At 42.1% G+C, this 140,984-nt stretch overlaps 6 protein-coding genes and 1 long non-coding RNA gene across 14 annotated transcripts; 4 read left to right on the forward strand and 3 right to left on the reverse strand.

Annotated features, from left to right (window-relative positions):
* Positions 1-5,180: 5,180 nt before the first annotated feature.
* Positions 5,181-9,938, forward strand: TM4SF1 (transmembrane 4 L six family member 1). Its single transcript, XM_063166380.1, has 5 exons — positions 5,181-5,357; positions 7,119-7,208; positions 7,297-7,445; positions 8,819-8,999; positions 9,924-9,938. The coding sequence occupies exons 1-5, from the start codon at positions 5,181-5,183 to the stop codon at positions 9,936-9,938; spliced, it is 612 nt and encodes a 203-aa protein (XP_063022450.1).
* Positions 9,939-12,909: 2,971 nt separating this feature from the next.
* Positions 12,910-21,459, forward strand: TM4SF18 (transmembrane 4 L six family member 18). 2 transcript variants are annotated; one of them, XR_010029255.1, is made up of 7 exons: positions 13,998-14,406; positions 15,233-15,322; positions 15,976-16,118; positions 16,215-16,395; positions 16,799-16,890; positions 19,985-20,048; positions 21,393-21,459. XR_010029255.1 is itself a non-coding variant. In XM_063167519.1 (6 exons), the coding sequence occupies exons 2-6, from the start codon at positions 14,230-14,232 to the stop codon at positions 16,811-16,813; spliced, it is 606 nt and encodes a 201-aa protein (XP_063023589.1). In that variant the 5' UTR covers positions 12,910-13,031; positions 14,196-14,229; the 3' UTR covers positions 16,814-18,626. The 2 variants fall into 2 exon arrangements, 1 of the variants encoding a protein (XP_063023589.1); XM_063167519.1 differs by lacking the exons at positions 19,985-20,048; positions 21,393-21,459 and adding an exon at positions 12,910-13,031 and having other exon boundaries at positions 14,196-14,406; positions 16,799-18,626.
* On the forward strand, positions 21,225-38,811 carry CP (ceruloplasmin). The gene is made up of 19 exons (XM_063167516.1): positions 21,225-21,499; positions 23,119-23,363; positions 24,285-24,497; positions 25,009-25,182; positions 25,753-26,007; positions 27,185-27,350; positions 28,303-28,442; positions 28,997-29,128; positions 29,220-29,431; positions 29,937-30,087; positions 31,691-31,903; positions 32,247-32,454; positions 33,598-33,737; positions 34,207-34,335; positions 34,903-35,009; positions 35,716-35,932; positions 36,592-36,731; positions 37,134-37,296; positions 38,358-38,811. The coding sequence occupies exons 1-19, from the start codon at positions 21,345-21,347 to the stop codon at positions 38,426-38,428; spliced, it is 3,231 nt and encodes a 1,076-aa protein (XP_063023586.1). The 5' UTR covers positions 21,225-21,344; the 3' UTR covers positions 38,429-38,811.
* On the reverse strand, positions 38,759-57,978 carry HPS3 (HPS3 biogenesis of lysosomal organelles complex 2 subunit 1). Of its 2 annotated transcripts, none has more exons than XM_063167517.1 (17): positions 57,703-57,978; positions 56,181-56,675; positions 54,733-54,919; positions 53,675-53,760; positions 51,826-52,018; positions 51,476-51,557; positions 49,547-49,701; positions 47,919-48,027; positions 47,528-47,709; positions 46,992-47,169; positions 46,111-46,341; positions 44,295-44,480; positions 42,925-43,113; positions 42,254-42,361; positions 41,694-41,900; positions 40,300-40,390; positions 38,759-39,164 (listed from the first exon to the last, which is right to left on the reverse strand). In XM_063167517.1, exons 1-17 carry the CDS (start codon positions 57,923-57,925, stop codon positions 39,037-39,039), a joined length of 3,030 nt encoding a protein of 1,009 aa, XP_063023587.1. In that variant the 5' UTR covers positions 57,926-57,978; the 3' UTR covers positions 38,759-39,036. The 2 variants fall into 2 exon arrangements, with proteins under 2 accessions (XP_063023587.1, XP_063023588.1); XM_063167518.1 differs by lacking the exon at positions 57,703-57,978 and adding an exon at positions 57,317-57,606.
* Positions 44,411-46,374, forward strand: LOC134423954 (uncharacterized). The gene is made up of 2 exons (XR_010029256.1): positions 44,411-44,507; positions 45,749-46,374. It is a non-coding gene; the product is annotated as an uncharacterized LOC134423954 (long non-coding RNA).
* Positions 57,979-58,813: 835 nt separating the features above from the next.
* LOC134423955 (tubulin alpha-3 chain-like) lies at positions 58,814-63,077 on the reverse strand. 3 transcript variants are annotated; one of them, XM_063167521.1, is made up of 5 exons: positions 62,956-63,077; positions 61,116-61,338; positions 60,415-60,563; positions 59,408-60,088; positions 58,814-59,207 (listed from the first exon to the last, which is right to left on the reverse strand). In XM_063167521.1, the coding sequence occupies exons 1-5, from the start codon at positions 62,956-62,958 to the stop codon at positions 58,911-58,913; spliced, it is 1,353 nt and encodes a 450-aa protein (XP_063023591.1). In that variant the 5' UTR covers positions 62,959-63,077; the 3' UTR covers positions 58,814-58,910. The 3 variants fall into 3 exon arrangements, with proteins under 3 accessions (XP_063023591.1, XP_063023592.1, XP_063023590.1); XM_063167522.1 differs by lacking the exon at positions 62,956-63,077 and adding an exon at positions 61,931-62,131; XM_063167520.1 differs by lacking the exon at positions 62,956-63,077 and having other exon boundaries at positions 61,116-61,879.
* Positions 63,078-77,349: 14,272 nt separating this feature from the next.
* On the reverse strand, positions 77,350-91,911 carry GYG1 (glycogenin 1). Of its 4 annotated transcripts, none has more exons than XM_063167526.1 (8): positions 91,819-91,911; positions 88,389-88,524; positions 86,339-86,513; positions 85,867-86,029; positions 82,341-82,467; positions 79,018-79,237; positions 78,352-78,402; positions 77,350-78,137 (listed from the first exon to the last, which is right to left on the reverse strand). In XM_063167526.1, the coding sequence occupies exons 1-8, from the start codon at positions 91,823-91,825 to the stop codon at positions 77,976-77,978; spliced, it is 1,041 nt and encodes a 346-aa protein (XP_063023596.1). In that variant the 5' UTR covers positions 91,826-91,911; the 3' UTR covers positions 77,350-77,975. The 4 variants fall into 4 exon arrangements, with proteins under 4 accessions (XP_063023596.1, XP_063023594.1, XP_063023597.1 ...); XM_063167524.1 differs by lacking the exon at positions 91,819-91,911 and adding an exon at positions 91,390-91,587; XM_063167527.1 differs by lacking the exon at positions 91,819-91,911 and adding an exon at positions 91,364-91,500.
* Between the last annotated feature and the right edge of the window lie 49,073 nt (positions 91,912-140,984).

The following is a 140,984-nucleotide window of genomic DNA, read 5'->3' on the forward strand; positions in this document are numbered from 1 at the left end:
CTGGAGGCCAAGGCCCTGGAATGGACCCAGCAGGACCCGTCCGGTGACAGCCTGATGATCACCAGAGGGAGCTGCTGGAGCTCCTGGGGCAGTCTGTCTGCTGAGCACTGGCAAAAAGCCCATGGGCAGCATCTGACTCCTGGCAGGAGATGCCTGCAGGACACAATGCTGCTCTGCAATGAACACATCTCTCTTTCTGCAGCACGAAATTCCATGGTTTTGTACACAAATGACACAGCTACTTTTAGCTGTAATTACAGCACAAAGGAATAGAAAAGTCCTAATTCAGGAAATTAGTATTTCCCCATCCTCCAAGCCACTTGCAGTTCGTTAGAAAGGCACCATAATCTGTGCATTTGAAAACCCTTGTGAATGGAGCAGCTGCAGTAGAGTGCTGTGTCTAGTACCCCGTGGTAGACCTGTCTTGTAGATTTACAGAGCATACAGTCTCAGCTGTGTTGTTCCAGTATGTTACCTTAAAAAATACTAAGAATTAATTAAATCATAATCAGCATTAAATGTTATTTTCTTCTGCTTTTGTCCCTCAAATGTTACTTAGATGAAAAATAATCCTCTGTGACTAATTAGTTTTTTAATAATGGTTTTTAATTGGTTCTTTTTAATTGTTTTTTAAAATATTTTTAAAATAATGTTTTGGGGGTTTTCCTAAAAATTCCATCCTACTAAAAATGCGTGCTACTTTTGAATACCATTTTTCAGACCCCTTGGAGGAACATGAGTTAAATAGTTGGTTTTATCATTGACTGCCATTTTAAGGAGCATCTTGTAGCAAAGATTCTGTGTGCTGAGTGTATTTTGTTAAATGGATTTCAGAATTCCAGTTTGAATGATGATAGCAAAGATTGATGGAAGGATGGGATTGCAGTTTAGGAAATAATTAATTTTTTAAGAGTCTTGTGATCATGTCTGATTTGCTTTTCTGATTGTGATGTCTGATTCAACTGCTACTGATGCTGAAAGATATGCAAGTAAAGACAACATGCTGGAATGTTAGTCATGCTAATGTGAAAGACATGTTAAATTTAAACATTCATTTCCCATCCTGCTGCTGTGGAATCAATATGTAGACTGTTCCCAGCCAAAGCAAGAGTTGTGGGATTGTTCAGCAAGTATAATTAAAACATTTAATTGACATGAACTTACGAATGGCTAATTCCAGATGCAAGACTGCATGATCAATGTATGAAGCATATGCTAAGGAAAAAAAAAAAAAAAACAGGCAAATAAGTTTGTACTTTTCCATTTTCTTTCATTTTTTTTGAGCTTACAGATCTAAAATACATGGTATGATAGAGGTAGTCTGGTTTTTTTCTTCTGGATTAGTAGTTCACTACCAACTTTATGAAAAACACAAAGGTAATTAATGACTGACTTTTGCACCACAAGACCCAAAGACATAACACTGGTAATTTTTGTTCCGTGTTTCCAATGTCTGTTTTTTGTGGTTGCTGCAGGAGAGGGGAGACATCAGTGACACACTGCGATCTGTAAGACCGTCTGTTCCTTGTACTGTGCTATGCAGACTTTGCATGCCAAACTGATGTCAGTTTTCTGACCCATACAGTCATTACAAACACACAATGTAGAAGAGAGGATGCTTATAGTACAGTGATGCTAATGCCTCATGCTTGTTTAACTTTTGCAAGAACATCACACTTTTAGGGACAGACTAGAAATCTAAAATGCAAACCTGTGGGTAAATAGTACAGTCCAGGTGAAACAAACTTTTGTGGCCATTTTGCAAGGCCAAGGTTTCACCCACAGGCTGTTGCAGAAATAGAAAAAGGATTTGTTTGTCCCATGTCCTACTTTTATCATAATAACATTGTTGGAAGAATTAATGAATGCAGGCTACAGCATGGTTTTTGTGTGTCACCAGAAAACAGTGTTTGAAGTGGTTTATTTGATTGTGGTATTGCAAGTCCAGGGTCAGTAATAGCTGTTCTTAAGTAATGTTTATGGGTTCTTCTTTAAAGAGAGGGATTTCTGTACACTCATTTAGTGGTAGCTCTGCCCTGATTGTAAGCTTTTCAGTCTCCAAACTGGTAGGCTAAATGGAAAAGCTACTTTTGTTGCATAGTTGCTGACTCCTTCTTAGGTCAGCATTATTACTAATAAACGAAATGTTTTCTGTATGTCTCAGTGTGTGGTGTTACATAGAGGTGTGAGCACTCACTCCACGCTGACTTCTCTGGTTCAGATCAGATTTCTGTCTCAAAGAGGAGACAGAGATAGCAAGCAAGCACGTGCATGTGTGTTACAGCTGTGTTAGCAGCAATTGCTCTCATAACAGTAGGTAGTTGCTTGTGCTCATAAGTAGTTCATTAGTTCATCTGAGGAGCTGTGATCTAATTAATAAAAGTAATCTGGAGACTTTCTTCTCTCTGTGGCCAGGAGACCATAGGTACCAAGGGCTTCATGAGGAGCAGTTTCCTCTTGTGACTATCTAGGTCGAGTTTGTCAACCAGTATAAGCTTAAGAGGTGGTGAGGACAATTACAGCTGCATCACAGTGTTTTTTGTGAATGCTTACTGGAAAACATGGGTAATGCACCATTTGAACATTGAGAAATGGACAGCAGCATTGATGGGTCACAGGGAGTTGGAGCTGTCCTAAGGTCACCAGGAGCTCTGTCTGCACAGCTGGCCAAGACCCTGCCCTTAGTTTGGCTAAGAGGTGACCACACATTCCCACTGTGTTCCCAACAATTGTCTGAGCCATCACTGGCCTCCGTGAGCAGCAACCTATAAAACGATAAAAGACCAAAGGAGAACAGCTTAAAAGAGAATACAAGTGGGAATTATTAACCTGTGTAAATACATATGTTATGTTGCCCAGTCTTTCCAAATGAGTCTGTGAAGCCCATGCCATTATTTCCTTTGCTGTGTTTCACCTGCAGATGCCATACAGTTACCACATCCTGTCAGTGCTTCCATGAGAGTCACTTTCCTCCATTAACCTTTTTCTGATGGTGGGTGAGACCACCAGAAATTCTGCAAAGAAAAGTTATATTCTGGTTAGACTTTCTGGTGGAAGCTGTATCATAGGGTGTCCAAATGGCAGTGGCACTAGTGAAGCCCCCTTGATTCACACCTGAGCAGATCTTTCAATGTAAAAAAATTGTATTTGCATCAAATACCATGCTTTCTTTCTTTCTTTCTTTCTTTCTTTCTTTCTTTCTTTCTTTCTTTCTTTCTTTCTTTCTTTCTTTCTTTCTTTCTTTCTTTCTTTCTTTCTTTCTTTCTTTCTTTCTTTCTTTCTTTCTTTCTTTCTTTCTTTCTTTCTTTCTTTCTTTCTTTCTTTCTTTCTTTCTTTCTTTCTTCTGTTTTCAAGGTCATTGGAAGATATTTTAAATATAGAATTGATTTTAAATACAGGATGTTCTTGATGACTTTTTTTTTTAATGAAATATTTATAAAACCATTATTTAAGTTGTAAATAGAACAAATTTATAAGTTTTCAAATATATGACTAGGGCTAGGGTTTTAAATCCATGTCCCACAGGTGATATGTTGGTGTGGTTGTTGAGGCGAGGGGAAGAGTATTGGGTGGTGAGTTTTGGGTAAGGAGTGGTTTGGGCTTTTAGCCCAACAAAATAAAGGAAGTTTTCAGTTGAGCATCTGTCTTCTTCTGCAGAGGAAACTTGCAGAATAATGTTTAGGGTTGTTTTAGTCATTAGCGGTGAAGCACAGAATAATGGCCAGCCTATGTTTGTACAATTGGAGGATATTTCTCATAATGAAGGAAGTCTCCAAGGTCAGCATCTACAATACCCGGAGAAGTTACATCACAAAGCCACAGCTGCACCAGCCTGCTCTCTTCCCCTGCTTCACCCCCCACCTTTTATTTTTGCACACATCTCTTGCAAGAATACCATGGTTTTGACTTGGGCTTGTGTATACCATGTTATTTAGCTATTAAACACACCCGACTCCACCTTCAAAAATGAAACCTGAATGTTTTTTTTAAAGTTTCATTATAGTCTTCTAATATCCTGTACATTCCCAAACTCCGTTTGTCTAGCTTCTGGTTTTGCAATGAGAAATACATTGTACTGTGATGATGGCAGCAGCAGCAGCACCACCTGGATCTAGTTTGGGCCTGTGCATTTTTGTTACCTCCTGTCATATGAGGGCAGTAGGCATGGCAGCTCACACCTTTGTGTTGAGCTGTGTCTGAAGAAAAAGGCTCTGGACTATTTTAGAAAAATTTGCAAGAGGGAAAAGAGAAAAGGAAAAGAGAAAAGATCTTAATTTTTATAGTGCACTTTGTGTCTCTATTTACTATGGAAATTAATGTTACTGGTACAAAAAACACCATTTGGAAACCTTGGATATAATCTGTTTCTTTCTTGGCATTTTTCTTTTTGTGTGTGTTCTATACATGGTATTTCAGTGCAAGGACTCTCTTTTATAATCCTTTTATTAAGCAGTATTTTTCATGAGTGTTTGCTTGGTTTAGCTGTTAACAAACCATTTACTAATTGATTGTTAATCTAAAATCAGCTTGTTTTATAATGGAAAGAATAAGAACAATCCTAAGAACCTTACCTGTTCCTTTTATTTGTTTTCAAACCTCCTGGTGGGGTTTTCTGTTGTTCCGTCAACAGGATAGTAAAGTTAGAGGTTGCTCTACATACTTCTCATTGCTGTAGACCTTTTTCTGTTTATACCCAAAACTCTGACTCAATGCTGTTGAAGTCAGCCAAGTCTCTCCCTGGCTTCAGGTTGTTCTGAATCAGCCTATAAACCTAAAATTCAAAGCTGCTTCTAACAAAGAAAACAAAACATCTTTCCTTCAGTTCCTAACAGAACTTGTGTTGTGGTTTAAGCCTGTTGTTCACATCTAATCATGTTCACCAGTGATTATTCCAAGCATCATATGTTTGTGTGAAATCACCTAGTATTCAGTATTTCCTTCATTGCATTTGGTTAATCTACAATTAATGCATTTTAAAAGGGCGGTGGTGTTCTGCCATCCCTGCCCTCTCACTCTGCAATTGAGAATGGTGGTTAGGAAGGGTTATAAACGTCATCTAGGTAGTTGGGTAACCCCTGGTATTTAAGGAGGTGAGAATAACACTGATCTTCTTTTAGGTGTGGACAGTTGTGAGATAGGTTGAATCGGACAAGTTAAGGAGGATTTTTAAAGTTGAAAATATGTGTTTTGGAAGGTGTGCTAGATGTGTTGGTTATAAGTTGCTCATCCTTGCCCTCCTCTGCATTGTGGCCAACACTTTACTTTATTTTCCCAATGGTGAAACAAGATTTGCTTCAGAGCATCACCTCAGCAAATATGTGGAGTGCCTTCACGGCATTCTAGGTGGAGGCTTTCTGGTAAGTAATAACCTAGTGTCTTCTTTCAAATTTATTTTGGAGATACTTGGTACTGCTCTTTCTCTACTGGTTGACTGAATTTATTCATCAAATATCTTTGTCAACAGGTGTCTCTGTATTTGTATATATAAAAAAGAGCTATATTGTCCCATAGTTATAATTAATTATTATTGATTTTGTTATCTACAATATTATGTCACTTTAAAGCTAAAAAATCATAGGGTCAGGGGCACAGAATCCAAATGCAAAAGTGAAACCAAGCCTCTCAGCAAGTCACAGTTAGCATAAAGGGTTAAATCTTAAATTTTTGTTATATTATTGAACTACTTTCCTTTTAAATGTCCCTAAATAATGAGCATTTAGATAAAATTCCTTAATTTCTATTATCTGACATGCTGACAGGTATTTCTCTGACTTAGCTGTTTATTCAGAGGAATTGAGTGGTAGTTGTCAAAGCTTTGCATTTGAGTAACAGGGTGCAAGGACTGAGTGTGTTTATTATAGGATGTCATTAAGCTGAAGTTCTTATTTTCTATCTTTTCAGTTTTGTGGATCACACTGCAGCATATTTAAGACATCTAACTCCAGGCTTCCTTTTTCATCTTCTTTTACAAATCCTCTTAGAAATAGGTTATAGGTCCCTTCCAATTCTTAAGACTCTATGATTTTATGGTCTCAAGGTGTCTGCAAATCACAGGTTGAAAACAATTGCATGCTAAGGTGTTTTGTGTTGTGAGAGGTGCTTACAGCTGTATTACAGTCCCATTGGGACCTAGAGTGGGATTTGCAAAGACTGGGCTTTACACACAGGATAATACAAATGAAACCAGTGGAACTTCTCCTGCAGTGCGCTTGTACAACCTCTCTGGACTTGAAGCATTGAGGCTCAGCATTGGGTTTGAGTAAGGCTTGACAAGTATGAGTCTGTTCAACAGGATAGTTATTATTCTAGTTTCATGTTAAGTAAGTCTGTGGCATTTTCAAATAACTCTCTACCATTTCTTTATTTTTTTACCAGAGTACTCTTGGGTGTAGAGTCTTAAGTGGACACTGTTAAGTGCTATTATTGCTGGTGGGAGGATCCTCTTTTTAATCAGCTCCTTCTTGTTCATTCAGCTCCTTCAGTTCATTCTTGATTTTATGCTAAAAACTCTGGATGGTTTATGCTTTTCATGGATAGCTTCTGCTTTGTTACTTCGCATTTCTGTCACTGGGAACTGGTTGTGAAATCTTGGAAAAAAGTAGATGTCTATAATAAGATGTTTGTCTGAATTGAGCAAAATTTTATTAGACTTTCTACTGTAGTCAGACTGGCTTTTCACACAGGTAATGATGATTGCTCTTAAGTAACAAGTATATTGGCAGCAGCTGTTTTTCAAATAACTTTATTTTGTAGTCCTCATTGGAATAAAGCTAATGCCTATTTTTTTTTTTTTTTTGCAAAGCATTTCATTTGCAAATACAGCGTTTAATGAAAAGAGAAATTGTTAAAGCTGAAATACTTTAAATGCAGCAACACCCCAACAGTTCCTTTCTGTGCTTAAGTGCAATATTGCCGCAGTGGCAATAGAAGTGTACGTGTCCTGGGGTTGGTGATGTCAGTAGTGAGATGCCTACTGTGTTAAATAGGAGTGAAGCGGAATGACCTGTACAGCTTACTGCCAAGAAGCAACATAAATGAATGCAGTTTGAGTGCTGTATTATATCTGCCCTCTCTGTGCAACCAAAAGGAACAGTGTGGGTTTTTTGCTCCATACCCAGGTACTCATTCCAGCTGCAGTGTTCATTGGGCTTCACGATGACGACTGCTGTGGGTGCTTTGGTCGTGAGGGCTGTGGAAAGAGCTGCGCGGTAAGTGAGCCTGTGCATCCCAGTCCAGGTAATCCCAAAGACAAGGCCATGGCTGTGCTGAAAGTTCGTGTTTATGTCTGCTCTGCAGATGCTGTCCTCAGTTCTGGCAGCCCTTGTTGGGATCCTTGGCTCTGGGTACTGTATAATCATTTCAGCGCTGGGCTTGTCTCAAGGACCGTATTGTCTTACCCACCCAGAAAGAAACTGGATCTATCCTTTCACTGACTCCTCTGGAGGGTGAGTCGTCTGTTCATGAGGATGTTATCTCCTGCCAATGTACACATGGGCTTTATTCCAGTACCTTTCAGCAATGTTCAGTAACCATACACCAAAATCTATTCATAACTCTATCCTTCCCAATTCAAACTTAACAAATGGCATCAGTTATCCTTGCTGCTAGAGTACAAAATCAAAGCCATAAAAAAAATAGGTGATTAAATCTATACATCATATACTGTTTATGTCCAGGAACATCTCTAACAAAATATAAAGCTTTAGGACTTTGAAGGATTTACAAACTAGGAATAGAGGTTGTTAAGATATTTGTCTTATCATTTGTAAGAGTCTGTTTTGTCAAATTTGCTTCTGAAGCTGCTTTGCACCAGCATAAAGTGGCACAATGCCCACATTAGTGACAATGGCATAGAATCTCATAAATGAAACTTGAGAAGATTTATAAGAATCTTTGTACACTGCAGGGCAGAGAGGGCAAGAAGCTCCTAACTAACCCTAATTAAGGTTCTCCTGCAAAAAAAGTCTCAGTGTGCTATTCTCCATTAATGCACATAAATTCTGATGTGGTTCATATCATGGTGGGCTGTATGGCTGGCAACCTCAAGGGTGTATCTAGCAACATTTTATGGCTGATGCCAGACTAGAGACAGTTGGAGTACTAAGAAGCCACATAAAGCTCTTTGCAGCAGAGTTTGAATTTTATATTTCACTTGTAACTCTTGTATATCTTGTATTTCACTTGTATCATTCCTCTTTCTTCATCTTTCTGACTGTGACTGAGTGTAGAAGAACTAGTTTAGGTCCTTGCTGAAGGCAAGTGTTGTCGTTCTCAAGGTGTGAGTGAGCAGTAACAGCTGAAATACTGCAGTACCTCACCAAATTTTTCTGTGTTTGGCTCATCCAAGTAAGCATATGATGGCCCAAAGACAGTGACACAGGAGAGAAAGTGACCCATTTGCCTGAGATCAATGATTGCTGTCTTTAGAAAAAAAGCCCAATCTTGCAAAGCTCGTGATTGTTTTGAGAAAAACCTTTGCTCTTTCAACTTACTTGAGTTTATGCCTCACTTTAACCAGCAATAGGAAACCCTAACCTGCCTTTATACCTTAGATTATTTTTTAAAAAAGAAATTAAGACTTAGCAAAAATGTGTGGTTGATATTTCAACATCTTCCTAAACCAAAGAAACCTTGCATGGATTAAACCATTGCTTTTTCTATTGCCTTAGGAATCTATTTCTAAGGGAACCTAGCCTATTAGGACTCCATAGAGTGAATAGCCTCAATGCAGTTACAGGCTAGACATAATTTGGTTATAGTATATGGTAAGTGTCCTACTCTCACACAATGTTAATATACTTTTAATTGCTGTGTACAGGTACTTGTTTGAGTACAACAAGTGGTCTGAATGTCAGGAACCTCAAAACATCGTGCAGTGGAATATCACCCTCTTTTCCATCCTGCTCGTTTTGGGAGGAATAGAATTCATTCTGTGCTTCATACAGATAATCAATGGCATTCTTGGAGGACTGTGTGGGTTGTGCTGCAGTCATGAGGAGGTAAGTAGTTTGCAGATATACCCATGCTTCTCAGATGAACATGTAACTTGTTACTTGTACTACTGTGGAGTTTTACTCAGCAGTTACTTTATAGGTATTCTTAAGCAATAATTCCCCGTATAGCAGTTCCTATAGCCCTGCTGTGATTGGAATTCTCATGTAGTGTTTGATCACATGCTTTCAGCTGATTCCTCAACTGTCACAGTAATGTTAATCTGCCTAAGAGCTGGGAGCTAGAGGGCTTTTGTCTGTCGATGACATATGCAATCACCACACTGCTTGGGTGATATAACTGAGATACAGATCTCCTGGTGTTTGTGGTCTTTGCCTAAACCATTGTGGTATTTTGTGGTGCTTGTTCTAGCTATATTGTATTAGCCTTGGCTTTTGTCCACAGCAGCTCATAAGCTACTGACAATATGCTGCATATAATGAAAACTGCAGCATCCTGGCCTTGCATAGTGGAAGTAAGATAAGAGAAAGAATTAAATTGCAAATAACTAATAAAATCTGCAGACAGATCTGAAAGGTTTTGGAAGGTGGATTTTTTGTTGTGAGTGAGGAAAGGAAATTTTCTCCAACTTTCTTTAAAGCCTTGTTAAATAGTTTGAACATATTCCAAAATTAGTATCAGAGTGCTAGTGTTGGAAAAACCATGGTTTAAAGCATGAACCAGATATAATTTATATCACACACTATAGGTAAGCATGTGTTTCACATTTTCAATTGACACAGTTGAGTGCTGGGGCTCTTTCAAAGCTATTGCTGCTTTCTTCCCCCTGTCTACCTTGCTCTAACTCCAGTATAGGAGAGCTATGCTATGGTTTACTAAATGTGCTCAGGTTAATTTTTGCATTTTTAGTTGGATACAATATTAGCACTGTTTCCATTAATATGTTTCTTTCTTTTTGTTCCTCTCCACAGACATATGTTTGCTAGAAACCTCACCATGTATTGACATCGGTGCATGTGTGTGCTGTAATGAATATACTGTGTATTTTTTTTTTTAAATATTCCAGGCAAACTGAAATACACATTGTTGTCAAACTGTGCTGTTGCCATGAATTTAACTGACTTGGGGCCTTTGCTGTTGGAGTCATATGCAGGTTTTCCACTAACCTGCCTGAACTGAAAGTAAATGTATCCTGAATATCTTTGGTTCATTTCATCTTGGTACCGGCAACTGCCTTAAAACATGTCACTAAAGTGACTTTATTTATTTTTCTCTTTCTACTGGCACAACAGCTCTGTACTTTGTCCTGTTTTCCCAATAAAGTTGCTCTTTCATTCTGATCTTGGAATGAACCCAAACCAAATCCAGCCTGGCCTGGATAAAAGGTTTTGGTTAGCTGGACCAAAACCAAAGCAGCAGTAAAATGTGGATGACTGAGGGCTTTTAAGGATTTTTCTGAACTTCCCCTGTATTTCACAAATAAAGATTTGTATTAAAAATACCCAGGAGGTGTCAATGATTCCTTCCCTGCCCATGTTGAAACACTGCTTGCCTGGTCTTGGAGTAAAGGACAGTGGTGGCCTGAGAACATGGATTTAATGCAGTCAGGTTATAACCTGTTTTTCCTCTCCAGCAGGCTCAGCCAGAGTAGGAACTGCTTCCTTGCTTGGTTTGGCTCATTGAACTGAAACAGGCGTTTGTTCCTCAATAAGCGTTCACCAACAGCTCTGGGTCAGACACAACAGCACGTGTGGAGACTCAGTCCTGGGTCAGGGCTGGCAGGGCTCAGCCACGGAGCTGAGGGGGTCCCGGCACACCTGGGCCCAGCTTAGCACCTCCTGATTGCTCCATTACAGGCCTGAGATAAGACCAGATGTGGGCAGGACTCTTGTTTTGTGCCTCAGCTACCCTCAGGCCTCACAGCGCTCAAGGAATGCAGTCCTAATTCAGGTCAGTAAAGACAGATTAATCTGAAATACCTGACTTTACGAGTTATCAGCCTGAAGGCATTACTGTAAGGTCCTGGGTAAGAACCTCTGAAGTATAGCTTGTTGCACATTAGAGTGAATGTTCCATCACAATAACATCTGAATAATGTGCTACCGACAGCATTGCTGGCAAAGCCACCATGGTAGCATTGCTGCTGGCAATGGCATTCTTCAAGTGAAAACCAAAATGTTATGTGCTCTTTATTTCAAAGGAATGGGGCTCAGGTTTGGAATTTAGCTGCTCATACTGTCTTTGAAAACAAGCAAGTTAGTTTCTATTCATGGGATAAAAAGAAGTTCCAGTGGGTGTCAGTGCATCCTTAGGCTATTTGTAACGAGGAGGGTGGTCCTTAAAGACAGCCAGAAACTTCAGGTGTATCTCAGGCTGTCTGCCCAGTTAAGTCTGCCCTGTGCAAATACATACCTGAAAAAAAGAAGTGAACTGTGAAAGCAAAATTGTCTACATACATCTACATCAGCAAAAGAATTCTCATATGAAAAGAGTTTGTATCTAGAATCTCAGGATACCTGAATTTTGCAAGAGTGTTTATTCATACCTAAATACATAATATTGGATTACTCTAAATACATAGAGGTAATTGAGGGACTTTGATGCCATTTAATGCCATTTCTTTGTAGTGTCTATCCCTGTCCTGTCCTGGTATGGGAGGGAGGAAGGAGAATATGTGCATGCACATATGTATACACACAAAATTCCTTGCAGCTGTGTGATACAGTGTCTGTGTGTGTGAAGATACAGTTCTGAAAAAAAATATCTGCAAGTTTAAATGGGGTGTGGAAGAAGAGAAAATGGAAAAGAAAGTCCTCAATGGAATAATGTATAATTACCATGCAACTTAAGGATTTTTGCCTTTATTCTTGCATAATGGTTATTTGTTCTTCTGGTAGACACAATAAGTTAAAGAACTGAAACAATTTTGCAATATATAGAATTCCAATATATAGAATGATTAGGCTAGTGTTCAGACCCAAAACTTCAGCACAAATGCATGCTGCACCAATAGATTTCTGTAGCCCTAATGCACAGCATTACTCTCTACATTGTCGTGTAAAAAATGGCCAGCTGGATTATTTTGTTGTCTGGTGCATAAGACAGTGTTTTGAGAGATTTATCAGTTACACTGTGAAGAAGTGATTGGTTTAGGTTGCATTCATATCAGCTGGCAGCAAAGTCACACAGAGTAAACATGAATTTTCAGTAACAGGCTTGGAATCAATTCATGAATAATGACAGCAATGTAAAAGCAGTGCTTGCAACACTTGGCAAGATGCTTGAGAAACTAGCTTACAGGTTTGCTTAATTCTTAGTATAAAGTAGTTGTTTCCTGTTTTAGTGGCATTGTGTGCCAGAAAAATAACCACGCTGAGCTTTGCAGGGTTCAGTTTAAAAGCAAAGTCATGAAGCAGACTGCTGTACTGCAGAACAAATGCTGCTTCAGTCATCCTTTCTCAAGTTAGCTTCTAATCAGAACAGGTTATAATGGAAATGACATGGAATTTGATTATAAAATAAGATGCTTGCTACTAATCTTGGCCTTTGCTTTTAAGAAAATATTTCAGCCAATTATATGATCTTTAAGTTCTGTACTAAAAACTCATGGGGACTGGATGTGCATGATTTTTATGCAGCTGTTTTCTGTGCTCTCTGTGACATAGGGTTGATGACATGAGTTCTGTCTCTGCCTATGAGTCTGGAAAGGCAGGTTTGCTACTAATTCTGATTAGAGGGAGACCTGAAAAAAGTATCCGTAGTGGTGAGAGAGTAAAACAGGAAATATGAGAAGATCAAGAGTGAGGACTTCAGAATGAAGCCTCCTAGGAAAAGAGTCACAGCAGAGAACAGGTAGAAGAATGGTGTAATTGTGTGAGTACCACCCTGCCCATTTCCTTGTATGATCTCATGTTAAGCGATAGTATGGAATTAGTTACAACATGCAATCCAAACAGCTTTTATGAGAGGATGAGAGGGGGCCCATGTGTGACAAGCCTGAAACAGCTCACAAGGAAACACAAGGAAAATACATTGGGGTGTCATTGCTTCTAAAAACAGCCTTCCTGCTTTTGATAGAGGTGCCTTTTTTATTTGTTTTGTGGTGGGGGTTTTTGGGGGGATTTTTTTTGGTTTTTTGAGTTGGGTTTTGTTTTTTGGGTTTTTTTTTTTTTTTTTTTTTTGTGGGTATTTTTGGTTTGTTTTGTTGTTGTTTTTTTGTTTTTTTGTTTTTTTTTTTGGTGTTTTTTTCTCTGGCTGCAACTTTGCTATTGAGTAAAGCGTAAGGTCATTCTTGAGTTACTTTTCTGGTGACTCACAGGGGCATAAGACTGAAGGCTTGGGCTGTGCTGCAAGTGTTCAAACTGCCCTGGCTCTGTGTTACTGGGATAGTGTTTAGGTGCTCAGGGGTTGGGGAATGATGACATTGATTATGGGAAAGCTGTCTGACTTTGGCTTTGCACTCTGCAAACAGCAGGCATTTCAAAACAACAGCCAGACCTTTTGTCCTGCACAAGAAGTCACATGTACATAGGTCAGGCTTGTAGCTGTGCAAGCTCAGCTGTAAGAACAGAATGAAACAATTGGAGAAATAGCAGGATTTAATTTGCAAAGTACTGGAGCCGCATAATGCTGTGGGAAAGAGTAATTGATTAAAAGTGTTAAAATAAGTCTGCCTTGCAGTTTCTAACCAGTGTTATTTGGGCTTCTGTAGTCTCTGCAAGATGGCCCAGACTCAGCCTGCTGCTGCAGGTCATTAACTCATTGGTTCACCCTTAGGGTCCTCCTAATAAATCTCTGTAGTATAAGGTGAAGCGTGGTCTTCTGTACAGAGAGTGGGCATATTTATCTTCTTACAGCCCCCTTCCCTATGCTGCAGTAAGGTTGAAAAACCCTGCTTCTGTCACAAACTCTGTTGAGTTTGTGTGTAGGGAGGAGGACATTTTTGAGCAGTCACTAGGAAATGACAGCTTTGAAGTTCCTTCCTGAGTCTGACTCCTAGACATATTTCGTTTGGAAGATCACAAAGGAGGATCTTTTAAAAGGGAAATGACTACATAAAGCCATCTTTAACACAGGATAGTGAGTTTAAGCAGTGATATTCATCTGTTGTTCTGCTAACTGTTAAGCACTTCTGCTCCTGGACTCACACCCCAGTCACTGGTTCCTGTGAATATGAATTACTGAATCAAGCTGGGGAGGTCAAAATATGTCTTATATTGAAGGTGTTGTAAAACTTTTATTAGCTTAGAAGAAGAAAACTTCAAGAGTTCTTGAGAGATGGCTTTGGAGACATGTGGAAACTGTTTCAGTTGCCTGCTGGTACCTCTTGCACTTTGGAGTATTGTTGTGAATGTCCTCCTATACTTTCCAAACGGGAAAGCTCTGCCTGCTGCCAGTTACCAGTTCCCCAACCATGAGTGGTATTTTGAAGGCATCTGTTTCTCAGGTGTGATGGTAAGTGCTCAGTGAATTTTTAATGAATTGCATTCTACTGCAAATAATATTGGATTACTCTTCAGTAATGTAATTGCTTTAAAAAAAGAGCATATGGATTTCTTCAACAAAAACCACTGCAGGCAGAAAACTCAATCAAACTGAAAAAAATAGTATACTGAATGACAAGTTATGTATATTATTAAGTGCAAATGATATCAAATTATATTGCAGGGTGTGTTGGGGTTTTTTTTCTGCTGTCCTTTTGTTTATATGTAATTTATGCTTGCATTATGGAGGCAAACACGATGTTAATTTAATCACCTGTGGAGGTTGAATTACAGCTCTTTTACCCAAATGAACTTGAAAGACAAATGAAAGTCCAGGTGAATGTAATCAAAAGTTTGCTTTACTGACTTTTTCTAGAGTGAATGTGTTGGTAAGGAAGGCAGTATTCTGATTTGTGCACCTGTGTCAGCAAGAAGGCGTTCAACTGATGTGTTTGTATCAATAAAATATCCTTCTTTTCACTGGTATTGATTCTTTTGTTTGTGACCTTGGTTTTATAGTTTCAGCTTCACTGGTGTGGCTGTGCCCAAGGTCATAGCACTTTACTGTGATGGTAGAGGCTGTACTCTTTGTCTTTCAAGTACAAGACACAAGTACACCAGCAGCCTACTAAAACCCCTCCAGTTCCGTGTATGCCTTGAGTAATTGTGCTGTCCCATGGATCAGCTTTAAAATATCAAGACAGCAGATGAGATGCAGTCCCTGCCTTTCAAAGGTGAAGGAGACTTTGGCTTAGTATCTGCAGTTATCTCACTGACCTTATGATGTTCTCTTACAGATCCTTCTTTTGGCAGTAATTCTAATAACACTGGAGTGTAGTGTATTCTATCGGTGCTGCCAGAGTGAGAGCTGTAACAAAACCTACAGGGTGAGCCTGTGTTTTATTTCTGTACATCACTTTAGCATTTGTTTCCAACGCCTTCCTGCTCCTGCTCCTGCACATCCTGCTGCCCTCTCCACTGCTCTGTTTTCACTTCCTTTCACAGAAGATTCTAAATTGGGTTGCAAGGTCACAGAAAGTGTATCTTCTTTCATCTGGAGCATAAACAGGATTAAAAAAATTAGACACATTAGACACATTTCCCCAAATCCTTGTAAAATAAAATAAGAACCTAGAACGAAGCACACCAGATAAATAGCTGCATCCCTTTGCCTGTATTATTTGGAAGTGTTGTATTTCAGAAATTACTCAATACACTCTGGGATGCAGACATATTTAATACACAGCTGCATTCCTCTTGTATTTTGGGAAACAACTTTACAAAAATGGAAGTTTAAAAACCCCACACAATTAATATATAACTTATAGTTGTAGAACTGTCTTAAACTCTGTCTTAATCTTTATTTTGTATGCGTATTCTTACTATTCTTTGCCTGCTATTTTTCTTCCTGAGTTTTGAAGACTGGGAAAATCAAATGTGAAATTCAGCCCCAAGGAAGTAGCTAGACAGACTGAATGATCATATTTGCTGTTGACACTATCCTCACAAGGTAATACTTCTCTCTCTCTCTTTACTTCAGAGTTTTATTTCTATTGTGCTAGCCCTGCTTGGAATTGCTTTCTCAGGATACAGTTGCATCATTTTTACCCTGCATTTGATTCAAGGCCCTTTCTGCAATTCATCAAGTGGATGGAATTATATTTTCAAAGACACTGCTGGGGGGTAAGAAACATTGGTGTAACTCTTCTGGAAGAAGTTGTTTACCAAATCAGTAGTCAGAAACATTCTTCTTACTTCAGTCTGGTGTTTCTCTAATAGGTACCTCACAGATTACCCTGCCTGGTCTAAGTGCACAGAACCTGCTAACATAGTGGAGTGGAATATAATTTTACTCTCGATTTTGATAGCACTCAGCGGACTGCAGTTGATCATCTGTATTCTCAAAGTAGCCGCTGAGTTGAAACGAACACTCTGTGGGACCTATTCTGTTTTTGTGCAGGTAACAGAACATCTGAGGTTTATTTATTCAGCATCTCCTTGTCACTGTAGCTTCAGCAATTTCTCTCAGTTGGAGACCTACCCTTTTGATTTATGCATTCTCTATGCTACAGCATATTTTTTCCAGAGAATATGTACTGATAATACATTTGTTTGTTTTGATTCATCCACTAATTTCTTGTGGTATACAGAGGCTGGTGGCTGCTCACTCTGACCTTTTAGACTAGGACTGAGAAGAAACAAAAGTGTTTAGGAAATTTACGTAGATGCCAAGTCCATTACTATTATGTCAGCAGAGGTTGCTGAACACCTTTGTTCTAACATTCAATTGACAGACATTCTTACTAATGTGTGGCTTTCACAGCAATGATGAGAAACATTAGCACTTTTTTTTTTACTTGCAGGCTGGAATTCTCTGAAAATGGCAAGGAAATTGTTGCTGCTTCTCCCCCATCCCCAGAAAAAGAGAAAAATGGCCTCTCCATAATCCATAGCAGTAGGTTTGAGTGCTACAAAGAAAAATGTTGCCCTCGTCTTAAATCTCTGTCCATCAAACTTCTGTGTTTTGGATGAAGTCTATTTGAACTGTCTGACATCTACATTCTTCTTCACCTGTCCTGTTGAGCCTGGCAGGGACACCTAATTTTTTTACCCTCCAATTTGTAGTGACAGTAGGGATATTTTACTATAATGGAACTGCTTTTGTATTGAAATTACCTTGTTGTTTTTTCTTAAGAGGATGCTGTAGAACTGCTTTTGTACTCCCTTGTCATTGCTTAGACCCTATGATTGTTTGTGGTTTCGAAAGGGCCTGGTTCAAAGCCACGATTCTGGATCTGACCATCAAGAGGGGCTAGTGCACTGAGTGAAGCCATGATTTCTAAATGAATGAATTTTAGTTACAGACAGACCATGATGGCAATCGTGGAAGGAGGTGGGCAGAGCCTACCCTCGTCCTTCCACCTTAGAAGTTTGTAACTGCAAAAAGCAATTACTGAAAAAAAGTCTATCAAGTCTTTTTGTGGTAAAAAGGGCACCTGGGCCTGATTGACTTATTGGACACACAGGTCTGAACTCAGCTCTACTAATTGGTACATTTCAATAGCTGCACTGGGTTTCTTTTCACTGTACATTTAGAGGGAATTTTTTTTTCTTTCAGTCAGGTATGCTTGGACTTGAGGGAACATGTGAGGGAACCTTGTGAGCACCCAGTGCTGGCTTATTAATATTCTTCCGAGTATCCTGACCTTGCTACAATGAAAGGCTAACATTCTTGACAATGATGATCCAATGAAAAAGAATAACCTGTTTTAAATTAGCAGCTAAAAGGTATTTTTACTGTCTCAGAGAATTATTTTTTCATTCTCAGTGAAAATTCAGGGATTCACAATGAAGTGGACAGCTGGCTCATTTGCAGTTGCATGGCCAGCATTTGACTGTATTTAGCATTCGTGGTTTTGGGGGTTTTTTAAAGTTTTTTCTTCTGAGCCCTAAGAGGAAAGAGAAATACGTACTTCAGACTTGCAATAATGCATGTATGCCTATTACATCAGAACTAGTGCAACTCAGGTACATTGTCATCAAATACTAAACACTGTTAGAAATGCAAACCATACAATAAGTGTCAGCTTTCGGTAAATTATTTAGAAAAAATTAGAATATATCAGTCATTTAGTTCTGTTTCAAGACAATGTTGAGTTTTTGCCTTCATATTCCTTTGTCAGATGGTTTTGAATAGCTGATTTCTTCCTGTAGGATTTCAAGAATGCATCTAAAATTTTAATTGCTTAGTTTCTTTTAAGTTGCAAGAAGTATAAAGTAATTAATAATATCTAAAAATGGGGCTAGTCTTTTGGGAGGTGGTTCAACCTGGCATGGATTGTCAGGGATGCATGATACAAAGGCATGATGATAAAATGAGGACTGTGTCATTGCACACTTGTTTTTCTTTAGACTTAAATATGTGACATATCATTTATCTTAAATTATAATCCTGCATTTTTATGGATTTGTGGATGTTGTTTGTGAACAGAAGGAAAAGAAAGAAAACTTAAAAAGCAACCTGTACTCCCACCAAACATCTCAGAGAATCTTGCTGATTTCTTGCCTACAAAATCTGGATCTGTCGTTATCATTTTTTGTGTGATTGTGCCTGGTGAATTTACATTTCCACTGTATCACAGATGTCTCTTAATTTTGGAGCTTAAATTAAATAAAGACACATGTAATATAGTTCTTGTTTGGCTTCCTGATCCCGCAACCCTTTTTACCCATAATCCAGAATCTGGCATCTCCATTACCATAACAAGCCTCAGCTGCAACTTGGTGGTTCTGCTTTTAAAGATGCAGTTTATTGATTTGAAATTGTTAAGAATACTAAAGGCTAACAGCGGGCTGTATTTCCAAATTTAACAGCCAGTTTCACACAGGCCTTTTGCGTGTAAGGCAAAGTTAACCTTGATCTAATCATTTAAGTCCTGATTCAAACCTAAGTATATTGTCTTTAAAAAGTGGTGCTATGAGCTGTCTCTGGTAGCAGAACCAAGATTTCCTGCAAAGGATTTTAATTAACTGGCTGGAAATCTAGACATAACCAATGGTCCTGATGGTGGTGCTTGAGGCAATGTGACTGTGCAGCTGCAGAACACAGACCTCACTCCCCAACAGGGAGAAGTGGCCCCCAGGGCCAGAACAAGGCTTGCACCAGGTTGGAATGTGGAGAAACCCCTCTTTGCGCAAGAGTCCCTGCACACAAAATGCTGAAATCCCCATGTAAAACACCCCAGGCACAGGAGGAGGAAAGCTGCGGATATGAGTTCATGAACTCCTGGCAGAGGGGAACCAGTGCTGAATCTGCAGTAGGAGTTCAAGCATTGTTTGTCCCCCACAGCCAGTGCGTTTTGCCAGAGTATCAGGATTCTGTGTCTGGGACAGTAATGGCATTCATTTAAAAGACTGCAGGTGGAAATCACAGCAGACATTCAGTTTTGTAGTAAAATACTGTGGAGCCCCACCCACACCTTTGCATTTTAGGGTATATTAATATCTGTGTAGGTAAAAGTGACTCTGGCAAAACTGCAGTTTCCTTATTGTTCCCATTATGAATAGAGGGGTTTTCCACATGGAGCAGCAGAGGATAAATGAAGCTGCACCAACTCTTTAAATGGTTTTAACTGCAGGGGTTTACAGGCAACCAGAGCAGCAGCATGGGCAGCAGGCAACAGACACACATCATTCAAATGCAAGGATTGTGAAATGGTGGGGGTTCGATTCAGCCTCTCTGTGTGATCTTATGAATGATATATATATATTTGATATGCATATCTTATGAATATGAATATATATGTGACATTTTGTCAGAATATTCCATTTGGGGGTTTATTTATTCTTTTCTTTCAAGGAAAATTTTGGAAGTAAAATATTTCCTTTATCTTTTCAATGCAATTTTGGGGATTTCAAAAACAGTCCGAGTATTTCAGCATCCTCAATATGAGAAATTAGGTACTATGGTTTAAAACAATTAAGGAGCATTAATGACACCAAACTGCATACCCATAATTTAACGAATTAAATAGGGTCTTTTTATTTAGGTCCTGAGAGAAGTTTCTGCTTTTCAGACACCTTCTGAAGATAATAGAGACTTCAGAAACTGAGGTACTTTTGAACTCCTTAAGAATAAGATGAGTGTGTTTAGGCATACAGATAATCTGAAAGTTTGGGGGAGGTGCGATTAAAAGCAGGAGTGGAAAATATTGTCAGAAGTTTTTGTTATATTTTTACATAAAAAAAACCATTCAGTTCTTTTGGAAATCAAGGAAGAGAAATTTAGAATATTTGGAGGTGTGAGGCAAAGTAAAGCATATACTTTTACCCTCAAATAAATGTGGAGATTTCAAGGGTATTGCTGGTGTTGTTTTGTCTCTTCCTCAATCAAATGGAAATCTGAACAAAAATATATCAAAAACCTACATACTCATGAACAACTGATTTATGAAGGAATGACTTTGAATTAAAGTATTTTAATAGGAGGTAAAAGCTTTCTCATTTTTACCTCACCTAATTTACAATTGGGGTATTTGCAACCCCAATAGGCTGATCTTTACACTGCTCTACTTATCTTGATCTGTGGCAAAGGAAAAAAATCCCTACAGAAATAATTTTGATCATGTGACATCAACCTGTGAAACTCCAGAATTTCATCATAGATTTGGGCAGATTTCAAAATCTCAGTTTTGGCTTTGTCATTTAGAGAGAAGTAGAATCTTTCATTTAATCCAGATGTGTAGAAATATGAAGAAATGAAATATTCTGACAGTGACTGATAGGAATAGTGATTAAAATTTGTGAATTATCTTATACCATAGTCCTGGTGAACAAGACTTAGATTTTTATGTCATTAAGGTAAAACTGCTATATTTTAGTTATATTCTGAATATTAGTCTTCTATCCAAAATAATCGTAATTTTTCTGCCCAGTATTAAAATAGCTGCAAAGGATATCCTGCTTATTACAGATAATTTTAAGTTGTCATACAATGGAAACTTGTAATTTTAGTTTAGAATGAGTATAATTGTGTCAGTGCTCAGAGCACAGATGACATTTTTAAAGAATTCCCAAGTCTGTAAATCCATTTAAATCTGCTTTCAATTCAGTGGCAAGATTTGCACTCTACAACAATCTGAATGCTATTTTGTGTGATTGTCGGTTGGCAGAAATAGAAAAAATTTCTTTGCTTTTCTGAACTGATGAAGTTACCAGAATCTTTTGTTTGCTCTTGACACACAGAGACATTGTGCAATTGTTTTTATTGTTTTCACAAAAGCAAACAGGAGCAGGGAGGGGGAGTTAAGGATATGGGGAGTAGCAGAGATAGGAGCATATAAAAGGAAATTGCATGTGTCCATCCTGTGTTTTTTATTTCACGTTTTCCTCAAGGTCCATGAATGCAAAATGAAGCTATTTCTCCTAATCTGCTTGCTGGTTTCTTGCTGTTGCCAGGCTGGGGCAGTGAACCGGGAGTACTACATTGGCATCAGAGAGACTGTCTGGAACTACGCACCGGGCAATGCCAATGCCATCTCTGGGCAGCTTTTTGCAGAAGAAGAGTAAGTAAAGCAGTGTTGAGTTCTATTTTACAACTTCATCTGGCTTAGTCACCAGGGCTGTACTGAAAACTTGGTGAAGGCAGTGAAATGAAGTCTTGGTGTCAGTGGATTTTCTGTTAAACATATATGGGAATTTTGATTTTTTTTTCCTGGCTTGCTTGAGAATTGCATTCCAATGCTGTGCTAATTCAAAGCCTTGGAATATGCAGTAGAGTGTGAACTTGTTGTAATGAAATATTTACTCAGTAGAGACTAGAATAAGACCCTGAATGTCTAATGGTGTTTAATTTTGAATGTCTAAGGTGCTAGTGCTGAAGAGATGGTTTTTGTTTTTAAATGCAGAACTGACAAATTTAAAAACAAATTATAAATTTGAAACTTTCCTACTGAGCACAGGTTTTCTTTTTAGTTATTCACTGTCGGCAGGGATGGTTTTCACTGGTGCAGAAGCACAGCTGGGTATTTCACCCGCAGTGGAGGAGCTGGGTTGCTCATTACGAGGCAAAGAGGGTCCTGTATAGAGTGAGAGCAGTGAGTAGGCTGAAGATTTGTAGGGTGAGGAGGGGGGAAGCATTCTGAGGTCTGAATAATCAATGAAGAAAATCCAGATATAAAAGGCATCAGAAAAATATTTCAGAGAGGAAAACTGTTCATTTCTTCTCTTTTTTCAGTGCCTTAAAAATTATATAGGACTATATCAAAGCAAAAACAATGATGAGAGAAATCAGAAATTAGGAAGTCAGAAATCTCAAAAATGCAGTTCTCATTTAATCTGTGGATGAGGGATTGCAAGATTTCCTGTGGTTTGTTTCCTTTAGTGAGAGCCTCAGCCATAACCTGCCGCTCAGTCAGGTGAGATGAAGCAGTTAGCTTTTCATTTTTCCCACTCACAAACTTTGCGAGCTGTAAGACACTGCCAGAGGTTCAGCAGGCTAGTAACTCTGCCTGGGGGTGGAAGCAGGCGTGCTGTCTGGGCATGGCAGAGCTGTGCTGCCATACAGCAAGCCACTGCTCCTCCCTGCACTTTCGCTGCTTTCCCCTGGTCTGTGCTGGCATGCTGCGTGCCACGTTAATTTCAGGTTCTCGGTGGTTGTATGCCTGCAATGGAGCCGTCCTTTGTATTGTACTTTTCAGTTTCAGCTGCTCTGATTCTCCTTCTCCACCTGGACGCTTTTTAAAGGTGTGCTTGTGTAGAGATTGGTGTTTATGGGGGCAGGGAAAAACAGTGCAGGAGGAATACTCTACAACTAAATGGCAGCTGTTTAAATGGTCCAAGAAGAGCCATACCATACATGTTCAATTTGGGTTGCAGCTCAAGAGCCTCATGTACTCAGAATTATAGTAACTGAGCCTTTTCTCTCCAAGTGGAGCTCCGGTCTGGCATTTTAATTGCACTTCTGACCTGCACTTGCCAAGGCACCTACAATTCCTTCCCCATGTGCTCAAACAATACTCCACCTTGTAGAAAGTAGAAAATGCTTTGCATTTTTGGGCAGTATTAACTTATTTCACCACAAGACTTGCATGTAGTTGTGCACAGTGCTGCAATTACCTCGTCTTTATTTGAGACTATTAATTAAAAACCACATGACAGATGCATTTATGTATTTTCTTTACAGGCAGGCTGAAGTCTTTCTGAAAAGAGGACCACACAGGATAGGAAACACTTACAAGAAGGCTATCTACATTCAGTATACTAATCATTTATATGATGTGATAGTTGAAAAACCTTCCTGGCTGGGTTTTTTAGGTCCTATAATTAAGGGAGAAGTTGGAGATTCCATTACTATTCACTTGAAAAACTTTGCTTCCAGAAACTACACACTGCATCCCCATGGTGTAAGATACACAAAAGAAAATGAAGGTAAGCTTGATTCCATTCTGGACCAGAATTTATCAAAAGTTAATCGTCCCTTTGAGTGTAAGTGGTATTCTTCTATCAGAGAGAAGACTGGTCACGTAAAAAGAGATTTAAATTAGGACACAATCAATTTAAAATAGGAGCCAAGTTTGAGAAATTTTCAAGAGTAAAATACAAAGCCAAAAGTGGAATTTGTGAAGGAGGCAATTTTAGATCAACATTTTACCTGAAATAAGAATATTTGTGTTTCAACCAAGATAAAGGTGTAAAGGTATATAAGAGATTGAGGTATGGAGGATATATAAAAATTTGATGCTGTGAGGAAGACATTGTTAACAATAATAATGTACTGCTCCAAATTCTTAACACTAAATTTATGTATATCGTATATAAGATACACAAGAATTTCTTAAAATGGGTAAACAGATACTGCTTAGTAATTTGTTTTCACTATAACTAGCATGTGACACACTCTGTCAGATCAAAACAGTGTATTATGTAGCAGTACATACACTTTTCAGAATTTTTTCTGTTGCTATCATTCCAGCAACACCTATATTCCTTCAGGGCATATCCAATGTTTTAGAACAGTTTCCAAGATTAATATTTAACAAATGTTTTACAAATATTTGAATTATTCTCTTTTTTACAGGAAGCACATATTCCTCTCCAAATAAATTAGGGACTAACTTTAATGGGCCATTAATTGAAGTACTCCTATGAACTTCAAAAGCCAATGAAAAGATTCCTAACGAGAAAGAAAACATCTACTCATCTGATTTAAAAGTTGTGGGGTTTTAACCTGTGTTCGGATGTTCAGTCCATTTTTACTGCAGCATGTAATCAACTTTCACATGGCAGGTGCCAACCTAACACCCCGTTGTGAGCGTGTTGTGCTAATGGTGACTGTGCGGAATTCTTCAGGTGCCTTTTATCCCGACACCACCAAAGATCTGCAAAAGCGAGATGATGCTGTCGAGCCGGGCGGGCAGTACACTTACACGTGGGATGTGACAGAGGATCAAGGTCCAGCTGAAGCAGATGCAGACTGCATAACCAGGGCTTACCACTCCCACATAGATGCTCCCAGAGATGTTGCCTCAGGGCTTGTTGGGCCTTTAATAATTTGCAGGAAAGGTAAACCATAAATAAATAAATGAGTAAATAAATACACATGCAAGGTGATTGGTAACTATTATTGATAAATATCAGTGAAATAATTTCCTGGAAGAGGAGAAGATTACAATTTATTTTGAAATAACTGATTTTGGTCTTCTCAATCAGCTGCCTTCAATAGTGTAGGAAGTAGTCTGATTTGGTGTATGAGAGTGAATATAATTTGCAGAATGCTTTGTTCACAAATCCATATGAGTGAGATGTGCTATGCTAGCAATGTGCAAGGAATTGTAAATACTAATCTAAGAAAGAGATTAACATGCAATATTTATTCTCAGTAATTTTATAGAATCTATCAAAAGGGATATTTTGTTTCTTAAGTGTGTCTATAAGTTTATGTATACAGTCATGCTCAAGGGAAGTGTCAAAACATGAAGTAAACAGGGTCCAGCCCTACTGAGACTAGAGTTAAAACTGACAAAAATATTAATGTTAGTTACCAAGATTTTGAATGTACCCTTTTGTTTTTCAGATACTATGAATAGGGACACTGATCAACACTTTGATGCTGAATTTATCCTTATGTTTTCTGTGGTGGATGAAAATCTCAGTTGGTACCTAGAGGACAATATCAGAACATACTGTTTTGAGCCTTCCAAAGTGGACAAAGATGATGAGGACTTCCAGGAAAGCAATAAAATGCACTGTGAGAGAACGTTATATCAATGTTGCTTGTCACTGATCTCGTGAAGTAATATTTTTCTGTCTTGTCTGTTTTAAAGATGAATTGTAGAATTTTTTTCTAAATCAGAAATATTTCTTAGAGGATTAAAACAGATTCTTTTAAATAAAAATTTTAAAATTTAAAAGTGATGGCAAGTATTGTACAATCAAATCTTTGGAGTTGTGATATAAAATTCTTAGGGCCATGAAGATCTTTGCCAGTGTAATTTTCCCAGGCAGTGTAAACAGAGTTGTGTTACTTTGTTCTGTTTCTTATTTCTGAGCTCTGTACTATAATTTCATAGTTTAGAAAAGCAGTTCTTACTGTTATTGTAAACAAATAAGATACCTCTGGCTCTGGCACATATTCCAGAATCATAGCTATGTAGAGGAAGCATGTGTCTGGTACTGGCAGTGATTTTCAAAAGTGTGGAGCTTGCTTTTGAAGCTCTTTCTATTTTGAAGAAGAGAGCAATGGTTGTATGATAACTGCATTTGAAGAAAACATCCTAAGGTCTGTGAAATTAACTGTAATAAATTATATTTATTTTAGCAATCAATGGATACATGTATGGATACCTCCCAAACCTCACAATGTGTGTGGAAGATAAGATAAAATGGCATCTTTTTGGCATGGGTAATGAAGCTGATATCCATTCAGCCTACTTTCATGGACAGACTTTAATAGAAAGGCATCATCGAGTTGACACCATCAGTCTCTTCCCAGCCACATTCGTTGATGCTGTCATGGTCCCGAGGAGCCCTGGGGAATGGCTGCTGAGCTGCCAAGTGAATGACCACATCGAAGGTACCGTACAAGTTTCAGTGATCAGAATTTTTTACCTTAAGAGTTTACTGAGTCACTTTTGCAGGGCTCTTGACCTGGTGATATGCCAGGCAATATTCTCCTCTAGGTAAAAAAAACTCTCAGAGTAATTGAAACGCCTACAAGTGCATTAGATGGGTTTGAGCCTGTATCCATGGGAATCAAGGGATTCTTTTCCCTAATGGACATCAGCAGCAGCTGGCAGCACTTAGCCCAACTGCATTTTTGCAGGCCTCGCTCTTGGACAAAAAACCAGCATGGTGTTTGTCCCCTGCTGGAGATAACTAACCACAATTTTCTGTTTGCCAACAGGAAAGTTGGGGCTCATTCCATCTTTGAAAAGGGGCACAGAACAGGCAGGCTAACTTGCCTGCTGACAAAGACATGTTCTGGAAAGTGCATTCATGAATAAGCAGAGATGTTCTTTTTGCTTCTCTGCATTGTCCTGTGTTTTCAGTTTTAATAGCCATATTAAATACTTAGAAGCTAATTCCAGGCTTTTGAATGATCTATATTCCTGTGAGCAAAGTGATTTATCACAGAAGCGGGAAAGAACACAGAACTGAAAATCATTCTCCAGGATTTGAAAAGTCCAAAATAAAAAGTGTGTAACCTACAGATTCAAAGACACAGAGGTTCCAAGCTTTATCAGATCAAGCAGTATCCTGATATGGCTGAGGCATTCTAGCCAAGACATAAGCCCTGAAAATTGGCCTGATTTGTAGCTGTAAAAGGGCTCTCTTCACTATATTATTTATGTCTCCAGCAATCAGATTTGCTAACTGCTTCCCTTAGGATGCAGACTTGGGAGTTCCACAAGTAAGTTGTTTATATTTAGATAGAGGACCTTGGCTGGATGGTTCATGGACAGCACCGTGTCCACTCTACCCCAATCCTCTTTGCCATGCCAGTGGCAGCTTTACAAGCAGAATGCCCTTTACCACGCCTGTCTGCCTGCTGTGGATGCCACGGCTGTGTTTCTATATCCTAGCTCAGCTGGCACACCTTCTTTTATAGCATTTATCTTCCATTTTGTGATTTACACATCCATCAGTGGTGGGGGAATTGTCCAGGGAACAGAAGAGCTGTTGGACGCAGGGAAAGAGAAAACAAAATGCAGTTCCTTCTGCCCAGGTTTCTCTACCTCTTTTTTTCCCAGGTGGTATGCAGGCCCTTTTTAAAGTAGAAGACTGTAAGAAATCCACACCAGGTCACAGTGAGAGTACAAAGATAAGACAGTACTTCCTTGCTGCTGAAGAGATCATCTGGAATTATGGCCCATCTGCAGTGAACCATTTTACAGGACAAGAATTAATTGTTGACAGGTAAATGCCTCTAATTAAAGAAGTTTCATTTTCCAAGAAGAATTTATTTAAGCATGCTAAATAAGGTAAGCATATGGCAGAACTGACTTTTAAGCATAATTGCTCATTGTCCTCATCTGTGCTTAAGTATTAGTGCTAGAATAAATATCAGACCAAATTAGGTCATTTGTTTTCCCTGTAATCTGACCTTAAATTTTGCTGCTATGTTAGTTGTTTCACTGTGATTAAGGTGAATTATTATGTCATATATAGGCTATGACTCCTTATTATTCAAGATGGTTGATTATCCTGAGTTAGGGAACAAAGCAGGAGATCATGACCATAGCCTTCGATGATGAAACTCATGCTAACAGCATCTCACGTAGAAAACAAATTGCAAGGGATAGCTTTGTCCTTTACACTGTGTTTACGTATTCATGACCTGGAGACATGGAATACATTGATTCCTCAAGTTTTTCATCTGCTTGCTCTTCCACAAGCAATGCGGCACAGTCCAATGTTTGAAAAGTTCTTGGAAAACACTGAAAGGTCCTTTCTGAAAGAGTAGAAGTGTTGAGTGAATCTTTTCACTTTTTATATAGATATTACATATTCTTGGTATTTTTATCTGCTCCTGTTTAATTTTTGTAACTTCTAATTAAAAGAAGAGTAAATTCAAGATTATGAAACGTTGACTAGAAATCATCGTTAATGAGTCTCTAAGCAGACTGGCTTTGTAAGGGCAGCTCAGCACAGTGGCTTTTTCTTAATGAGAAGTTAGTGAAGGATAATGGATTCCTGCACATCTTCTAAGTCACTGCATATAAGTGTGTGACCATACCACTGAAAAGAAACCCAAAAGACAAACTCAGCATGCCATAGCTCTGAAAACAGAATTGAGGTCTGACTGCTTTTTTGCAACTGAGCATTTTGAGTTGAAGTGCTTGCATCTTTTGCAATTTCTTTTACACAGTGAATCTCACATCTTTTTTGAACAAAGTGAGACAAGAATTGGTGGCTCCTACAAAAAAGCAATTTACAAAGAATATACAGATGGCTCTTTCACTGAACATAAAAAAAGGCTTGCAGAGGAAGCACACCTTGGACTCCTAGGTAAGAAAGTCTAAAATTTTTTTGTGTCAAAGATTTATGAGAGTGAACAGTCACTTCCACTGGTTAGTAAGCAGTGCTCCAGCCTCCAAGGAGAAGCCCTTAGCTCTCGCTGCCTCCGGCAGTCACTAGTGCCTGTGGTTTCCCCCAAGGTGTAAAGAAGCTCTTGACGCAACGCTGCCACGGTACCCAGCTTCCCTGCAGGAGCATGCCATGGTCTCCAAAGGTCAGGCTCTTAATTACAAGGCCAGGCTAGGCAGATCTAGTTCTATTGACAACCTTGCTGCTCCTGGCATGGGTTGGTGCTAATGTTTGTAAATCGCTTTCCAAAGGGATGGAACTGTCCTGAAAGTCACTGGGCCTCCAAGTGAACTGGAATTGGTTGCTGCTGGGCAGTTGTGTGATTCGGGCCACGTGCCAGGGACCTGGCCTGTGGCCACAGAGGCCCAGGGGCATTCCTCGTGCAAGGGTAAAAGGAGCCAGCCACTGCATGCCATAAATTCAGGGTGACCATTTGATAGAACTATCCCATAATCAGACCGTGTACACTTTTCCAGGACCTGTGATCAGGGCTGAAGTGGGCGAGCGCATCAGGGTGACCTTCCGGAACAAGGCCAGGCGCCCGTTCAGCATCCAGCCGCACGGCGTGCGCGTCCGCAGGAGCGGGGCCGGGGCGCGCTTCGGCAGCGGTGAGCGCTCGCTGGGCACCTGCCCCGGGCTGCAGGTGAGAAATGAAAGGATGTGCACTCACATCATTCCCAACCCTCATTTCTGCAATAGGTACTGAATCGCCAGCCTCTCATGTGAGTCCCGGCGCCACATTTACGTATGAATGGGATGTGCCAGAAGATGTGGGTCCCACAGACCAAGACCCAGACTGCTTAACCTGGCTTTATTACTCAGCTGTGGATGCAGTCAGAGACACCAGCTCTGGCCTTGTGGGGCCTCTCCTAGTGTGCAGGAAAGGAGCTCTGCTTTCTTCTGGGAAACAGGTCAGTCAAAGAAGAAAAATGGAAACATTTGCATTGCCACAGCTGAATCTGCTTTCTCTTCTCAGACTGCACCACCTCCTCTCCACATTACAGTTTCACCGATGTCCTAAGGGGAATAAACAACATGAAGAAAGTAGGATTGGTTTTCAATATGGCTCCAGATAGACAGTCACTGCTATGTGAAAACACCACTGTCATGAGCTGCTACTGGCATTCAAGTCTCAGATAGGATGAGAATCTCTAGGAAAATGTAGAGATTTTAAAGCTCAAATACAAACTCAGTTCCAGAGGTGGTCGTTGCTGATAGAATGAACATTAGCAGTAGATACTTAGTTACCAGATACAGCAATTACAGAGCTTTGAGATTATCAGAATGCAGTATCAATGTATGCATTTACTCTATTTTGTGACTTGTACTCATAAAATATTACAACATAGGAGGTTTCCCCCTGACATTTTCTGTTCATTCATTTCTACTTTCCCTTCTACTATTTCTTCCCAACAGAAACACGTGAACATGGAGTTTTTTCTACTTGCCGCAGTATTTGATGAGAATCTGAGCTGGTATTTGGATGATAATATTTTGATGTTTACACTAAGTCCTGATAAAATTGACAAAGATGATGAAGACTTCCAAGAGTCTAACAAAATGCACTGTAAGAAAACTATAAGTTAGTGAAATATTAATTTCTGCAATAAGGTTTTTACTTTAATGGTTTCATGTTTGAGGCAGGAAAGCTGTATAGCGCAGACACCTTTCATTCCTTTCCAGTGGGAAAAAAACCCAAACATTTCAGTGCAATTCAGTTTCAACCAAATGTGGTAGTTTAAAGTACAATGCCAGCTGTTCAAAGTGTTGCATGACAGTTGAGGATTTAGCATGGTTATGTACCACTTTGAGCAGATAGAAAGAAGAATTGGGTCTTCAGCCTGTATGCAACGCTATGAGTGCAACCAGTCAGCAAGACAAGACTGACTTCTGCTTTGCAGATGGTGTAGTTGAAAGGAGGTTTTTCACAGAGTTTCAGTGAAATTGAGGCTGGATGGGACCTCTGGAGATCACCTGGTCCAACATCCTGCTCAAGTAGGGCCACCCAGAGCCACTTGCCCAAGACCATGTCCTGATGACTTTTGGATACCTTCAAGGATGGAGACTCCACCATCTCTCTGGGCAGCCTCTGCCAGTGCTTGGTCAGCCTCACAGCGTTTCCTGATCTTTGGAGGGAATCTCCTGTGTGTCATTTGGTGTCTGTTAGTGTCAGCAGGGCTTCTGTCCCTATCGCTGGGTGCCACTGGGAAGAGCCTGGCCATCCTCTTGGCGCTCTCCCTGAAGGTGTTTGTACAGGTGGGTGAGATCCCCCAAGCTGCCCCTTCTTCAGGCTGAAGGGTCATCACAGCTCCCTCAGCCTTTCCCTGTAGGAAGAGATGGCTCCTTGTCTCTCCATCATCCTTGTGGCCCTTTGTTGACCTCTGTCCAGTGTGTTCATGTCTTCCGAACCGGGGAGCCCAGCACTCAGCACAGCCCTGCAGGTGTGGCCTCAGCAGTGCTGAGCAGAGGGCAGGGATCCCTTCCCTCCAAAGCCAGCTAGACTTTGCCTCAGGATGGCTCTTTGCTTCTTTAATAGGGCAGAACTGAGTTTCACACTGATCGTGTTTTAGTACTGCAGAAATGTTTTTCAAGCTCCATGGGAAAGAGACATTTTTACCCTCAGGCCCTAACTCTGCTAGTAAGACCTAATCTTTAAACATATTTGTTTTATGCATTTTGAAAAAAATTCCCCTCAGGCCATTCCTGTTTACAGACTCTTGGTGCTGAGCATTCAGTAGTACCTGAGAAGCCCAGGATTTGAAAGTTTTGCAAAGGGCTGTCTAGAAAGGGTTAGTAACTCAAATGAAAAAACCCCTCTGATTGCCTCCACTCTACACCTGCAGGGTGTTGCAGGGTATAAAACAGGATCTTTTATGCATCCTGTATACATGACAAGTAGAAAGCAGGGAAATTTCCAGTTGGCCAAGGTAGTGATATGTGCTGTGGACATTGAAAAGGGAAACTGTTGAAAATTAAACACTGGGGTTTAAAAGTTGTTTTGCTTGAATTGATTCTTTAGTTTTGTTGATGTGATAAAAGTCTTTTATCATTGATATTTCAGTCAGTCTAAGGCATGACATTACATCTGAAGTGTTTATTAGTTAATCTCTATTGCAGAATTAAGTAGTATATTAATCAAGGTGGCTTTTGCTTTCTCAAATCTTCTATAGCCATTAATGGTTATATGTATGGAAATCAGCCTGGTCTGGAGATGTGTAAAGGAAGTGTTGTTTCCTGGCATTTGATGGGCTTGGGTTCAGAAGTTGATGTCCATGGGATATACTTCTCAGAAAACACATTTGTAACTAAAGGAACAAGAAGGGATACAGCAAATCTGTTTCCACATACAGTTCTTACAGCTATTATGAAGCCTGATTCTGAAGGTAAATGTCTTATTTAAAAATCCTGTTACTAATGCAGAAACTGTTACTTATGAATGCTTTGTGCATAGAGACAAGCTTTAAGTAGGTGGTATATTGATCCTGGTGCTAAAACTATGCACAGTTGTGTTTGAAGGGCAGCAAACTGTAAGGACTTATGTTCTTAATGCTAAATCCTTGATTTTCCTAGCTCCTCTGTATGCTGAATTTTATTACTACAAGTAGCCATGCTGCACAAAGATTTTGGACATTACTTATATGAGATAATTATATTAAGATATTGCTTATATGAGCAATAATCTGTGTCTCGGTCTCCTCAAGTCTTTGTTTCATTTATGACCCCTAGGAGTTTTTGAGGTGTCCTGCCTGACAGCAGACCACTACACTGGGGGCATGAAACAGAAATACAAAGTGAAAAAATGCCACCGGTGGAATGTAGATTTATCTATGTATTTGCATGAAAAGATTTACTACATTGCTGCAGTGGAAGTTGAATGGGACTATTCTCCTAACAGGACATGGGAATTCGAGCGGCATCAATACCATGAGGAAAGGTACTTCAGAATATACACGGGGAAAAAAATGCAAAACAAAAGTGAAGGAGCAACTCACTTCTCCTCTGAAACTTTTCCTCTTCCAAACATTTCTAGACACACTTTCTTTTCACAAACATATTTTGGGTTCACTCGAATTTCTCCTTCCCCAGTGCTGCCATGTAACTGAGCCAGACAGCATAATGCTTGAGAAATCACACAGATCTTCTGTGGGACAGGTGTAGATTTTAATGGATCCTGGATAATGCATGTGCATTTGTTATTTACTGATGTTGGTAGTCCTTGACGTGGAAAGCTTAAAATGTTCATTGTCATTTTATCTATGATGACTATGTCCTGATAAACAAGGTCTTTGTCTCATGTTTATTTGTAGTCTGAGTAAGGTTCTTTGACCCCTCTCAATTTCATGAGCTTACACAAGATACATTCATGAATGAATTCACTGATCATGAAGCTTGTTGTCTTGGTGTTTTATTTCCAGTATTTGAATCTCAGTGAGAGAGAACTGATTGGATAAACTAATTCATGCCAATTAGCAGAAAAGGCTAAACAAGAATGATGAATTTCCGTGTTCTACCTGAATAACTTGAGTAGCAGATTATAACTGTATTTTGCTATTAACTTAATTGTATTTTCTTCTTTTTTCCTCAGTTTGATAGTACATATTTTGCCCTGTATACCAGTGGACTCTGACATAATTCTAAGCCCAAGTAATATGGACTATGCTGTTACCAGACTTTCCCCCCCCATATTGTGTCCACTCCCCATGCAGTTCAGGTTTACAAGTTTTAGGCTTCATTTCAGACGTACACTGAAGTTGCCAAAGGCTCTGTTTTTCAGTGTGCAAGTTGCTGTGTGTCTTCATGCAATTTGTGGCATTTGCCAGGCCAAGCACTCAGCATTTTTTCAAGTACCATAGACTTGATCTATTTATAGTGGGATTTTTAACCTTCTAAAGGGGAACCTCCCAGCTTAACAAGAATGTTTTCATGTTGAAGATACTTGAAGTTTATGAGATTACTCTTTCAGTTTATGAGATTACTATTTCTTTTGAGCCAGATTCTTGCTTGATAGTTAATTGACATACCTGCAAAAGATGGTCTAAAATACATGAAGGAATGCATTTCTTTCTTCTTTTGGCAGCCCTGGCAATCCATTTTTAAATAAAGATGACAAATTCATTGGCTCAAAGTACAAAAAGGTAGTATATCGTGAGTACACTGATCAGACATTCAGTACTCCCAAAAACAGAGCAAAGGAGCAGCAGCACCTGGAAATTCAAGGTAAAGTCATCATGTTCAGTTTTGAAAATGCAAAAAATGCAGTCACACAAATCAAAAGATACTATTTGAATAATATTGAGTGCAGTTCTACCCACAAAAAATTGCCTCAATCTAAATGGAAAACCTACTTGGAACTGCTACTTTTACTGCAGTGCTTTCCCTGCAAAATAGGATTGCTTGCTCTACAAGGAAAAAAAACCCTTTTGGTTTGCTGTTTGGTCAGAGATTCTAAGTCAGCATAAAACTGGGAAGCAACATCCAAACTGACTTCAGGTACACAGTAAGTGTTCAGAACTTGAGATGTAGAGGCCTAAATTTAACATCTCAAGTTGGCATGTCATAATGAACATTTTCTTTATACAGTTTTCATCTGACTTATAAGTCAATGTTGTGAATTGGAACACAACAAACTGGCTGTCTGTTCTGATGTTTTGTAAAACCAAGTTAATCTTTCTTTTCAATCCAACAGGGCCACTGCTTGTGTCAAACACTGGAGATAAAATTATAATATTTTTTAAAAACTTAGCATCAAGACCTTATTCTATCCATGCCCATGGAGTGAAAACAGACAGTTCTGTTGTTGCTGTGACTAACCCAGGTATCAAACCACCCTTTTTTATTTCCAGCAGGTAACATCAAGACTTCTGGTAAGCTTTAGCAAGCTTCCAGAAGCAGGATAAACATAATTTTTGTTCGTCTTGCCTCAAGTTCTTAAATTTTTGATGCTAATTGTGACAAATATTTCTATAGTTCAAATGCCCCTCATAATTATTTCTGTGTGTCTTAGCCCTTGACTGATCAGTAATTTTTTGATACAAAAAAAGGCTGCACCTTTCATGAAAGCAAACAGGTTTGGCTCCATAGGGAAATCATAGCTTATGCCATTACTTCTCAATTTCCTCTGTGATCTTTACAAAATATTCAACCGACGGTTAAGTATGGTGAACAGGACAGTGCAGACACACTCACACACACAAAACCATTGTCAGGAAGAATCATGGATCTGCAGAAGGGGCCATCAGCTAGCCAGCGCAGTAAATGGAGGGAAGGGGAACTTCAAGACAAATATAATAAACTGTAAATGGAAATAACATCTGCTTCATGATGACCACCTGGGTCAGCACATTGAAAACTTCAAAAATTAATTGATACTTATTTAATTCAGGTGATACAACAATGTATGTTTGGAAAATCCCGGAGAGATCTAGTCCTGGGAGAGGAGATTCACACTGTATTGCGTGGCCATACCATTCAACAGTGGACATCGTTAAGGTATATTATTGATATCAGTTTTGTTTGTGTCTCCAACATAGATATAGTCAACGTAGATGAGTTTGAAAACTTTTCTGCTTTCTCTGCTAAGGTATTTCCCCTATTACCATACCTTTGAATTTATATGCTTCTTGAAGGCAAGTTGAAAGAACATCAGGGCAGAAATTCAATGCTACAGACATTCATGGTTTTCTTCCTGGTTGTTCTGCTGTTAGTGTAGATCATCTCACATTCCCTTCTTAAAGCTAACACTTCATAGCTTGCTCAATATCTATCAGTCATCTGGGGGAAAACTGAAATGCAACTATGAAACACAACTCTGCCATTTTTTACCAAACATGAATTAGCTTAACATAGTATTTTTAATGGAAATGAATGTATTCTTGCCGTTGTCTCAATAAATACAAACAGTGTCAACAAGTATATTTTGAATGGAAATCAAGCTCAAAATTATAAAAATAGTTTGATAAAAGACCAGTAAATTAATATGGAAGAAATGTTTATAACAAGAGATGAAAATAGTCTTCATTGAACTTGATTTCTGCGTAACATGTAACAGTGGAGAAATAACTTTCTTTGACATTGGCTTCTTTTCTTCCCAGATACTGATAGCTGTGAAGATAGTAAAAGGATTCCTGCATGTCATGGAAAGTACTTCTGTTTAGTTATATCTTCCAGTTATGTGGGTTTTCATTTGTCATTTCAGGACACTTATAGTGGATTACTAGGCACACTCATTGTGTGTCACAGACATTACCTGCCATCATTCCATACTAAAAAGAAAGTTCAGTTTGCTCTTCTCTTTATGGTTTTTGATGAAAATGAGTCATGGTACTTGGATGAAAACATTAAAATGTATTCTACCAACCCACACCTTGTTGACAAAGAGGATGAGAGATTCCTTGAAAGTAATAAAATGCATGGTATGTTTCCCAATTTAGTTCATATAGCTCTGCAAATTCTACAAAATTATGTATTTGAAAGTGTATGTATATAAATTCAACTTTCTCAGTCCCTTGAATTTCCAGTTCCAGGACAGAAGGCCTGAAAAACTTCACTCAAACTTTTTTTGAAAACACTGCTAATGCCAGTGAATGACTTTTTTTTCACAAGTTAAAAAAACCCTTACCAACAACAAAATGCCCTGGTATATTATTATGGTGAAGTTTTAGTAGAGAAAGAATAAAAATGAAATTTTAAGTTCTGATTTGATGTCAGCAAACAATTGCTCTGGATATGTTGGAAAGTCTACGTGAATCCTGAAAGCATGTCTTTGTAAAGCTTACTCTTCTACAAAGATTGACAGGAACTGCAGATCTTTAAATAAAGACCTGCAATTCCCACAGCTCTTTAAAAACTGCAACATTAGCAATGATGTACAGCAAAGACATTTTCTTTATTACGTCTTTCTTTCTGGTTTAATGGGGAACATAAACACAACCATTCATCATGTACCCTCCAAAGCCATTACTTTTATTTGGCATTGGCTTTTAAATCTTTCAATCTGTATTATATTAGAGATAACAATACATGATACACAAAATCTTATTTGTTTTCTCTGTCTTACTTTCCTTCTTTTTAGCCATTAATGGAAAGGTGTTTGGAAATTTGCACGGCCTGACCATGCGTGTTGGAGATGATGTCAGCTGGTATCTGATGGGAATGGGCAATGAGATAGACATTCACACAGTACACTTCCACGGCCACAGCTTTGACTACAAGGTATCAGGTCTTTTTCTTGCTGTGTTAAGAATGAGAAGTAAGTCAAATATCAGGGACTGTTATCTGTGGTGAAAAGTCATCTTGCAATATTAAGCAGGGCTTGTACTTTGGCCGTAAGGGTTTTATGCCTCAAACCTGTATTTGATCAACATACAGGAGCCAGAGAATATCTGCCAGCAGCATTCGCTCACTGGTAACCTCAGAAATTATTTCAGTAAGATAGCTGTGAATTTTTCATGGCTGTGGTAAGACAAAAGCTATAGTTTTCCTTCATTTCCACTTAGTTGCTAGTTTATTAAACTTTGGAGCATGAAGTGGATGTACAAAGTGATGTTTCAGCAGAAATGATACACAGAACGTGTGCTTAACACAGTTTAACTGTCGCTTCTTTTTGTCTTGAAGCAAACAGGGGTTTACCGGGCCGATGTCTTTGATCTGTTCCCTGGGACATCTCAAACTGTGGAAATGACCCCAGAGAACCCTGGAACCTGGCTGTTGCACTGTCATGTTACCGACCACATCCACGCAGGCATGGAAGCGACCTACACCGTGCTCCCAAAGGAAGGTAAGAGGCACCGAGCTTGGTAACGTTTGTTATGTTTTAAGATGCACAATGGGGCTCACAGACAGGCCAGCATACTTAGAACCAGTTCAGGCACCCAGCAGTATTCCATGTCTAGAAGCTAAGATGTTGCAGGCAACCTGGTCATACTTCCTTCAGCGCTGCTCAGGAAAATGAAGTAGTTAAAGGACTGGATGATAACTGACTATTACTTCAACTTACCATCCATGATATCTACATGACAGATTTTTTTATTTAAAAAGAATTCTTCATGAGACAGAGTATTTCTGTACCCAGTAGTGACAGACTTCACCTCAATCTTTGTTAAAACAAGCAACACTGATAAATACAGATGAATTCATCATCCCCATACAGATGAAGTACTGAAAAACTAAAACAGTGTTTACTTTCTCAAGGGCATGTTGTAGCTTTACGGACACTATTACCTTGCTCTGGCAATATCACCAGTGAAAAAACTTGAATTTTGAAGAAAAGTTACTGTTTCTAAAAAGTTAATTCAATTTTAAAACCAACATTTTTCGGTACTCAAAAGACAGAGCATAACAGGTATTGAGAGAAAGAGAACAGTAGAAATAATTCAAAATATGTGATGTATGTATATATATACAACCATGTGATTTACATTTTAGCTATACTAAAAAATACAGAATGCAATGTTAAACAGAAAATCTAATTCTATTTGATAAACCACTGGAATATGAAACAGAACCTAATTCAATTTTATAAACACTAAAACTGAGTATGTTACAGAGTATGTTATGCCAGATGTCCAGACAATAACAAAGCTCATTTAAGAGTATACAGGAAGACATGTAAAAACAGACTTTCAACTTGGATCAGCGGTACATCAGATTTTTTTTATTATTAACCATCTAGACTGCATTGAAATGTAACCCTCATTGCATCTTAAAGTTGTTTTTAAATCTAACTCACAATGTCCAGAACATACTTGAACCCCCTGTGCTCATTTTGGACTCTGCTGGCTACATGCACAGACTGTTCTTTTGATGAAATGTACAATAAAGCTATTTTTCTCCCTCTAGACACGCAGTCTCTGTTCCCAAGATTATTCAATCAGTTCAAGCGTAAAGGCGTGCCAGGCACTCAAGAATGATGAAAGCATTTTAACACAGTGATACTCCAAAGTCTACCTTAATTTCTTGGAAAATATTCTTCTGGACCACTCATCTCTGCACAGTTTGGAAGATTTCGCATAATGGCCGTGGCTAAGAAAAGAACCACAGACTAAAACAGCTACATGAATGTAACAGCTTATAAATATATGTTTCTGTAAATGAAAACAGTATCTTGCAAGCGAAACATATTCTAGGTGATGGCTAATGCATGTTATTTAGCAGATGAGGAACACAGAAGAGCTAATGAAATGTACTTTTTTTTAAAGTTTGCAAATAACCCTGAGTAACAGCACAATTTGGGGTATCAGTCATCATACTGTCACATTTTATTAGTACGTCTGTAGTAAATGTTTAGAAAACAGTTCAGTTGTACTACAGAGTCTCTATTTCCTAGCTGCTTTGGCACCAGAATTAGCTTCAACACAGATGCTTTGCCTCAGGAAACAACTGTCCTTCTGCAGTTGACATAAGATGTATGTGAAGGGAGGCTCGCAGTACCTTATAAGGAGTTCTACTGGTTGTTTCATTTACTTTTTTATTACACCACACTGTAGCTGAGTGAACAGCAGGTCCACAGGTCATTGTTTTAGGTCAGCAGCTTCCTCTGGCTGCAGTGAAGAAGATGTGGCAGAAAAAATGCTGCAGTTCCATCTCCTGGTAGAAGACTGAGGAAATCCCTTAGCTCCAGTTCCATTGCAACAATTGATAAAGTTTCTGCTCAGAGCAGGGGAGAAAATATTGTTTAGGTATTTTGAGTTTGGAACAAAGAAAAAAATCCAAAGCATTAACAATGTAATTATTAATTAAAATAATCAAATTATTTAAATATCGCAACTGGAATGATATTTGAGACATAGCCATTTGTGCGCAAACACAACTATGGGACATCTAAAAAGGAAACTGAAATTATGACTTCAATCAAAAACAAGCCTCTATCTAACAAGACACATCGGGTCTACACATGGCACTAACACTAATGAAGTCTGATCTAGTATTTCACATGTTTTGCATGAAATGCAAAGCAAGCCCTAGAAATCTTATTAGTATCCTCACTCAACACTATCTGTAAAACTGGATGCTCTGCAAGAAGCTTCTCAGACCAAGCTGTGTAATGGTATGTTCTTATGCAATTACAACACAGTTACTGCATGAAAATAAATCAAAGAAAAACTGCTGGCACCAGAATCCAGGACATTACAAGAACTGTGCTGCACAATGCAACGCCACAATGCTGTTTTTCTCAGGCATTCCAATAGCATACTTTGAACGGTATATGTGCTTTATTTAATATTCCTAATTTCTCAAAACAATCACACTGGCCCCTCAGCTATACACAATATTATTAATTTCTTACAAATGTGTAATGATAGGACTACAGAACTACTAGGGTGAATTTCTCTACTTTTAGTATTAACATACTGTTTTCTTTAGTCTATGAACTAATCATCAACACACACTTAAGCCTCCCCTGTGTTATCACTAACAGCCTATTACCTAAGAATGATATAGTCATTTAGCCTAGAAAAAAACAATCAGAATTAGTTCTGTTTAGTAGGCTTTTTAAATTGTCTATTCCTTACCTATACAGAAAGAGTATGATTACAACAATTTACCTGTTTTCAATACAAAATTAATGCCCTGATTTTTATGAGGCTACACTGTCTACATTGCAGAACTCTAATGACCAAATAGGCTGCTATTGCTACTGCTACTGCATTAGCTTTAACTGAAGAAAAAGACCCCTTTTTTTTCAAATTATCATCTCAGTAGTCCTTAGTCTGAACAGTTATTAAGAATGTTAGCTGATGAACATAGCCTTCTAGAGTTGAGTCACAACCAGTTGATTTACCTTTGAGTGATGAAATAAGAACGGGGCAGTCATTTCCAGTAAGTCTAGTTCTCTTGCAAAGTTCAGGAAGCAGCTTGTTCCACCACAGAGCCTAATCCACAAAATCCAACAGTAAACGCATAAATGAACAAGGACTGAAATTAAGAGTATGAAAGACCTGCTAAAAATAACCTGAACTAAGCTCAGATGTGTACAAATACAGGTCAGTTATTATGAACTCAGTAATTCGTTTATATAATGCTTAGAAATGCAGTGATTTTGCATATGTTGTGTTTTTCAATCTTCAGTGTAACTTTTTTCTGCTCTTTATAGAGTGTCCCTCATACCTCTATAGAACAAAGTTTAGAAGACAAAAACAGTCACCTAATTAGCAATACCAATTCAGTCAGAGAATTTTTTCTCTCAAAACAGCTTAATGGAAAGTGGTGAATAGCATTGCTCTGTCTCCTGACCTGATGTATCTCATTTCAACAGCTGAAGTAGTAAATTAGGTTTTGTGCACAATTTTGTAGGTAAGAATGGAGAGAAGGAAAGGGATTTCTTTCCTCCTTTAAAACTGGTAACTATTTTCTTTCACTTGTGTTCAGATGCAGTACAGCAACCTCACATTCTACTCTAATGTGGGAACAATCACAGAAACGATTTCCAGATCTGAATAAAAAGCTCAAATCTGGTTCTGAATAGAGTTCTAGTACACCTGTCTGATAGAGATCACATTTCCTGACTCTGGTCAGCAGAGCTCCATACAATTGATTGAGTTGCTGTGCTGGGAAATGGAAATTACTTCTATTGACTACTTCCTGTAGTCCTGGAACACTAGAATAAATTCAGTTCCAACGCTAAAACTGTACAGAGGTGTAATGGGAAAATGGGACACAAAGATATAATCTTTCCACTAGTGTACTGGTACCATTCTGATTGCTAGAAGGTCAGAAGATGTCACTAGAACACAGGAAGAACATACTTAGTGCAATTTTATTCAAGGGACCATGTTCTCTTGTCAGTCAGCTTACTACTAAGATTTCACTTTATAAACATTGACAAACAATTCAGAACATAGTCAGTGAGAAAAAATAAGCTTTTCATTTACAGCAGAAAAAGAACATATTCTTTTTTCTGAGGCACTGTACCATCTAAAAAGACTATGCTTCAAGTTTACCTCAGTGAATAGTGTAAGTGGCAAAAGAAACTGGAGGGAAAAAATATTCCATTACAATTACTGAGGACTGGGTTAAGGAACTAAAACACCAAGGAAGAGGTGGAACGCAAGCTAAGCAATTTACTTTGCCTGAAAGCTAGGCTATGTGATCCATCTAGAGTCCATCTGTACACAGAGCATTTCAGTTTGGGAAAAACCCCAAATGACAGTGAATACTGTATTGAAAGTAGCCCACCTGAGTGTCACCTTTCAGCTCATGCTGAGCGTAGATCACAGCTGCCCCAGGACACCTTGTGAGCAGCTGGTCAATGGCTGCCTCGTAGTTGCCCAGACGGGTATTGCAGAGAACACGGACAGCGAGGCCAACGCTGTCAGCCTCTGTCAGGGGCTCCAAAACAGGCAGCACTGAAGCTATATTGATTGACTGACTGCATAAAAGAGACTGCAGACAAGAAGTATTGTTTGGATTTAAGACAAACATTGCAAAAAATGCTAACCATAACCTTAGAAGAAAAGCCCTTACTTGCTCGAATACTCCTGAAATAATACTTCCTTTAATAAATATTGCTGAAAATTGGGAAAGCAAGTTTAGAGTAGATGCAAATGTAAATACTGTTATCAACAGAACTCTTCAGTATTTTTTTCTTGCATCATTTCAGTCAACCTTTTATTTTGACTTGGATAGCTTAGGGGGGAAGAAGGACAGTCTGCTGGAGAAAGTAATTCACAGAATCATGAATATTTGCAAAATGGATTTAAGATGTAAAGCAGTAAGATGTAATACTTGTTTCATACCTGTAGTCTTGAGATGTCTTCATGGTAATCTTTGTCAGATGAACATCCCACTGACATTATGGAAGCTATCCATGGAACAATCAACCCAAAATGACTGCAGGAATTTATCTATATGAGACAGAATTAAGTTGCAATAAGAAGAAACATTTCTGTTAGTGACAGTACCGTATGAAGCTCATTGTGAGTAAAGAAAAATTTAATCTCAAATAGTATAATTTAGAAGAGGACCTACCCCTTCTTTCCTGATTTGTACAATTTAATAACAAATACACTGGAAACTTCTATTTATTTATAACTTCTATTAACGTCTGTATTTCAGCTTTCTTGTTCACAATTCTTTAGAATTCATCATTCACATGATTTCCTCATTTAGTTAGCTTAGTAAAATTGTAAATAATCCACCTGACAAATTCTCACTGTTTTGTTTTAACCCTTATTTCTATGCAGAGCTGACTCCTGTTGGAAGTGTATTTGCAAATGTCCCCAAGGAGCAAGACTGGCCAAAGATAGAAGCACTAATTTGTAACTGCACATCACCTTATTTTATTTCACTCTTGCTTCTTTTAAGAGATAAACTATCTAGAATTAAAATATTAAGCATAGTACTTGGATAGATTGTGGAGTCCTAACACTGCAGTCCTAAAACTTACTCTCTGTGGTTTACAACTTACTAGATCCTCTGTTGTTTTCAATGGCTTAGTCTCAGGAAGTTGCTTCTTTGATATTCTCTGAACATACTGAGAAGTAACCCTCAGTAGGAGCTCCTGAAGTATTTTTTCCTGAGAGGACACTACAAGAAGAGCTTCCCAGAAATCCACCAGGAGCTGGGGAATAGTGTTTTCACTGCTATTACACAGCATCTAAGAACAAAAATTATAGAAGACAGCAAGTTAGACTATGGTGATTATTAGTAGCAAAAGTTAGAAAAAATAGGAGGAACTGTTTTTCACTTTTACTAGAAGCAGAATTTTGATTTCATTTTTTCCTGTGATTCTATGTAATACACTGCTATGCAAAGTAAAAAGTTCATTAGATGATTTTAAGGTAATCAATTCTGACCAACAGATTTGATTTCTTCTTCAAGATTAACTCTACTGCCAGAAATGTCAGTACAACTGTCAGCAAGTATTTACAGTCTGCTAATGAGGAGCATTTTTACATATGCCGAGAGACAAGTAAGTGTCTTGAAAAGAAGTCTCTATAGTCCATTATAACATCTGCTGTGTAGTTCAGCTGGGCATCATGGTAGAACCCACAAGGAAGATGATTTAGGATCTGCTGTGCTAGCAAAAAGAATTCTTACTTGGTTTCCAAATGGTTTTAAACAACAACACTGGCTCTAATTGGAACTTGGTGACTTGTTCTTTTTGATATAGGTCTTTCACAGTAACAGATATACTTAAGACTGCAACACACTTACATTGAAGAACACATCTTTTAAGCCAAGTGTTGCTATTCATTGTAGATAAAGGAAAAACATATTTGTCTAGTCCCAGTTGAGAGAAAGAAAACTTCAGGAACACTAGAAAAGCTATTGGTATTTCTTATAAACTGCAGACATATACTTTTCTTTCACTGATTTATACAGATCATCAGAACATTACATATCTGTTACATATTTAAGTCGTATTCTTTAGAAGTATGTTTTAATTCTGAAGATTTCTTTAAAAGAAGATTATGGAATTAATTTATCCAGATTCTGTAACATTTCCATGGTCTTATAAAGCTCAATTACTAGGAAGCCACCGAAAGGGTTTTGAGATCAGGGTATTTTCCATTCAAATGACAAGTTAAAAGCAAAGAACTTAATGGGTTGGTTTCTTGTTTTCTTTTTTTTGCTTTACTTAACCAGTATTTCATTCCATAAGGTACTGTTTCTGACTCTGTAATCATCTATCATGACTAGAATATCTCCACCTGTCATCTCGCTCTTTCTAAAGAAACGCTGAAATGTGAGTGAAGGAGCAGCTGGGCTGCTTTTCTTTCCCACAACAGTATCACTATGAAAAAAATAGAAGCAAAGACATGATCACAGGCCAACCTTGAAAAAGGTATCTGCTTCTTCTAGTTCAATTTTACTGTTCTCATGTAAAGCCACAGTGGCAGCCACGAGTAAACCAGGCTGCGTCTCCTTCAGGTGAACAGCAAACTCAGTTGGTGTAACAATTCCTTCCTTACGCTGCTGCAGGAGCCGTGGCTGCCCAATGAAGCCGCAAGCCAGTGTTGTCTACAAACATCAACAGATACAAATCAGGTAAAGAATTCAATATATAGATTATTCTACTCAGTAAACTCAGTATTTCCTCTGGCAGTGAAATTTAAATGGAAGCAGGGAAGAAAGCAAATCCTTTCTGCAATTCACAGAGTAGCTCTCCAGAGATCCAAACTACATCTGGAGCAGCAACTCCAGAAAAACAGGCCTTGTACCTGAACACTGAAAGTAATATTCAGTTGAAAGATGGAGTTAGTGTGTACATAAAATGGATTTCACTAAGTAATCCAAGACATTTGATATACAGGGTGGTTTGAAAAATCACTGGCTGACATTTCAAGAGTCTACTTTGCAGAAGTGTGATTTTTATTTTGAAAATACCCCTGAAACAATGATCAAAATGTGCTTCACTTTGTGTAACAGGAAGCTATTTTGAGTTGAGTGCTTATGAAGGTGAATATAACATATTATTCCCATTTTAAAGACAGTGGCAAAATAATGCCTAAGTAAATTAAATGAATTACACAAGACATATAAGGCAGACCTAGAAGAAATATTAAGAGTAGTTTTCTGAAAGTGTTTTTTCCTACTTTGAAATAAAATGCTTTTTTAAAGGTGAAGAGCAATAGAACATATTTAACAGATCAGATCAGAAAGAAAGAAAATCCAACCAAAAGCACTCAAGCCTAAGCCACCTTATTCTCAAAATAACATCCATACAGCGTGTTTGCTCACAACATGACAATTTCACTTGATCGTGCTGCAAAAGCAGGTGGTGCTGAATATAATTTTTGAAACAGCTCCCCACAGTTCCGATCCTGCAACTCAAAACCAGCTAACTTTAAAAACTCTGCAGGACTTTTTCCACCAAAGCACGATATCTAACTTTGAAACAGCTATCCATTTATTTCAAAAGTGTTTAGACTCCCAATATTCCACTGTAAGAAAAAGTCTTTACTACCTTTTAATATTCCACAGTCTTGATCAAACTCAACAAGAAGTAATTTACAGACTGGTCTCACACAATGTGAACATCTGTGGCAGAGACAGCTCCACTAACATTTCTGCCCCCAGTGATGAGGAATTATTAATTTCATAGCTCTGAAGTAGGTTCTGATCTGGTCTTAATAAGAGTTAAGTGCTTTGATTCCACATAAGATGTGAAACTGTATACAGAAACTTCAGTTTGTAAGAACAATGAACAAATATTCTGTTCAAGAAAAATTTTATAATGGCTGTTTGTATACAGGTGTTTAGATGGGCATATCACATATTAATTTCAGGTGGAGAGGTGAAGAAATGCTACTATACAATCCTCCCATGCAGCTGAAGAGCACTGGCAGAGTTGGTTACATCCCAGTAAAACAACATCTAATTGATTAAGAATAAAGAGCTTCAAAACTTGCTTATTTTGTAAGTTTTTGCCAAGACAAGACTACCCTACCTGTAGGGCAAACTGTACAGTCCCAGTGTATGTCAGCCCTCTGTTCTACTGTTACTGCAGACATCCAGTGGAGCCTACACAGCCTATCAGGAGAAAGACGAGTGACTGGAAGCTTCTTTTACTGTAAAATGCAACTACAAGTCAAACTATTGCCCTGGACTTTGTAAAGCATGAACAGCTCATGCTCTTGGCATACTTTACCTCCTTATAGGAGTGCATTTCATGTTCATACATTGCCAGGTCTCCCATTTTCAGAGCAAAGAAAGCCTTAGTAAGTGTCAGGACCACTGATGGCATCATCTTTTCTACTTTCTGAAGATACTTCACAGCTGTCAAAGGACATATGTTTCTCATGCTGGGACTGCAAAGGATATCAGGCAGCTGCACAGGGTCCGCAAGATACAGTATCTGGAGAACTTTACTTCCTGATTCCTATTGAAATAAAAGCCATTTGACAGTTCAGAACTTTTCAGATGTTCATTTTTCTACGGCATTTGAAAGTACTGCAGTTCTATTGTTTTGGTTTTTGTGGAAGTTTTTTTTAAAAACTTGTCTGTTTTTAAAAACAGACAAGTTCAGCTTAGCTATCAAATCACAGCACCTTTCCTGCCTCTCTCCTCCCTACTGGTAAAAGTAAAGGATCTCTAACTGGTAGTGATCCAACTCACATTCTGGCATGCTAGGAGAACATCTACCATCAAAATGAATTGTTTTTAGCAATTGGTATAATTTAGCAATGATCAAAGGAAACAGCTTGTTTTGCTACAGAAATGGAAGATGACAGAAATTTGAGGCAGGGCTTTCCTGAACCAGAAGCGTCTCTGTGCAAGTGGGAACCAGATCATAGCAACATGCATCATGATAGCCAAACGTGTAAGACGTTGCTTGAATGCAGTCCAAATCATCACAGGTGCTGCTTGCTATTCAACAACAGTGGGAAAATAAAAATAATGTGAAAAAGAATAACTGTAAAACTAAAAAAGCAGCTCAGCATTTTCAAATGGAAAGTGATTAATATTTGATACACAATTCTTAAAATCAGAACTAAATTAGCAGATTACAAATAAACCAATTATTTCTACCTTACTTAATTCTTCGTTCGAGTCTTCATTAAGAGAATGAGTTAAGTAAAATATAAATCCTCTCTCATATGTCTGTATTTCATCACCTTCTGAAACTAGTCTCTTTAAAACTTCAGTCATGGATAAACCTGACATTCTGTAGTACGGCAAAGCAAGGTGGTAATCCTTTGTGTCAAACCTGAAGGAAATAAGAGAGGAAGGAAAAAAATAACAAAACAACTAAGGGCAATGCTTTTGCCATCACTCTTTGTAAGAGCTAAAAGTACATCAAACAAAGTCACAGGCACATCAGTTATCTGCATATATTGTTCACATTCAACATAATTCTGTTGAATTCAACATAATTCTGAATAATTCTGTTTAATGACAAAAAAGACAACCAGAAAAGAAGACTAGACTAAGCTGGTTTTGTAAAACATAAAGGTTTGGATGACATATGCAATATTAATGTAAAATAGCAAAGAATTATGGATTTTCATTTTAAGTTTACACCACTGGAAACACATGCCTATGCCACTTTGACATCTAAAACATACCTGCTGTAGCAGTCTCCTAAGAAGGCACAACTTTCTCTGAATGCTCTCAGAAGATCTTCCTTCTCATCTGATTTAAGGAAATGAGGGTCCATTATAGCTGCTCTGATCAGTAAGTGAGCCTCACTTAAAAGATGGATGCAGCTCTCAGTTTTAACATTTTCATAAGTTCTACTATATTCTACCTAGAACAGACACAGCATATACTTAGGCTACTGACAAAAATTAAGAATATACAGGAATAATTTTAATGAGGACAGCATCTGTCTGAAATTGGACTATGGGTTTTTCACAAGAAATATATTACACCATATTCAGCAACGACATGCATCAGAGATTAACTAGCAGTACTTATTTTTAGTTAGCAAATAACAAAGGCAGGAGTTGAGCATACCATTTCTCTGTAAAGCTGAATTGTTGAAACAGTGTTTATAATATATAAATTCCAACCCGGCTCTGACTCAGAATTTGTTCTGGATTTGATGTGGTCAGTCTTTCTGGAACTAGAGAAAAATGCTGAGTTGTCAGTGTTGAAATAAACACTATGCAACCAAAAAACCCCCACTCATTTTGTAATTCAAATGCATAAATAGGTGTGTCTGCAGACACGTAAGTGCTGGAGAGTTAAGCTGTGAATTTAAGTCATACTGGCTAATAACAGAACAGGGATAGGCATGTTCACACATAAGAGTCATCATCAGAACTGTCCACTACATCTCCTGTGCTTAACACCAGGGAGTATCAGGAAACATGGAATCATCAAATGGCTTGGCTTGGACCTTAAAGATCATCTAGCTCTAACCCTCCCACCATAGGCATGGGATGCCACTCACTGAACAGGTCAGACTACCCAGAGCCTTATCCAACCACACCTTGAACAGTTAAGTAATTTAAATTAGCTGTTTAATCTCCTGTAAGGATTTAGTGCATGGCTGCCCCTGCAGCTCTATCAAAGTGTTTGCCAACACATGGGATAAAGAGGTATCAGAATACTTTTATTCTAAAACTTTGGCTTGGTCTATAAAGCCCTGAGGTTAAAAACACTGTGGGAAAACAGACTCTTTTTGTTCTGTTTTTAAATTTTATTTTAACTGTACAGATGAGAAGATTTTTACATCTTTATTATCAAATTATTGTGCTACGTAGCTTAGTATTTGTCCATTACATTTTTTACAGAAGGCAAAAAGTGTATCTTCTTCAAATGTCAATTTGATAGAATATTTGAATATTTGAAACAATGCAACTGGCAGAAAATGTGCTTTATACAAGAAAACTACAGTATTTGGAATAGTCATGTTTCCTTACAGGCTTCTCCTTATCTTCTTCTGAATAATGTCTGCTCTAGACTTTATGAAATACTGGGTCAACTAACTCCTCAATCAACTAAAGCTGTCCCACTCTTGTTAATTAACTTAAACTGACTTTAATAAATGTGGTTTCTGAATAACTGCTTAGAACAGCTCCTTAGCTGTTTTATGAAAAGCCTTCAAAACTGGAAAGGGAATAGCAGTTTCCTTGGAAACTTTTAAAAAGTCAGATATACCTCTGGCTACACACAGGCTACAACTGTAACTTGGGGTGAAGTCTGACCAACTTTTGTCATTGATAACTACAGTGATCCTCACAACTTTCTTGGCAAGAACCCTTAGGCAAAGATAAGACATTTCATTTTGTGCTGTGACATATTTTGTAACCTGTAGCTATGGCACTACATATTTTTGGTACTCTACATTTTTCTCAAGATAAATACTTTGTAAATTCTCATGATAAATTCTTAGTAATGCTATTTTAACATTTTGTTGATTTCAGGCATTTGTGACTTTATGCTCATTTCTTCTATGTCAGTAAATACAATAGAATTGAAAAAAATAAAAGCTTGATTGCTCTTCTCAGTCACTTAGAAGGCAACTATTTCTCAAGAGTTTTTCAACAGAAGAACCTCTCTTAAATTGCAATATCCACAAGTTCAACACTGTACACAGAGCTCTAAGTACCAGCTCCCTAAAAGATACAAATCCTTACAGCATCCTTCTTGTAGGCTTTCTTCTTTCAGTAATATCTTCTGTGTCTGCCTTAGTCAAAAGAATTATATGGTTTTTGAAATGACAGATAGCTCTTGGTCCTATAAAAAGCTGCATTCTTAATGTACAGACATCCAGTGTGACAGGTGGACAAGCCTATAAAGGAAAGTGACTCTTTTGTAATTTCACTTGGTACGCACATTGAGTTTTTAAATAAATCAGAAAAAAAAGTAACCTTTGTACAATGATCTGACATTAAGAACATCCACTAGCTTTCCTAACTTTGAGTGCATCATATAAGCAAGAATAAAAATACTCATAAAGGCCTGACAAGAATTATTTAATAATGAGTGGAAAAAAATTTATTTCACTCTTCAAAGCAATTGCACAGTTTCAGCTATGTTTCTCAAAATAATTGAACCTGAAATAGATGCCTAACACAGAAAACTTTATCCTGATTAGTTTGATTTTGGCCGCTGATTATAAAAGCCTTAATCTGAGTTGCTTATAAAAAGCAATTACAGATAGAAGTATTATATTTGCTTGCCTATTGTTACCTTACATAGCCAGTATTATTTTCCCAATTTGTTCTATGCACTTTTCACGTAAAACATATGCTATCATCCATATTGGACTTAAAATTGAAAAATGCAGCCTCATTTGCACAGAAATATTCTAAATTTACAGCTTTAAAAAGATAAAATACTACACTTACAAATTAACATATATAGTGAAACAAGACAACACAGCGTTACATGAGTAACCTGCTTTTTGAAGACACCTCAATTTCTTGTAAGAGGTGGAGGCCTACAGTGGTGGTCTGGAGGCTCTAGACTGCCCTGGGCTCGTGAGACCCAGAATGAGGCAGCTCTAAACCTGGTTTAAAAAAACAGCAGGAAAAACAGTAATGGCAAGTAATAAAAATAACCACCATAACACTTCAAACTCCACACTGGGGCAGGGATACCCATGAGGGAACTGGCCCATGAAGGACCCAACCCACACCAGCACAGGGATGTCCCAGAGGGACTGTAGCCCATGGATGGATCCATGCCAGAGTGGGTAGACACACTGTGGATGGCAAGCTGCAGCAAGGAAATCTGTGTAGGACTGCAGCCTTCACACCTCTCCAAAACTCCTACAGACACACGAGGCAGCCTGCTGACTGACTGCAGGAACTATGATGGATGTCAATGTGACGCACAGTAAAAATGCAGAAAGCTGAGACTAGAGAATGGACAGGAGAGATTGTGTCACATGCTGGTATTACCTATCCAGAGCTGGGAATACATGTTTGGTTCTTGAAAAGTTTATAAAACTTCTGATGTCCTATGGTTTCTTTATATCTGCTGTCTACATGCTCAGAAGAAATCCTTAAATGCTACCTTAGAATATAACTCTGTCTATCTTTCCTACTATTTTTATTCATGTATATCACAATCTTTACATTCAATAGATTTTTACTGATAAGCAATTTAAGGAAGGGGAAAAGTTAAGACCTCCAAGGATCAAAAGTCCTCCTTCTGAAAAACATGCCCTAAGTATCTGGTGGCAGACTTGTTTGATTGCCTACAAGCCTCTTAGAAAAACTGTTTTTTTCAAGGACACCTAAGAGAGAGAAACATTATACAATAAAAGAAAACTCTGTACCCTTTGTTCAATTTTATACAGAAAAGCATGGAATTTAGTTTTAAAAACAAGTGATTTTATTGCTTTTCATGTTTTTGAAAACATTCTATAATGGTCTAAAATTTTACATGGCAACAATAGATTTTGAGACATCTGTAGATCACCAAAATACAACATGCTACTCATTTTGGATGTTATTATATTGGTTCAGCCACCAGAAACAAACAGGATTTTAAACCTTAAGTCAACTATGTGCCATACCACTACTTCCATTCTATTAGTGAGATAATGAGAGGTGTACCTTCACAGTCGTGTCAATATATGGATCCTCACTACGAGCTGCTGCTGCACTGCATCGCACTGTGAAGCACTGCAGGTTCTGACTAGAGGAAAAGAAGAAAACACAACAATGAAGGAAAGAAATTAGATTTGCAAAAGTTAGGTAGCCAAGACTACAGTTAATCAGCTCTTTTTCCTTTGAAGAAATGGGCTTAAAAGCCCAAGCACAGGAGAGTATGTTGAACAAGCACATGAGCCTGCCCAGAGATTTCCAGGAGGCTATGAAGGATGCATCAGAGCGGAAAAAAACTTTGAAAGGACAGCAGCACAGAGAAACACAGTAAACTACCAGTAAAACCATAAGCATAGTACCTTGTAATGACGTGTAGGAACTGTGGAGTGAGGACTGCCTGCTCTGACTTTTCTGAATATTGGTAAGTAGAAATTAGTTCTACTAACTTCCCAAGAGAGTAGAGATATCCAACATGAGGTAAAGAGAAAAAGCAGAAGAGACTCAGAAGTTTTCTCTTGTTCTCAGTTTCCTCATAGGCTGTTGCAGGAATTCCTAAAGATAGTAATGAGAAAGGCATTTTATGTGCTTCATAAATAAAAACCCGGCAATTCCATTCCAAGCCTGATGCCTAAAGGACAGAATCAAACCTGCCCAAGTTGCAGACTAGTTTTCTTAGTAGCTAGTAAAAAGAACTTTTATATGAAGCTCAGTGCATATGTCAAAAAATTGTATGACACATAACCTCATTTGGAAGCATTTTCACAAAATATGAATGTAGCACCTAGAGAAGAAATTCTATAGATGTAACAGCATTAGAGAGTCCTAAATTCACCAGAACTAAGCATCCATGGACTGAAAGCTTGATCTTAGACAATTACTTTTGAGTTGGAACGAATGCTCATCCAGAGCTGCAGCTCACAAAAAAAGTAGGTATTACTTAAGGGAAGGAAAGGCTGGAAATCGCAGAATTTACAGGATGCCACTTTAGTAGGTAACAGCTGTGATCATATTCTACAGACCCTCTTAACAAAGCCTGTAAATCACACAAGAGCATAAGACAGCTGGAGTTAAACGGCAAGTAGTTCATTCTGTTCAGCCAGCTGCAAGTTAAATGAGGCATTGCTACTTCGCAGACAGTAAACCATCTCAAACTGAGTGAGGAGTTAGTAAAAGTCAAGGGCCAACCATATCCTGGGATGCATCAGGCACAGCATTGCTGGTGGGGCAGGGATGGGATTGTCCTGCTCTGCTCTGCACTGGGCAGCATTAGCTTGAGCCCTGGGGGCAGTTTGGGGCACTAGAATACAAGAAGGATATAAACCTATTAGACAAGAGACTAAGGGAGGGCTAAAAAGATGGTGAAGAGTCTGGAGGGGAGGCCATAGGAGGAGTGGCTGACACTTGGTTTGTTCAGCCTGGAGGAGACGGAGGAGAGATCTGAGAGCATTTTACATGCAGTTCCTGAGGGAATGAAGCTGTGTCAGGGGAGGTTTAGGTCGGCTATTAGGAAAAGGCTCTTCTCCCAGAGGTTGTCAGGCACTGAAACAGGCTCCCCAGGGCAGTGGTCACGGCCCAAGCCTGGCAGAGCTCAAGGAGCATTTGGAAAATGTTCTCAGGCACTTGGTGGGATTCTTAGGGTTCTCCTGCACAGGCCCAGGAGTTGGATTCTATGATCCTTGTGAGTCCCTTCCAACTCAGGACATTCTATGATTATACAAAATCTGACTGCTAACATACAGCATTAAATTCTTCCATGGATCTTTTGCGGCTTGAGCTAGTGAACCCCTAAAATCTGCATTCATCCCTTCCAATTTTAATTAAGGCCCTTCAGAAAGGTAACCAGTATCTTAGTGATCATTAAGGTTTACTACTCTAATTTCCTCAGCTGGCTGAGTGACAGTCTAGTATTTTGTAATAATAAGGAGAATTTTATTAATGCAATGTAAAGAGTAACTGGTTTGCAACACAGTGCGTTGAATTGGTATTTTAGTTCAAGTTTTATGTAGAACTTGGGGGAATTAAAATACTTTTTTGTTAACAGAAGCTCAGTTTAAATCATTGAAAAGGGAGAAAAGATCTCAATTTAAAAACAAATCAATGTAAAAACAAATCACACACAGTGTATGAAAGAGGATACACAATGAAGCTCTTTTCTTTCACAAGCCTCCTGTGACACAGTCCATGGTGTATTCATGCATATCCATTTACCTGTCTGGTATACAGGAAGCAGTTGAACAGAGTGCAACTTAGTCTCTTCACAAAACCCAAAAGGCGACTGGTCGGGCGCAAATTGTCTAGGAAAACAGTCCAAAAATCATGGAACTGCAGTGAAAAATTGATTATATACTTTGGACAAGTAAACAGCACTGGATAAAAGAAGCAAAGCTCACGTTTTAACACTCAACAACAATGCATCCTCCTACTACCAATACCATTAATAGCAATGCAAAGAAGCACATGGTACAGTTAGATGGAACTCTATTAATAGAGTTCCTGCAACCTAAATCCTCTCTCTTTGCTTGTCTGCAAGATGCATGTCAAAGTTTGACATCACTGAAGAAATCCCACAACTGATTTTGACCTCAATTTAATCTTTTTTTTCATCTTTCTTTTTAGTCCACTGAGCTATATGGAACACCATGCCATGTCCAACACTATTTTTTTTCTATTATGTGTCATCCTTTTCCCTGCTTTGCTTTGGAATTCACTGTTGGACCCTGGCATCAATTCTTCCTTAGCTTTTGATAGAAATTTTGGTGAAAAAGGAAGACTAAATCAGCTTCATGAGGAGGGGACCTGGAGACACAGGTGCTGAACTGTTCTCCATGGGATCCTGGGAAAGGCTCAAAGGTGTGCCAGGGGAGGGTTACACTTGATGTGAGGAACCATTTTCTTACCAAGAATGGTGAAACACTGGACAGGCTTCCTGGAGAGATGGCTGATGCCCTAGACCTGTCACTGTTTAAGAGGCGTTTGGACTGTGCCCTTAACAATATACTTTAAGAGTGGCTCCCTCCTGAAGTGGTCAGGCAATTGCACTAGATGATTGTTGCAGATCCCTTCCAACTGAAATATTCCAAGATACTAAAAAATGGACTTTCCTCGGTATCCCAGGATTTCCTCAGTTCAAAAGAAACACCAAAGCTTACAAAAACCCCAGAAGTCAAAACATCAGGAGTTTCCTTTCAAAAAGACAAAATACACAATGCAGTTTGGTTTTTTTTGTAGTAAATTAACCCATAAAAGGGAAAACACATCTGTAATACCTGAAAAGCAGATACTGCACTTGGAAGTGCTTTGTGTCTTCCACAGGTAACTCTGTAGATTCCAGTATGACAGGTATCTCACACAGCTTACTTTGTTCCCCAAGCAATTCCACTGGCTTCTGACATATGATGAACTCATCTAATTCAAGCTGTAAAGGATGTGTTGGAGGACTTTCATCTTTTACACCTGAGCAATGAAAATGCTATCTTAATTGTTCAAACCACTCCAACCACAGCAGTAAGAAAATAGTATGACAATATTGATTAAATACTCCAATTACAGCTACCCTGCTAGCATTGCCTTCCTCAAACCACCAGATTCTGAAAACAGCCATACTAGAAGATGGGAACAATTCTTATTTAAGCCTTAACAGTCTGAATACTTAAGAGTCAAGATTTCTGGGAAAAAAAACCCTAACAGGTAAACTGCTCACTAGAAGGTGAGTCAACGGCAACCAGTTCCACAAATGACTGGTCATCAAAAAATGCTCACTTTTTGCTGAAGAGGTTTTGAGAAGGCAAATGCAGCTATCACAGGAAGCTGTGTTATCTTTAGCTCATTCAAGTCCTGGAAAGCAAACCCTAGTAATACTCAGAAGGTAACTAGAACTTTTCTATGTGGTTTTTAGTAATAAAAAAAAAACAACAGGGGGAGAACACCATTATCTGAGAAATGACCCATCTTCATTCAGTGAAGAACACTGCATTTATATTGTCCCTATCTGAAAAGACTTATCTACCTATAAATGTTTTCTAGGCACAGTTTCCATTTCTAAATGACTCTCCTTTTAAGTTTCTTCAATTATAAAGAAAGGACCTTCCTAAGGTTTGTTGGTGTTGATCTGATACATATGTTTGGAAAAGTGGGAACTGATAATTGATTACATATGGATTGATATCCTGCAATATACAGGAATGAAACCTCCTGAGTACATCTATTTCTGGGATTTCTATAATTCTAAGACAAGCTCCTGAATAAGATAAAGGAATGAAAAAGGAGAATTTGCTTGATTATGGCAGGTTGTGATCCTAACAGTTAAAAAAGCATACAGATATCACCACAGAAACATTCTTCATTGTGTAAGCCAGTTACTTAGGCAGTGACACTGATAGAATAATTTTTCTGAACACAGCACACTGAACTACTGCTACTTTAACTTGGCCCATTGTGGCATCCTAAAACAGGGACCTAATTCTGTGTCTGCAGAGGCTGTACTATCTTCTAAAGGTGGAGCACAATGGCATATTTGTTTGAAATGTTACCTCCAACTGCAGGTTGGTGCAACTTTTCATGCTCTAGAATATTCAGCTGATAGTCAGTGATAGGACAATCTGGAAATATTTTCTGAAGGGCCAAGACCTTGTTTGAGACTACTTTCAGAACAACAGGAATCAATTAGCAGATTCTTGGAGATTAAAAAAATTTAAAAATTTATTTCAGCACCTACCTCCATCCATAGCCTTCTCTGGTGCACTGACTCCCTGAGCACACTGCTCTGTCCTGTCTGCACTTTGCTGGACCAGTTCCAGTTTCAGGATTAGAACATCCAGCTCTGTTGTTATAGCTATATGTCTGGCACAAAATGCAACTTCGACAGGAATGAGGTTATCAATGTGCAAAATTAAGGAGCGTTCAAAATCTAACACAGTCAAATTCTGGTTTATGACACGGTATTTCAAACAGAATATGACAAGTTTATTCTTGCAGCCCACAAGTAGATCTCCATTCACAGGACAACATGAAATGCACAGTGGAGGATCTGAAAGTGGCATTTCAACAACTGACATTTGTTCTTTTAAGGCTTCACTGTATGACTCTTCCATCTTGTGACCAACCATCCGGACACACACGCGAGAACTCCCTGCAGGCATGCATCTCCAGTTCATATATGCTCTTAGGAAAGTTGCTTTGCTTTTTTCTTCAATTGTCACCAGATAGTCTCCTTAAAAGAAAGCAGCTACACTGATAATCATTTAAAAATAGATTACAGCTTCTGAACTCATTATCTGCTGTAGTATGCTACAAAGAACATCTTCAAGTCTCAACTCTTACAAAAAAATTCCAAAAACAGTTTTCACCAATTTTCCTCTAACTGAATACAAAGCACAAGTTTCTTTGCTAGGGGGCACACACTTCACACACTACTAAAAGCAAAGACTGAGAGGTTCAGAGTAACTCCTGAGTGAATCCTCTCTGTAAGATGTGATTGCACACAAGGTTCCCTCCACCTCCCCGCCTTCTGATATCCATTAATGAGGAAATGTGTTGTTCTCTACAGACCATGGAAAGCAAAGGACCAATAGATTCACGAAAATCTGTGGAATGGGCTGGAACGACCACCCCATTCCGTGCTCTAAAAACAAAATACAAAAAACAAGAAAAAAACCCGAAACAAACAACAACAACAAAACAAACAATCCCCCCCCCCGGCCAAAAAAAAAAAAAAAAACAACAAAAAATCAACGAACCCTCCCCCCCCCCCAAAAAAAAAAAAAAAAGAAAAAAAAGAAAAAAAAGAAAAAAAAGAAAAAAAAGAAAAAAAAGAAAAAAAAGAAAAAAGCAGTCAGGGGCAGGTGCACATACCGCAACCGAGGCGGAGGCAGACGATGAAGGGAGCTGCGGCTCCCACCCTCCCTGCAGGCCGGAGCGCTGCCGGCGCTGCGACCGGCCCGCGCTTCCCTACCCGGCCGGCAGGCCAGCCCGCTCCAGCAGGTGCGCCCCACCTCCGCCTCGGAAGTACCCTGAGAAAGAGCGTGAGGGAGACGCGGGCGGGAGGGCCAGGCACTACTTCCGCGGCAGAGCCCGAGCGGCTTTGTTCTCCGCCCGCCTCCCGCAGTCCCCGGCCCCTGGCCCTGCTGGCCCTTCATCCCCACCCGGCGGAGCCCCAGGGCCGCTCCACGCACTCAGACCTCACGCGTCCCGGTTTCCCCGGCCGAGCACTCACGGACCCAGCGATGGCGGGGACTGACCTGCCGAGCTGTGCGCCATGCGCAGCACCGGACCCAGTGTGGCGAAGGAGCCCAGGGCCTCGCAGCGGCCCTGTTCGCGCAAGGTGAACACGTCCACCCTGCAGCTGGCCGCCGTGCTGGCCACGAACAGCACGTCTTGGCCGCAGCAGAAGTGCGCCGGTTCTCGCTTGCAAGGCACTACTCGCTGCGACCCGAACGGGTGCAGATTGTAAAGCTGCACCATGGTCCCGAAAAGCTCCGCCGCGGCAGCGGAGCGGGCACCCGCAGCCTGCCGGGGCGGCGCCCAGCACTTCCGCGGGGGGCAGAGCCGCCTCCGCGCGGCGCTGCGCGGGGCGGGCTCGGGCGGCCATGTGGCTGCCTCGGCACGGGTACTCTCGTACGAGGTTCCGAATGGCCTTGGCGTGACAGCTGCTGGGTGAGCACCCCCGGCAATCCTCCGTCATGGCAGAGCACCGCCGTACACTGGTGGAGCTGTCGAGGGGAAAGAGAAACTGCGAGTGATCCATGAGGAGTGTGAGACTGGGAACGATGGCTCACGAATGGAAGACCTTGCTGACGGGTGTTTGGTCGGTGGTTTGTATGCAGAGCAGCTTTCACCTGGGCACGGCTTGGAGCTGCTACTGCCAGCAGGAGCGTACCTAATGCATTAGGCTACTAAAACCTGGGTTCTTCCTTCTCCCATGGTCAAAAGCAGACTTTTTTCGTACTTAAATACACCAATTCTTTCTTAATAGTCAACAAACCCCCCCAAACAAAAGCGTAGTTATTTCACAGAATATTCCCACAAGGATCACTCTTAGCTAAATGGTCCATACGAGGATTGAAACCATAACCTTGGTGTTGTTAGCACCATGCCGTAACCAGCTGGGTCAGCACTTTCTGCATAAGTCGAATGTCCTGATAGAGATGCTTCCATGTGTCTCTAAAGCTCTATTCATGTGACCATACTAGTAAAGAATATGAGATTTTTTTTTTTACTATGCTAATGTAGGAAGCTAAAAATTACTATGTACTTTTAAAGCAGGTAACAGATCCACTACCAAAACCTGCAATCTCAAATTGTCCTTCATGAATGTGCACATTAATAGTGAAGAAGAAAAAAAAGCAGCAGTATGTTTGGAACTTTATTTGGAAGCACATTTGAAAACAAACAGGGTTTTGCGATTTTTTTTGTTTTGGTAAACAGATTTTTCCAGGCTTTAGTTTTCTCAATATTCGTCTCCTTCTTCAGCCTCTGCTTCTATTGAGTCTAGGCCAACTTCTTCATAATCCTTTTCAAGGGCAGCCAGGTCTTCCCGAGCTTCAGAAAATTCTCCTTCCTCCATCCCCTCCCCAACATACCAATGCACAAAGGCACGTTTAGTATACATGAGATCAAATTTGTGGTCAAGCCGAGCCCATGCTTCTGCAATAGCAGTTGTGTTACTCAGCATACACACAGCCCGCTGCACCTTGGCAAGATCAGCACCTGGCACCACAGTTGGAGGCTGGTAGTTAATGCCCACCTTCAAGAAAACAAATGAGAACTTTCCTTAGAAATGCCAAGGCTTAAAGACTCATTTCTGTTAACAAAAATCACCATGATTACAAGTAAATAAAAAAGCTCAATTTTGTACTTTATCAAAATATTGTAGCACGACTGTCATCTCTGAAGACTACACAATTCTTAATCACTTAGATAACGAGTACTTAATAGGCTACATACCTTGAATCCAGTTGGGCACCAATCCACAAACTGAATGGTACGTTTAGTCTTGATAGTGGCAATGGCTGCATTGACATCTTTGGGCACAACATCGCCTCTGTATAACATGCAGCAGGCCATGTACTTGCCATGGCGAGGGTCACATTTGACCATCTGGTTGGCTGGTTCAAAGCAAGCATGGGTAATTTCAGCCACAGATAACTGCTCATGATATGCTTTTTCAGCGGAGATGATAGGGGCATATGTTACCAAGGGGAAATGGATTCGTGGGTATGGAACCAGGTTAGTTTGAAATTCTGTCAGATCTACATTGAGGGCTCCATCAAAACGTAGTGAAGCTGTGATGGATGAAACAATCTGCCCAATTAATCGGTTTAAATTGGTGTAAGTAGGACGGCCAATGTCCAGGTTACGACGACATATATCATAAATGGCTTCATTATCTACCATAAAGGCACAGTCTGAATGCTCTAATGTTGTGTGGGTAGTTAGAATTGAGTTGTAGGGTTCCACTACAGCAGTGGAAACTTGTGGTGCTGGATAAATTGCAAACTCCAGTTTAGATTTCTTGCCATAGTCAACAGATAGCCTTTCCATGAGCAGTGATGCAAACCCTGAACCAGTGCCTCCACCAAAACTATGAAAGATAAGGAAGCCTTGCAGCCCTGTGCAGAGGTCAGCCTATAACGAGGTGGGAAAAAATGGGAGAAAAAAAGTTATTGATGGTTTTGGAGAAATCAGTATTAAAATAATCATTCAAAAGCATTTGTCCTAAGTTTGCTGGTTTTACATTGTTATTATTTAAAAAACAGTGTTCTTGAAAGGTTCTGGTTTAACTGATTGAGTTTTTATTTAAAGGGGGGGATGGGGCACACCAGGAAATAAAAGGTTTATTTTGTTTTGACCAATTAACTATGCACAAAATTGTTAACAAAAAACCAGCAAACCATCAATATAGCTTGCTATAGAGCTGTGTCAATTACTTTAAATACTAAATGAATCCTTACCAGTTTGCGAATGCGGTCTAGCACTAAATCAACAATCTCTTTTCCAATGGTATAATGGCCTCTGGCATAATTATTGGCTGCATCTTCTTTCCCAGTAATGAGCTGCTCAGGATGGAATAACTGCCTATACGTGCCTGTACGTACTTCATCTACAAAAAAAAACCAAAATATCACATCATAAATTTGATCTGTTCAGTTCTGTGTGTGCTGCCTAGTGACTACACACAAAGCACACGTGTCAAGAGTGTAGACAGCATTTCTGACTACACACCGCTTGTCTGACTAGTCTAAGAAATTGGCACAACTTTTGCCCCTTTGTCTCAGGGTAAACATCAGGCACACAAAAAGAAGTATTTGTACTCAAGGAACACAGAGATCACTCAGAAAACTACATTACAGGTACAGACACAATACTGGATAGCACTCAAGCAAAACTCTGTATACAGTGCAGCAGTCTGGAAAGATGATCCAGATAAATAAAAAGTTCTCCCAGATAAAAAAAAAGTTCTCTTGTTTACCAGATATTGTTACTGGTAGACCATTATTTAATTTCTTTCCAATAACAATAACCACAAATGTCAAAGCAGCATCCAGACACAGTTTTAAAATCTATAGTGTTCTAAACAAACAAAAAAAGACAGTAGGGAATCCATAAAGGATCCTCACTTTTTCACTTAAGATCTTTAATGTTGGGTACATACCAACTACGGTTGGTTCTAGGTCTACAAACACTGCTCTCGGAACATGTTTACCAGCTCCTGTCTCACTGAAGAAAGTGTTAAATGAATCATCTCCACGTCCCATAGTATTATCACTAGGCACTTGACCATCAGGCTGGATCCCATGTTCAAGACAATACAATTCCCAACATGCATTGCCAATCTGAACACCAGCCTGGCCAACGTGGATGGATATGCATTCACGCTGCAAAGTAAAAAGAGAATGATAATTAGACATGAAGCTACTCGCCTGTGGGTTGTATCTTCCATGATCTTTCTCTGCTGCAATATTCCCTGGTTGCCCTTAAGTCATAATTTAAGAGAACAAGTGGTTGGCTGCTGGCAAGGTACTACTCACCGTTACTGACCTGTACTGACTTTGTGAATATGTAAGACCCTAAAGACAACATAGTCCCTATGAACACATGGGTGAATACAATTTCATTATCCCTTACAATGCTGCATATATATTCCATCTTTAATATTCAGTCTAGTCTCTTTTTACTCTTCTTTTATTTTTTGGAAGACCCCTTTATATAATATCCTCCCAATCTCCTTGACTCGTTACCACACCATATACTGGGTAACTGTTGCAAGAATCTTTCCTGCACAGGACCATTCAGTACATTTTCCTTTATAATAAGCATACCAGTATCTGGGCCCTAGCAATTAGTACATCTTTTCTTCACACATATTCCTACATGAAATCGTCTTAAGAATCAAATATAATCTGCCCCATTTAAGCTAGCTCCTTTGATTCTAAGCAACTGTGCCATGTATGTTTAATCTCCCAATACCTCAACTGCCTTACACGTGAGATGGAAATAAGCTGCTTTTCTAATTTACTGTTAGAGTGTATCTAGAAAAAAGCAGAGGCAGAAAAGAAAAAGCAAGGTGTCTGGGTGCTCTTTCCCTTTTTTTTTGGTAGCTTCATCAAATTCCAGTCTCCGCTCCAGTCCCGCAGATCCGCTACGAGACTCGCGGCGCCCGCCGGGCCCCTCACCGCCGCCGGCCACTCCCCCTCCCCTGATTGGCTAGCCCCAGCGACTGGCCCACGGCACGCGCCGCCCGGACCGCCCCTGACGGCCGTCGGCCACACCCCCCCCTCTGATTGGCTATGCCCAGGGAGCGGCTCACGGCGCGCGCCGTCCGACCCGCCCCTCACTGCCGCCGTCCCTCGAGCACGCGCCGTCTCCTGTACGGCTTCACGCGCCAAGGCGTTCCAAAACCGGCATAAAGATCCGGCCGGCGGCCACCATGCCCTGTCCCGCTATCTCCCTGCCGCCTGGACAGAGGTTTCAGTTCGTCCCTCGCCTTTTCGCGCGGGAGGTACCTGCTCCGAACAGAGTTCCTTTGCACATATCTCGTCTTGCTAGCTACGGGTCGGTTTCTATGCCTCGCCTCCTCTAAAGTTAATAAGGTTTCATGCTAATTTCTCATCTTCTCCCCAACCCTTCTGCCTTAGAACTACCACTGGGACTTCAAGCAGAGACTGCCTGCGAGTGCTGCCGCAGCACGCGCAGTCACGAACTCCCCTGAAGTGCCGCAACAGAAGCCGTCCTAAACGCCCTTTCTCCCCCCGCAGCCACAAGGATCCCGTCTCCCAAACGCCCTTTCTCCCCCCGCAGCCACAAGGATCCCGTCTCCCAAATGCCCTTTCTCCCCCCGCAGCCACAAGGATCCCGTCTCCCAAACGCCCTTTCTCCCCCCGCAGCCACAAGGATCCCGTCTCCCAAACGCCCTTTCTCCCCTCGCAGCCACAAGGATCCCGTCTCCCAAACGCCCTTTCTCCCCCCGCAGCCGCAAGGATCCCGTCTCCCACCATGGTGCCTCGTTAAGGTGACGAACTCCGACTGCGCCACAATACGCCCGCCGCCGCGACCGACCAGCACCAACTGTCAACCGTTAACCGCCTCGAACCCCTCGCCTCAGGTGCTGGCTCCCCATTGGCCATTACCCGCGCGGACGCAGCTCGAGGGAAGGCCTCTGATTGGCCGAGGGTGCTCTTCTCCCGGCGAGGGGGAAGACTGCCACGAGGCCGGGCCGTATCCGGGGGCGGGGCTTGAGCGGCCCGGGGCGGGGCGCGCGCGGCCCGTGCTCTGCGGGCGGGAAACGGCCGCGGCGGGCCGGGGCTCGCTGCCGAGGCCTGCCCGGAGCGTGCAGCGGTGTCGTGTGCTGTGTTGTCTTCGTGTGTCAGCGTGGTCTGTACTGCTGTGGTGATAGACAAGTACTACTTCCTGTGGTCTGTCCTGATAGTAAAAGCATACAGATCTGCTTTCCCAAGGGAGATTTATTTGATAGGAAGGCAAAACTGAGGTGGTACTGTAATTACAGTGCCACTCTATGAGTAGTGAGCACTACTGCTCACTGACTAGGCAGATTCACTTTGGCACTTCTGGAGATTGTGTCATTAACTCCTTAAAGCAGCCAAGGAAGAGGGAGGAGACAGGTGCCTTTTTGCTTATATGCCAGAATGAAATATTAGTGAGGATACCAAATGAAATGCCAAATAAAAAGATTTATTATTCTTGAAATATAAAAGTACTAGGGTATTCCAAAGAAATAGGTCAAAATATGACATCTTCGCCCCTTTGAACATTAGTGTTATTTGCAGGTTTTGTAACACTACTAGGAGGACACCCTTGTTGATTTTCAGGATCTGGAAGACCAATGAGATATGGTCAGAACCTTTTTTAGAAGGTTGTTGTTTATTTTCCTAAAGAATACAGGATGGAAAAATTATTTGAAAATTGTTCAATAATTATTTAGAGCTTAATTATTAACCAACTATGGCTTGAATTTCTTAAAATTTAAAGCAATCTTAACTATAAATAATGTCACATCCATAGCATAATTGCTACTTGAACAGCTGCCACAGGAGAATTGCTTATTCCTGTTAGACAATGTATTGCATACATACTTTGAGTTCTAAGTACCACTTGTCCAAGTAGGTTGTTAAATTAAAATCATGTCTACACTCCTTTTTCAAAGCTGATAAGCTTGGACAATGAAATATCTGTCTTCCTAAAGGGCCATCTTTAGTCCTTTCTCTGGGCTCTCTCCAGAAAAAGTTTGAATGAGTATACTTGAATTGCTCTTTTGAAAACCGTAGTATTTCTTTTTCTTGTACACTTCTAAGATATACTTTTCCTTTTTATTTGCCCTTTCTAGGGAAATATAATGGCATGGTAGTCTCACCATCTGTATCCAGTTCTGCTGCATTTACTCTTGGGAGTTGTTCTGACTCCCCTTCAGAATAGAGCTGCAAATGTTAGTACAAACCTGGCTGGTGCTCTTTATTAGGAACAAGCAGGGAGGGACAGGTTAGTCCCTACTTGTGCATAGTCAGTCAACCTAAGAAGACAGAGGTGGAAAGGGTGCTCTGTCTGGCTTCTGGACTGACATTGTTCCATTGCCAGATACATGAAATTCTGATGCAGCTATCCCGCTCTCTAGAGTTTCTGATAAATTTGAGGGAAACTAGTGAAGGAAAGAGCACTTGCAGAGACATTTTTCCAGTGCAGAGGTTCTTGATATGTTTGTTGGAGTCAGTGTCCCTACTGAACCTTCTGGTGCTTTTAACGTGGAGAGAAATAAACTGGGTTATGATGTGATGGAATTATCATCATTATATACTACTTGACTGTAAAGTCAAGTTACTTACTATGTTTTGCCAAGAAAGGACCATGGAATCTCCAGAACTACCACCTTTGTCCAATCCTGTGTTGGTCTATAGATTGCTTTAACAGTAGTGAAGTCTGAACAGAGGTGGGTATGGGTTCTGCTCTTTTGAACTATCATAAGTTTCTAAAACAGTGAGTGAATAAGCTTTCTTACCTTCAAAATGATTCCTGATCGTCAAGGAAGTTTTTGCAGCTTTTAGCCAAAACACTGACATCTAAACATGCATCTATAAATTCCAAAGTTGACTCTGACATGCATCTAAAATGCATCTAAATTCCAAAGTTGAGGAATTCACTGTTTCCACATGATAGGTATTTGTACTAGTACTGCATTTGATCTGGGTGGTTTCTGTGCCTGAATAGTTACAATGCAATTCTCTCATAGTAAATAACATGGGAAAGGTGTTTAGGTATCACCTTGAAGACAAAGCAGACCAATAAACTGCATACCCTCTCCCCAGGGCAGCTTGGGTTCAAGCAGGATTCTTCCAGACAAGATGATGGTTTCCATTATTAATACAAATGAGATGTGAAGCTGCAAGCACAAAACCGCTGAGTGAAAAGCTTAGCATGTCACAGTGTTACAAACTTGGAAATAATTTTATCTTTCTAATGTGAACCTAAAAGCATTTACCAAAATTGGAAAAACTTCTTGGTATGTAACAGCTTGAGAGTTAATACTACCTTCATTTTAGTCTTCTGTTGAGACTAAATTTAGAGTTGTGCAAGTAAGTAAAAATCCTATGCAGAAGCCACAATAAAGCTGTAAGATCTCTGTAGTAATCTGTCTTTGTGTATCAACTACATTCTTAAAAAAGCTTGCCAGATGTGCATTCAAATATTTTTTTTCTTTTAGCTGTTCATTGTAAGACTTTTTTGTAATTTTCACATGCTTTTACCATAAGTCTTCAGTATCTGTGTTGGCAATGTTCAGCTAATTTTTGTGTTTTGTTTATAATTATGGTACTAAAGTGGAGAAGGGATGCATAAAGTTGTGAATTTTTTATTAAAAAAGAAAAAGTTTATGAGCACTGTTAGGAGGTTGTGGGTTTTTTCCCAGAAAATATTTTTCAGATTTAATAGAAGTAATTTATTTTGGCTTGTCACTGGAGGATTTTTGGTTTGCTGCCAAATCAAGAATGGTTCATTCATTCACTATGTTTGGAAAACTGTTATTTCAAATTTGTTTGTGTTAAAGACTCTGCCTGTTGAAAAGATATCTTTATTGCTGCAATAAATTAATGTATCAGACTATGACTGCTAGTCTGTCTAATTGGCTATCAATTCATTCCAGATTAGCAGCCCCCAGTATTCATGTGCTTTGTGAGGTCTGCTTTGAATCCTCTCTAAAGATGCCTTGGTTCTGTGGCCAGATTTCTATATAAACAGTGTTACCTAATTTTAAAGGGTTGCTTTGTTAGGCAGAAGTTTTTCATGTCTGTCATTTTTGCCTCACAAAATTGTCCATTTGTATAGTGCACACAGTCTATTATTACATTTTCTTAGTAGTCGTATGAAAGTGCTATTGTATAAATTTTGATTTATCTAGAATGTACTTCAGAGAAAAAGGCTTTTGGTGTTAAATTATGTCTCATTTCATGTGTCTGTTGGGGAAAAAGAGAAGATACCCTGTGTCTGGTCCTGACAAAGCATATTTCATCAGACTGCTATTATTTCTGTGCAGGCTTTGAAGAAAAAGGGTAAAAGGTCATTCTTTTGTTTGTAACTAAGGAAGAGATTGTCTTTGAAAGGTGGTTTATTTTTCTCACATTTTAAATAATCTTACTCTCATAGCCCAAATATATCCTTGCTTTAAAACCTTAAGATACATATTTCAATATAAATATGCTCAGCAAGAAGACCAATTCACTTTTAAGGAAGGCTGAGTGTTTATAAAATGTGCAGCATTTAGGTCATGTTAATGTTCTTGCAAATAAAATATTTTGACTGTCACATCAGAAATGAGAAATTGTGTTACAAGAATGAATCCTTGAGGATGTTTTTACATCAGTATAATAAATGCATAAAAGGTGCTTTGTAAAGGTGATATTTATCATTCACTATACATAACTAGATTTAATACATTTCTTTTAATGTTGCTTGGGCTTTTGCACAGCCAAATGCCCTCTCTGTAGGAATGAGCTTCAAGTAGACAACTTGGTGGAATGGTCCCCTAGAAGAGTAAATAGACTCCAGTAATGAAAAGAGGCCTGATCAGGAGTGGATATCTAACTCAAAGGTGCATTCTATTATGTTTTATTTAGCTTTCATTACGGTTTTGTAGAGCATACTCTATAATTGTGTAAATATACTGAACATTATATATGTATGGATAGCATACTTTAGGTTATTATTTAGAAGTCTGTCGAGCATGTCTAGCCAGCACAGAAGAAAATGCGTACTAAAATCACACCACAAACAAACTGCAATTCTCTTGCAGCAGGGAAACATGACAAAAGGAATACCAGTTGTAAATTGATGCTGGTCATGGTTTGGTACATAGGTGTGTGTTAATTAAATAAAACTTCAGGTAAAGAGCTTTGCTTTTTGTTTCAGTTTCTGAAAATAGAGCAGTTTTATAACCACTGAAACTTAGTCAAATCCTAATTTACTTTTGGAAACAAACTCTAAATTAATAATTTCTTAAATCTTACTTAAGCAATATATATTCTGCTCTAGAGGGGAAAACTAAATGGGCATATGTTCAATACAACTCTTGTCAGAAAAAACATTGCAGTATTCATATTTTACTTTGTAGACTTGTTTCTCAAGCTCTGCCACATCATTTTTCTTTGTCTCACTTTCATTTGCTGCCAGAATTTGTATCTTTCTGTTTGTACTTTGACCTTATCATTTTGTGATTGCTTTTCTGAAACATTAAGTTTTTAACATTTAATGAAGAAATTGTTCTTTCAAGTCCTGGTTACAAATTTGTTCCTTAAAAATCTTTTTGTGGAGACATAAGAGCTAATTTCAGACATTATGCTCTACAATAAATCATGATTTTTATTCTTTTTCTTTTTAGCTGGTGCGGTTATTTTCATTCTCTAGTTAGTGGTTCTTTATGTCATCATAGCTAAACCTTACTGAGAAAACTAGAAGCATTCTTCTGCCTCACCTCCCATTCCTTGTTCCTTTTGTTCTCATGTTGGTTCCAAGAGAGATTGTGGTGCCTCCTTATTCCCTGTTATACCTAGCCAAGGGTCCTGCATACCTTATTTGCCTCATATCTGGGGGAAGCCTTTCTCACTTCTTGAGTATTGCTATGGTAGATCACTTGCCTTGGGGCTGTCCATAGCTTAAGCCTTATTCTCTGAAGTTCCAGTACTTTGCTCCTATTTTGCATATACCCTGGAGATAGAGGACTTGCAGACTTTTGACAATGTGAAGTATGTCTGGAAAATTGGTTCTGAATTCTCCTTCCCAAAGCACTCTCAATCACCCTGTAGTTTGTGACTATTAGAAATGCTGAACCCATAGTTTCCTATGGAAATTAGAAGAAAGCCTACTCACAGAATTCAAGATTAGTTCATTGAAAAGCTATTACTGAACAATGATTTGTCTCAATTGATGTGAACTTTATCAAAGCCATCTGTAGGAATGGACTCTAACTAAGTCAAAGTAAGTTCCTTTCATTTCAGATAAATACTTAATTTATTTATCAATTTAATTTGATTTCAGATAAACGCTCTTATGCATGCTTTAGTAGAGCTACTGAGGGATAAGTCCAGCTGCTAAATGTCTGGTTGTCAGTTCACAACTTTCTTGTCACTGATAGAAAATTGTTTGAGGTAAGTAGAACTGATGTTATTTTCAATAAACATGTCCTTTTGTGGTGTTTTAGAATGATCTCTCAAAGAAAATGGAGCTTATATGCAGAGGTGAGGATTTTAATGTATTTATTTCCTGTTGTCACCCAAAATGGATTGTTAAATTCAACATTTTTACTTTCTCTTTAGAGAATCAGGGCTTGCATTTATTCATTTGGATGGGTCAATGGCACAGAAGAAAAGAATGAAAGCAATTTGTTGTTTCCAAAGCAACCAAGCAGGGTCCTGAACTATAATGCTTTTGTCTCTGAAAGTGGGTGGAGTTGGATTAAATGTGACAGCAGCTTTCCTGGTGTTTTTAATGGATCCTGTGGTAATGGGTTGTTCATAACGATACGTCCTAATCTAGGTGAAGTTTCTTTGGTGTTTTTCTAAGAGGCAGAAGGAAAACCTGTCTGAGAAAGAATGACGATGAGTATCTGTTTAAAAGACAAACAGAACTTTCCTTCATTTGTTTCCCTAGCATCTTGTTTTAACACTATATTTTTTTGCTGTCCATTTATTTACTATAAGTGGAAAGAATACTAGTAATACTACTAACAGAGTGGTATGACATCTTACAGTGTAGCATATGCTATGTTCATTCTTCATATCTCTCTTTCTTTCTGATACTTTTGAATGAGACTTTCTGTTTGTTATGAACTTCAAAAGCCATAAAGTGGAATTTGAGGAACACTATATATTTAATGTAGTACTTGTCTGTTCTAGTCTCTTCTGCTATTACTGAGAATTTATTTATAAATTAAGACATTAGTCTGAGGTTACCTTTTGTGGTCATGGGAAATTGGTAATACTTACATTTAGGAAGTTTTTTTCCTTTCATTAAAGCACTCAGAAATGCAAAATTATTTGTAAAGAATAAAAATGTAAATTATCTTTATTGATAACAAAACAGTTTCCTTAGCAAAACTGATATATGTGTTGTGTCATTGTACCAGATTAAGGGTTTTCTATTCACTTCCTGCCTTCCCCTGTTCACTCCTCTGGTCTAATTCCCAAATTTTTTTGGCAGTTGGAAACTGTAACAAAATCTACACTTGAAAGAAACAGAGTAAATTAAAACAATAGTTTAGCTTTGGACTTGGGCATCCATCACTGCCAATCGAAAAGAAAAAGTACGAGCTTGGACATCAGGTCATAGATAGTAACAGTACGAAGACAAAACCTATTTATTTAATAAATGAAAGAAATTAAGTATGAGTAAGAGTATGGAGAAGTTGCCATGAAAGAATTTTTTTCATGAATCACAATGCATCTTACAAATATTGTCTGTGTATGGACTGCATTGATCCATTCACTTGGAAGGGACCTACACTACCATAATGCCATCATGTCTGACTGTTTGGGGTTTTTTTCCCAACAATTCTCTGAATACTTGTAGAAAGTGCAAAATGATTTTAATCTTCTGTGAAGATAATGAATGAGGTATAATGAATTCATCATATTGCGGCAAGCAGTTGTAAGAAAATAAGCTAAGCATTGCTAACACCAAGTCATCTACAGTCTAGGTATATCTAACAACCCAGGGCCAAATATAATTGCTGCCTTTAGAGACCACTGCACAGCGACTTCTCATGCTGCTGGTAGCCATGCTGCGATGGTAACCATCCCAAGCGGCAGTGGTTGACTGCTTATGTTTGATGGAGGAGCAGTGGGCCCACGTGATCCTTTATGATCTCACTTTTGAATAAACAGTGCCAAATGAGAGTCATTCATGCATTAGCATTCCTTGAAGTGCACTAGCAGCAGTAATAGGATTTAAGAAGCAGAAATACTAGTGGAGTAATCAGTTTTTCAAATTCTGTGGATTTATTGTAGAACTGTAGCTTGGAGAGCTGTATTCCTTCTCTGAGAGGTATAATACCACAGTGCAAGGGAGGAATATTTATCCAGCTAGATTACTTTCTCCCTCCCCCCTCTTTTATAATTGTTTGCTTACTTAAATACAATCATAGATGCAGAATTCTCAGCTTTAGGAAGAAATATGAACCTTTAATGTGAGAATATCTCAGGTGTTTTTAATATTTTCCAATGTAAAATATTTTCCAATGTAAAATACAGTATCCTTTGTATGGATGATACTGCAGAAAGGTACAGAAGTACTGTAATTCACTTTTTCTGTGCTGGACTGATGAGAGAAGAGTGAATGTGGTACACTTCAGTCTTTCTTGACTACAGCAGAAATAGAATGGAAGATACTTCTGCATGATAAGGGCTAGGTCTTTCCTCCAGACATCATGTTGTTCTTATACAGTCAGATTAATAATAGAACAATTTGCCGTATATAGCTTGCCAGGAATGTTCATCTTGCAGGGACAAATACATAATTTATTGCTCTTTTGCTTACTACCATAGGTTGGAGAAACAAGACCTGTTTGGCTTTTATCTTATTTTGCAGCTTGATGTCTCTGGGTGTGTGTAGGCATCAGAGGTTCTTAGAATCTAAAACAAGTCATTAAGAAGAATTCTTAGACAACCTGCAGTATGTGGGTGACATGACAAGGCGAGCCCATTGCACGAGACTTGCTTATAAGAGACAGAACATTATTAGAGTTGATGTAGATTTAAGTGTCTATTTTCTGAGAACTAGTAGTACTGTCGTACCTGTAGATAGATGAAACATGCTGGGAAAATGCAGAGCACAGTCCTGGCATTTCACAGATCCTCACATTTAATGTTACATCAAAAGTATAAGTAGTAACAGCTACACTATCATTTTGTGTTCGGCAAAATTTCTTGTTTATCTAACATGGTGATTATTGTATATACTAATGAAAGCATACGTGGGCATTCTTAACAGTCCACTTTACTGTTAAGTAACTGCCTGTGTCCAGGTGACTTAGATTTTGCCATCAGGTACTGAAGCAGTTAGTATATGCAGTGTTTGTTTCAGAATTAAAATAACAGGATTGTTTTGATGTCTCCTAGATTCCTGACAAACTCTGTTTTTAAAGCATTTACCTGAAGTTCCTGTTTGTTATGAACATATAACCAGTTCTAAAATCTTTCTTTATAGTGCAATACCTAAAGAGTATAAGGAAGGGAGTAATTAATCTGCAGGCAGTATTTGTTGAAGATGATTTTGATGGTACAATATCTGCTTTGTGATGCTATGTGCATACTACTATGTTTTGAAGGGAGGTTATTTAACTTATTCATTTCTGCTACTAATAGCTTGGAACCCCACTGTAGAAGATCAGCATTTTGAGAGGTGTTGCATGCTGGGTCAGATGTTATTAGTAAGGTCAGTTAAAAGATAATCCCAACAGTTTTCTGGTTATGAATAAATAAATCTTTTCCAGGAAGCTTTACAGTATTTTAAAACTAATTGTGCCATCACAGTTTCACCAGTAAAACTAAATTGTGAAGTGACTGTTGAAGTGTGCTTTGGATTGTAAGATTTTAATATTAGAAATTAAATGTCTCGAGCTATTTGGAGTGACTCAGATGGGGTAGTATTGCTGTTGCTTAGCCTGGCTATTACAGTTCATTATCTTGAAGGTATGTAGAACGCTTTTGTCATTGTCATAGCAGCTTGTTTAGCTGTGGAAGAGTAGCTAGCCTGCCTCATTAATATTCCATCACAAAAATACTACTTCAAAAATTGAAGCTAAGCTCTCTTCTAATAAAAGTAGCAAAGACAATATAGATATCCTTCCAATAAATATTTAAAACAAAAAAAGCACAGAAAAATTAAAAGGCCTCATCTTTTCCTCCAACTGCTTTACAACTCCATTCTCTGTGTTTACAAATTAATAACTAAATAATGCAACTGTACTTAGGATACTCAGCCCCTAGCATTTTTCCCAGAATACCTAAACTTCTCATCCTAAACTTTTATTTAGAGAAAAATAACATCTTTATTTCAGTGATTTGGGTGGGTGGTTTGTTTTATGGGTTTTTTTTTGGTTTATTGTGAAGGATTCAGTAGAAAAAAATATCCTGAAAATTCAGAACAGGGAAGAGGGAACTTGCAGCAGGAGCCTTTGCTACCAAAAAGCCTTCAGCAAGTGAAATATAACAAAAAATATTTAACGAAGTTAAGGCTCTGATTGATTTATAGCTTGATCCTATGGTATTTTGCATAAATAACATATTCAATATTTTGGATAATACTTCAGGTTACATGCCCCATGTTAATTTTCAGTTTTGCTGTCTTTGTGCTCAAAATATAAATGCTTCAAATAAGTTATAAAAATGAATTTGCTCCTAAATGTTAATTTAGAAGCATGCAAACTCCTGAAATTTTTCCAGAGTTCATTTCTTCAAAATGTTGCTTGTTAGTACAATGCTTAAAAGCACAAAAAAACCCTCAAAACCAAAATGTGTATTCATGCATTCTAACTGATGTCATACCAAGGCTGACCTAGAACAGAGGCTGGATGGAGTTAAAGAATAAAGTAGGAATTTATTAAAAGGCCTCAATGGATACACCTTGGGCAGCCCAGGAGCCCAGCCAGAGCTACATCCAAGATGAACCCAAAATGGTCACAAAAAAATGGACCACCAGTCATAAGGTCTCTCACTTTTATAAGTTCTGGTCCATTAGCATATTGGAGTTAATTGTCCAATTATAGCTTTAGGTTATGAAGTCCCATCCTTCTGTTTTTCTCTTTTCAGTCCATGTTGTTTATGCTTTTGGGCCTGAAATTTGGGTGGCTGTCCTTGGTCCCAAGCTAGGAAAGGAATTGTCTTGTCTACCTACTCTGTGAAGAGAGCTCACCATCCCTTAATATGAAACTCTGAACTATACACTAAAGCAGTACAGAAGCTAAAAAATATAAAAGCTAAAACCTAAGGCATCATTATCTGCAAGCGTTTCATCTCATTTTAGAGGTGAAAAGGTAATAAAAGGTTAATAATGCGTCTTCTCCTTCAGACAAAACCCTCTCTAAATCAATTAGTTTCATGTTTCTATCTTAGTATTGCCTGATAAACAAAGAGATCATCTGGACCGATTGTTTCAGAAAAGGTGGTCAGTGACACTTCGTAAAAATTCTTACTTTTGCAGGCTATGTCCAAAGATGGTATTTAATTCAAAATTTTAAAAGTACTTTTTACTATTTCTGAATAATATACAGGTGCAGGAGGGAGTTCCTCTGATAATTACTTCCCAGGACTTAGTAAAAAGGCAGTACTTAAATTTGTGAAACACTTACTTTTAATATTTTACTTAACAGAACTCCAATGATTTTTGTGAAGTTTTTTTTTTTTTTTTGATGGAATGCTAGAATCATAGGCATGTATTGCAATATGCTATCTAGTAATTTCAATAGACACTTTGAACAATAAGACCATGCTAGATGCAAAGTAGAATCTGATCCACTCGTGTGTCAGTGAATGAGGTAGTCCTTGCAAAATAAATTAAAACAAATTATTTTATAGCTGCCAGCTTTCTAACAGTTTTCCTTTACTGCTTTTCCACTTGCAGTGGAAAAATGACATTTTTCACTTCCATACATATGTCTCAATGGAATGCTGATCTGCATGCCGCTTGACTTATGGAGGAAGGACTTGGTAAACTACACCCATTCATGTACCACAGAGTAAAAAACAGTGCTGAAGAATCTCAGTTGAGCATTAGCTGAATATTTGTCTGTTCCTCTCTTTCTGTTTGATTCTTGTCTTCTGATAATGTGTTTACCTAAAACATATTCGGCTCCCTTCACTGCGATGCTCAAACTTTGAACTGGAGTCATAGATTGCTATATCTATGTCCTGTTTAGATTTGGGAAGTGTACTTGACAGCAGAGAAATGGAGTCCGTAAAGCCTTTCATCTCTTACGTCTGAAAATATCAACCTGCTGATAATAAGATGAATTGCAAACATAGGAAGTGGAAAAGGACTGAGAAATAAAGGGAAGATATCTACTATCTGAAGCAAATGGGCTAATGAAAGGAGTGAAAAAGGAAGTAAAAACAAGCAAACTATCAAACTGATGCCATTTTTGGAGAGCCAGGACCTTAGCTATGGAGAAGGGCATACTTCAAGTCTGTTAGAGAAAGAATTACAAGGACACAAACGATGGAAACATGAACCCCAGTATCTGATTGCCACTGGAAAGCTGAAAAAGAACAAGAAAACAGCTAAACCTGATTGAAGTTGGGTTTTGAGAGCCATTTTTTGGGGTTTTTTGTGGGGTTTTTTTTTGGTTTGGCATAGAGTTTATGTAAGTTAAACTTTGTGTTTTGCTGTTACAGATTTTGATATTTAGAGATAAGCTGGGAAAATAATTTGAAATTATGAAAGAGGATTTGGCCTCTTTTTTGTTATGTCCATTTTGCAAGTAAGAATTTCACAGGCAAGAGTACCATTTCTATGGCTAGTCAAGCTACATCATTACTTATGTGAACATATGCTGACATTTTGTAAAAGAGCTTAGTATGATTATGAAAACAACTAAAACCAATTACTAGTATTTTTTTCATCTATTAGATTATTATTTCCAAGTTCCAAAGCCATATATAACTTACTGAAGGTAGTACTGAGCTTTATGGTCTCTCCCAAGAAAGTCATATTAATATATCTGAGAGAAAATATGTAAAACTTGAGCACAGAAAAGTCCTGTGTGATTTGATGGAGCTGTTCAGTAAGCAAGTGGTTGAACACCTTGGTGTTCTGACTATTTGGGATTTTTCTTCTGCTTTTCATGATGTGTAAGTAGTGTTTGGCTTTTGGCATTCTCTTTTGTGAAGTTTGAATGGTATGTTCTAGGAGTAAGCTTTTGGAATTACTTTTAATTCCAAAGACTGAGTTAGTAGCCTGTCATTCTGATTTTGACTGGGTTTTGTTTGCTTGTTTGGGGGTTTTTGTTCCTTTTTTTTTTTCCCTTACCTTATACATAAAACAAAGATGTATATGGAAAAAATGCTTCTTAAGCTTTTAAGAGTTGCTCTGAGCTGTCACCATTTAAGGAAAACCTTAGATTATATGCTTCATAATGGCAAATGAAGTTCCAATATTTGAGTTGCAATCTAAGCAATGCTGTGATTCTTCTGAATAATGATGTTTAGAGTATAGTGCTGTTTTGAGTACATTCAGATTAGAGCAGAAAACTGCTTGATGTATCAAGTGATGCTATTGCAAGGGAAAAAACGGATTTTTGCTTTTCTGCAAAAGCTGCCTACAGCAACTGTGAAGGAAATAGTGGCAAATAATGACATAAAGGTCATTTTATTGAAAATAAGCTGCATAGAATTTGGTATAGATGTCATACCTTTCCTGAGGCCATGGTTAAACACTTGATCATAGTGAGTTACAGAGGCTACAGCAGAATTCTTTTCACAGGTGATCTTTCTTCACTAACTGTATTTGTTAATCCAAAACATGCTGGTTTTCATCTTACTCAGCATCTCTTCCTTATCTTATTGTATTAATGTAACGAAACATACGTGCTAAACCAAATTTTCAGGCAGGTAATAAGTATCATACGTTTACACTTTCTTGGTTCTCTCCAACTAAGCTTAAAAAGAAGTAATGTCCCTACTCTCCAGTATGAATACAGACAAGGGGAGGACAATGTAGACTTGGCTTTAAAAGAGTATGCTACCATTTTCCATAGAGTAGTCTTTGAGTATGCAGAACTCTCCAATATTTGTTTGATAAAGTATACTTTTGTCATTACAGACTGTAACTAGTAATCCCTCCTGCTTTCACACAACTTCAAATTTATATGTTAAAAACAAACAAAACAAACAAACAAAAAAAAAAAAAAAAAAAAAAAAAAAACACAGCAAAAGAAAAACCCATACAGGAAAGGGCTAGTTACAACCTGCAGTTCAGATGCTGTTCTTTTAAGTAGCTACAAGCTACTTTGGTTTGGACCTCATCTTGTAGCATTTTTTCTAAATGGTGAACAACTAAATCATAGAGGAATTAAGTAGTGAAAACAAGTTAAAATATACCAACCCTTATACTCATGTCTTCTGCTTTACCAGCAAATGGTGAGAGCTTGTTGATTGTTTATTTTATCTCTAGGCTCAAGATTTAGCACCATCACCAGCCAAAATCCTCCTTTACTAGAAAATAAGGAATTTATATTTTCTTAGTGTTTCTGGATTTGTGAAAGGTACAGCTGTCAAAAAACACTAATTTTACTCTGTTTAGACTTTTGACTAAAGGATAGAAAACCTTAGTACAGATGACAGGCAATCTTTCTGTCATCAGCATGCTTTATTTTTACTGCTTTTCCATGTGTCTTGGAGAACATGTAGCCTGAGTGTGGCAAAAAAAGCACTTCCTTTACTGTCTTTATACATGGAAAGAGTAGTTTTCCTTACCAGGATAGGTACAGTTACTTAAGCAGCTATGTAATCTTTCTAATCAACTAGTATCACAGTTGTTTTTATGACTAAGTTCAGTGTACAGGGCTTACATTAGGGATGGTGTTTCTTCAGTCACTTGAAAGAAGGATGCCTTCTTCCCAAACTTCAAGTTACTAATGTAAACACCTTCAGCTGGTACTTCCTCATGTGCCCTGTCCTATATTTATGGCAAGTTAATACAGGGTTTGGCCCTAAACAACTCCCTAGCAAATGACTAAGTACTTCTAAATAATTATGAACTAAAAGATGGACATTTGCTAATGAGAGCTTGAGTAACATGAGCAAAGCTTAAGGGATATTTATACCTGTTGAATATTTTAGTTAGACTGCTTTAAAGCTCCTTTTTTTAATTGCTCAAGAGTTTAGGGAAGACAGAAATGCATGACAACTTTTTATTTTTGTATCAAGTGCAACATTGCAAGGAACAGATAAAACTCAGTTTACTAGTCCCATAGTATACAGAACTGAAAAACGCATTCTGCCATGCTGCAGGCACTGTGCGTAAGAACCTGGTCAAAATTTCAGTGCAATTGTGACTGGAAGAGCAAAGCAGTGCTATTACTGTTACATGTATGTATCCCAGTGTCATTAATACATTTATGGTAAAGCAGAATGGCTACCACTCCAGTGTATGAACAATCCCATGAATTAGATTTTACATCTAAAACAGCAAGCAAAGGAATCAATGCTAATCACCTAATGAGGTGAGGTAACAAACCCAGTTTAAAGAATATGTTGAGCCAATTGATCAAAACAGAAGAAATTTTAAGCTGAAAATACCTGGCTTTATCTAGTATGGAGAATTGGAAATTGGGCAGTAATAGGTGGCCCAAGGATTCTGCTTCCTAGCTTTTGCTCAGTCTTCATCTGTAGCACTGCAGAGGCCTTCAGCCAAGAAGTTTTTCCTCAAGCTACTAGCAAGTGTAACTGACCACCATCTATACCTTTCTAGCTGTTAGTTCTGGAACAAGTCCTTGCATCACCACTGTTTGAGACAGGCACTTCTACTGAAGGTAGGTATCAAGTTTCTTCTTGATGTTGTCAAAGGAATCCACTCCCATATAGTCAGCTTGGCCCTGTTCCCACCGTTCCTTGCGTTCTTCTGAAGATTCAGTTGGTAATAGTGGTGATACTGATACGTGGGACACTGCCTCTGTAACTTCTGCCTAAAAGGAAAGGTAGAGTAAAAATATAGAAATACTTTGTGCAGCTAAAGCGCGCAACAAGCCATAGAATGGGACAACAAATTTGATGTTATCATGCGCAGTAGCAAGCATTGCCAATGGGTAGGGATTGTGCAGCTTTCCTAGCAAAATAACAAAGCAGAGTTACAGATGTTAGCAAGGGGAAAAAAAAAAGAAAATTTTCAGTTCTTCATACCTCTCTACAGAAGCCACAAGAGAAAGCCAGAGTATAGACCAAGCCCGATAGCTGCAAATAGTTTGTTAGAAAGATGCAAGATTACCAAGAGAAGCACATCTGAAGATGTCAATAACTTTGGTCTTAGAAAGGCTGAGAACTTAAACTGTTTCATGTACTAAGCTAAGACTAAGAAGTCCGCGGTCAGATGCAGGCTGCTAAACTCTGTGAATGACAACTACAGTCAGAAGCATTACTTTGGTTGTCCTAGGCAATGTGATTCACCATGCAAGATCTGTATGACCATATTTGCATGCTGAACTGGGGTTCTTCTCCTTGAGAACCTTATTAGCTGCAACACAGAGGACTTAGATCCTTCTCTGTATAAATTAAAGAAGTTACTACATCAAAGAAGTTACTACAGTGTAAGACCTGGTGCTACATTAACTATGTACACAGTTTGTTTTAGGCAAGCATACAGCCATGTCCAAGACCTGTCTAGCATGCTTCTCTTTTATAGTATTATTTATTCCAAGCTTAAAAGGACAAAACTAAAATACCCTGCATCCCACAAACTAAACCACACCCATGCTTTGAGATGGACAGAGGGAAGGGAAATTGATGCAATGGTAAATAACCTGTCATCCATACTTAGGTATGGATGCGCAAGATTATTAGAACACGTACCATATTTACCCCTGGATTAATTTCTTTAACAATTCCATGCTGTTCTAGTAATGGTAAAACATCAGCTATGTAGGTATCCCACCACATGTTGAGGAATTCTGGGTGAACTATTTTAGGGTCATCCATGTTGCCCTTTATGCTTTTTGTTCTGGAGTCATATGTATAGTTCCACGGCTTTGTGCTTCCCAGGAAATGCACTACCTTAGTATTTGCACCAAACCTGTTGGGAAGAAAAATTTTAGAAGTCAGTTTGTACATGTCTAGAAAACAAGTTTAGACAGTCAGACATAACTTTTTTTAACCTGTTATTTCTGTATTTGTCCAGAAAACAGAAATATGAATATTTAGGTGATTAAGTGCTAAATTATCAAACTGCCAATGCCTATTGGGACTGAAAGCATTGTGAAACAATGGAAAAAATGCAAGCTGAATTCTACATTGCACTAGTCAGAATACAGCCAAAACCTAGTGGTCTGGGCTATTTAAATACTTACAGACAACTCAAGTCTTTAGGGTCATGTCCATAGCTCAGGGGAGAGCAGTCTCAAGCAGCCGTTGCAATCGGAACTGGTTTTAAAAGTGAAAAAGATTCTACTCCAAAGTCAGCAAGCCAGAGAGTTAAGCATTACAAGTATTATGTAGAGAACAGTCAGTGTTAAGAGTTACCCTTTCAGTTTTTAGCCCTGTAGAAATGGATCATTGGATGGCTCTGCTGCAAGGAGACCATGTCCTTGAAAAACAGCAACTTTGTAGAACCAAGGCATTTCAGAACACTCCTGATCTTGGTGCGGCAGGGTTTTGCTTAGACAACCCTTACTTCCTAAATAACCTTAGGGCAACCATGCATGGCTTTGTTAGTGGGTTATTTTTGTTTCTTTTTGAAACCATTTAAACTACTTTCAATATGGACTTCTCCCTTTGTCCCAGCTGTGATCAGTATGTTCTTCTGTATTAAAAGTAAAGATGAGATGCACCTCTTCTCAAGTAAAGAACCAAGCAACATTCATGTCATTCTCCTACAGTTCCAGAGCTGGGTTTTAGCTTGATTCAGTTTTGTGAACAAGCAATACTAGTCTGTCTGCTAACAGTGACTATGTCACTTAGTTCAGTTTGTATCACATTAGGCTTTCTTGTCAACATCATATGACTGAAATGGAGAGTAACATCAAGTAGCTTGGCTTATGTTTTATTAAGCAGATGCTGGTCATTTTAACCAGGACTCGGGTGTTAAAGAGTTTTGTGTATGGAGACAATACGGGTGTGTTTCAAAAGCCATAGAATATTCAAACCAAGTATGCATTTGCATGGGGTTGTAGGTTTCATACTATTTTAAGGTCCTTGACTATATTTCAAGGTTCATGTTCAATGTTTTCAATACAACTGAACTTACTGCAGAATGAAGACTTGTGTGTGCATGAAAGGCCAAGTATTTGCTTTAACTGCATGAAAAAAGGGTCTTCAAGAGGTCAGTTACTGGGCTTTAACTTTAAACCCCAAAAGTCAAGATTTAGCATAAGGGGACTACCTTAGTTTTATTAGCTGTCAGTACTAAACCCGAGTTTTCTTTATCTTGGGCTGCTGCTGTTCTAAGGAAACATATTGTTCAAAAATCAAGAGAATAGACTGCATAAGAAGTATCACAACATTTGTTGCAAATAGAGAAGTATACTCTTGGTATCCTGTCTACTTACAGTCAGAACAACAGACGCCAAGCTTCTACAATGTTTTCAGCATCTGCTTTCTAGATACTTTCTGGACCTGCAATACTTTATTTGGGCATTTAAGCTCAACTGTTAGGAAGCTTTATGTCTACACTGGCCTCAGCAACTAATCTGTCTTTCCACATCTCCCAGAAAAGTCCTTCATCAATGTTTTGAAGTCAGAGAGCATTTGTCATGAATTGGCATTTTCCTTTGGAAAAAGGATTACTGAGACTGCTGTGAAATCTAGTCTCACTGTACAAAGCTGCAAAAAACTTAGCTATTACTGTCAGTAGGTTTAAATTTCACTATATTCTAACTGTTGATTATCAAGAGTGTAGCTGCTGATCTAACCAAGGGAACTTGTTCCACCTATTGAGCAGGGAGTGTTGCTTACAAGGGCTGCACTTCCAGCATTCTATTTTTGAAGGTCTGATGAACTCAGTTAAGCAACTGATTCAATCAGTTAAAGATAATTTTTTGTCAAGAACTCCCAGATCCAATTAGTGTTCTGTGGCAACTAAGTAATTTGTAAAATTAAGGTCACGTGACTGACAGCCAGCCATGGAAACATCTACTTTACAATAGATGTTAGTTTATCAAATGCTATCCAGCTACTTAGTCATTCTGAGGCTTGCATATATTTCTTTAAATAAGTGTTCCACTTTTAGCATGACAAGATTCCAAATAGTATTCTGATCACAAGACATAGTCTGATCTTGAGCCAGCAAGGCCTGCTAATGCCAGCTGCTGCTTTAGACACTAGTAACCTGATGTCATTCAGAGATCAGATTGTTTTTATGCACTTGGCACTTTCCCTTTTCCTTGCCTCCAACTTCTGTAGCTCATAATAGATAAAGAGTTTCTGTGTAACACTTCAGTTTCCCTTCTTTCCCCCCTCACCCCACCCCCTTTCTCCTGGATTGTTGTAACACTTTGAACAACCCTGCCTCTGACATACAATTTACTCACATGCCACAGTAACACTGCTAGCTAGCGAGGATACAGGCTTTGTCACAGAGGAAATATGCAATGATATGTGGTTGGTTGTATTCTTTGTTCCATCTTGCTGTTACTTAAGGAACTGACAGAGGTCTGGAAAGACTGTTAGGAGAGAATTCTAGCTTGATACAAATCTTTGTTCACCACACTTATTTGAATGGTATAGGTTGATCAGATGAAACTGTAACTACTGTTTGTTAAATACCCTAAGTAACTGGAATGAAGAAAGGGCAAGTTATCTTAAGTGGGAAGGATACCACTAGTGACATGCTGAAGGTCAGCTCAAGTTGATTAAAGAGCCTACTGCCATTGGTTGGAACTTGTCTAGACTGTATCCTGTACTGGAGGAGTGGTTTTTTCTTTTGCAAGTGACCTGTCAAATGTGCTTACTCAACTTCAGTGTTATTACCAGGGATGAGTGGTTTAAGCTGCAGATACAGCTGAATTTGATTTTCATCAATTCAATTTTTTTTTTTTTAAGAGAAGAAATTATGATATTTTGAGTGGCAGGAACAGTCTACTTCTAAAAAACCTGTGTAAGCTCACATCATGCCTGTTCATTCTGTTACAAGAAATTAGTTTATGTAAGCTCTGAAGGTCTTCTTGAAGTTTTCAACTTACGCTTTAAATGCTGGAAGGTAGGAATATACAGAAGTGCTGCTCAAATTATAAATAAACGGTAGATGTTTGCTCATGTCTGTTGTTGCCCAGCTGCTGAAGAAGGTGTTTAATAGCCCCTGATCTGCACCTAGAAGAGAAAGCATTAATAGGCTACGAGCATCAGACAGCTATTTGAAGATCTTTTTCAGTCACTTTACTAAGCAGGAGTTGGTAATGCAGTTATCATGTCCTGTCGAAGTCTGGCACAGAGCACTACTGTCCTATTTGTGAACAACCCTGTAAACCTTCTGCCCTTTGAATATTCCAAAAGCGCAGAGAATGAAATAGTATATATGGGGTTACTTTTGTTAAAGATAGGAAGCTGCTCACAAACTCTGCCATTTAGTTTCTTTTACAGCTTAAGTTCAATCTGTATAACACAGCAGTAACACCCCACAATAAAACAGTACAACTGAGCACTGCTCAGCTGTAGCTCAGAAGATCAAATGGCAGCAATAAGTTTTATTACTTATGCTTACAGATGCATGACCAACATCATCTCACTGACAGAGTTAGGGTATCAGTGGCCTGTTAGACCTGCAGTGCCAGATGCATCTACCTCCACACTGATCTGATAAGAAAAGCACATGTAGTCTTGTTGACAATTACAGGAAAGCTCCATCAAATTCCTTAACAGATAACAGGTGTTTCTAATTCTGTACTAAAAAGCTCCTGACTAACCACTAAATGAGGATAACAATCTGTGTTCAAAAGGGTCATGTCTTAGTTTGCAAGTAGAGGTTGTTACAAGGTTAAGTGAATCTGAAGTTGTTTGCTATCTCAGTAGTAGATTAGCTAAAAAATAAATATAGCCTTCAGGCCAGAGTAGACTAGTTTATAAGCAGCAACTGAGAAGTAAAAACCTATTTATCTACATCCATTCATTCTTTATCACAATGAATACAATTAGTCTTTAAATGGTAATAATCCCTCCTATCAAGGAGATTGAAGGGAGTCCTCTGACTTTCACTTGGTGTATTCTTTCACCTATCACTGCATGCACAAGTAGCATTACTAAGGGGTAGGTAAGTGGATAGCTTAGTTAGCAGACAATGTTTCATTTTAATCTTTCATTTTCTTAAGCACCCAGTCTCTGCTGACTCAGGAAAAGATTTTTATTGGCCTATGATTCGATTTAGGGCAGTATTAAGGTTTATACCATCAGTGCCATTTGAGCAGAATTTGCTTTTTGCAGCTGAAGTATCTAGACGCTGGGCATAAACTTAGATGTACGGACAGTACACTGACAAATATAAATTCTAGGTATCCTGTTACAGCTGTCAGCATACATGCAGATTGCAGAATGAGAAACAGCCAGAGACTCAGTCCAGCAATTTCAAATCTCTGACTTGCCTCTCAATCTGTAAAGGAAGGAAAGCACTTTTGAAAAACTGGTATCCATCATAAGAGAACCGAGGGGGCAGCAATCGTGTATTTAACTTACTCTACAGGACTTTTTCTTGCTCAGATTGGTTTATATCCTTGGCCTTTTTTTAGATTGCATGCATTTGTGCCAAAGCAGACAATGAAAGCAGTATCTAGCTGTCCTAATTCAGACTTCAACAGGAGTATTGTTATATAAACAGGATCTCACACGCAGGGTGAAAAATCAGGCAGTACTTAATATTAACTACATATTTACAGATATATATCAATGTACAATACAGCAAGACTATTTTGGATCCCAGGCTAAAGAGCAAGAGGATTGTCTAAGCAACAGCAACATTCTTAAGGTAGCAGGACTACCAGATTTCTTCTAAAACCCAACTTTTCTTTCCTATCCACAACTTTTAGATTGTATCTAGAGTAGTTGCATGACATATTCTTTGTTATCTACAAACGTGAAATTTAGACAGACAGAGTAGACGTCTACATACGTAGCCATCATTCTTCCATTTCTGGACAACAGTAATGGAGGCAGCAGTCTGCTGTTACATACAGGAAATATTCTAGAAGGCCTTCTATGCCCTAGTTACTCCTACTGCACACAAGGCACTTGCAGCTTGACTTCAACTAAACATAGTTTGGTAGGTTGTTAAGTTTGCATCCCTGTGTCCTATTAAAAGCAGTGACCCTTCATCGGTTTCTCTTACTAAGTTTCCTAGGCCCTTTTATTACTCTCTAGATCAATTGAATTTTCAATTCCCTTTCTCCCTACGAAGTTCCTGAGCTCAGCAGTAGCTTATACAGATGGTCTAGGTCTCCATGGCATCATTACTCAGACCAGTGCTACCATTTAATAAAAACTAAGATTTGGAAGCTGAAGTACAAATTACAGTTCTAGAAATTTGATAACAAAACAACTAGCCCACTGTTTTTGCTGTTAAGTGCTGCAACAATTGCTTTGCATTTAGGACAGAGGAAGTTTCACCATTGCGTGGCTTTAGCATTCATGTCAGAAAGCATATTGTAAAAAGAGGTCTATTCATTTGGGGGTTTTTTGATTGGTTGCTTTTGGGGGGGTTGGGGTTTTTTTTCGGGGGGGGGGTAGGACAGGGTGTTCGGTTGGTTTTGGGGGGTTTTGTTTGTTTTAATGCAACAATTCAGAACTATGCTACAGATTTTGCTATCTGGTGATCAGTTTGCACCTTTGACCTTTATTACATGGCAGTATTAATTTTCATTAGGTAGCATTGAGCATGCAACTGCTCAATGTTCTTTAGAAGAATCCCTACAGTAACAAGGATTATTCTGCAGACTAGAAGTGACATCTGAATATTTTGCTTTTCACAAAGTACTGAGAGGTAAGTCAACATTACCTGAGAGTTTCATTTTATGGTCTTATTTACATCGTTTTCTATATTTTTTTTCCAGTTAGACTTTGCTTTCTACCACAGTAGTTACATAATGAAATTAAGTGACAGGAGACAGTGAAGCTTTTAACTACAGCTGTCTCCAAGGGACATAAGCTTTTCCTGCAACAGTAACAGATTAAGTAGACTTACAGGGCAGCACAATTTGGTTTCTCAAGCTGAAACCTGGTACAGTGGCGGATCCCAAGTAACCTATGGTAGGAAGCAACCAAGGCTACTACATGCACTACTACATGCACCCCATAATGACAGGAAGCCATCACATAGCATACAAAGAGGTTTCTGTATCTTCAAATGTTTGATTTTCTGAAGCTGTGCTCAAGTTGACCAGTACTACTTTTTCTATAGCAGCTTGAGTTAGTATAGAACATCCAAGCCTTGAATGTTAGGGATGTCTGAAGCATAGTACTGGAGTTTCATTTCTCGTTATATGATTCTACACCTGTTAGTCTGGAGGCCAAACTCAGTTTTTATTTCATTAAGCCTGAAAAAAGTAATTTTACTACATACTGTAATGATAGCCTCTATTTCTGAGAAGGATAGAATTTTTGCATGGTTACATTGAGAATTCTATCATACAGAGTCCCCATGAGATGTATGTGGTTACTGAGGCATCCCGAATACTGTTAGACCATTTTGGTCTAACTTACACTGAAATACAAATTAATACATACCATCAAAGCTGCCTTTTTCTGTGGCAAACTGTAACAGCTGACTGTATGTTTCAATGGAAGGTCGGTAAACAAAAACTCCTGAATTAAAACAGTCGGGCCAGCCTGGATCTGGTGCGGCAGATAGCTCTTCTCTTTCAAAAAGCTCATCTATATTTGACAAAACCTAATTGTAAAGGAGTTTAAAAAAATGCTTTTAGGTTAGGAATTGTGGTATCATGTTTTTCATGGATTTTGGCAAATACACCAAGACACGAAAGGAAGTTCTTTTATCAGTGTTCATGTTACAGAAGACAATACTTGACATAAATAGTCCCCACAGACTTCATAACAGTTAATTTAGTTTAAAAGGCACACACATTCTTACTGTTACTAGTCCATCTATTATCCCTACTCTTAAAAAAAAAACACAGAAAAAAATCCAACAACTCTGATACTAGGACTTTGAGAAGTACCACGAGACACAGCCACTTACCATTGTGTCTGCATCCATGAAAACACATTTTGAAAACTGTGTCAGTTCCCAGCAGTGAAGCTTTGTTAGTGTGACGCCCAACTCAGGTCTTTTCATTAACGCCAAGTGTGCTGAATCCCCACTATCCAAGACATTTACCAATATGACTTCATCAAAGACTTTTTCCAGCACTCTCCTGGGGAAGAGTCAATTGGCAAGATTTAGTTCTAGTGTTACTCCAACAGCAGACCACACAACAGATTCCGTAAAGAGAAGTGGAATAACAGGAAACCTGGCAACATTTCTTGTTGAAAAGTAGTAAGAGTTGACTGCATATTTTGGAACACACAAGTACACCTGTCTGCCATAAAGTTTGTAATGTGCACATTTTGGGGAACAAAGAAGTCTTCTGGGTTTTTTTTTCTTCCACAAAGTTTTAGTTGGCATTGCTATCTAGTTCAGTAAGTCATACACTAAGTTGTTTTTTTTCATCCAGACTCTAATATCTAGCAACTTAAAAACCTACTCTGAGCAGACAATTAAGAAATGGGAAGCTGTTAGCCTAGCTTGAGCAGGACAGTAGTTGAATTTGAAGCAGCTTAGACCAATTTTATGCAATATTTACACTGTTCTGGATTTGTGACATTTGAGACATCTGCCTAGACCTAGTTACTAAAACTTTCTTTATCCCATGAAGTCTTTTCAACACTAACTTAGTTATGGCTGTGGGTACAAAATGTTTTGAACCAGTATCATATTCACTAAAGAGTGACAAACTTTCAGGCAGTGTAGTGAAATTTAGTGAAATTGGTAGATATCCAACCTTTGCTTTACCATCAATAGAGAATTACCATTAGTTCAAGAGATTAAGGTGTTTGTGCTGCTTAAAACAGGAAACATCAGTAAAGTCTTACTGTTCTTCAGCATATCTTGAATGCTTAGCAATTGCCAGTACAATTTAAGCCCCACAGAGCTTTTAAATGAATTTTGGAACTCTGCCTTGCAAGGCAGTCTTTATACTGACAGTTGGTGGGTCACTGCTTCTGAACTTCAGGCATATTTGTTAGTGGAGACAGGGTGAGAAATGCAAGTTCCAATTACACCATTAGGTACATAAGTATCACCGGTCTAAGGGCGCAGTACTAGGCGGCTTTCACTAGCACATAGGCACATTTAAGGTTCATCTTAGAAGAGCACGCTCACCTAGTAGGCTGAAATGGATGTTCCTATATGCAACATTTTAAAAGTGATACAACCGTTTAGCTGCCAGGAGACTCCAGGGAAAGTCACTGCATTTTTTAAATTGAGTCACCTCTCTATTGTGTCTATATACTGATAACTCTTTTCAGAATTACTTCCCATGTAGAGAATCTTGACTTATTATCTGTACTTCCCATAGTTATCAACTGTTTCACTGTTTGTTTTTTTTTACCCTCTTACATGTGGAAAGAATCCAGTCCACTCCATAGTGAGACTATTCTAAGGAGGCTGTAGGAAGCAGTTGCCTCTTCCTTTCATTTGATGTACTGTGCTGACCTTGTTAGATGCCTCTGTTCAGCTGCTGATTTGACAAACTTGGTGCTACCTCAGTTCTGCTCGCTTCTCCCATGATAAAACTTGAAGTGTCCACTAGATTTCAATAGAGCTTGTGTTATATTATGTCAATTGGGAATATTTCTGCAAAACAAACACACACTAATTTCCTGCCCCCACCTCCACATGCATACACATAGCACTAACAAATGTGTGGGCAATATTACATTGTCGGACAATTCTAAGCAGGACTACAGAAGAGCAAAGATCTAGCAGAAATATCAGTATCAAGTCATGCTTTAGAGCTCTAACTGCAGACTATTTAACTCATCGTAGGGAAGAAAAAAAAAAACACACCAAAACATAAACAGTTCCATGTTTGAAGAACTTACAGAACTCCAGATAAGTTGAGTTCTGCTGAAATTAGCTGTTCAGCTTCCAGAGCTTTGAAAGGTTACTATTAAGAAAGTTAACTTCCATTTTTCAACCTGCACATCAGCAAGAACTGTTGCAGTCTGAAGCATGTAAGTGACCTTACCTCATAAGATCTGAGACCTGAGGAGTTATGAGTGCAGTCAGCTTCCTTGTTGTTCTATACTGTTGCAAGGATGAACCAAGTACCAGCGCTCCTTTCACATAGGAGTCATTTGTGGCTAGAGTCACAAAAGACTGGTCTGAAAGAAATGAATGTGGTCAAGTTAGCACAATCCACTACTTTATTCTGAGACAGATACATTAGAAACCTAGTATTGTTAGGTAATCTTGCTGTGAGACCTCTAAGATGTGTCCTTTAATTCTGTGTACAGGGCCTTCCTACGTGACTCAATGAAGTAGATTGTTTGCATAGCTACATTTGCTATTGGCGACTTGACACATGGCAAAATGCAGTAAAATGACCCACAAAATCAAGACTGTTTTAAGAGAGCACCAGTTCAAATTTGCCCACAGGTTAAATAAGTCATGCCAAAAGTAGAGACAATCCAAAATTCGAAAGAGCTCTACTTGGGCCACTAATATGCTATTATACAAAAAGTGTTTGGAGTCTGTGGGCTTGCTTTTGGCCTAAAGTTAGTGGATGTAGAGTTTCTCTAGGTTCAGCTCTCAACCCTGAAGCTAAAGCAGGATAAAACTGGCAATTCATTTTCAAATGAAAGTAAGCATTGAATTATATCTTAGACAACAGTTTTAAGTTTTGCTAGCTCAGGATTTTGCAGATGAGTTGTTCTGCAACCCATGGTAGCAGCTCTGTCACAAGAATGCAAAATTTACATGGGAAGTAACTAGTAATGCAAAATGCAATTTAGAACTTGCAGGAATAATTTTTACTCTTTGAGAAAAAAGAGGTACTATAATCTCCTGCTCCAGCTGTATCTTAAATATAGATTAAGACAGATTGTTTTACCCTATAGTACTTATTGAAACCATATTATACAAGCTTTGCCTTCTTTCATGTTGTTTTAAACTGCCAGAGGGGGACTCATAAAAGCAAACAAGTAACTTATAAAAGCTATTCAGTTCACTGTTAGCTATTTTAATGTAGACCTCCTTTCAAAGTTATATCACTTTACAAAGCATGGTCTTTCCCACCAATCCATTTTCACTCTATCAACAAAACAGTTTCTTCATAAGAACTTCAAGAGTCAAATTTATTTTAGCAACTTTGATTTCTTTTCATTACAAAAGGTGTTAACTAGGTTAGATCAGAGTGAGAGTTCTGGGCTCTTAAAGGCTCACTGTCAAGCCTAGTAGCAAGATTAAAATACTGACTCCTTTCAGAAAAATTGTTGTTTGGCACAACGCCTAAACTCACAAAGCAGTCATCATCAATATCTTTTTAACTTAATACTCCCTTAACAGTTGACAACAGACAATCACGTACCATAATTGCCTATAAGCTCTGCAAACCTGGTCTGCAAGATCTATAGACCAGCTACAAAACCTTCTATTTTGCTTAGCAGCAAAACCAACTAGTCCCAAGGGATTTAGATTATAGTGGTCAATTACAAAGATAAAAAAAGCTTCTATAATGCCAGGAATAAAGATATTTTGTTTCAATTCACTTTTAGCTGCCTATTTGTACTAGTTCATATGCAGCAAATCTGCAGAACAACTTGATGTTTCTTTAAAGGGCAAGAGTGTAATATTTTAAGTTGTATAAACAGCCTCCTAATGGGACAGGGTTTTTCACTAGGTAATTGGCATGTTACCATTCAATACGTGGAAGTCTGACACTATGCTCTCAACAGCTCACTAAAAATCCAGTGTAGACAAAGTGGGATTGTGCCCAATATTCATCTGAATGTTGTTTGGGTTTTTTCCCCCTAGCAGTGTAGCACTAACTCTTAAAGTGACCTTGCCACTGAAAGACAGATCTTTTCTTCATTGACCTGTTAGCAGGTACACTTGTACTCCGTCTCGTCTTCTTGAAACTGAATATTCACACACACACACTAAGGTCTTTAAGGAAATAAAGTCAATTTAATGATGCAGCCCCCTACTGTGTCCCAGCTCTAGGAGGAAACTTTACAACTGCTTGACAGGAGGTTAATATTGCCAACCTGGAGACCATCTACGTCAGCATAACTTTCCAAAGTTTCGAATAGACTATGTTTTATTCTATATCTAAAGTTTCTATTGTATCTACTCTATATCATCCTGTGTTCAATATCATCTACATATCATACCTAAGTGTTCTATTCCATACAATTTCTAAGTACATGAGCTCATGCGACAATTTGGGCAAGACCAGTTGCTGCTTACTATGGAAGTTATAGCTGCAAAAGACTATTCCATTCTACCAAAACATCAAGTATTTCAGCTGTGTGGGTCTCCCTTCTCATCCTTTTTCCCTTCTCTGTAAACACTTTCTTCACAGAATCTTGTGTTTACACAGCAGCCACTGCTAGGCCTGAAACACAATGAACTCTTGGTGAGAGTACATTCTCAAAACCACATAGAATGAGAGGCAGTTGCCCAGCTTCCTAATTGACTTACCCAGACAAAACCATGCTACTTCAGAGAACTCTTTGGCTGCCCAGTTCATAGTCTATAATATCTCTTTGCAAGAGTTTTTGTGCTAGCCCTTACACACCCACTAGCATCCTGGAAGTCTGAGCTAGAAGCAATCTTTCATTTCATGGCATGCAGAGGTTACTGGAGTGCTTGCCCCAGATCATTTAAAAACTCTCCTGGAAGGTTTGTCCTAGGCATAGCCAGAGTTCACAGGTGCTTGCCTTTTCTCCTATTCTCTGAGTTAGGTGCTAGTATATCTCATTTGTTTTTTGAGTACAGGATTCCTAGAGAGATAGGAGCATCTTATCAAGACATGCATCGGAGGGCACACTTCCTGCAGGCTTCCAGACCTGAAAATGAAACCGACTTTGCTGACAACTTTAGGTGAAAATCGGGGAAAAAAAGAAACCCCCCCCCAAAAAACCCAAACAAAGCAAACAAACAAAAACCCCCAAACAACAACAAAAACAAAAAATACCGGAAGAAAGAAGTAACACGTACACGGAGAGCCGTAAGGACCTACTCACTGCAAAGTATCAAAAGCACATAGATCACAAGCTCTCTCGGCGTTTTAGGAGAGGGCTGGATTTTCACCGCTGTACCCCTACAGTGGCCTCTCCGGCCCATCCTGCTCCCCGCCACGCGGGCGACATCCCTCCCGTTAGGGGACGGAGCGTGGGGCAGAGCATGGAGCGAGGGGCGGAAAGAGCCGGCACCGTCCGCTCCTCTCAAACCGCACAGCGCTGCCCGGGGGGCCGGCTCCGCACCCCCCGCGGGCAGCCCCTGCCCCCACCAGGCGAAGCCAGCCAGCTCGCCGCCAGCACGGCTGCCTAAAAATAGGCGCGGCCCCCGGCGATCCCGCCGCGCCGATCCCGCGGCCGCGTGGCGGCTCCGCGAGCGCGGCCCGCGGCCCTCGCGAAGAGCGGCGCGAGCCGGGCGGGCGGGCGCGCACTGACCTGCCATGGTTCCCGAGCGCAGGTCGGTGCGGGAGACGCAGCGGCCGCGGTCGGGGCCGCGCTGAGGCCGCCTCTTATATAGGGGCGGGGCCAGCAGCGGCGCGTCTGTGGCGGCCGGAGGACGCCCCGCCCCGAGGAATCCCCGCGGCGCCGCGGGCGGAGCCCCCGCCATGGCCTCCCGCGGCGGCCGCACGTCACCCCCCTCCTTCCGGGGCCGACGCCGCGTCCTCTCCGGGAGGCCTCAGACCCCCCCGCGCGCCCACGCCCGTGCCTCTCGGGGAAAGCGGAGCCGAAAAATGCTGAAAATACTCCGCCGCGCGAATAGAGGCGACCACCGTGTCAGGGTGCTGTGGCTCAGGCCGGGAGCGGCGGTGGTACACAGGAGGAGCGTTGCTTCTGTGGCCGCTAAGCCCTGGGCCAAGAAGGACTAAAACTGCTGGGGAGAGCCTGGTCCCGTCCCCTTGGCACTGCAGGTGTTAGTACAGGTGGATGGGATCCGCCGAGCTGCCTCTTCTTCAAGGCTGAACGGTTTCAGCTCTCTCAGCCTTTCCTCCTAGGAGAGATGGTTTCTTGTCTCTTCATCATCCTTGTGGCACTTTGTTGACCTCTGTCCAGTGTGTTCATGTCTTCCGAACCGGGGAGCCCAGCACTCAGCACAGCCCTGCAGGTGTGGCCTCAGCAGTGCTGAGCAGAGGGCAGGGATCCCCTCCATCTGCCTCGTGCAATCCGGGTTACCACTCACCTTTTCAGGAAGGGCACATTTAGGCTCGTGTTTAATTTCGTGTCCCCCAGGATGCCCAGATCCTTTCCTGTGGTCTGTTACCTTCCTCAAGACAATGAAATATGACTGCTTTTTGATCACAATAAATGGAGGGAAGTCAGTTAGTAAGGGGATTTCTTTCTGACTCGAAATGGCAAATAAGCCATGAACGGATTAAAAAGAAAAAAAAAATCTCAAATGCAAACTCATGAACAAAGAGCCCTCCAACTCCTAATTTCCCCAGTATGGGAGATCATATTTGAGCTGAGAAAATTTTTGTAGACCTGTTTTGAAATCAAATTATGTACTTCTAAAAATATGAACCAAAATCAAGGAAGTGTTCCTTGACCAACCACAAAATAACAACCCCAAACCAAAATATGCCTTTAGAGCATACCATTAATTTGTAATTCATGCATTGTATGCATAAAAGCATGTGAATCAGAATTTTAGGCAATGCTAGTAATGTTGTACATGTACAGGGATTACTAATATTTTATTTTTTTTATGCAACCCTGTTTTCAGGTATCTTTGGCTTTGACAAACTTTCCCTATGATGGTACTAGGCATGGTTTGTGTCTGTCTCAGATGAAAGTTTTGAGAAGTTTTTAGCCAGCACATTTCAGCTGTGTCTAGCTTGTTGCTTTGCCAAGTTTTGAGAGAAAACAATAGAATAGCCACTGTTGGTGACTGCCCTCCCCCCTTCCCTTGCTTCCTTTGTGCTATGTTAGAGTGGAGCAAAATAGCATAATTCCTTCTGGTTTCCACATTAAACAATCAGAAAAAAATCCCTAGGATTGCCAGTGTTCAGCTTGATAGTGTGACAGAGAAGTGCAGCATCCACCCCTATGCTAACACTTGTTTGCACATGCACTTTTGCGATTTTTCTAATGTTCATGGTTGAACAAGCTGTAAATTTTATGGTTCCCTTGTGCGACTCAATTGCATGTACATCTGTGCCTTTGTACTGACTGTTTTTACTTTCTCCATAACCTATAGGGAAAAATCACAAGAAGAACCTGGGAAACAGGTCTCCCATTGGCTTCCAGTACAAATGGAAGAAAAGATCATGTGACATGAGTATAGAAGGAAGAAAAGAGAAGAATGCTCAGGAAAACCTCTCGTGAGGTTACGGCTAGGATAGGCTGAACAAAAAAACCAGCTAGGCCTCAGCTTCTATGGAAGGGAATAAATTTAAGAGTAGGTAAAAGATAGGTAAGATATGAGGATGGGAACTAACCAGGGAAACTGTTACTTGTCAGCACACAATAAGACTTGATAAAAAAATAATGAGGAGGGAGAAGGAATAGATTTTGCTGGATTAAGAGACAGCATTCAGAAAGAATGGACAAAGTGCTGCTTAGCAGCTCATTGGGTGAATACTGGCATGCTGAACAAGGTGCTGGCATGCTGAACAAGGTGCAAGTCTTATGGAAAATTATCCGGTTATCGTGCAATTAAAAAATTCGATCACCATGCATATCACAGAAGTCCAGTTACCATTATACATTATAGAATATCCTATTTTTAATGACTTATAGTGCTATTTTAATAGGAACTTGTTTATAATATAATTTTTAAAGCATTTCGAAACACCAAGTACTAAGAAGTAGCTTTGAAATATAGTTAGGATTTACATAGCAGTAACAGAAACTGCTATCCCTGTAACAGGACTGTTTAGTGTAAACTTCTAAAGTACATGATTAGCCACTTAAATTGATTACAATTATAATTTTGCAAATGTGCACAGTGAGTCCAACCATTAAGTTAATAAAATATTGTAGAGAAGGTTTCAGAATTAAACATTATTTCTGCCTCTGCAAAATCCAGGGGAAAAAAATTTTAAAAGCAACCCCAAAGAGTCAATATGATATATCCAGTCCAAGTTTGAAGTAGTAGAATTCAGTTTTTACAACATCAAAATGGTAATCTGTCCGATTAGGAAAGAGGTCTCAATGGTGTGAAGTGTATAGATAGGTGAAAAGAATGTAGCCCAATTCAAGACTATATTGAGAGATTTCATTTCATTTTCGTCCAGCCATCTCTGTCTTGTCCTGAAGTTGTCACAAACTTCCCTGATGACAAAAACTGTACTGGGTCATCCCCTCCTCTTTTTGAAGCCCTTCTCATTTTGACCTTACTGTGAAGTTAGACTGAACAGTTATTGGGTACTTAGAGTAGTCTGCATAGAATTTTAAAATGTGTCACAATTTTTCCCCAGTGCTAGGATTTCAATGTAATGTAGCTTACTCCAATAGGACTGAAAAGGCTTTCATGTTTCTATTTGAATAATCAAAATATTATGTTGTCACTATAACTTATTTCAGCTTTTCACATTCTGCTTTCCTAACAGATATCCTCTTTGCCCATCCCAAAGCCAATTATAGTTCTGACCTTATTTTCTTAAACAAAAAAAAAAAAATCCACCTGCTAGATAAGTGTGGTAGTCTTCTAAAAAGCTAGGCTCTGTAATTTGCTTGGTTCACGTTATTTAAGCATTTCAGTGAACAGATGTTTAGTGGATTGAGGAATTCTTATAATTTCTTCTACTTGCACAATAAAATAAACATTCCCATAAGCAGGGAAGTGAGTAGATCTCAGTTTCTCTTGTATTGTCTTTTGGGTGGATTCTCAGTGATCTGCAATGCAAGCAAGCTACAGTAGAAGCTGCTCTCCTGGTTGCATGATTTACTTGGCATCTATTAAGAAGAAAATTAGTGCATTAGAGAAATAGTTACTTCTCTCACCAGTCTTTACAAGACTGTTAAAACGTTCTAATGCTGAGACCTCCTGCTGCTTTCCTATACTTAATGAAAAGGTTAAAGTATCACTGAGGAGCACAGAACCACATACAACTGATTTATAAGCCTCCTGTCCTTTGGCAAATAGGCTAAACAGGGCAGATGTATGTGTGTTTTTCTCCTAACTTGCCCTCTGCTTCATCTTTGCCTTTTCTCCTTTTCTAGTGATTCTTTTGGGATGGGAGGCTACAAGACCTACTGATCATGACATGTGGCTGAGAGCAGAAAGCACGGGTTTATTACCAGTTCCACTCGTCATTTGCCATGGTGATAAATTCAGGCAAGACAGCTATGTATTTCTCTTGTTTTGCTCTCTTTACCACTTGACTTGAAACAGTAAAACACTCTCTTGCACTATATTTGTACAGAGGAGTTGCAATAATGTATCTGAATTCTAGCTGTATTCTACCTCAGTTGGTAACAATAACTCTTATAATTGCTTACCTCCGCAGACCAGAGTTTTAAACTCTCTCAAAATAGAAAAATTCTAGTAGGTCACCTGAACATGCATGTTCTTCCTTACACAGGAAGTGCTAAAACTTATAAAAGTTTAAAAACTAGCGGATGATAGAATTCCTAGAGATGTAAAGTTCTCAAGAAATTTTAGCAGGGATTTGAGAGGAAGCAGTGGCAATACTTCTACCAAGTTACTCTGACTTATGGCAATGCTTCTGTTCCATGCTAGATTTTTGTTGAATTTCAAGCTAGTACTTCCTCCAGGCTAGACCAAGCAATTAACTCTAGGGTTCTTGACCTAAGAATGCCAGTGTGCTCAAGGGTTAGGTAGTAAGGTCTTCTTTAAATAGAGTTTTATCTTAGGATGTGCAGGTTTGCATTAGAAAAAGGCCATTAGACTAGGATATAAGATGATGATCAGAAGTCCTTGTTGTCAAACCCATCATAGCACGATATGGTCCGTAGGCATGAAATCCCATCTCTCTGCTAAATCCGATGACAGAGGTGCTGAAGGACAGAGGTTTTGTTAAAGTACTAAAAAATACTTAGGCTGGGCATAAAAAATGTATTTGGTGAACTGTTAAAGGAGTGCTGAGTCATACTTATGAGTGCCTCAATCCCATTAATTGTGTGCTGTAGTGCTGTAAAGTTCACCTAAGAGATAAAGAATTGTTTTTCTGTTGAAATTCTGTAGAAAACAACTTCTTGCCCTGTCATGTTGGCTGTGCTGGGTATGTTTGCTATCTTAGGTGCATCATTCCAAGAAAATGTCTACATGTTAAAAGGTTAATCCTTAATTTTACACTCTTTCATAGTTACAATAGCTGTCAAATATAGCTGCCTTGCAGTATATGAAATGGGTTTCTTAAAAATATTTTGGGACTATGTTAGGAAGCTGGACATAAGTAGTTTGACAATGCCTTCTGTTATTAATTGATCCATGTGTATTAGGTGTGGTTCAATGATGATTTTCCAGCAGCATAGTTCATACAGGCCATAGCATTATTTATCCTGTGCAAACATTGAAACAACACTCATGCTTTTCTCACTATACAGTCCGGTTATTTTTCATTGTCTTTTATCAGGATTTTCATCAATGTTTCCCCACAGCTTCCAGATTGTTCACAATGCAGATGCAGCAGTTCTGTTCACTGGGCTGGGCAACAGCAATCACATTACCCATGCCCTGCATTCTTTACATTAGTTGCTCATAGGAAGATAAATTTAATAGTACAAACTGGGGATGGAAGGACAATGATGGTTGTTCTAAAGTCCATGACTGACACAATAAGAAGGCCTAAGCTCTGTTTGCTTTTCTCTGACACTTTTGCTAGTGACTGTTTATATTTTGATGCAGCTATTGCCTATGAAGATCAGTTTGGTAGAGCAGTTTACACTCATATAGTTCTTTTGCGTGACACTTAAGATACAAAGCAGGGGGATTTGAGTGCATTTTGAACCTTAGAGTTTTTCAGTACTATTTTTGTGGCTGAATTTTTATTTTCCATGAATATTTAAATTTTTTAGAAGCCCAGCAATGCTTGTGACTAAAGCATCTTAGGTATGAAGCAAACTTCAATGGTTAACTTTAACATTTTGTTTGCACTAAATCAAGGCTACAGAGCTTTCTCTGTATTCCCCAGTATCTTCTGGAGAAGCCCTGATTAAAATGAAATTTTCAGTGTTTCAGGAAAAGTTTAAGGCATACATTTTGTTATTTAAGGGATCCCATATAGTCTTCTAATAGGCAATATCAAGGGATGTTCTGAATATTTTAGATCCCATAGGGATGACTGCTATGAAGTTACTGGATTTTATTCCTGTACTCTCTATTATAAAAGGAATAAAAATTTTGTAGTAGAAATCCCCAGCCAGTATTTTTCTTTTAAATGCTTTTTTTTTTTTTTTTTTTTTTTAAAAAAGCTATTGTGCAGAATTATTTGTGGCATGATTCTTGCTTTAAAAAAATACTACAAACATCCCACTTTGTAGATAAGTTGAAAATTGTTTTATTTAAATGTTTAATGGGTATAATGGTCCAGCTGAGAGACCATTGCATTTAGCATATAGTTATTAAGCACTTAACATCAATAAAGGTTATGTTCAAGAAGCCCATTTGGATAAAGCACAGAGTCATTTATGTCAATATATGTTGAGAAAATGTGTTTCATTGAGAAAAAGGTACAGCAAAGAGTAAACCTCTCTTTATGTAGCCGGTAACAATTACAAATAGCATAGTAGAAAATGTTTTGGTTCCATTATCTTCTTCATCCCTGGAACATTTAATGTCTTTAAGTTCACTTAAAATAATGCGTTTCTTCTTTCTAGGATCTTAGGTATATGTGGAGCAACTGTTAGTCTTCAAATATTATATGGAAACTTGTAATGACACCCTTCTGTGATTACTTGTATTAGAGATGACAGAGCTTTGTTCTGAAGTAATAGAAATGAAGGGGAAAGCACTGCATTCTCCTAAAATTACTATTTATACACTGTTTTTCTGTTTTGTATTGCTTTTTAACTGCACTTGGAGAGATAAGACAGATCAAAGCTATGCGTTGGTCCAGATGAGAAGTGAAAGAAGAGGAAAAGAGCAAGAAATGAAGCAGCAGCAGGAGTAGCAATTGGGGACATTTGTGATAGGTGAAAGGATTGGGAGATGTCAATAAGAGTGCTCTTACGCACTGCAGAGTCATGCTGGAGAATGTGGCCATTAAACTATTAAGATGATAAATGGAGATGGACAGCACCATAAACTATATATTGAAGTAGGGGTCTTCCAATTTTTAATCTAGCTTTTTATGAGCTGCTTATATGAAACAACTCTCATAGGGAAATGTCTATAATCTTGTTTTGTTGCTCATCACATCCTTCAAAGACCTGTGTCTTCACAGCTAATCATGGCTGGTACAAAGAGAATTTTAGTGCCAGTTGCAGCATATGGGGGAGCAAGCTGTGGAATTCCCCTTACTTCAATATGATGTCTGTGATATTGAAATGTGACCGTGGACAATACAGCAGGACATAAGAAACAGAAATCACAGGTAGAGGTCTTTACTAGATCAGCTGATTTAGTAGAAGAAAGTAGACAAGCTATTGGACACAAGACATTCTTTAGTCTCAGTAGTAGCCTTACTCGTTTTATGGCATATCACAATAAACCTCCCCTTAACTTCTCTGTTAATAAGGCAAACTACCTGTTTCTCTTCCTTAACACTCTCCAGTATTACTTACTCCTGCTTTACTTCAAAGTGTCTGCTCTCTTATCTTTCAGAGATGATCTAGCTGATATATACCTAGCTAAACTCTGAGAAATTGCCTTCAAATTGTCTTTAGGTCAGCTAATTTTATTTAGGTCTGCCACATCATTTTTGAACCCAATGAAAACCTCTGAATGTTTTAAAAAGTTTGTCTTATTTTTTCTTTTCTTTATTTTTTCTTCTTTTTTCTTCTTTTTTTTTTTCAGCTACTGGTTTGATGCAGCATAATACCTCTTGTCCCAGTCCTGTAAGTGTTCCAGGGCAGGTTGGATGGGGCCCTAAGCAACCTGTTCTAGTGGTTGACATCCTGCCCATGGTGGAAGAGAGGCAGGGGTTGGAACCAGATGATCTTTCAGATCCCTCCTACCTAAGCCATTCTATGATTATCTGCAAATCTAACAATTAATTTTTTAGGGACGAGAACATGAAGGAAGAAAAACCTGAATGCATACTGGATCCACCATACTGAAAAGAGCAATGACATGAGTTTTACTGATTTAAGAGCTGTTATATTTCTCTGTTATATCTCTCTGTTTCTCTTCAAAGCCTTACAATTCCTTACCATATAAGGAAGCAGGCCAGAAATGCTGATCTTCATAGCCCCTAATATAGGAATGTCTTACTCTGCACATTGTGAAGTCAGAAACATTTCCAGGGCCATGTAGCTTTTGTAACAGATCTTGGTATCAATTTCTGGTCTAAGTGCATTTCTCACCTTTGGTCTCCTTACGCATATTCATTGATACTTAGACCTTTGGCTGTATGCTGGTGAGCTTAGTGGGACTGAAGCTTATGTTTTTTGCCTTCCATCATGCAGTCTTCTGAAGTATTCTGGGATATAAGAGGAGTAATTAATGCAATTTCTACAGCTTTGTTTCTCTCCTTTGCAGCAACAAGGTTATTGACCATCCCCGGTTTTCTAAAGCTCAGTACTGTTTATTAAATCACACTATTTATAGGAGTAAACCTCCTGTAAAAGAACAAACCTTTATTAACATTTGACCAGGCAGGCTCTCAGTATTTGTACAGATCATCTGTCACCAACTCCTGGCAGCAACTAGGTGACCCTAGTTCGGTTCTCAAGTACATTATGAATAAACCTGGACAAGCAAACACATGTGCTCATGTGAGGTTGTTTCCAGCCCTTCTTGGTTGCCAGACCATTTCTATCAGATCAAACCAGTAAAGTGGGCATAAGGCATAAGTCATATAGATTTCCAATGTTGTTTTTCTTCTATCTGCTTTTCTCAACTTTCTGTTGGGACTCCACTGCAGGATTTGTACTTCTTTGAAAATTCATTTCACTCAACTGAGTCTGCTAAGAATACATTCAATGACCAACACTTATGATAAATGTATCCTTTATATTATCAAACCAGAAGTGTTTCCTTATTTTGAGGTCTCTTAGAATCTGTTATATTGCTGTGCTGCAGTTTTGAATGACTCAGGATGTTAGGACATTGAACCATTAAAATTTTTATAATTGGTTTAAAAGTGGCCTCAGTTTTAATCACAGGGAGACATAGTCTCACTCTATCTTTTGCCCTTACAGTTTCAGCTGAAACTCTCATTTAGATTTCTTAGTGTTCCTTTTCAGAATAGACAGAGAACAAAACCAGCAGATAATATTTGCTGTAGGCTGTCACCTAGCTCCCTGACTTCTTTTATTATGGAATGGAAGAGAGTAGCCAGACCAAATAACGATGTAGCTCAGCTGAACTACATGGGCAGAGACTTAGTTGCTGGGCTTGCAGTGGGGCAAAAACCATTCTCTCTGCATCTATATAGTGAGGGAGAATGCAGGAAAAGTTGTAAAGAAAAGGATTGTAAAGGACAGGAAAGCTTGAAAGAAAAAAGGAAAAGGGCAGAGCATAAATGAGAATAAGTGAAATTGAAAGGCAAAAAAGGCTGAAAAGAATTTCAGCTCTGAAGAGTTTTTAGAATCAGAAGAAACCTGCAAAAATAAAAACCATGTTTCTTCTGGGTTCTTGGCAAGGAGATGACAATGATCTAGTGAAGCGGGGAGAGAAAATCAGGGACTTTGGCTGAAAATCAGGGACAGTAAGTGAGATGAATTTTTAAAAGGCTTCAATGCTGAGAGAATAAGAAAACTACAAATTATTTGGGGAAGAAGTTTGAAGACATGTTAAGAGTGCTTTCTTAGGTATGGCTATTTGGCAGTATTTCTTGAAACCTGCCCTGAAGACTTGTGGAAAAACAAGAAGAGCATTAGCTGAGCCTCCTTATAGCAAGACTTTGCTAGGAACCCATTGGACTGCAATATGTAAGAGGGAGTTACAGTCAGCAGTTTCGCTTGGACTGGCATACAGCCACTACGGCTGCACGATACTTTACATCCCACTTTGCTTCCATTAGATTTTTCTGCTCTATCTTTCCTTAACAGAGTTGCTTCTCATTTTCCAGTAAAGGAATGGAATTAGTTGAAACAATTCTTGGTGGTCTATCTGCAGCACTTCTTACATTACACTTGCTTTTAAGACAATGCTAAAAACCCTCAGTACTTAGATAACATTACCTTTCTTGTGCTAATGGCTGAGATAACAAGAAACAAGTATGCCTCTTATTTGTCTCTAAGTAAATCTTTAAACATCTGAAAATTGTTCTTAGATTTTCCTAAGTGTTCATTTGCTCAGCCAAGCTATGGGTCTGAAAACTGACATGCACAGGCATAGTCACTTTTAAAATCATGCTTTTACTGAGAACTGAATCTTTCCTTTGTCATTTTGTTAAAGAGGCTATCCTGTGTCAATAATATCCTCATAAGTCTCATTTCAATGCCTCTAAAACTGTAAGAATTCAGGAAAAAAGTGCTTTCAAGCCACCCTGTAGTTACATACATGGTATAAAATGTATCCCATGCAGAGGGGTAACTTCTGTCCATCTGTGTGGAGGCAAAGGAGATGATCCAATTCTGGACAGCACATTTGACCACTCCAGAACTTCCCCAGCCATTGTTCATTGTAAGAATTGAAACATGTTCTTTGAGAAATTTAGAATTTTAGTCTTTTCTTCAAACTTTATTCCTTGTGTATTGGATTTGGTATGCAACATTGACAGATTCCATTAGCTGGTTTCAGATTACATCAGTTGTCAAAGCTTCATTTGTGTTGAAGCCCATGCAAGATTTTGATGTTGAACTAAAAAGCTGTAGAACATGACTGTAGAACATGAAGGTGATGTCACAAGCTCTTACCAGAATCTATCCTCATAAATCTCATTTCAATGACCAAAGATTCGAGTGCAAATATGTTTAAGAATGGACAGAGAAAGCACTGTTAATGAGGATGAATTATCTTTGTAACCCTTCTTGTTATGTTGCTGTGTGATGTTTTTGTCAAAAAGATTTTCCTTTTGCTTTGAAAAGCATTCAGCTGTTCTTGCTTTTCTTTTAAATACTGACCATTGTCATGTTTATTGTGCAAGATTTGGTTAAATTATTTGATACAACTTAAGGATGTTAGATTTGGTTAAAATGCTGCACAGAAGAGTAGCTGTGCTTAAACCATATGCTGTTCTGTATTTTCATTCTTGGCTTTCTGTGCATAATGTTAAGATTTCGGGGAAAATGTAACTCAATTAACAGTAATGCATTTCTCAAAGTTTTATTCATGATTTATGAAGTTAAGTTGCATATGCTGTATTCAGACTGACAAGTAAAAGGCAGAAGAGGCTACTTTAATCCTCAAGAAATCTTGTATGATACAGAAAAAAAAAATAATAGAGGTGTCAGGTCCCAATTTACCTCACCATGCCCAGGAACTTGCTCTCCTCCTTGATTTGTGGCTGTAGAGGACCAGACCTAAGCATGGTTTGTCTCAAAAATTCTGAGTATTGCTACAAGAAAGGTGACCAGAGGAGAGGGTCCTGCAGAGGTGGGGCAGTGTGTTCTGAGCCAGCTTCCTCCTCCACCCTGATAAGAGTGATCAGTTCTGTCCCCTCGCCCCCAACTCACTCTCTTGAGGGCTCAAAGGCCTGGCTGCGCATGTGAGAATTGTGTGAAAAATCGAGTTTGCCTAAGAGGCGTGCATCATATTAACTATAAAAGGGAGCAGATCGGGCCCACTTGCTCCTCTTGTCTCTTTTTCCCTCCCTTCTTTTTCTTTCTCTTCCATTGTCTTGCAATCTCAGCTTCGGACTGTTCACACAGCAGGAGCACTCCAGGATCTAAGGACTGATGAAATTCTTTGTTTTGTTCCCATGCTTTTCCTGAGCAAAGTACAGCTATTATATTCTATGCTGTACTAAACTCTTGTTCGAGTGGGGGAGCTTGTGGAAGTGTTATGGTTTGGGAGACAGCACCTTTGCTTAATGGTGTCTTGTGGCTTGCTAGTCATCACCTTTGGGTATTAGTGGTGTGGCTTTTGAGCCAGCATCTTTGTAGAGTTTGTTGAGGGAGTTAAGAACCTATTGAAGTGAACTCTACAAATTCAGGGGTTTGTTAGCCACACCTTTTTAGCCTAAGCAGTGAGCTGGATAGCAGTTATGGTGACTAAAAAGCAGACTGTAGAACATGAGGTCACAAGCTGCTACCAGAAACATTTCACAGTGGAAATAACTATGCAATAGCAATTTGAAGTCTAATTTATAGGGATTTATATTAAATTTTGCAATTTTGCAATTTTTTTTCAGTTAGGCAAATGGGTTAAGATAACCAAGATCTGACGTGAAGCTTTGGGATGTAAAAAGGGAAGAGAATTTTGCTAGCTTGTTGCAAATTTCTGCGGATACCTTTGCAACTTTTAAACTACTTTCTCTCTGCCTTGTTTCTAGTTATTAACTTGCAAGAACTCTTCTGGCACATATGGAAGACACTGAAAGGTGCTTCCTCTCTTTTCTTCCCCTCCCATTAGATCAACTCAAAGCTAAATGAGTACAATACTCCTTGCCAAGATCCATAATACTGAACATAACTACTGAAAACCTTACCCAGCAGTGCTTTTTCCACCATCAGTAGGATTATTCCGAGGGGGAAGTGATTTTACTTTTCTGTTATTAATTTCCCAACATCACAGAGTTGTTCAGAGCACAGAACTGTAATCTGCAATCAATTGCAAAATTCCTTACTGGTTACAATTTAGTTCTGGTAATTTGTAATTATGGGATTAGTGGTGACCTTCAGGTTGTTGCCTTTTACAATAGTCTTAGGAGGAAAGAAACATTCAGGATTGAATGTTACTGCATTTAAATTAGACACTTCTATTGCCATTTTTCTTCTCTTTCTTTTTTTCCCCTCTTCTCCCATTTTTTCCATTCACATGCATATTTTGGTTATGTAGGTTCCTTGATCAGACCTATCAGACCTCGTGAATTAAGCCTAAAGGTTGCCGTTTTGGAGAAGGTTTAGCCTAATTTTCATCCATTGGCATTTTTTCAGCATGTTTAAATTCAAAACTATATGCTGATACATTTACATTTCTGGTAAATATACCCTGGATCTATTTCTGGGCATGATGAATAGGGAGTAGAAGGATAGCTGATCTACCTGTTTTTTTTCCTTGTATGCATGTGAATGTCTGTCAACTCTATATGGATTTTCAGTATGCAAGACACATTTGGAGTATTATAGGGAATGGGAGCGTGTGTGTGTGTTGAACCAGAGGGAGTTCTGGTTCAAGATGTTTATTTCTGCATTCAGAGCAGTCAGAGGGACACTTGAGTTCTGAATTAATTCCTAAGTTATGTGTATCCTTACTGGAGGAAAAATTAATGAGTGTGGGCCGAGATCTCCCTAATGAGGCCAGTGATGACAGATCCACGTGTGAATGGGAACAAGCTGCAGAATTGAGTACCTCATGCCATCCTGGGGCCAGTTAAGAGCGGTGAGGTTGACAAGATGCAAAGATGTTTGGTGCCACCGTGAGTATTCAGGGCTGTGGCTGCTGCAGAGCACCTTGGTGCTCTGCCAGATGTGCTCCAAGTGTCTATCCTGGGCTCCTGTGTTGGGGGTGAGAAGGAGAGTATATTTTTCCATGTTACTGGAAATTCTGACTTCGGCTACTGTGTGTGCAATAGCCTTTTGTTCTGTGCCACCCTCACCTGCCAGGGTGTTCGCACTGCAATGATCTGCCTTGTTTGAAATGTCCATCTTGTGCATTGATGTGTTCCTCCCAAACCTAAGCACGGGCTGGGCTCTTCTGCTCGTTAACGCTGTAGATAAGAAGGCTGTACGTGTGCAGCACAGAGGATCTTACCCGTGAACATGAACTCTGCAGCGCCGTGCATGCGCAATTAAAAAGCAGTAATAAAACTACTCAAACATAAAAACACCCAGCAAAAATGCGTGCACGTAAGCGGCAGGACTCTAAAGAGCAAAGCGACGAGCGACGACTCGCAGAGCGGCGCACGCGCAGCGCAGTACGTTACTGCGCATGCGCACGTTGCGGGGGAAGCTGTGTCTGGGGCAGCTCGCTGTCTCCACCTGCTGGCTGACAGGAGGTGATGCTGACTCGGGAGAGCCGCCGTGTGCAGGGAGCGGCCGCAGCTGCGCACGCGCAGTTCCCTGGGACCGCCGCGCGCACGGCGCGGCTTCTTCCGCTCGGTGCCGCCGCCTCACGCTGTAACAAACGTGCCGTACCGCAGCCGGGACCTCGCGCCTTCCCTGGGTGCCGCCGCCTCACGCTGTAACAAACGTGCCGTACCGCAGCCAAGACCTCATACCTTCCCTGGGTGCCGCCGCCTCATGCTTGTCCTGCCTTTGTGGGGCCACAGTGCCCTGAGTGCAAATCGCACAGCTGTGGCGCTGCTGCCGCCAGGCATTCGTAGTCTCCTGCTGCAAAGCTAAAGGCTGAGAGGGGATGCTGTCAGTAATACAGAAAATAATACTGTGGGCATACAATTCATCTGAATACCTCTGAAGAGACTGTGCTACCTCTTAGCTAGACACTCCCACCCAAATAGTTGACTTTAAAAAGAAAAGCAGACAGCATGTCTTTTGTTTCTCTTGGTTGCTGAGGACTGTTACCTCCCGTTGAGACTCTTGAGACCCTGCAGCTTCTTTTGTATGCTGGCAACTCTGCTTGAATTTGTTCTCTACCCCTGTAATAAAGGTGGATTATGCACGACTGTACACACCATCTCCTGAACTAGTTGGATGTTATGGGGAATGCTAAGAAGGTGACAGATCAATTGTTTTAAAAACAAAGGCAATTCTTTGGGATGATTCCAGAGTACAAATCTCACACTCAGTTGTTGCTTTATTGCCACTGAGGGTGGTTGCTTTCAAGTTGATGAACACTGGTTGACTGTCTTACTTTGTTTGAACAGCCATTTTTATTTCATCCACCTCCAAAGCTTGCGAAGAAACTAAAACAGTGTTTGGAAATTGTTTAGAATAAAGCTGGTGTTCCAAGAGTGGAGGAGTAAGCACTCAGGAGTCATTTAAGGAATCAGCTTTCCTCAGGATGAGAGGAACCAGCCATGGGCACTGCTGTGTAATATGGAGGACATGCAACCACTGCATCTCTCTGAACACACCCTCCAGTGTTTTGCAAGCCAGTGAGCTGTTTTACTTTTGTGTGTAAATATTTTGGCAACAGGGACTCTCATATCTATGCGTGGCTGGGTGCTTCCCTGTTCATATTTAGGTATATCAAAGAAAACTGCCTGTACTTGTGACTGGGACCATTCTGAGAAGTTCTTTCCTTGCTGTCCTTCACAGGAGGCTATTACTTGAGAAGCGCTTATGGAGCACTTTCGCTGCTCAAGAAATCCCAGGAAGAACAAGCTGCCCAGCTGTCAGTGCCCCAGAAACGCTGAGACCCTTGTGCCTGACCAGTCTGTCAGCATCCTGGTACGGGGACCCTTCGTTAAGCAGTCCTGCTGGATTGGAGGGAAGTCTGACTGACATTGATGGAAATAGGCCAAGAACGTAATGGAGACTCCTCAGCAGGTCTTCCCACTTTATTATCCCTCAGTAGGACTTCTTATTTGAATATGTTACCTGCTGCTGGCAATTGCTAGCATCCATGGAGTCCCACTTCGGAATTTTATGGAACAGTTTATGGAACTATACTCTTTATAAATATAAAATTGTGACAGGTTAAGGTTCAGGGATTCTTGGTGACGGTATCTGTCAGTGATAGTATTTGACTGCAAAAGCTTATTCAAAGCACTATCCAGACAAGCTGTAGTTCCCAATAAAAATATTCAGCAGGCAGAGAGTGCATTTCTAACCCAACAGGCATTCCTATAGGGGAGAAGACAGCCCATTGACTGGTCCCAGCAGTTATGATGGAGCCTTCACTAACTTTTTCTCCATTCTTGGCTTACTGTTATAGTATTTCTTTATATTTAGGTGAAGCTTGAGTGACTCTACTCATGCATGTATTTGCTACTGATTGGTGTAGAATCCTCTCACTTCACTTTCAGTGATACAGCCCAAAATGTATAGCGCTCATGTCCAATGAGAGGTTGTTGTAATTTGGAGGCAGTTAACTTTGGGATGGAGGTGTGCATTAATATTACAATTAGGCTATAATGAACCACGTTCATCTGGGGAAAGCGATTTTGCCATGTTGCTGGCTTAGCAGCAAGACACCTCTCACAGCTGCTATGCAGTTAATCAGCTTCAAAGTACCATCAAGTTGCTGCCAGGGATTTTGGCAGAGTCTGGTCGAGGTATCTCCATTCCACTGCACCCCCCCTTAGCAGGTCCTTATGGTTGTATGGGGAATCATTGTGGAGCATGCCAACCCAGCTCCATCCTGGGAACAGCACCTGTATTTTACCCTAAAATTTCTGTCCCATTATAGCTCCTGTTAGGATACAAATGTAACTCGGTTTCCACTGATTTTACCCCCAGTCATCTTTCCATACAAACATTGCTCCGCTTTCCAGAGGATTATTGTGAGCAGATGTGAGCTCTGCTGTCCCTTTGGACTGACAAAGGCAGAGGTTTTGTCCCAAGTTCCTTTTGAACCTGTCCTGCCCCTGTTACGAGTCCTCAGTCTCCTGCAATTTTGTGGGTCAGTGACATGTAAAACAGCACAGCTGGCTGGCATGCTTTGCTTATGAGGGGAGACAAGAGAAGAATCCCTCTGCTCACACCAGACCTGCAGCTGCCAAACCTCACCAAAGCACCTGAGGAGCCCCCAGGGACTGATGGTACAGAAGGGAGGTGATGGAGGACAGCACAGCAGGCAGCCTGCCCTCCATCTGGGTGTGAAGAAGGCAGGGCTGGGAACTGTAAGCAACATCCCAGCAGGTCTGGCTGATGGTGCCACCCTGAGGGCTTCCCCTGCCTTTGGGCAGTCCCAGCTGCTGCAGCTCACTTGACAGAGACTCATTGTCTATACTGTGCTTGGCTGCACTGGAGATGATGAAGCCGAGGACAGCAATGGTTGCCTTCACATCCCCTGACTGCAGATGGGAAGGAGGGCGAGCTCTGTCACCTTGGGAAGGTGTCTGCAGAGTCACTGCTGCCCGTCTCTGGAGCGTGGCTCCATCGGGGGACCGTGGTAAGGACAGCAGTGCTCACTTAACTGTGCACCTGAGGACAGCTTCAGGATCTTGTCATACTGTGGGAGAGCAGAACTTCACAGTAAATACCAGCTAACATACTTAGTACCAGTGTTAACACTAACAATCCTTACCTAAATATTAATACTAGTAACACTTACTATGCGTATTATTAATCCTATTAGAGGCTGGTAGAGTTCTTAAGGCTGAGGCTTGCATGAAGAACACAAAATTAATTAACGTTGCTGATTATGCTATTGTGTTGAAATACTTGGCCTCCACTGCAGTAGCCCCACACTAACCTCGATGGCCTGCCCCAGCAGGTCCCAAAACACCTGGATGCAGATCAGCTTAAGCTTCACTGATGTGATAAACAGAGTACATTCTTTAAAATTTTTAAAAGTTTATTAAAGGATAAAAGGACAAAATAATCCAGCACTGGGATGCTTTTAGCACACAGCCAAAGAGCACAGAGGTAGCTTAAAAACATGTTCACTATATGCTGTTACATTGCTGAGGTTACAGGCATATTCATTAACTTACACATTATTCAAACATTCCTTTGACTTTTTGATGTTCCAGGAACTCTCTTGTTTGGTTTTAACCTCTGACTTGTCTGCAGAACGTTCTGTAAATGAGGTCTACACATTTTATTTCTTCCTGTAGTTTTATCCTGTTGCTTCACACTCCCTGATAATACCGATAAGAGTCGATAAATGCTTCCTGGATGCTTAAGCTCTTTTTGTCACTATTATCACTTGGTAGGGGCAGTCTGCAGTTATAAGAAACAGAATAATTGCTTTACACCATTTTCTGAGTTAGTTACATAGAAGTATTTTAGTTTCTATTTTAACATTTTGCTAAAGCCTACCATATATTTATCATGCTACTATTCATATGAAATATACAGTGCATACATAAACTGGCATATTACACTATACAAAGCAGTTCAAAGTAAGAATAAGTTTTACCACATCAAAATACTTGTAATGCAAAAAGCTAATCTATGAATGTGAAAGCCAATATTGTTTTATCGTCTATAACATCCGACGACGAGGGTGAGCAGCGGGCCCGCAGCAGGCGGAGGGCGGGCAGGGGGACGCGGGCACTTAACTTTGGCCAGGGTGATGATCTCGGCCAGTCGGGGCAGGCCAAGTCCCCGCAGAAGCGGAAGCACTGCGGTAGAAGAGGCACCCAGAGCCCGCAGCGGGCGCTGCACGCCCTCCCCGCTCCCGAGCCCTCTCCTCACCAAATCGCCGCCGCTCCCTAGTCCGCCCTGCTGTCGCAAAGACGACCCGGAACCCCTCCCGGGCTACACTCCTCTCCGCCTCCTGCCCCGAGTGCCGATGGGGCGCTCCGGTAGGGGCTCTGCGGGGGTCTTTTCGCCGGGACCTGGGCACGAGAGAAGGCCGGAGAAGGGTACGGGGGTTTGGCGAGCGCCGCCGCCGCCGCCGCCGCCGCCGCCGCCGCCGCCGCCGCCGCCGCCGCCGCCGCCGCCGCCGCCGCCGCCGCCGCCGCCGCCGCCGCCGCCGCCGCCGCCGCCGCCGCCGCCGCCGCCGCCGCCTGCGAGCCCTTCGGGCAGCCCAAGCTCCGCCCCACGCTCCCACGGGCCTCAGCCTGACGGCTCCTAAACCTGCCAATCACGGCCCGCCTTTCTCCGTCCGCCCTGTCCAATCACAGCCGCCCTTTCAAACCGGAAGCGGTCCCGCCAATCTCAGCCCGCTCAGTCGCGGCTCGCCGCCTCAGACTGGCCCCGCTCGCCCGTACGTCTGAGGCGCCGCTCCCGCCACCGCCGCTTTGGGAGCCGGCGGAGCAGCGTCCCCGCTGCCGCTGCCTCGGCAGGCGCTGTTGCGGACGGGAAGGGCGGCCGGGAGCTTCCAGTTCAGGTCCTGGTCGGGATCAGGTTCTGGTCCAGGGAAGCGGGCAGGCGGCGGGGAGCGGGCGGACGCGGCCACAGCAATGGCGGCGGCGGGAGCAGCGCTTGAGGGGACCGCGGGGAGTCGCGGATCCGAGCGCGGCGGGAATTGGCGGGCTGGGATTGGTGGAGCCGGCAGGCGCTGCCTCGGGTTGTGATTGGCTGGCTGTCCGCCCGTGGGGCATAAATAGCGGGCGTTGGGGCGCCAGCGGCGTCAGTTCGGCGGCGAAGCTGGGAGCGACGGGAGCTGCGGATACGCGGTCCGAGGAGCGGCGCTGCGGCAGGACGGGACCCCCGTGGCAGCTGATCCGGGGAGCGCTGGTGAGCACGGACGCGATGCCTGCGGCCGTATCTGGGGCCGGCCGTGTCCAGTTCTTTCTGCCGCGCCCTGCGTGGCTCGGGTAGCCGGCGGCTGGTGTGGGGCCTGGAGTGGCGCGGTGGGGGGGGGGGGGCACCGTCTGCTGTCACTGGGGGCTGGGAAGTAGCCGTTTTGTGGTTTCTGGACGTAAAGAAATGTTCAGAATACGAGGAATAAAGCTTGATTTTGTATTTTTATTACTTTATTTTGTTTTTACTTGTAATGTTTTTTTTCTTAATTGTGTTATTTTATTATTGCCTGTTTTAATACATCTTTTTGGTTTGATTTGTTTTCTTTACTAGATGTGTCATGTTAATTTGGTAAGGGTTGTGGGACTGGGGCTGAAACACCAGTTGTGAGAGCAGTGGGGACATAAAACCCCAGGGTGTGGAATAATGATTTTGGCATGAGTCAGGCCCAAAACAATGTGGGGTGGTGGAAATGCTGAGGCTAGATAAATGCCATGGGAGGAAGGCATGGAGCTGCAGCACAGGGCCTGCAGGTTATGCCTGGGGGTTCCCAGCCCCTGCCCTGTGGTAGCAACGAGGGGCTGAGGGTGTGGGGGCTCAGAGGGTTCTAGGGCCCAAGAACCAGCCCAAGAGTGCCTTTTGGGATGGGGGGGCAGGAGTCCAGTGGCTGTTCCCAGCCCCCGGAGCTGCCTGAGGGGAGGTGAGGGGGCCTTTGTGCAGGTGCTGGGCTGAGAGCCAGGGTGAGGGGGAGGGTGGATGTTGAGCTTCAGGCTTCCAGTGTCCCCAGAGTTGGGATGCCACTTAGGGTTGCCACTTAGGGCTGGGTGGGTGGATGGGAGAGCTTCTAGAGATACTGAAATTGTAATGATGGCAGTAACTGATTTGTGGCCTTATCAACAGCCCCAAGGTGCAATGAGAAGCATGAGCAGCCAGTAGGAAGCTGAGGAGCTGGAGCTGAGGCAGCAGAGCTGGAGGAGACAGAAATATGGTAGGGTTTGATGTAAAACCTCTGTGGGGCTGGGATAGGGATTGTGGAGTGGGGAGGTGAACTGCATGGTTGGAATTGAAATTGCTGTAAGGGCTGTGATCAGAGCTCAAGAACTAGAGCTAAAACAAAGATCCTGTCCTGAGAGGCACAAGTAGTATTGTGTGGCACTACTGTGAAGATTTTGAGCAGAAAGTGCAAAAGAAGAGCTGGCAGTTAAATAAAGCTTGTGGGACTGGAGCTGAAATCACTGGGGCCGGGGTGGGGACGGCAGTGCTGCAGAAAGAGTCACTGCTACAAGGGATACTCACTGTGGATCTCAGGACTAAACGCGGAATGGGACACAGAGCTGGAAGAAGAGAGCTGGCAGTAAAATAAAGCTTCTGGGTCAAGAACTGAAAGGGCTGAGATCACTGGGCTTTGTCTTCTCTTCATTCTGGGACTGGAATTGCGCCTTAACACATCACATTAACCTTAGGGCTGGTACCTGAGACTGTAGTGTTCTTGCGCCGAGATCACTGTAGGCCTGTGACATGGATGCAGGGGCCGGGTATTGCCACTAATAGTAGAACAGGATGTGCGGGGTGGCGAAAGGGGGCTGCAGGGTGGCGCCTGAAAACCCCGTCGATGGCAGAATATTGCCTGCGCCTGTGATGGCACCTCTTGGGGCGCACTGTGGGGCTGGGAAGTGGACTGCGGGGCTGGCAACTTGAATGAAAAAGGCAAAGGACCTAGACCTGTGAACGGGGCTGTGGGCATCCAGGAGAACTTACACAGGGGGTGGCAAAGTGACTGGGGACTGCTGGGTGGGAGCTAAAATCACTGCAGGGCTAGCATATGGATGGTGGGGTGGGCTTTCGGAGGCTCGTGCGGGAGCTGAATTGTTTCGAAGCTGGAGCCAAGAGCCAGATGCTGGCATTTGAAGCTGGAAAAACTCAGAGCTGGAGCTGGAAGAAGAGAGCTGGCAGTAAAATAAAGCTTCTGGGTCAAGAACTAAAAGAGCTGAGATCACTGGGCCTGGTCTTCATTCTGGGACTGGAATTGCGCCTTAACACATCACATTAACCTTTTAGGGCTGGTACCTGAGACTGTAGTGTTCCTGCGCCGAGATCACTGTAGGCCTGTGACATGGATGCAGGGGCCGGGTATTGCCACTAATAGTAGAACAGGATGTGCAGGGTGGCGAAAGGGGGCTGCAAGGTGGCGCCTGAAAACCCCGTCGATGGCAGAATATTGCCTGCGCCTGTGATGGCACCTCTTGGGGCGCACTGTGGGGCTGGGAAGTGGACTGCGGGGCTGGCAACTTGAATGAAAATGGCAAAGGACCTAGACCTGTGAACGGGGCTGTGGGCATCCAGGAGAACTTACGCAGGGGGTGGCAAAGTGACTGGGGACTGCTGGGTGGGGGCTAAAATCACTGCAGGGCTAGCATATGGATGGTGGGGGGTGGGCTTTCGGAGGCTCGTGCGGGAGCTGAATTGTTTCGAAGCTGGAGCCAAGAGCCAGATGCTGGCATTTGAAGCTGGAAAAACCCAGAGCTGGAGCTGGAAGAAGAGAGCTGGCAGTAAAATAAAGCTTCTGGGTCAAGAACTAAAAGAGCTGAGATCACTGGGCCTGGTCTTCATTCTGGGACTGGAATTGTGCCTTAACACATCACATTAACCTTAGGGCTGGTACCTGAGACTGTAGTGTTCTTGCGCCGAGATCACTGTAGGCCTGTGACATGGATGCAAGGGCCGGGTATTGCCACTAATAGTAGAACAGGATGTGCGGGGTGGCGAAAGGGGGCTGCAAGGTGGCGCCTGAAAACCCCGTCGATGGCAGAATATTGCCTGCGCCTGTGATGGCACCTCTTGGGGCGCATTGTAGTTCCAGTACGTTCCCGGTACGTGCTAGGTACGGTTCTAGGTTTCTGAGATGGTCCTGAGTCGGTGCTGAGATGGTCCTGAGTTGGTGCGGATTGGTTGCTGGGATGGTTCTGAGTGAGTGCTGATTGGTTGCTGAGATGGTCCTCAGTCGGTTCTGAGATGGTGCTGAATTGGTGCTGATTGGTTGCTGGGGTGATCCTGAGTGGGTGCTGATTGGTTGCTGGGATGATGCTGAGTGTGTTCTGATTGGTTGCTGAGATGGTCCTGAGTCGGTGCTGAGATGGTGCTGAGTGGATGCTGCTATGGTCCTGAGGGGGTGCTGATTTGTTGCTGAGATTGTTATGAGTGGGTCCGGATTGGTTGCTGATATTGTTATGAGTGGGTGATGATTGGTTGCTGAGATGGTTCTGAGATGGTGCTGATTGGTGGTGATATGGTGCTGAGTGGATGTTGAGATGGTCCTGATTGGGTGCTGATTGGTTGCTGAGATGGTGCGGGTTGGTGCTGAGACGGTGATGAATGGGTGCTGAATTGGTGCTGAATGGGTCTTGAGATTGTGCTGATTGGTTGCTGAGATGGTCCTTAGTGGGTGGTGCGAAGGTCCTGAGATGGTGCTGATTGGTTGCTAAGATGGTCCTGAGTGGGTGCTGAGATGGTGCTGAATGGGTGCTGATTGGTTGCTGCGATGGTCCTGGGTGGGTGCTGATTGGTTGCTGAGATAGTGCTGAGTGGATGCTGCGATGGTCCTGAGGGGGTGCTGATTTGTTGCTTAGATTGTTATGAGTGGGTCCTGATTGGTTGCTGATATTGGTATAAGTGGGTCCTGATTGGTGTCTGGGATGATCCTGAGATGGTGCTGAGATGGTGCTGAATGGTTGCTGAGATGGTGCTTAGTGGGTGCTGATTCGTTGCTGAGATGGTTCTGAGGGGGTGCTGATTCGTTGCTGAGATGGTTGCTGAGATGGTGCTGAGTGGGTGCTGAGATGGTGTGGATTGGTGCTGATATGGTGCTGAGCGAGTGCTGGTTGGTTGCTGAGATGGTGCTGAGATGGTGCTGAGTGGGTGCTGATTGGTTGCTGAGATGGTCCTGATTGGGTTCTGATTGGTTGCTGAGATGTTGCTGAATGGTTGCTGTGATGGTTGCTGAGATGGTGCTGAGCGGGTGCTGGTTGGTTGCTGAGATGGTGCTGAGTGGGTGCTGATTGGTTGCTGAGATGGTCCTGATTGGGTTCTGATTGGTTGCTGAGATGCTGCTGAGATGCTGCTGAATGGTTGCTGTGATGGTTGCTGACATGGTGCTGAGTGGATGCTGCGATGGTCCTGAGGGGGTGCTGATTGGTTGCTGAGATTGTTATGAGTGGGTCCTGATTGGTTGCTGAGATTGGTATAAGTGGGTCCTGGTTGGTTGCTGAGATGGTGCTTAGTGGGTGCTGATTCGTTGCTGAGATGGTTCTGAGGGGGTGCTGATTCGTTGCTGAGATGGTTGCTGAGATGCTGCTGAATGGTTGCTGTGATAGTTGCTGAGATGGTGCTGAGTGGGTGCTGATTGGTTGCTGAGATGGTGCTGAGATATTGCTGATTGGTGGTGAGATGGTGCTGAGCGGGTTCTGATTGGTTGCTGTGATGGTTGCTGAGAGGGTGCTGCTTGGTTGCTGAGATGGTGCTGAGATGGTACTGATTGGTGGTGAGATGGTGCTGAGTGGGTGGTGCGAAGGTCCTGAGATGGTGCTGATTGGTTGCTAAGATGGTCCTGAGTGGGTGCTGAGATGGTGCTGAATGGGTGCTGATTGGTTGCTGCGATGGTCCTGGGTGGGTGCTGATTGGTTGCTGAGATGGTGCTGAGTGGATGCTGCGATGGTCCTGGGTGGGTGCTGATTGGTTGCTGAGATTGTTATGAGTGGGTCCTGATTGGTTGCTGAGATTGGTATGAGTGGGTCCTGATTGGTGTCTGAGATGGTGCTGAGATGGTGCTGAATGGTTGCTGAGATGGTGCTTAGTGGGTGCTGATTCGTTGCTGAGATGGTGCTGCGATGGTGCTGAGTGGGTGCTCATTGGTTGCTGAGATGGTCCTGATTGGGTTCTGATTGATTGCTGAGATGCTGCTGAGATGCTGCTGAATGGTTGCTGTGATGGTTGCTGAGATGGTGCTGAATGGTTGCTGAGATGGTGCTTAGTGGGTGCTGATTCGTTGCTGAGATGGTTCTGAGGGGGTGCTGATTCGTTGCTGAGATGGTTGCTGAGATGGTGCTGAGTGGGTGCTGAGATGGTGTGGATTGGTGCTGATATGGTGCTGAGCGAGTGCTGGTTGGTTGCTGAGATGGTGCTGAGTGGGTGCTGATTGGTTGCTGAGATGGTCCTGATTGGGTTCTGATTGGTTGCTGAGATGCTGCTGAATGGTTGCTGTGATGGTTGCTGAGATGGTGGTGAGTGGGTGCTGATTGGTTGCTGAGATGGTGCTGAGATATTGCTGATTGGTGGTGAGATGGTGCTGAGCGGGTTCTGATTGGTTGCTCAGATGGTGCTGAGAGGGTGCTGCTTGGTTGCTGAGATGGTGCTGAGATGGTACTGATTGGTGGTGAGATGGTCCTGAGTGGGTGCTGAGATGGTGCTGAATGGGTGCTGATTGGTTGCTGCGATGGTCCTGGGTGGGTGCTGATTGGTTGCTGAGATGGTCCTGAGTGGGTGCTGAGATGGTGCTGAATGGGTGCTGATTGGTTGCTGCGATGGTCCTGGGCGGGTGCTGATTGGTTGCTGAGATGGTGCTGAGTGGTTGCTGTGATGGTCCTGGGTGGGTGCTGATTGGTTGCTGAGATTGTTATGAGTGGGTCCTGATTGGTTGCTGAGATTGGTATGAGTGGGTCCTGATTGGTGTCTGAGATGGTGCTGAGATGGTGCTGAATGGTTGCTGAGATGGTGCTTAGTGGGTGCTAAATCGTTGCTGAGATGGTGCTGCGATGGTGCTGAGTGGGTGCTGATTGGTTGCTGAGATGGTCCTGATTGGGTTCTGATTGGTTGCTGAGGTGCTGCTGAATGGTTGCTGTGATGGTTGCTGAGATGGTGCTGAGTGGATGCTGCGATGATCCTGAGGGGGTGCTGATCGGCCGTAAAGCGCGACTGTCGTAAAAGGTGCCGTAAAGCGCGACTGTCGTAAAAGGTGCCGTAAAGCGCGACTGTCGTAAAAGGTGCCGTAAAGCGCGACTGTCGTAAATACGGCCGTAAAGCGCGACTGTCGTAAATACGGCCGTAAAGCGCGACTGTCGTAAATACGGCCGTAAAGCGCGACTGTCGTAAATACGGCCGTAAAGCGCGACTGTCGTAAATACGGCCGTAAAGCGCGACTGTCGTAAATACGGCCGTAAAGCGCGACTGTCGTAAATACGGCCGTAAAGCGCGACTGTCGTAAAAGGTGCCGTAAAGCGCGACTGTCGTAAATACGGCCGTAAAGCGCGACTGTCGTAAAAGGTGCCGTAAAGCGCGACTGTCGTAAAAGGTGCCGTAAAGCGCGACTGTCGTAAATACGGCCGTAAAGCGCGACTGTCGTAAAAGGTGCCGTAAAGCGCGACTGTCGTAAATACGGCCGTAAAGCGCGACTGTCGTAAATACGGCCGTAAAGCGCGACTGTCGTAAATACGGCCGTAAAGCGCGACTGTCGTAAATACGGCCGTAAAGCGCGACTGTCGTAAATACGGCCGTAAAGCGCGACTGTCGTAAAAGGTGCCGTAAAGCGCGACTGTCGTAAATACGGCCGTAAAGCGCGACTGTCGTAAATACGGCCGTAAAGCGCGACTGTCGTAAAAGGTGCCGTAAAGCGCGACTGTCGTAAATACGGCCGTAAAGCGCGACTGTCGTAAAAGGTGCCGTAAAGCGCGACTGTCGTAAATACGGCCGTAAAGCGCGACTGTCGTAAATACGGCCGTAAAGCGCGACTGTCGTAAATACGGCCGTAAAGCGCGACTGTCGTAAATACGGCCGTAAAGCGCGACTGTCGTAAATACGGCCGTAAAGCGCGACTGTCGTAAAAGGTGCCGTAAAGCGCGACTGTCGTAAATACGGCCGTAAAGCGCGACTGTCGTAAAAGGTGCCGTAAAGCGCGACTGTCGTAAATACGGCCGTAAAGCGCGACTGTCGTAAAAGGTGCCGTAAAGCGCGACTGTCGTAAATACGGCCGTAAAGCGCGACTGTCGTAAATATGGCCGTAAAGCGCGACTGTCGTAAAAGGTGCCGTAAAGCGCGACTGTCGTAAATACGGCCGTAAAGCGCGACTGTCGTAAAAGGTGCCGTAAAGCGCGACTGTCGTAAATACGGCCGTAAAGCGCGACTGTCGTAAATACGGCCGTAAAGCGCGACTGTCGTAAAAGGTGCCGTAAAGCGCGACTGTCGTAAATACGGCCGTAAAGCGCGACTGTCGTAAAAGGTGCCGTAAAGCGCGACTGTCGTAAATACGGCCGTAAAGCGCGACTGTCGTAAAAGGTGCCGTAAAGCGCGACTGTCGTAAATACGGCCGTAAAGCGCGACTGTCGTAAATACGGCCGTAAAGCGCGACTGTCGTAAAAGGTGCCGTAAAGCGCGACTGTCGTAAATACGGCCGTAAAGCGCGACTGTCGTAAAAGGTGCCGTAAAGCGCGACTGTCGTAAATACGGCCGTAAAGCGCGACTGTCGTAAATACGGCCGTAAAGCGCGACTGTCGTAAAAGGTGCCGTAAAGCGCGACTGTCGTAAATACGGCCGTAAAGCGCGACTGTCGTAAATACGGCCGTAAAGCGCGACTGTCGTAAAAGGTGTCGTAAAGCGCGACTGTCGTAAATACGGCCGTAAAGCGCGACTGTCGTAAAAGGTGCCGTAAAGCGCGACTGTCGTAAATACGGCCGTAAAGCGCGACTGTCGTAAATACGGCCGTAAAGCGCGACTGTCGTAAATACGGCCGTAAAGCGCGACTGTCGTAAATACGGCCGTAAAGCGCGACTGTCGTAAATACGGCCGTAAAGCGCGACTGTCGTAAAAGGTGCCGTAAAGCGCGACTGTCGTAAATACGGCCGTAAAGCGCGACTGTCGTAAATACGGCCGTAAAGCGCGACTGTCGTAAAAGGTGCCGTAAAGCGCGACTGTCGTAAATACGGCCGTAAAGCGCGACTGTCGTAAAAGGTGCCGTAAAGCGCGACTGTCGTAAATACGGCCGTAAAGCGCGACTGTCGTAAATACGGCCGTAAAGCGCGACTGTCGTAAAAGGTGCCGTAAAGCGCGACTGTCGTAAATACGGCCGTAAAGCGCGACTGTCGTAAATACGGCCGTAAAGCGCGACTGTCGTAAAAGGTGCCGTAAAGCGCGACTGTCGTAAATACGGCCGTAAAGCGCGACTGTCGTAAAAGGTGCCGTAAAGCGCGACTGTCGTAAATACGGCCGTAAAGCGCGACTGTCGTAAATACGGCCGTAAAGCGCGACTGTCGTAAAAGGTGCCGTAAAGCGCGACTGTCGTAAAAGGTGCCGTAAAGCGCGACTGTCGTAAAAGGTGCCGTAAAGCGCGACTGTCGTAAAAGGTGCCGTAAAGCGCGACTGTCGTAAATACGGCCGTAAAGCGCGACTGTCGTAAAAGGTGTCGTAAAGCGCGACTGTCGTAAATACGGCCGTAAAGCGCGACTGTCGTAAAAGGTGCCGTAAAGCGCGACTGTCGTAAATACGGCCGTAAAGCGCGACTGTCGTAAATACGGCCGTAAAGCGCGACTGTCGTAAAAGGTGCCGTAAAGCGCGACTGTCGTAAATACGGCCGTAAAGCGCGACTGTCGTAAAAGGTGCCGTAAAGCGCGACTGTCGTAAATACGGCCGTAAAGCGCGACTGTCGTAAATACGGCCGTAAAGCGCGACTGTCGTAAATACGGCCGTAAAGCGCGACTGTCGTAAATACGGCCGTAAAGCGCGACTGTCGTAAAAGGTGCCGTAAAGCGCGACTGTCGTAAATACGGCCGTAAAGCGCGACTGTCGTAAAAGGTGTCGTAAAGCGCGACTGTCGTAAATACGGCCGTAAAGCGCGACTGTCGTAAAAGGTGCCGTAAAGCGCGACTGTCGTAAATACGGCCGTAAAGCGCGACTGTCGTAAAAGGTGCCGTAAAGCGCGACTGTCGTAAATACGGCCGTAAAGCGCGACTGTCGTAAATACGGCCGTAAAGCGCGACTGTCGTAAATACGGCCGTAAAGCGCGACTGTCGTAAATACGGCCGTAAAGCGCGACTGTCGTAAATACGGCCGTAAAGCGCGACTGTCGTAAAAGGTGCCGTAAAGCGCGACTGTCGTAAATACGGCCGTAAAGCGCGACTGTCGTAAAAGGTGCCGTAAAGCGCGACTGTCGTAAATACGGCCGTAAAGCGCGACTGTCGTAAATACGGCCGTAAAGCGCGACTGTCGTAAAAGGTGCCGTAAAGCGCGACTGTCGTAAATACGGCCGTAAAGCGCGACTGTCGTAAATACGGCCGTAAAGCGCGACTGTCGTAAAAGGTGCCGTAAAGCGCGACTGTCGTAAATACGGCCGTAAAGCGCGACTGTCGTAAATACGGCCGTAAAGCGCGACTGTCGTAAATACGGCCGTAAAGCGCGACTGTCGTAAATACGGCCGTAAAGCGCGACTGTCGTAAAAGGTGCCGTAAAGCGCGACTGTCGTAAAAGGTGCCGTAAAGCGCGACTGTCGTAAAAGGTGCCGTAAAGCGCGACTGTCGTAAATACGGCCGTAAAGCGCGACTGTCGTAAATACGGCCGTAAAGCGCGACTGTCGTAAATACGGCCGTAAAGCGCGACTGTCGTAAATACGGCCGTAAAGCGCGACTGTCGTAAATACGGCCGTAAAGCGCGACTGTCGTAAAAGGTGCCGTAAAGCGCGACTGTCGTAAATACGGCCGTAAAGCGCGACTGTCGTAAATACGGCCGTAAAGCGCGACTGTCGTAAAAGGTGCCGTAAAGCGCGACTGTCGTAAATACGGCCGTAAAGCGCGACTGTCGTAAAAGGTGCCGTAAAGCGCGACTGTCGTAAATACGGCCGTAAAGCGCGACTGTCGTAAATACGGCCGTAAAGCGCGACTGTCGTAAAAGGTGCCGTAAAGCGCGACTGTCGTAAATACGGCCGTAAAGCGCGACTGTCGTAAATACGGCCGTAAAGCGCGACTGTCGTAAAAGGTGCCGTAAAGCGCGACTGTCGTAAATACGGCCGTAAAGCGCGACTGTCGTAAATACGGCCGTAAAGCGCGACTGTCGTAAATACGGCCGTAAAGCGCGACTGTCGTAAATACGGCCGTAAAGCGCGACTGTCGTAAATACGGCCGTAAAGCGCGACTGTCGTAAATACGGCCGTAAAGCGCGACTGTCGTAAAAGGTGCCGTAAAGCGCGACTGTCGTAAATACGGCCGTAAAGCGCGACTGTCGTAAATACGGCCGTAAAGCGCGACTGTCGTAAAAGGTGCCGTAAAGCGCGACTGTCGTAAATACGGCCGTAAAGCGCGACTGTCGTAAAAGGTGCCGTAAAGCGCGACTGTCGTAAATACGGCCGTAAAGCGCGACTGTCGTAAATACGGCCGTAAAGCGCGACTGTCGTAAATACGGCCGTAAAGCGCGACTGTCGTAAATACGGCCGTAAAGCGCGACTGTCGTAAATACGGCCGTAAAGCGCGACTGTCGTAAAAGGTGCCGTAAAGCGCGACTGTCGTAAATACGGCCGTAAAGCGCGACTGTCGTAAAAGGTGCCGTAAAGCGCGACTGTCGTAAATACGGCCGTAAAGCGCGACTGTCGTAAAAGGTGCCGTAAAGCGCGACTGTCGTAAATACGGCCGTAAAGCGCGACTGTCGTAAATATGGCCGTAAAGCGCGACTGTCGTAAATACGGCCGTAAAGCGCGACTGTCGTAAATACGGCCGTAAAGCGCGACTGTCGTAAAAGGTGCCGTAAAGCGCGACTGTCGTAAATACGGCCGTAAAGCGCGACTGTCGTAAATACGGCCGTAAAGCGCGACTGTCGTAAAAGGTGCCGTAAAGCGCGACTGTCGTAAATACGGCCGTAAAGCGCGACTGTCGTAAAAGGTGCCGTAAAGCGCGACTGTCGTAAATACGGCCGTAAAGCGCGACTGTCGTAAAAGGTGCCGTAAAGCGCGACTGTCGTAAATACGGCCGTAAAGCGCGACTGTCGTAAATACGGCCGTAAAGCGCGACTGTCGTAAAAGGTGCCGTAAAGCGCGACTGTCGTAAATACGGCCGTAAAGCGCGACTGTCGTAAAAGGTGCCGTAAAGCGCGACTGTCGTAAATACGGCCGTAAAGCGCGACTGTCGTAAATACGGCCGTAAAGCGCGACTGTCGTAAAAGGTGCCGTAAAGCGCGACTGTCGTAAAAGGTGCCGTAAAGCGCGACTGTCGTAAATACGGCCGTAAAGCGCGACTGTCGTAAAAGGTGTCGTAAAGCGCGACTGTCGTAAATACGGCCGTAAAGCGCGACTGTCGTAAAAGGTGCCGTAAAGCGCGACTGTCGTAAATACGGCCGTAAAGCGCGACTGTCGTAAATACGGCCGTAAAGCGCGACTGTCGTAAATACGGCCGTAAAGCGCGACTGTCGTAAATACGGCCGTAAAGCGCGACTGTCGTAAATACGGCCGTAAAGCGCGACTGTCGTAAAAGGTGCCGTAAAGCGCGACTGTCGTAAATACGGCCGTAAAGCGCGACTGTCGTAAATACGGCCGTAAAGCGCGACTGTCGTAAAAGGTGCCGTAAAGCGCGACTGTCGTAAATACGGCCGTAAAGCGCGACTGTCGTAAAAGGTGCCGTAAAGCGCGACTGTCGTAAATACGGCCGTAAAGCGCGACTGTCGTAAATACGGCCGTAAAGCGCGACTGTCGTAAAAGGTGCCGTAAAGCGCGACTGTCGTAAATACGGCCGTAAAGCGCGACTGTCGTAAATACGGCCGTAAAGCGCGACTGTCGTAAAAGGTGCCGTAAAGCGCGACTGTCGTAAATACGGCCGTAAAGCGCGACTGTCGTAAAAGGTGCCGTAAAGCGCGACTGTCGTAAATACGGCCGTAAAGCGCGACTGTCGTAAATACGGCCGTAAAGCGCGACTGTCGTAAAAGGTGCCGTAAAGCGCGACTGTCGTAAAAGGTGCCGTAAAGCGCGACTGTCGTAAAAGGTGCCGTAAAGCGCGACTGTCGTAAAAGGTGCCGTAAAGCGCGACTGTCGTAAATACGGCCGTAAAGCGCGACTGTCGTAAAAGGTGTCGTAAAGCGCGACTGTCGTAAATACGGCCGTAAAGCGCGACTGTCGTAAAAGGTGCCGTAAAGCGCGACTGTCGTAAATACGGCCGTAAAGCGCGACTGTCGTAAATACGGCCGTAAAGCGCGACTGTCGTAAAAGGTGCCGTAAAGCGCGACTGTCGTAAATACGGCCGTAAAGCGCGACTGTCGTAAAAGGTGCCGTAAAGCGCGACTGTCGTAAATACGGCCGTAAAGCGCGACTGTCGTAAATACGGCCGTAAAGCGCGACTGTCGTAAATACGGCCGTAAAGCGCGACTGTCGTAAATACGGCCGTAAAGCGCGACTGTCGTAAAAGGTGCCGTAAAGCGCGACTGTCGTAAATACGGCCGTAAAGCGCGACTGTCGTAAAAGGTGTCGTAAAGCGCGACTGTCGTAAATACGGCCGTAAAGCGCGACTGTCGTAAAAGGTGCCGTAAAGCGCGACTGTCGTAAATACGGCCGTAAAGCGCGACTGTCGTAAATACGGCCGTAAAGCGCGACTGTCGTAAATACGGCCGTAAAGCGCGACTGTCGTAAATACGGCCGTAAAGCGCGACTGTCGTAAATACGGCCGTAAAGCGCGACTGTCGTAAATACGGCCGTAAAGCGCGACTGTCGTAAAAGGTGCCGTAAAGCGCGACTGTCGTAAATACGGCCGTAAAGCGCGACTGTCGTAAAAGGTGCCGTAAAGCGCGACTGTCGTAAATACGGCCGTAAAGCGCGACTGTCGTAAATACGGCCGTAAAGCGCGACTGTCGTAAAAGGTGCCGTAAAGCGCGACTGTCGTAAATACGGCCGTAAAGCGCGACTGTCGTAAATACGGCCGTAAAGCGCGACTGTCGTAAAAGGTGCCGTAAAGCGCGACTGTCGTAAATACGGCCGTAAAGCGCGACTGTCGTAAAAGGTGCCGTAAAGCGCGACTGTCGTAAATACGGCCGTAAAGCGCGACTGTCGTAAATACGGCCGTAAAGCGCGACTGTCGTAAAAGGTGCCGTAAAGCGCGACTGTCGTAAAAGGTGCCGTAAAGCGCGACTGTCGTAAAAGGTGCCGTAAAGCGCGACTGTCGTAAAAGGTGCCGTAAAGCGCGACTGTCGTAAATACGGCCGTAAAGCGCGACTGTCGTAAAAGGTGCCGTAAAGCGCGACTGTCGTAAATACGGCCGTAAAGCGCGACTGTCGTAAAAGGTGCCGTAAAGCGCGACTGTCGTAAATACGGCCGTAAAGCGCGACTGTCGTAAATACGGCCGTAAAGCGCGACTGTCGTAAAAGGTGCCGTAAAGCGCGACTGTCGTAAATACGGCCGTAAAGCGCGACTGTCGTAAAAGGTGCCGTAAAGCGCGACTGTCGTAAATACGGCCGTAAAGCGCGACTGTCGTAAATACGGCCGTAAAGCGCGACTGTCGTAAAAGGTGCCGTAAAGCGCGACTGTCGTAAAAGGTGCCGTAAAGCGCGACTGTCGTAAAAGGTGCCGTAAAGCGCGACTGTCGTAAAAGGTGCCGTAAAGCGCGACTGTCGTAAATACGGCCGTAAAGCGCGACTGTCGTAAAAGGTGCCGTAAAGCGCGACTGTCGTAAATACGGCCGTAAAGCGCGACTGTCGTAAAAGGTGCCGTAAAGCGCGACTGTCGTAAATACGGCCGTAAAGCGCGACTGTCGTAAATACGGCCGTAAAGCGCGACTGTCGTAAATACGGCCGTAAAGCGCGACTGTCGTAAAAGGTGCCGTAAAGCGCGACTGTCGTAAATACGGCCGTAAAGCGCGACTGTCGTAAATACGGCCGTAAAGCGCGACTGTCGTAAATACGGCCGTAAAGCGCGACTGTCGTAAAAGGTGCCGTAAAGCGCGACTGTCGTAAATACGGCCGTAAAGCGCGACTGTCGTAAAAGGTGTCGTAAAGCGCGACTGTCGTAAATACGGCCGTAAAGCGCGACTGTCGTAAAAGGTGCCGTAAAGCGCGACTGTCGTAAATACGGCCGTAAAGCGCGACTGTCGTAAATACGGCCGTAAAGCGCGACTGTCGTAAATACGGCCGTAAAGCGCGACTGTCGTAAATACGGCCGTAAAGCGCGACTGTCGTAAATACGGCCGTAAAGCGCGACTGTCGTAAATACGGCCGTAAAGCGCGACTGTCGTAAAAGGTGCCGTAAAGCGCGACTGTCGTAAATACGGCCGTAAAGCGCGACTGTCGTAAATACGGCCGTAAAGCGCGACTGTCGTAAATACGGCCGTAAAGCGCGACTGTCGTAAAAGGTGCCGTAAAGCGCGACTGTCGTAAATACGGCCGTAAAGCGCGACTGTCGTAAATACGGCCGTAAAGCGCGACTGTCGTAAAAGGTGCCGTAAAGCGCGACTGTCGTAAATACGGCCGTAAAGCGCGACTGTCGTAAAAGGTGCCGTAAAGCGCGACTGTCGTAAATACGGCCGTAAAGCGCGACTGTCGTAAAAGGTGCCGTAAAGCGCGACTGTCGTAAATACGGCCGTAAAGCGCGACTGTCGTAAATACGGCCGTAAAGCGCGACTGTCGTAAAAGGTGCCGTAAAGCGCGACTGTCGTAAATACGGCCGTAAAGCGCGACTGTCGTAAAAGGTGCCGTAAAGCGCGACTGTCGTAAATACGGCCGTAAAGCGCGACTGTCGTAAATACGGCCGTAAAGCGCGACTGTCGTAAAAGGTGCCGTAAAGCGCGACTGTCGTAAAAGGTGCCGTAAAGCGCGACTGTCGTAAATACGGCCGTAAAGCGCGACTGTCGTAAAAGGTGTCGTAAAGCGCGACTGTCGTAAATACGGCCGTAAAGCGCGACTGTCGTAAAAGGTGCCGTAAAGCGCGACTGTCGTAAATACGGCCGTAAAGCGCGACTGTCGTAAATACGGCCGTAAAGCGCGACTGTCGTAAATACGGCCGTAAAGCGCGACTGTCGTAAAAGGTGCCGTAAAGCGCGACTGTCGTAAATACGGCCGTAAAGCGCGACTGTCGTAAAAGGTGCCGTAAAGCGCGACTGTCGTAAATACGGCCGTAAAGCGCGACTGTCGTAAATACGGCCGTAAAGCGCGACTGTCGTAAAAGGTGCCGTAAAGCGCGACTGTCGTAAATACGGCCGTAAAGCGCGACTGTCGTAAAAGGTGCCGTAAAGCGCGACTGTCGTAAATACGGCCGTAAAGCGCGACTGTCGTAAATACGGCCGTAAAGCGCGACTGTCGTAAAAGGTGCCGTAAAGCGCGACTGTCGTAAAAGGTGCCGTAAAGCGCGACTGTCGTAAATACGGCCGTAAAGCGCGACTGTCGTAAAAGGTGCCGTAAAGCGCGACTGTCGTAAATACGGCCGTAAAGCGCGACTGTCGTAAAAGGTGCCGTAAAGCGCGACTGTCGTAAATACGGCCGTAAAGCGCGACTGTCGTAAATACGGCCGTAAAGCGCGACTGTCGTAAAAGGTGCCGTAAAGCGCGACTGTCGTAAATACGGCCGTAAAGCGCGACTGTCGTAAAAGGTGCCGTAAAGCGCGACTGTCGTAAATACGGCCGTAAAGCGCGACTGTCGTAAAAGGTGTCGTAAAGCGCGACTGTCGTAAATACGGCCGTAAAGCGCGACTGTCGTAAAAGGTGCCGTAAAGCGCGACTGTCGTAAATACGGCCGTAAAGCGCGACTGTCGTAAATACGGCCGTAAAGCGCGACTGTCGTAAATACGGCCGTAAAGCGCGACTGTCGTAAATACGGCCGTAAAGCGCGACTGTCGTAAAAGGTGCCGTAAAGCGCGACTGTCGTAAATACGGCCGTAAAGCGCGACTGTCGTAAATACGGCCGTAAAGCGCGACTGTCGTAAAAGGTGCCGTAAAGCGCGACTGTCGTAAATACGGCCGTAAAGCGCGACTGTCGTAAAAGGTGCCGTAAAGCGCGACTGTCGTAAATACGGCCGTAAAGCGCGACTGTCGTAAATACGGCCGTAAAGCGCGACTGTCGTAAAAGGTGCCGTAAAGCGCGACTGTCGTAAATACGGCCGTAAAGCGCGACTGTCGTAAATACGGCCGTAAAGCGCGACTGTCGTAAAAGGTGTCGTAAAGCGCGACTGTCGTAAAAGGTGTCGTAAAGCGCGACTGTCGTAAATACGGCCGTAAAGCGCGACTGTCGTAAATACGGCCGTAAAGCGCGACTGTCGTAAATACGGCCGTAAAGCGCGACTGTCGTAAATACGGCCGTAAAGCGCGACTGTCGTAAATACGGCCGTAAAGCGCGACTGTCGTAAATACGGCCGTAAAGCGCGACTGTCGTAAATACGGCCGTAAAGCGCGACTGTCGTAAAAGGTGCCGTAAAGCGCGACTGTCGTAAATACGGCCGTAAAGCGCGACTGTCGTAAATACGGCCGTAAAGCGCGACTGTCGTAAATACGGCCGTAAAGCGCGACTGTCGTAAATACGGCCGTAAAGCGCGACTGTCGTAAATACGGCCGTAAAGCGCGACTGTCGTAAATACGGCCGTAAAGCGCGACTGTCGTAAAAGGTGCCGTAAAGCGCGACTGTCGTAAATACGGCCGTAAAGCGCGACTGTCGTAAATACGGCCGTAAAGCGCGACTGTCGTAAATACGGCCGTAAAGCGCGACTGTCGTAAAAGGTGCCGTAAAGCGCGACTGTCGTAAATACGGCCGTAAAGCGCGACTGTCGTAAAAGGTGCCGTAAAGCGCGACTGTCGTAAATACGGCCGTAAAGCGCGACTGTCGTAAATACGGCCGTAAAGCGCGACTGTCGTAAAAGGTGCCGTAAAGCGCGACTGTCGTAAATACGGCCGTAAAGCGCGACTGTCGTAAAAGGTGCCGTAAAGCGCGACTGTCGTAAATACGGCCGTAAAGCGCGACTGTCGTAAATACGGCCGTAAAGCGCGACTGTCGTAAAAGGTGCCGTAAAGCGCGACTGTCGTAAATACGGCCGTAAAGCGCGACTGTCGTAAATACGGCCGTAAAGCGCGACTGTCGTAAAAGGTGCCGTAAAGCGCGACTGTCGTAAAAGGTGCCGTAAAGCGCGACTGTCGTAAAAGGTGCCGTAAAGCGCGACTGTCGTAAAAGGTGTCGTAAAGCGCGACTGTCGTAAATACGGCCGTAAAGCGCGACTGTCGTAAAAGGTGCCGTAAAGCGCGACTGTCGTAAATACGGCCGTAAAGCGCGACTGTCGTAAATACGGCCGTAAAGCGCGACTGTCGTAAATACGGCCGTAAAGCGCGACTGTCGTAAATACGGCCGTAAAGCGCGACTGTCGTAAATACGGCCGTAAAGCGCGACTGTCGTAAAAGGTGCCGTAAAGCGCGACTGTCGTAAATACGGCCGTAAAGCGCGACTGTCGTAAAAGGTGCCGTAAAGCGCGACTGTCGTAAATACGGCCGTAAAGCGCGACTGTCGTAAATACGGCCGTAAAGCGCGACTGTCGTAAAAGGTGCCGTAAAGCGCGACTGTCGTAAATACGGCCGTAAAGCGCGACTGTCGTAAATACGGCCGTAAAGCGCGACTGTCGTAAAAGGTGCCGTAAAGCGCGACTGTCGTAAATACGGCCGTAAAGCGCGACTGTCGTAAAAGGTGCCGTAAAGCGCGACTGTCGTAAATACGGCCGTAAAGCGCGACTGTCGTAAATACGGCCGTAAAGCGCGACTGTCGTAAAAGGTGCCGTAAAGCGCGACTGTCGTAAAAGGTGCCGTAAAGCGCGACTGTCGTAAAAGGTGCCGTAAAGCGCGACTGTCGTAAATACGGCCGTAAAGCGCGACTGTCGTAAAAGGTGCCGTAAAGCGCGACTGTCGTAAATACGGCCGTAAAGCGCGACTGTCGTAAATACGGCCGTAAAGCGCGACTGTCGTAAATACGGCCGTAAAGCGCGACTGTCGTAAAAGGTGCCGTAAAGCGCGACTGTCGTAAATACGGCCGTAAAGCGCGACTGTCGTAAAAGGTGCCGTAAAGCGCGACTGTCGTAAATACGGCCGTAAAGCGCGACTGTCGTAAATACGGCCGTAAAGCGCGACTGTCGTAAAAGGTGCCGTAAAGCGCGACTGTCGTAAATACGGCCGTAAAGCGCGACTGTCGTAAAAGGTGCCGTAAAGCGCGACTGTCGTAAATACGGCCGTAAAGCGCGACTGTCGTAAAAGGTGTCGTAAAGCGCGACTGTCGTAAATACGGCCGTAAAGCGCGACTGTCGTAAAAGGTGCCGTAAAGCGCGACTGTCGTAAATACGGCCGTAAAGCGCGACTGTCGTAAAAGGTGCCGTAAAGCGCGACTGTCGTAAATACGGCCGTAAAGCGCGACTGTCGTAAATACGGCCGTAAAGCGCGACTGTCGTAAAAGGTGCCGTAAAGCGCGACTGTCGTAAATACGGCCGTAAAGCGCGACTGTCGTAAATACGGCCGTAAAGCGCGACTGTCGTAAAAGGTGCCGTAAAGCGCGACTGTCGTAAATACGGCCGTAAAGCGCGACTGTCGTAAAAGGTGCCGTAAAGCGCGACTGACGTAAAAGGTGTCGTAAAGCGCGACTGTCGTAAATACGGCCGTAAAGCGCGACTGTCGTAAAAGGTGCCGTAAAGCGCGACTGTCGTAAATACGGCCGTAAAGCGCGACTGTCGTAAAAGGTGCCGTAAAGCGCGACTGTCGTAAATACGGCCGTAAAGCGCGACTGTCGTAAAAGGTGCCGTAAAGCGCGACTGTCGTAAAAGGTGTCGTAAAGCGCGACTGTCGTAAATACGGCCGTAAAGCGCGACTGTCGTAAAAGGTGCCGTAAAGCGCGACTGTCGTAAATACGGCCGTAAAGCGCGACTGTCGTAAAAGGTGCCGTAAAGCGCGACTGTCGTAAATACGGCCGTAAAGCGCGACTGTCGTAAATACGGCCGTAAAGCGCGACTGTCGTAAATACGGCCGTAAAGCGCGACTGTCGTAAAAGGTGCCGTAAAGCGCGACTGTCGTAAATACGGCCGTAAAGCGCGACTGTCGTAAAAGGTGCCGTAAAGCGCGACTGTCGTAAATACGGCCGTAAAGCGCGACTGTCGTAAATACGGCCGTAAAGCGCGACTGTCGTAAAAGGTGCCGTAAAGCGCGACTGTCGTAAATACGGCCGTAAAGCGCGACTGTCGTAAATACGGCCGTAAAGCGCGACTGTCGTAAATACGGCCGTAAAGCGCGACTGTCGTAAATACGGCCGTAAAGCGCGACTGTCGTAAATACGGCCGTAAAGCGCGACTGTCGTAAATACGGCCGTAAAGCGCGACTGTCGTAAATACGGCCGTAAAGCGCGACTGTCGTAAAAGGTGCCGTAAAGCGCGACTGTCGTAAATACGGCCGTAAAGCGCGACTGTCGTAAATACGGCCGTAAAGCGCGACTGTCGTAAAAGGTGCCGTAAAGCGCGACTGTCGTAAATACGGCCGTAAAGCGCGACTGTCGTAAAAGGTGCCGTAAAGCGCGACTGTCGTAAATACGGCCGTAAAGCGCGACTGTCGTAAAAGGTGTCGTAAAGCGCGACTGTCGTAAATACGGCCGTAAAGCGCGACTGTCGTAAAAGGTGCCGTAAAGCGCGACTGTCGTAAATACGGCCGTAAAGCGCGACTGTCGTAAAAGGTGCCGTAAAGCGCGACTGTCGTAAATACGGCCGTAAAGCGCGACTGTCGTAAATACGGCCGTAAAGCGCGACTGTCGTAAAAGGTGCCGTAAAGCGCGACTGTCGTAAATACGGCCGTAAAGCGCGACTGTCGTAAAAGGTGCCGTAAAGCGCGACTGTCGTAAATACGGCCGTAAAGCGCGACTGTCGTAAAGACTGCCGTAAAGCGCGACTGCCGTAAATACGGCCGTAAAGCGCGACTGCCGTAAATACGGCCGTAAAGCGCGACTGTCGTAAAAGGTGTCGTAAAGCGCGACTGTCGTAAAAGGTGCCGTAAAGCGCGACTGTCGTAAATACGGCCGTAAAGCGCGACTGTCGTAAATACGGCCGTAAAGCGCGACTGTCGTAAAAGGTGCCGTAAAGCGCGACTGTCGTAAATACGGCCGTAAAGCGCGACTGTCGTAAATACGGCCGTAAAGCGCGACTGTCGTAAATACGGCCGTAAAGCGCGACTGTCGTAAAAGGTGCCGTAAAGCGCGACTGTCGTAAATACGGCCGTAAAGCGCGACTGTCGTAAAAGGTGCCGTAAAGCGCGACTGTCGTAAATACGGCCGTAAAGCGCGACTGCCGTAAATACGGCCGTAAAGCGCGACTGTCGTAAATACGGCCGTAAAGCGCGACTGTCGTAAAAGGTGCCGTAAAGCGCGACTGTCGTAAATACGGCCGTAAAGCGCGACTGTCGTAAAGACGGCCGTAAAGCGCGACTGTCGTAAATACGGCCGTAAAGCGCGACTGTCGTAAAAGGTGCCGTAAAGCGCGACTGTCGTAAAAGGTGCCGTAAAGCGCGACTGTCGTAAAAGGTGTCGTAAAGCGTGACTGTCGTGAAAGGTGCCATGAAGCGCTACTGTCGTAAACGGTGCCGTAAAGCAAGACTGTCGTAAAAGGTGTCGTAAATCGCGACTGTCGTAAAAGGTGCCGTAAAGCAGAACTGTCGCAAAAGGTTCCGTAAAGCAGACCTGTCGTAAAAGGTTCCGTAAAGCGCGACTGTCGTAAAAGGTGCCGTAAAGCGCGACTCGACTGTCGTAAAGATTGTCGTAAAGCGCGACTGTCGTAAAAGGTGCCGTTAAGCAAAACTGTCGTAAAAGGTGCCGTAAAGAAGCGCTGTCGTAAAAGGTGCCATAAAGCGCGACTGTCGTAAAGCGCGACTGCTGTAAAGCACGACTGTCGTAAAAGGCGACGCCGCAGCGCTGTGCCTGCAGTGCGCCTGTGCAGACGGCAGGGATCGCTGTGCCTGCAGTGCGCCGGTGCACACGGCAGGGGGCGCTGTATAAAGTATAAAATATCAACTATCTATAAGAAGGAATAAAAGCTCTATATCATGTGCAGCATTAGAAAATTTCAGGCTCCCAGGGAATAAATCGTTTTCTTTAAATCATTTTCGTTTTGGAGTTTTTTTTACTCCCAGGTAGCCTGAAAATTACTACTGCTGCTTTTTTATTCTAAAGCTAGAAAGGAAAACCAAGATTAGAAATGCAGGGAAAGAAAGAAAGAAAAAGAAAAAAAAAATAAGGAAAGGAAATGAAAGGAAGAAAGAAGGAAGGACAGGAAGGAAGGAAGGAAGACAGACAAAAAACCCAAAAACCAGGAGGGCAAGGGGAAACCTACGGAAAAAAAAATAAAAACAAAAAAAACCAAACCCACATAAAAAAAAAAAAACCTCGAGATGGGTGAGAAACCTCCCTCCCTGAAAAATCTAAGATGAGCAAGAAAAATCCCAGAAATACCACAGAAATAAAAACAGGAATAAAACAAAATAGACAAAAAAAAAAAAAAAAAAAAAAAAGAAAAAAAACCCCGAAAAACAAGAACAAGATGGGCAAGAAAAAAACGCAGAAGAAAACCCCAAGATGGGCATGAAAAAGCCCAGAATAAACCCCCAAGATGGGCGAGAAAAATCCCAGAAAAAAAAATAAACCAGAAAAAAGCGTAAGAAAGGCAGAGAAAAAAAAAAAAAAAAACCAAAACAAAACAGAAAAGTACCCAAGATGGGCAAGAAAAATCCCTGAGAACAGACCAGAGAAAAACCCCAAAATGGGCAAGAAATAAAATCAGAACTAAAAACCAAGATGGGGAAGAAAAAATCCAGAAAAGAAAAAAAAAGAAGGCCAAGAAAATCCAAGGAAAAAAAACCAAAAAACAAAACACCTGAAAAAAAAAAAACCCCAAGGGGGGCAAGGAAAAACAGGAAAAACTAAAAAAACCCAACAAGATGGGCAAGAAGAAACGAAGAAAAAACCCCAAGAAGTGCCAGAAAAAAATCAAGGAAAAAGGGAGTAAAAGCCCCAAGAAACAAGGCAAGAAAGAGAGGCAATAAAGGTCACAAAAACTCAAGACAAAAAAACCCAAAAACAAGGCATGCCAGAAAAAGGTACGAAAATGGTTCTGCCAGGTGTGATCAAGGTGAGCGGGTTCAGTTTCAGGTCCAGGAGATGAACAAGTGTCAGATTAGTTTGGAGCACTGCTGTGCAATGCAGCTGTGACAGGATTTATGTTTAAATATAGTTTAAATAAATTGGGGATTGTTTGGCTTTTATTGGGGTATGGGCTGGAGTTTTCATAAAAAATATAAAACTAGAAATGCAAATATATCATATATATATCGATATCAATAAATATTTAATACATATAAATATAAGTAAAAGAAATCTATTGTGTCAAAAGAATGTATCTATTATTATATAAAAAGGTATTCTCTCCAATATATATAATATCTATAAATATAACAAATGAAAATTACAAATATAGATGTGAATAGAATTATGACAAACAAAATTATTTTTAAACTTTTAAATGTGTTTTAAAGAAAGGGGTGTCTTTGCTTTTTATTTCATTAGAGGCAGGGGTTTTATTTTAAATAATATAAGTACTTTAGAAATGTAAATCGACATACAGAAATATATAATAAATATATAGAGATATAAAGATATAATACCAAACTATGAATAGAAATAGAAATCTATGCAAGTAACATGAAGAGATGCAATATATAATATAATTTTTATTATAGAGTAATATAAATTCTAAATATAAATGCGAATATAAATATGAAAAATATATGATTGGGGCTCGGAGCAGCCCAGGTGTGAGCTGTAATGATGATGGGGGCTCGGAGCAGCCCAGGTGTGAGTGTGAGGATGATGGGGGCTCGGAGCAGCCCAGGTGTGAGTGTGAGGATGATCGGGGCTCGGAGCAGCCCAGGTGTGAGCTGTTAGAATGATGGGGGCTCGGAGCAGCCCAGGTGTGAGTGTGAGGATGATGAGGGGCCGGCTCCTGCCGGGGCGAGGCTGTTTTAGGGGAGGCTTTGCCTCAGCTCCCTTTTGCATGGAGCTGCTGAGTGGAGGGGTATTGGAGAAAAAGTGGCTCCCAATATTACCAGTTAGATTGTGCCTGGGCCAGTCTGACCCTCGCTGCTGGGCCAAAGGCAGCAACTGCGGTGTGTCACTGCAGAGATACCTTAGCTTGCTGGTGGTTGCAGCTGGGCACCGAACAAGTCCAGGCTTGTAAGGGACCCCGTTACCTCAGGAGGATAGCTTCAGGCGATGGTGAAGAGAAAAAGGAGAGGATTCTGCTGGAGGGTTTCATGTCCAGAGGTTTATTCCATGGTTACAGAGGTCTGAACGTGAGGACCTGCTCCAACAGAACCAAGACCGCATGGTCTGATCACCTTTTTAAGCTCAGGGACAGGGGGAGGGGAGGTACAGGTGAGCCACCAACCAGGTGAGAGGGGCAGGGTCTCAGGGGAAGATGACACCCAGACAGGCCAATGACCTCTGGGCATAGGGGCATCCTTTAAACTTGACCAACCACACGACGCCTTGCTGGAACGTTAGGTCTGAGTGACAGGACTCACTCAGCATGGGGGTAAGGGGGAAGGGAGAGAGACATAGGCACACCTGGGAAAGTGACCTGGAAGGCCAAAATGGGACATTACAGCACACCACAACATCTCCCCCTAGTTTTGTTTAAAAAGAAGAGGACTATGTTTGTGGTGCAGAATGATTGCCAAACCATGGTTGGTAAATCAGTTCTTCCTCTACAGGAGGGTCAGTGTTTTCCACTGAGGCTTCTAGGTCATCCATTGGAGCACGGAGGGCTTCCAAATGGTAGACCTCAGGAGGGGGAGATGAGCTTGAAACTAACTTGAGAACCATGCGTTTGATTAGTCCAAAAACAATGCTAAAAACTACAATAACTATAACTAAAATAAACAGCACTAAAAACACAGTTTTCAGAATAGATCCCAACCAGCCCGAGAGTCCCCAGCCCTTGAACAGTCCACTCAGCCTGTTGTCAGTTTCTCTGTTGATGTCTGAGAGCCTTTGTCAAGGTAGTCCATATGTGGTTTGGGCTGAGGCACTATGCAGGAGGTCACAGGTGGGATGATCACGAGTAGGACGAGAAGCAGGCTCGGTCTCATGGTGTCTCGAGGCTACACACGAACAGTGGGATCTAAACTGCCACAAAAACTTGAAACAAATATATATTATAAACTATTCCAGATAGGAGGCTTAAATGGAATTTCCTCCAGAGAACGCGTGCGGCGTTTTCTTCTCCAGGCAGCATGAGCAACCTGGGGTGCTTCTGTAGATTTCTCTGATACCTTGGGAACATAGGGCTTTACCCATTTGGAAGGAACCCACCTTAAACCAGAGGGGGTGGACACACAGGCATATCCACGTCCCCAAGTAACCAATTTGTAAGGTCCCACCATTTTCCAAGTCTCAGGGTCCTTTCCTAAAACTGGAGGTTTTTCCTTAATTAACCTATGATTGCTCCCCCCAAAGTGGCGTAGGATGGGTGGGTTCAGGCTGTCAAAAGAACAATTCAGAAAATTTATTGTGAATAGCGCCCTGGATAACCGGATGTGGGGAGGTTCTACCTTCAGAACCTGTTGTTGCTGGTCCAGGACCCTTTTAATATCACGGTGAGTTCTTTCTACAATGGCTTGACCTGTAGGGGAGTAGGGGATGCCAGTTTTGTGCTCTACTCCCCATTGCTGCAGGAAGCTCCCAAATTCCTTGGATTTGTAAGCAGGCCCATTATCAGTTTTCAGCTCCTTGGGGATGCCCATGAAAGAAAAAGCCTGCAAGAGGTGCTTAGTAGCATCAATAGATGATTCTCCTGTGTGGGCAGAAGAATAGACCGCTCCAGAAAAGGTTATCTACACTAACATGAACATATTTCTGCCGTCCAAAAGACTGTATGTGTGTTACATCTGTTTGCCACAGTTCACAATTGTTCAGTCCCCTTGGGTTTGCTCCCGTACTCACTGTAGGGAGTGCATGTTGTTGGCAATTTGGGCATGTGGCCACAATCGCTTTGGCCTGTTCTCGAGTGATGTTAAACTGACGAACCAGGCCAGGTGCATTTTGGTGGAAAAGCTGGTGGCTGATTTTTGCCTGTTCAAAAACATTTGGGAGAGTGGCCATCACTGCAGGTGCAGCAAGAGCATCTGCCCTTCTGTTGCCTTCAGCGATAAACCCCGGCAAGTCAGTGTGTGATCTGACATGCATCACATAAAATGGTTGCTCTCGGTGAGTGACTAACTTTACCAGCTTTGAGAGCAATTCGAAAAGTGCGATGTTAGACACATCTTGCAGTATTGCTTGATCTGCCCTGGATACTACTCCTGCCACATATGCAGAGTCTGTAATCAGATTAAATGGTTCTGAGAACATTTCAAAGGCCCTAACAACCGCAGCCAATTCAGCAACCTGAGGTGAACCTTCCACCTCAGCAATGTCTGTCTGGGTTTGAGGATCCTTCCAAGTCATAACAGAATTGTGGGACCTCCCGGATGCATCTGTGAAGACAGTTAGAGCCCTTTTTAAAGGTCTCCTACTTAGAGCACTTCTCAGTTTTAAGGTAAATTGAACATCTTGTTCGAACAATTTGTGAGCGGGCCGCGCTACCGAAATTTGTCCTGAGTAGGAATCCAGAGCAAACTGCAACACTTCATTTTCTTGAAACAATTGTTCCAGTATTTTCATAGTATTTTGACCTGATTTTAACTCAACTGGAATGTGAATGCACTTAAAATCACATCCTGCTAACTCCCTGATCCGGGTCCTTGCTTTCCGGATCAGTTCTGCTACCAGCTCCTGAGGCTTTGTCAGTCTCTTGGACCTTTTGTGACTGAGGAAAACCCATTCTATGATCAAGAGAGGGTCCCTCTGGTCCCGGTCCTTTTTTGGTGTGTTCTTTGCCTTAGGTGTTTGTTTTTCCTCCCACTGGAAAATAATTCCATGGAGGTGTGGCAACTTACCTAGAATGATAAATTTCAATGGCAGGTCAGGCCGGCATCGGTTGGCCTGTCTTGTGGACATTGCAATCTGAACCTTTTCTAGAGCTTTCTGTGCCTCTGGGGTAATAGACCTAGGAGCACCTGGGTCCTCTCCCCCTTTCAATAAATTGAAAAGAGGGGCAAGGTCTTCATTAGTCAGACCGAGCCATGGTCTTACCCAATTCAAAGACCCACACAACTTGTGGACATCCGCAAGGGTCTTGATCTTTGGATTGATTTCTAATTTTTGAGGAACAATGGTCCTATTTCCAATTTCTAAGCCCAAATACTTCCAAGGTGGCATCTTTTGAATTTTCTTTTCCTGGAGCTCGAACCCTGCAACAATCAATGCATCGATCGTTAGGTCAAGCGCATGCGTGAGTAAATCATCATTGGGGGCACACACAAGGATATCATCCATATAATGATAGATGATGGCCTTCTCTGCGGCTGCACGTACTGGGGAAAGCAGGGAAGACACATACCACTGGCAAATAGCTGGAGATACCTTTAATCCCTGAGGAAGAACGGTCCAATGGTACCTTTTCATAGGGGATTCCATATTAATAGAAGGGACTGAGAATGCAAAACGCGGTGCATCGTCAGGGTGCAAGGGGATTTGGAAAAAACAATCCTTAATATCAATAACAGCTAATTTCCAATCTTGGGGAAGCATTGTTGGGGATGGCATACCAGGCTGGGGAGAACCCATATCTTCAATTACATTATTAATTTGTCGGAGGTCGCAGAGGAGCCGCCATCTCTTTTTGTCAGCTTTTTGGATGACAAACACTGGAGAGTTCCATGGGGACATGGTCTCCACAATGTGGCCCTTTTTTAGTTGCTCTTCCACTAGTTCTTCAAGCACCTTTATTTTTTGTTTACTTAGCGGCCACTGTTTCACCTGAACTGGTTTGTCTGTTATCCACTTCAGTTTTGGGGTGGGGCGCTGTTGTTCAGTGACTGCTGTACAAATATGCTGTGGAGAGTCTGGAATATCAATTGTGACACCCCACTGGGCCATTAAATCTCTCCCTAACAAAGGTTCTGAATAATCCAACACAAATGGACGGATATTAGCCAATTGTCCGTTTGGTCCCTCAAATTGAATAATGCTTTTGGATTGTCTTGCCAATTGCAGATCTCCTACTCCTTGAAGGTGACCGGCAACATTTTGCAAAGGCCAATGTGCTGGCCAGTCTTGTACCGGAATTACTGTGCAGTCTGCACCTGTGTCTACAAGCATCTCAATGCGTTTAGACTCCCCACCCCCACTGACATTACACCATAATTTGGGTTTGTCTTTTCCAATAACTTGGACCCGGGCGACTGTGGGCCCTTGTTTTTTGATATTTTCAGGTAAAGATGGCACAGGGATAGCTTGTGCAACAATTTGTCCCTTGGGAAGAAACAGGGGTGGGTGGAAACAATGCAGGCCGAGAACGAATTGCTCAGGATCTGATGTTGTCATTCCCGGAGCAATTTCGATCTCTTGTGGTGTGTGTTTGGTGTCCCCAATGACGATGTACTTACAACGAATCCGGCTCCAAGTACCTTTCTGTTCAGGATTTACAGACACAAAATGCCAATCAGTGTCCTCCAGATGGAGTGACTCAGTCAGCTGCAACCTGTAAGGCTCATTGACAGAAGATGTGGTTAACACAGGATCACTTAAATCATACACAGTCTTTGAAGCACCTGCTTCACTTACACAATCATTAATATTATCGCGCGCTTGATTTGTTTTGCTACCCTTATTCCCTTGGCCTGCTCTTTTTGTGTCTATGCGCCTGGCAGGCCGGCGCTGGCTCTTCAGTTTTTTTGTTGTTGTTGACCCCCAGGGAGGGCTTGTAGTTCTCCTCCCCTGCCATTTCTAAATTCATCAAATTCCCTTTTCAGGGGGCACTGGTTACTCCAGTGCCCTAGGTTGTTACAAAGCAGGCATGGTTTTGTGGGCTCAACCATTGCTGGTCTCCGCTGCTGCCCAGGGTACTGATGTGCTGAGGGAAAAGGCGCAGGGCTGGCAACGGCGACACGCTGAGGTGGTCTTGGCAGCAGCCTTGGTCTGGTGTCTTCAGCCACAGTCATCAGAGGCACTTTCCTGTTACACACTAGAAGCATGTCCTTTAACGTAGGGGTAGGTTCGAGAGGAAGGCTCAGGATTGCCGCTTGACACTGTTCATTTGCATTTGTAAACGCCAATTCCTCTAAAATTGCTTCCCTAGCATTCTCTTTTTTAACTTGTATTTCAATAGCTCTAGTTAACCTTTCTACAAATTTCAAAAAAGGCTCTGATGGTAGCTGTTTAATTTTACTATAGGGCTCAAAAGGCCCCTCAGGTTGTAGGGAAAAGAATGCTTTTTCAGCTGCTTCCTTTACTTTTTCGAGTGTTTCTGCAGGAATTGCAGTAGCTTGGATCGAGGGAGAAGACCATTGGCCCTCACCACAGAGGAGCTCAATGGTGATAGGGTTACCACTGTTGTCTTTGGCTGTGTTTGGATCAGCATGCAAGCCTGGGAGAGCATCTTTTAGCATTTGTTTCCATGCTATTTCCCATAATTTAAATTCCGTGGAGGTCATTAGACAGGAAAAAAGCTGTTTTAAATCATGTGGAATCACTACAGTCCTACTCAATTCAGAATTTAAAAGGCCACGGAAATATGGACTGTGTGGACCATATTCTTTATGAGACTTACAGATCTCTTTAATCAATTGCCGTCCAAAAGAACTCCAATTAGCAGTTGGAACTGCTCCCCCCTGAGCAGCAGTCTGAAAGGTAACAGGAGCCAGTGACAACATGGGACTATGCATTGGGTCTGCTGTTCCCTGCTCTGTATCCCTTGAAACAGAAGCATTGGGATCACAGACACAGGTTTGGGGGATGGCAGTGGGTGTGTCCCCACCGTGGGAACCCGGGGAGGGGGCGGAGACGCAACGGGGACAGGGGGCGGGGACAGGGGGCCGGCAAGGGGCGGGGAAACCGTGGGAACAGGGGGCGGGGTCAAGGGGCAGGCAGGGGGCGGGGACACCTGGTGACATCACGTCAGCAGACGCCCCCTGGGAGGAGTAGAGGGGCGGAGCTGAGGGTATTGCAGGAAAGGGAGGGGGAGGGGGAAAGGTGTCACGAGGAACAGGAGGAGAGGGGGATGGGGCTGGAGTTTTGGGATGCTTAAGGGGATTTTGGGAAGAAGAAGACCAGGTTTGGGAAGATGCCACGTGGCATCCACCATCTTGTGGACCCCCTAGGGACTGGGGGCCATTTTGGGTAACACTACTCTCTGCAAAGCTACTACGTGCTGTGGGTTTCAGAGGAGGGGACACAAGGGATTGGGAAAGATTCCACGCAGGCTGGCCAGGGCCTTGTGGAGAGGGCAACTCAGGCATTTCAACAGAATTTGGGCGTCGACTTCCCAATGAGTTTGATCTGTTTAAAATACTAAGTTTTGGGGAAAGAGGTTTAGGGGTTTTAGAACTAGGAGAGGGAGAAACAGGGAGAGTAGAGGTACATGGCTTTACATTTGGCTTTTTCTCCATTTCCTTTTGTTTGAGCAATGCTGTACGAATTTGTAAACTCCAAAACACAAATTTAGCCGAGGGGGCATTGCCAGATTGTCCTAAGGTTATCAATTCATTTGCAACTTTATCCCAGAATTGAATGTTGTGGATTTCTTCAGGGGAGATTTGTGGGAAGTGGAGGAAAAGCCATCTTATAAACTGTTTCAATTTTCCCTTTGAGAACTTCACATTACTACTATTTAAAATGCTAACAATATTATAATACACTCCTTTTTGTACAATGCTGAGTTTCAAACCCATGTTAGATGTAAAAAGCAAAGTACTAAATCCCGCCTGACCAAAAACAAAGCCAAAATCAGCTACCGATTTCAAAAAAAAAAAAAACCACAGATGGAAAGGGATAACGAGCCGACAAAAGCTTCACAATGCAGCTGTATATACTGCTTTTCAAATTCCCGGGCAGCAGCAGCAGGGCACGCCCTGCCGAGCAGAGGCAGAAACAAAGCCTCCCCCGCCGTGGAATGCACCCCCCCGCGGAGCAGAGAGAGCAGCCATGCCACGCGGCAAGCCGAAACCGGGGCCCCCCGCGCCGCGTGTGCAGAGAACACCCCCCTCCCCCGCACAGAGAGAGAAAGATCTCCCGACCACGTGGAGAGAGCC

Source organism: Melospiza melodia, chromosome 12, assembly GCF_035770615.1.
Source record: "Melospiza melodia melodia isolate bMelMel2 chromosome 12, bMelMel2.pri, whole genome shotgun sequence".
Classification (NCBI taxonomy): Eukaryota; Metazoa; Chordata; class Aves; order Passeriformes; family Passerellidae; genus Melospiza; species Melospiza melodia.

What these genes read in the sequence shown, in the direction of transcription:
- TM4SF1 (XM_063166380.1), top strand. Translation starts at nt 5,181, where the DNA reads ATGTGTTTTGGAAGGTGTGCTAGATGTGTTGGTTATAAGTTGCTCATC. An exon ending in TTCTAGGTGGAGGCTTTCTG is followed by an intron (nt 5,358 to 7,118) that starts GTAAGTAATAAC and finishes CTCCATACCCAG; the next exon opens with GTACTCATTCCAGCTGCAGT. An exon ending in TTCACTGACTCCTCTGGAGG is followed by an intron (nt 7,446 to 8,818) that starts GTGAGTCGTCTG and finishes TGCTGTGTACAG; the next exon opens with GTACTTGTTTGAGTACAACA.
- TM4SF18 (XM_063167519.1), top strand. Translation starts at nt 14,230, where the DNA reads ATGGCTTTGGAGACATGTGGAAACTGTTTCAGTTGCCTGCTGGTACCT. An exon ending in TCTGTTTCTCAGGTGTGATG is followed by an intron (nt 14,407 to 15,232) that starts GTAAGTGCTCAG and finishes GTTCTCTTACAG; the next exon opens with ATCCTTCTTTTGGCAGTAAT. An exon ending in GCTGTAACAAAACCTACAGG is followed by an intron (nt 15,323 to 15,975) that starts GTGAGCCTGTGT and finishes TCTTTACTTCAG; the next exon opens with AGTTTTATTTCTATTGTGCT.
- CP (XM_063167516.1), top strand. Translation starts at nt 21,345, where the DNA reads ATGAAGCTATTTCTCCTAATCTGCTTGCTGGTTTCTTGCTGTTGCCAG. An exon ending in ATACACAAAAGAAAATGAAG is followed by an intron (nt 23,364 to 24,284) that starts GTAAGCTTGATT and finishes GGAATTCTTCAG; the next exon opens with GTGCCTTTTATCCCGACACC. An exon ending in AGCACACCTTGGACTCCTAG is followed by an intron (nt 28,443 to 28,996) that starts GTAAGAAAGTCT and finishes ACACTTTTCCAG; the next exon opens with GACCTGTGATCAGGGCTGAA.
- HPS3 (XM_063167517.1), bottom strand. Translation starts at nt 57,925, where the DNA reads ATGGTGCAGCTTTACAATCTGCACCCGTTCGGGTCGCAGCGAGTAGTG. An exon ending in TTCCTACACGTCATTACAAG is followed by an intron (nt 51,558 to 51,825) that starts GTACTATGCTTA and finishes CTTTTCCTCTAG; the next exon opens with TCAGAACCTGCAGTGCTTCA. An exon ending in AAGCCTACAAGAAGGATGCT is followed by an intron (nt 48,028 to 49,546) that starts GTAAGGATTTGT and finishes ATTTTTCTCTAG; the next exon opens with TTCCAGAAAGACTGACCACA.
- LOC134423955 (XM_063167520.1), bottom strand. Translation starts at nt 61,371, where the DNA reads ATGTCTAATTATCATTCTCTTTTTACTTTGCAGCGTGAATGCATATCC. An exon ending in TAGACCGCATTCGCAAACTG is followed by an intron (nt 60,089 to 60,414) that starts GTAAGGATTCAT and finishes ACCTCGTTATAG; the next exon opens with GCTGACCTCTGCACAGGGCT. An exon ending in GGTGCCCAACTGGATTCAAG is followed by an intron (nt 59,208 to 59,407) that starts GTATGTAGCCTA and finishes GTTTTCTTGAAG; the next exon opens with GTGGGCATTAACTACCAGCC.
- GYG1 (XM_063167524.1), bottom strand. Translation starts at nt 91,489, where the DNA reads ATGGGCCGGAGAGGCCACTGTAGGGGTACAGCGGTGAAAATCCAGCCC. An exon ending in AGAAAAAGGCAGCTTTGATG is followed by an intron (nt 82,468 to 85,866) that starts GTATGTATTAAT and finishes TTTCTCTTCTAG; the next exon opens with GTGCAGATCAGGGGCTATTA. An exon ending in CTTGTGGCTTCTGTAGAGAG is followed by an intron (nt 78,138 to 78,351) that starts GTATGAAGAACT and finishes CTTTCCTTTTAG; the next exon opens with GCAGAAGTTACAGAGGCAGT.